Genomic DNA, 119,140 nt, shown 5'->3' on the forward strand with positions numbered 1-119,140 from the left:
CCTGGGCAACTTCACACATTTGTCATATCTGCCTGGCTGCTGAAGGGAGCTGAATCTGTGATTGCTTGTTCTTACACGTGAGTGGGAGAAACAGGAACGAAGATGACACAGTCCTTGCTCTCAAGAACTCAGTCTCATTGAGGAATGAGTTGTGAGCTTGCTAAAGTCAGGGCAAAGTGTTTTGATGCCACAGTGGTCAAGAGTCTTGTCAGACCCCATGGGGAAGACTTCCTAGAGAAGTTACCATTTGAGTCTGACATTCAAAAATTTAGTCACGAAGAGTAGGTACTTCAGGAAAATGACATGGCCTCAGTGAGGTTGAGGGTTACAGGAGAATTGACAGCTTATCTTCTTTATGAGAGAGCAGATTGCGATAGATGGGTCAACTGGGGCCAGGCTGTTAAAGGCCCAGCATACCAGGGTAGGTAGTAGGGGATTCGTTCAGAGGTTACAGGGAGCTACTGAAAGTCGTTGAGCAGGAATTGACATGGTCCATCCTCCACTTTTGAAAGGACAATCTAAGAATTAATTTTGTTCCTCTGTCCATGGGATTTCCCAGGCAAGAATAGTAGAGGGGGTTGTCATTTCCTTCTCCAGGGGATGTGCCTGACTGAGGGATCGAACCCGAGCCTCCTGCACTTCAGGTGGATTCTTTGCCGCTGAGCCACCAGAGAAGCCGACAGAATGAATGGGGTGGCTGTAAAGATATTAATAGCTGTAAGACCAGAGATAGAGGCAGGGGAAGTGACCCAGTTGTAATGGGGGCCACTAGCCAGCAGGTGGCAGTGGAGATGGAGGGAGAGACTGCAGAGAAAATTAGCAGAACTTGGCAAGACAGTTGATTGCTAGTGATAACGATCCTCTAAACAGCCATTCCTCTAGCCTTCTGTGAAGCTAGCCTTTCCCAGTCTCCTCCTACCTCCCTGGATGCTCCTTCTCAGCCTTTCTTACTGGCCACTTCTCCTGGACACCTCCATCAACTGTAGGGGGTCCTCAGCATTCTTTCCTCAGTTGCCTTCTCTCATCCAACACGTTCTCAAGGGCAGAAGTGGATATCCCAAAGGTAATGACCCTTGAATGAAGCAGGGCAAAGGCTAATAGAGTTTTGTCAAGAGAATGCACTGGTCATAGCAAACACCCTCTTCCAACAAGACAAGAGAAGACTCTACACGTGGACATCACCAGATGGTCAACACCGAAATCAGATTGATTATATTCTTTGCAGCCAAAGATGGAGAAGCTCTATACAGTTAGCAAAAACAAGACCAGGAGCTGACTGTGGCTCAGATCATGAACTCCTTATTGCCAAATTCAGACTGAAATTGAAGAAAGCAGGGAAAACCACTAGCCCATTCAGATATGACCTAAATCAAATCCCTTATGATTATACAGTGGAAGTGAGAAATAGATTTAAGGGACTAGATCTGATAGATAGAGTGCCTGATGAACTCTGGACGGAGGTCCGTGACATTGTACAGGAGACGGACCAAGACCATCCCCATGGAAAAGAAATGCAAAAAAGCAACATGGCTGTCTAAGGAGGCCTTACAAATAGCTGTGAAAAGAAGAGAAGCGAAAAGCAAAGGAGAAAAGGAAAGATATAAGCATCTGAATGCAGAGTTCCAAAGAATATCAAGGAGAGATAAGAAAGCCTTTCTCAGTGATCAATGCAAAGAAATAGAGGAAAACAACAGAACAGGAAAAACAAGAAATCTCTTCAAGAAAATTAGAGATCCCAAGGGAACATTTCATGCAAAAATGGGCTCAATAAAGGACAGAAATGGTATGGACATAACAGAAGCAGAAGATATTAAGAAGAGGTGGCAAGAATACACAGAAGAACTGTACAAAAAAGATCTTCATGACCAAGATAGTCACGATAACGTGATCACTGACCTAGAGCCAGACATCTTGGAATGTGAAGTCAAGTGGGCCTTAGAAATCATCACTAGGAACAAAGCTAGTGGAGGTGATGGAATTCCAGTGGAGCTATTTCAAATCTTGAAAGATGATGCTGTGAAAGTGCTGCACTCAATATGCCAGCAAATTTAGAAAACTCAGCAGTGGCCACAGGACTGGAAAAGGTCAGTCTTCATTCCAATCCCAAAGAAAGGGAATGCCAAAGAATGCTCAAACTACCTCACAGTTGCACTCATCTCACACGCTAGTAAAGTCATGCTCAAAATTCTCCAAGCCAGACTTCAGCAATACGTGAACTGTGAACTCCCAGATGTCCAAGCAGGTTTTAGAAAAGGCAGAGGCACCAGAGATCAAATTGCCAACATCCGCTGGATCATGGAGAAAGCAAGAGAGTTCCAGAAAAACATCTATTTCTGCTTCATTGACTATGCCAAAGCCTTTGACTGTGTGGATCACAATAAACTGTGGAAAATTCTGAAAGAGATGGGAATCCCAGACCACCTGACCTGCCTCTTGAGAAACCTGTATGCAGGTCAGGACGCAACAGTCAGAACTGTGCATGGAACAACAGAATGGTTCCAAATAGGAAAAGGAGTACGTCAAGGCTGTATACTGTCACCTTGCTTATTTAACTTATATGCAGACTACATCATGAGGAATGCTGAGCTGGAAGAAGCACAAGCTGGAATCAAGATTGCTGGGAGAAATATCAATAACCTCAGATATGCAGATGACACCACCCTTATGGCAGAAAGTGAAGAGGAACTCAAAAGCCTCTTGATGAAAGTGAAAGAGAAGAGTGAAAAGGTTGGCTTGAAGCTCAACATTCAGAAAACAAAGATCATGGCATCTGGTCCCATCACTTCATGGGAAATAGATGGAAAAACAGTGGAAACAGTATCAGACTTTATTTTCTTGGGCTCCAAAATCACTGCAGATGCTGATTGCAGCCATGAAATTAAAAGACGCTTACTCCTTGGAAGGAAAGTTATGACCAACCTAGATAGTATACTAAAAAGCAGAGACGTTACTTTGCCAACCAAGGTCTGTCTAGTCAAGGCTATGGTTTTTCCAGTGGTCATGTATGGATGTGAGAGTTGGACTGTGAAGAAAGCTTATCGCCGAAGAATTGATGCTTTTGAACTGTGGTGCTGGAGAAGACTCTTGAGAGTCCCTTGGACTGCAAGGAGATCCAGCCAGTCCATTCTAAAGGAGATCAATCCTGGGTGTTCATTGGAAGGACTGATGCTGAGGCTGAAGCTGCAATACTTTGGCCACCTCATGCGACGAGTTGACTCACTGGAAAAGACTCTGATGCTGGGAAAGGTTGGGGGCGGGAGGAGAAGGGGACGACAGAGAATGAGATGGCTGCATGGCATCACCGATTCTATGGACATGAGTTTGAGTGAACTCCGGGAGTTGGTGATGGACAGGGAGGCCTGGCGTGCTGTGATTCATGGGGCTGCGGAGAGTCGGACACGACTGAGCGACTGAACTGAACTGAATGACCCTTGAAGCTTCAGGACCCTTATAGGGAACCCTTCATTGCTCCAAGTATCTAGGGGTTATATAGAATGGCAACCCACTCCAGTGTTCTTGCCTGGAGAATCCCAGGGACGGGGGAGCCTGGTTGACTGCTGTCTATGGGGTCACATAGAGTTGGACACAACTGAAGTGACTTAGCAGCAGCAGCAGCAGCTGGGAAAGCCAGGTGGCAACCAGAAAGCACTGACATGTAAGCACCCCTGCTAATTTGCCTAAGAGAGATCTCAGAAGAAAAAGACAGTAATCCCCAAGGCTCCACTCATTTGTCGTGATTTCATTGTGCAGTCCAATGACCACCTCGACTTTTATACCAAGGACTTGCGAGGACTATCCTTGGGTCTGAACTCCTGGATTCTTCATGCAGGCATCCAGGCTGAACTCGTGATCTGATGGGAAGACCTGGTGGCTCAATGGGAAAGAATCCCCTGCCAGTGCAGGAGATGCAAATTTGATCCCCTTGGGCTGGGAAGATGCCCAGGAGGAGGGCATGGCAACCCACTGCAATGGGGAAATCCCATGGACAGAGAGCCTGGTAGGCTACAGCCCATGAGGTCACAAAGAGTTGGACACAACTCAGTGACTGCATGCATGATCTGAATCACAAAATCTGCTCTGAGGTACACCATTATCCACCCAGTTGCTCAAACCAGAGCAATCACTTTCTCTTTCCCTCACACCTCACATCCAGCCACCAATTCTTTTTCCATTACATCTGAGATATTTCTCTCTAATGGATAGTTATATCCATTTCCCTCCAGCCCCACATCCGACCTTTAGCCCTTGATGACATAATCAATGACAGTACCAAGAACTGGCTTGTTGAGACTTCTAAGACTTTATTTTTGGGGGTGTGGACCATTTTTAAAATCTTTATTGAATTTGTTACAACAATATTGTTTCCATTTTATGTTTTGGATTTTTGGCCAGGAGGCATGTGGGGTCTTAACTCCTGGCCCAGGGATGGAACACACACACCCTGCATTGGAGGGTGAACTTTATTTTTTACTTTACTTATACATCCATTTGGCTGTGCTGGGTCTTAGCTGCAGCATGTGGGATCTAGTTCCCTCACAGGGATGGAACCTGAGTCCCCTTCACTGGGAGCACAGAGTTTTAACCACTGGACTACCAGAGAAATCTGGAAGGTAGATTTTTTTTATTTTATCAAAGAGGAATGTGTTTATTTCACTTAAATTCTTTAAAAATATTTTTGGAAGGTAGATTCTTAACCACTGGACTGCCAGGGAAGTCCCACTGCTGGGACTTTAGTCCTCCCCCACCCACTACCATTATCTCTAACTGCCTCCCCACCCTATTCTTTGATATGGACAATGACTGTTTTCTCAGTCTTATGTAAAGTGATATGCAAATGAAGCTTCTAGATGAGAAGAGTCCCCTGGTCTCCTGCCCTCTACCAGCCAGAGAGCTGCTCCTAACTCTCCTGGCGAGGAAACATTCCAGGGCTTGGGCTGTCTGCACCAGCCTCCGGTCTCTCCTCTCGCTGGAGTCCCAGCTCCTGCAGGGTTTCTGTTCCAATGGGGGCAAACCAAGGAGAAGCGTGGGAGAGTGTTGGACGATGTCAGGGCCTCCTAACGTGGTGACGCAGGCGGAGGGGTCAGAGATGGGGTCCCGGAGAGGTGCCATTTTAGTCTCTGATGAGGTGGCAACTGGAACAGAGATCTGGAGAGGTTTCTCCCCAGCGCAGCAGCTAGGGAAGACTTCCCTTAACTGAAAAGCTGACAGAGTCACTATTGCAAGTCCTTTCATGGTTCCCATGATATCCCTTTCTGAGTTCCACAACGCCCTGCTTGGTGGCCTTTGGCAAATTCTCCAACCTCATCTCTCCCAGCCCTCCACACTCCAGCCACACCAGTCTTCCCACTCATGTCCCTTTATAGGCTCTTTCTCCACTCTGGGCTTTCTCACATATGGTTCTTTCCTTTCCACCTAGTCAAAACCCACAGGGTAGGGGACTTCCCTGGTAAAGAATCTGCCTGCCATTGCGGGCGGAAGTCACAGGTTCGATCCCTGATCTGGGAGGATCCCACATATCGCAGAACAACGAAGCCCGTGTGCTACAACTATTGAGCCTGTGCTCTAGAGCCCAGGAGCCACAACTGTTGAGCCCATGTGCCACAACTACTGAAGCTCACACTCTTCTAGAGTCTGTGCTCCACAGCAAGAGCAGCCCCTGTTCGCTGCAACTACAGAAAAGCCTACACAGCAAGGACCAGCACAATCAAAACAAAACCCACAGAGTACATCGCTACCTCCGGAATCCTTCCCTTGTTCTCTAACTACATTTTATCTCTTGAACATTCTGTGCTTTTTTTTTTTTTTGCCTCTGGGCACTTTAACATTGGAAACAATTACTTGATTTCCTGAAGGCTCATGGCAAGAGTGGAACCACATCTGCCTTGTTCACTTACCTGCATGTGTCTATGCCCATTGTCTGGAGAGTGACAGACATATACTAAATATCGAAAGATAGGGACTGGTTGATGTCTACAGGGCACATGATGGCCATGACCCATATGCGTAAAATTCACTCAAATTGCAACAGTGACAGGACTTCCCTGGTGATCCATTGGCTAGGACTCCATGCTCCTAATTTAGGGGCCTGCGTTCAATTCCTGGTCAGGGAACTAGATCTTACATGCCACAACAAAAATCGAAGATCCCATGTGCCAAAATTAAGACCTGGTGCAGCCAAATAATTAAAAACTTATAACAGTAACAAACACTATAAGCACCAACCTTTGTTTTTACACATTAATTCACCTATTTCTCACAATAACCTTATTGAGCAGATCATCGTTCCAGAACGCTTTTACAGATGGTAAAAGAAAAAGATGGTTACCAACAAGGACCTACCATAGAGCACAGGGAACTCTGCTCTGTGCTATGTGGCATTGTTGGATGGGAAGGGGAGTTTGGGAGAGAAAGGATACATGTATATGTATATGTCCTGTCGCTGTCCACCTGAAACTATCACAACACCGTTAATCAGCTATACTCCATTGTAAAATAAAAAATGGTTTTTAAAGATGGTTAAATAACTTATCCCACATGACACAGCTGGAACGCAGCAGAGCAGGCACTCGAACCCAGAGAGACTGATTCACATGTGTGCCCTTAACTGCTGTGCAACAGGTCTATGAGGCTCCAGGCATCATTCTAGGCACCAGGGAGATGGTGGTATTGGGAAAACAAACCAGTAGAAAACTCAACATTCAGGTTCTTATTGAGCTGATATTCCTGATGGAGAAAGACAAGGAACAAATATATAAGTAGATAAAAGTATAAAGTAAAGATGGGTAAAATGTGTTATGAAAAAATAAAGCAGGGTTGGGTAGAGAGAGTGAGGGGCAGGGAGGTGCTCTTTTGAATAAGGCAGTCTGGTAAGGCCTCTCTGCAGGGCAGACATTTGAACAGAGGATGCTTTGGGGGAAGAACTTTCTAAGCAGAGGTAAGTTAGTACAAAGAGGCTGCCCAGCTTATCCTGAAAGGAAGCAACCAAGAGGCTCTGGAGGCTGCATGGGACAGCAGTAGGATTTGAGACCAAAGAGGAGGGTCAAGCTTGGATCTTTTTGAAGGAGTTTAGATGCAGTTCTAAGTGTGGCGGGAGGGCTCTGAGCAGAAGCCAGTGTTGAGAAAGAACTGTGGTGTGAGATGAGAAGGTGATTGCTATAACCTCAGTGAGAGGTTAACGGAGACCAAAATTTTTAGGTAGAACAGGAACCTGGGGATAGGATTGCCAGATTTAGCAAATAACTCTTCTGGGAGGACCTCCCAGAGGAGCCTCCGGAAGTCAACTGTATAGTGGTTGAGGTCCCAGGAGGCTAGGAGAAGGTGGTGAGCTTCCTCTCTCCTCTCTGGGGACTGGGAATTTATGAGAACACAGCCAAGCACAGAGGCTTTACGGATTGATTCCAGAACATCTTAACACAGCGATCAAAAACATCCCCAACTTGGGTGGGATGAATTGGGAGATATATATACACTGTGCTAAGTTGCTTCAGTCATGTCCAGCTCTTTGTGATTCTATGGACTATAGCCCATCAGGCTCCTCTGTCAGTGGAATTCTCCAGGCAAGAATACTGGAGTGGGTTGCCATGTCCTCCTCTGGGGGATCTTCCCAACCCAGGGATCGAACCTGTGTCTCTCAGGTCTTCTGCACTGGCCGGCAGGTTCTTTACCACTAGAACCACCTGGTAAAGTCCAAATATACACTCAGTTCAGTTCAGTTCAATTCAGTCACTCAGTCGTGTCTGACTCTTTGTGACCCCATGAATCACAGCATGCCAGGCCTCCCTGTCCATCACCAATCCCGGAGTTTACCCAAACTCATGTCCATCGAGTCGGTGATGCCATCCAGCCATCTCATCTTCTGTTGTCCCCTTCTCCTCCTACCCCCAATCCCTCCCAGCATCAGAGTCTTTTCCAGTGAGTCAACTCTTTGCATCAAGTGGCCAAAGTATTGGAGTTTCAGCTTCAACATCAGCCCTTCCAATGAACACCCAGGACTGATCTCCTTTAGGATGGACTGGTTGGATCTCCTTGCAGTCCAAGGGACTCTCAAGAGTCTTTTCCAACACCACAGTTCAATTGCTCTGGTTTGAGCAACTGGGTGGATAATGGTGTACCTCAGAGCAGATTTTGTGATTCAGATCATGAGTGCAGTCACTGAGTTGTGTCCAACTCTTTGTGACCTCATGGGCTGTAGCCCACCAGGCTCTCTGTCCATAGGATTTCCCTATTGGAGTGGGTTGCCATGCCCTCCTACTGGGCATCTTCCCAGCGCAAGGGGATCAAATTTGCATCTCCTGCATTGGCAGGGGATTCTTTCCCATTGAGCCACCAGGTCTTCCCATCAGATCATGAGTTCAGTTTTAAATGTCTGCATCCAAGGTGCCTGGGATGCCTGTACGAAGAATCCAGGAGTTCAGACCCAAGGATAGTCCTCGCAAGTCCTTGGTATAAAAGTCGAGGTGGTCATTGGACTGCACAATGAAATCACGACAAATGACTGGAGCCTTGGGGATTACTGTCTTTTTCTTCTGAGATCTCTCTAGGCAAATTAGCAGGGGTGCTTACATGTCAATGCTTTCTGGTTGCCACCTGGCTTTCCCACCTACATTGCTCTATATAACCCCTAGCTACTTGGAGCAATGAAGGGTTCCCTATAAGGGTCCTGAAGCTTCAAGGGTCATTACCTTTGGGATGTCCATTTCTGCCCTTGAGAATGTGTTGGATGAGAGACAGCAACTGAGGAAAGAATGCTGAGGACCCCCTACAGTTGATGGAGGTGTCCAGGATCAATCCCTGATCAGGAAACTAAGATTCCCACTCCACCCCATCCCACCACCCCCTCACACATGCACACAAAAGACAAGTACATGAAGAAGTAGTTGGGAGAAGCAAAAAATGAACAGAGTGTGTGTTTGTTAATTCTAAGAGATAGTACACAGGTATTTATTATACTTTTCTGTTTTTAATTTAAAAACAATTTTTAAGTGTGTCTAGGATAGAGGTAACACAAATGTTTGTTTTATAATTACTTCTTAAGAAGTGCATATGCTTTTTATATTCTTCTGGTATATGTTGCATTTAAAAATTTTTAAAAATTCAACAGCAAGGGATTGGTTGATTAAATTACAGTGTAGCAGTTATGTGGCATAATGTGCAATCATTAAAATGAAGTACTGACATGGAACATATTGAAAACAGCAGGGTACAGAGTAGAGTATTTTGTATAATCGTAATTTATAAATTTAGAGGATGAATATATTCTTATGGAAATGACAAGGAAATGTGAGCTTGCTCACCAGTATGTTAACTGAGATTATCTCTGGGTAGTAGGATCTGAAATAATTTCAAATTTTTGTGAGCTTGTCTGAACTTTTAAAAAGGTTTGGTCCCAGGCATGTATCATTATTATAAAAGCAACATGCTGTAAAAATCCATACCATCTCAATCCAGTCTCTCCCCACACAAAACTACTCTAAACAGAGCTTAATGGCTATTCTTGTAGATTTTTCAGAGCTTACACACACTCTTTCCTTTTTTAAACAGAAATGAGAGGATCCTGTACATGTTGTTCTACAACCTACATTTCTTATTTAGCAACACAGTTACAGAGATATTTCCTTTGTGAATCACGCTTTTACAATCAAAAGAAAAAGTACCATTATCTATGGTTTTGGAAACAAATGATGCTGTTGGTGTATATTACTAACATGGTAAAATGTGGGGGGCGGAAATCAGCCTATAGAATATGATTCCATTTCATAAGAATAAATAAATCTAAATAGGCAAACAAAAAAGCAGACAAAATTTTAGAAGACTATAACAAACTGTTAAATGTGATTATCTTGTTGAAGATGAGAAGGCAAAAACTGTTGATCTTTTCTTCTTTATAGTCTTCTTTATTTTCTTTAAAAACTTTTTTTAGCAGTGAGCATACATTGCTTCCTTTTAATATATAAACTTCCTCCCTAGCTTTATTGAGATATAATTGACATTGTATTTTGAACTCTTAAAATATTTTTTTAAATAGCAGTAATACATGTTTGCTTTTCATCAAACAGAAAATCCAGTATTCCAAAGTATAAACCAAGAGTTATGTCTTTCCTTTACCTTCTTAATTCCACTCCCCAGAGGCAACCAGTGTTAAATTACTCATATTTCCTCAGAAATTTTCCACAAGTACGCACTCCAGTGTTCTTGCCTGGAGAATCCCAGGGACGGGGGATCCTGGTGGGCTTCCGTCTATGGGGTCGCACAGAGTCGGACACGACTGAAGTGACTTAGCAGCAGCAGCAGCATGTGTCTTTTATGCCTACAAATGATATCATACTGTATATATTTTTCTACATCTTGCCTCTTTACACTTCATCTATGTGTATCATCTTTCCAGGTCAATACATAGATTGACCTCATACTTTTATTAGCTACCTAATAGTCAGTGGTATGCATGTAACATGGTGTCTGTCTAACTTTGTATCACTCTGTGAGGCACAACCTTGTTCATTTATATCTTGAGTTGTACAAGTAAATTCTCAAAGTGTAAAAGAATTGCTGGGTCAAAGAATATGTGAGTATATGTGAATGTGAATTTAAGATTTCCATAGATAGCTAAATATTCCCCTCCTAAGGTGCTACACCAATTTCTAGTGCCACCAACAGTGTATGAAGGGTGCCTGTTTGCCTCCCCATCAATATCACTAGTTAGCAAGTTTCTAAAACATCTGCTGTGAAACATCAATTCTAACAAATAAAAAACTTTGATTTTATTCTAATTTTTTTATCTTGACACAAACCCTTATTTGAAAGATATTCTATGCACAAGATATAACAAACATTCCAACCAGTACACAAAGGTATATAATAAAAGAGAGTCTCCCTATATGACCTCCTAGCCCATTACCCAATCCAACCTAGTTACCTGTGAAAGCCAGTTGTATGAGAGTGAAATTCTGGGGAACTACCTGGTGGTCCAGTGGTTAAGACTTCAAGCTTCGTCTGCAGGACATGAGTTTGATCCCTGGTTGGGACACAAGTGGCCAAAACAATAAATACATTTTAAAAACATCAAAAAGAAAGTAAAAATTTCTAGGCATAGATAATATTTCCTTCACTAATGTTTCTTACACAAACAGTGGCATATGGTACATGGTTTTGTTTTGTTTTTTTAGAAAAGACTTCATGCCTGCATGCTAGGTTGCTTCAGTCATGTCCGGCTCTTTGCGACCCTTTGGACTGTAGCCCACCAAGTTCCTCTGTCCATGGGATTCTCCATGCAACCTCCATGGAGGTTGCCATGGCCTCCTCCAGGGGATCTTCCCAACCCAGGGGTCGAACCTGCCTCTTCGGCAGCTCCTGCATTGAAGGTGGTTTCTTTACCACTGAGCCATGGGGGAAGCCCAGAAAAAGACTTCAGATATAAGAATTGGATTATTTAAAATCCGTAGTCTGTGACATATGGTTATTACCTATTTGTAGCCCTCTTCTATTTATTTACTTGTTTTATGTTTTTCTTTGTTTATTCACCATATAAGTATATATTTACTTATTCCTATTACAATCATTCACGTCTTCTAATGGGCTCCCCCCTTTGTCCTGTTCACTCAGCAACACCCTCCCCAAAGCAGGAACCCACTATCTAGAACTCTGTGTTTATTGTTTTCTTGCTTTTAGTTTTATAGTTTTGTTCTCTCTATGATGATTAAACAATCCACTGTTTAATTTTAGCTATCTACTTCTTTTATTAATTTATTTGGCTATGATGGGTCTTAGTTGCGGCATATGGGATCTAGTTCCCAGACCAGGGACTGAACCTGGGCTTGAAATCAAGTGGGCTGTAGGAAGCATCACTACAAACAAAACTAGAGGAGGTGATGGAATTCCAGTTGAGCTATTTCAAATCCTGAAGGATGATGCTGTGAAAGTGCTGCACTCAATATGCCAGCAAATTTGGAAAACTCAGCAGCTGCCACAGGATTGGGAAAGGGCAGTTTTCATTCCAATCCCAAAGAAAGACAATGCCATAGAATGCTCAAACTACCGCACAATTGCACTCATTTCACATGCTAGTAAAGAAATGCTCAAAATTCTCCAAGCCAGGCTTCAACAGTACGTGAACCGTGAACTTCCCGATGTTCAAGCTGGACTTAGAAAGGCAGAGGAACCAGAGATCAAATTGCCAACATCCACTGGATCATCGAAAAAGCAAGAGAGTTTCAGAAAAACATCTGCTTCTGCTTTATTGACTATGCCAAACCCTTTTGACTGTGTGGATTGCAACAAACTGTGGAAAATTCTTAAAGAGATGGGAATACCAGACCACCTGATCTGCCTCCTGAGAAATCTGTATGCAAGTCAAGAAGCAACAGTTAGAACTGGACATGTAACAACAGACTGGTTCAAAATTGGGAAAGGAGTATGTCAAGGCTGTATATTGTCACCATGCTTATTTAACTTATATGCAGAGTATATCATGAGAAATGCTGGGCTGGATGAAGCACAAGCTGGAGTCAAGATTGCTGGGAGAAATATCGATATGCAGATGACACCACCCTTATGGTAGAAAGTGAAGAACTAAAGAGCCTTTTGATGAAAGTGAAAGAGGAGAGTGAAAAAGTTGGCTTAAAACTCAACATTCAGAAAACGAAGATCATGGCATCTGGTTCCATCACTTCATGGGAAATAGATGGGAAAACAATGGAAACGGTGACAGACTTTATTTTCTTAGGCTCCAAAATCACTGCAGATGGTGACTAGAGCCATGAAATTAAAAGATACTTGCTCCCTGGAAAAAAAGCTATGATCAACCTAGACAGCATATTAAAAAGCAGAGCCATTACTTTGCCAACAAAGGTCCGTCTAGTCAAGGCTATGGTTTTTCCAGTAGTCATGTATGGATGCGAGAGTTGGACTATAAAGAAATCTGAGTGCCGGAGAATTGATGCTTTTGAACTGTGGTGTTGGAGAAGACTCTTGAGAGTTCCTTGGACTGCAAGGAGATCCAACCAGTCCATCCTAAAGGAAATCGGTCCTGAATGTTCATTGGAAGGACTGATGCTGAAGCTGAAACTCCAATACTTTGGCCACCTGATGCAAAGAACTGACTCTTTGGAAAAGACCCCGATGCTGGGAAAGATTGAAGGCAGGAGGAGAAGGGGACGACAGAGGATGAGATGGTTGGATGGCATCACTGACTCGATGGACATGAGTTTGAGCAAGCTTGGGAGTTGGTGATGAACGGGGAAGCCTGGGGTGCTGCAGTTCACAGGGTCACGAAGGGTGGGACACGACTGAGTGACTGAACTGATCCTCCCATAGGTAGTCCTCAGAGTCTCACTTTCTGTTTTTACACTCTATGGTCCAGTCATGAAGTCCATACTGTGTAGCTGTGGTTAATTCCAATTTCACTCTTGTGTAATATTTAATTTTTATCAAACTGCTCCAATGTTTTTATCCATTCTCTTATTGAAGGGCTTTTTGGATTCTTTCTGGTTAGTGACTACTGATTCACTCCTGTTATTAATATTCATCTCCATGTCTCCTGGAATACTTGTGTAAGACGTGTTCCTGGATATTTGCCCAAGAGTGGAATTGCTAAGCTTTAAGGTGTGTAAATGTTCAATTTTATAAGAAAGAAATGATAAATTGTTTTCTAAAATGATTGTATGGGTATATATTTCCATCAGCAATGTATCGAAGACCTACTGTTCTTTTCCAATACTTGGCGTTTTAATTTATCCCATTGACTGGGTATCTCATTATGATCCTGATTTGTATTTACTTGAATGATGTTGAAAATCTCTTCAAGAGCTTTTTAGTCGTGCTTCCTCTTCTTTGAAATGCATGTTCAAGTCTTTCACCCATTTTTCTGTTGGCTTATTATCCTTTCTTGGCTTATAGATGACTTTAAATCATCTCAACATATATCCTTGAATGGTTATTTGGTTTACACATAACTTCTTCAAATTTGTAGCTTATAATTTTGTTTTAATTTTAATATAGTTCTATTTATTAATATTTTATTTTATAACTAACCTTTTTGTATGTTGTTTGAGATTCTTTATTACTCAAACAAGGTCAGAAAGAAATTTTCATATATTTTCTCCTAAAACTTTTCAAGTTTTGTCTTTGATAATTAAATCCTTATATCTGGAGTTGATTTTTGTGTATAGTGTGAGGCAATGATTTAACTTCATTTTTCCCATAAGGATAACATTTTTTCCAGCTCCATTTATTGAACAGTACTTCGTTAGATCTGCCATGCCATCCCTGTCATTTATCAAATTTTTTTATATTCATGAGTTCATTTTGCTGAATTTCTATCACTATCAACACCATCTTGCCTTCATCGTCACAGCTTTTTAACAATCCTGGTAAAACAAGTCTCTTCTCTATATATTCTTTATAAATTTCTATCTGTACTTAGCCCTTTGCTCCTCTGTATATATCTTTTAACTGGCTTGTTGAGTCTTATGGAGAAACCCTGTTGTAAGCTTTATTAACATTGCCTTGATGGTTACAGATTAGTTTGGAGAGAACTGTATCCTTATCATCTTCCTATCCGTGAACACAAGATAACTCCACTTGCCTATTAATAATAAAATCTTGAAGATTATCCCAGATTTGGGATCTACTTTATATTTTTAAAGACCATGTGTGAATGTTGAATGATATATTTCATCACTCCTAATTTGGACACTCCAATTATTTTCATCCTCTAGCTCTAGAAATAATATTTTGGTGAATAAACTTGTAGTGAATGTCTTCATGTACATAAAGAACAAGTGTTCAGTTTTGCTTTTAGTTTCTGTCTATTACTAACTATATTTAACCTGTTCTGCACCCAGCATGATGGCTCTAGATGGTCTCGGTCCCTGTTCATCTCCATCTTCCTCCCCCTATCTTCCCAGGAGACAAACAGAGGCTCTGTGATTCCCAAGTATTGGGGTCAGGGTCCCCTAAAGAGTCTGCAATTGCTTCCCCTGAAACTAGGGGTGAGTTGGGGAAATCTGGAGTTAAAGTGATTTTGTTAGATAAGAAAAGTTGCTTCCTTTCTAAAGGGTGTCAAGTGCTGCCTACTTATTTCATCACTGCCCCACTCTGGCCCAGCCCTAAGAGGCGAGCATCATTACCTCGCTGTTGTTCCTACTTTATTCTGAGACACTGAGGCCCTAGTTCACCCAGCGTTTTAGAGACCTCGACTCATTCCAAGCAGGGTGTTGTCCCAGCCAGCCTCAGGATATGTTTATTGACAGTAAAGCAGGATCTGAGTATATCAACAAACACTTATTAACCAGTATTTCTCCTTTTTCAAAGTTCTAAACTTTTCCATCAAGGGCTCTTTGTTTTGCTAATGAAAAAACAACAGTCATTTGCATCACTAACGACTTCTCTTCTTTCACAGTGGGGCGTGGGAGGACAGGAGCTGGTATTAGAAAGTTAGAGACCACAGGACCCCCGTCTCTAGTTCATCTGATCTCGGCACCTAACATAGAGTCTGACACCTGGTTCCATAAATGTTACTATCATTCAGGACATTTACAGAATAATTATCCTAATGGCTGCTATTTCCTGGGCATTGACTGCTTTCCCAGAGCTGCCCGAGGCCCTTTTCTTTCGCAGCAATTTTTAGTCCTCCGGTCTTTTGAGGTCCAAGGCCTTGTCCCTTTTTTGGTAGGTGTGGTTAAACGCTCAGTTTCAGAGGGGTAACTAACCTAAAATCACAAAGCAAACAGCTAGCAAAGCAGAAATTCAAGCTCATATTTTGTCTGATCCTAAAGTCTGTTCATCTTAAATTTTTCACTGAGTTTGGATAGGCCCTTTTCGTCTTTGGGTTGCAGTATGAAATTGGGGCACTCATACCAGTCTTCTCTGCCTTGCAAACAAGCCTTGTGGGCATTATATTCTTAGTATTAAATAACCAACTCCAGCAAGTTGGTGCTAGAGGCAGCCTAACATTAGTAACGATCCTAACCATTTTTAGAACACCAGTAATTCTCACAACCGCTCCACTGAGATACGCTTTATTATGGCTTTCATTTTGTAGATGCGGGAACTAAGGTTCAGAAAGGTAAAGTCAAGGTCACTCAACTCAAGGTTCCTGCCTCCTCTGGATTTGATGGGTCCTAGAGAAAAGGTGGGAGAAGCAGGGGGAGGGGGTGGAAGGAAAGCAAGGATGCTCTGCTAGAGCCAGGGCAGGGCCTCCCACCAACTGTGGGAGGGGTAGGGAGGAGTCAGGAGCTTGGGGAAGGCATTTGTCAGTCTTACCCACCACTGCCCACACACAACCCCACAACAAAATGCCTGGCATGTGGAAAGTGCTCCACAAACAACCCTCCCAAGCTCTTCATTTGGGAGTCGGCAGCCGCCACACAGGGCCCCTGGCTGAGGGCTCCAGCTTCCCCAGACTGTTCCCACCTCGAGGACTCGACATCCCTGCTCCTTCTGCCTAAAGCATTCCTCTCCCAATTTTTTATATTTTTAATTTTTGTTGTGATAATTACATTTTGTGTTTTTATTAAAGTTATACATATAAATATTTGTGGAGTTTTTTTAAGTAGAGAAAGTAGACTATGAAGTCACTCAGTCATGTCTGACTCTTCATGACCCCATGGACTATACAGCCCACCAGGCTCCTCTATCCATGGAATTCTCCAGGCAAGAATACTGGAGTGAGTTGCCATTCCCTTCTCCAGGGAAGAGAAAGTAGAACATGATCCTCAAAGGTGAAACTGTCTCCATTCTCTAGACGTTCCTATTGAGAAATTCTCAAATATCTTTCTAGAAATACTCTATGCATGGCCTCCCTGGTGGCTCAGCGGTTAAAAAAAAAAAAAAATCTGCCTGGCAGTGCAAGACCCGGGTTTGATCCCTGGTCTGGGAAGATCCCACATGCTGCGGAGCAACTAAGCCTGAGCTCCACAACTGTTGAGCCTGTGCTGCAACTACTAAAGCCCGAGTGCCCCGGAGCCTGAGCTCTGAAAGAGAGAAGCCACTGCAGTAAGACGCCCCAGCACTGCAACTAGAGAGTAGCCCTCGCTCGCCACAATTGGAGAAAAGCCCACACAGCAATAAAGACCCAGGGCAGCCAAAAAAAATAAATAAATAAAATTACTTTTTAGAAAAGAAGAACCCCTCAGAACTTTATAGGCCATATCCTACTCTTTATCCATAACAGTTAACACCAACTGACATAAATTTCATGAATTTATTTCTTTACTCTGTCTGCCCCCTCTGGAATTTTAATCTCCCAGAGAAAAATCCTTTGTCCTTTCTGTTCACTGCAATTTTGCTGTAACATGGTAGGTAATCAATAAATATTTACCGATGGATTAAACAGATAAGTAGCTTTCACTGAGGCACAAAACAAAGATCAGAAAAAGTCTAAAGGGCAGGGGAAGGCGAAATGAGCAGAGTATCTGAAGAGAGAATCCACAGAAAAGGAGAACACAAGTGATTTGTAAATGACTGGCAAGATGTTCAGCTTCACTCATAACAGAAGAAATGCAAATTAAAATTTCAATGAGTCACCATCTTCCACCTATCAAATTAACAAAGGTTAAAACACTTGTTACTTCTCCATGTTAGCAAGGGTGTGGAAGGTCCTCTCATACACTGTTGGTGAGATGAAAGTTCATGAAAAGTATGTGGGGGGAGATTTAGCAGCATCTAAATACTCTTTGGTGTAGCAATTCCTTGTCTAGAAATTGATCCTGCAGATTTATTTGGTCAAGGATACAAAGATGTGAACATTCACTGCAGCACTCCTTGTTCTAGTAAAAGATGAGCAAGAGCATAAATATCCATGATGGAGACTAGTTAAGAATTTGAATATATGGTTAAGTTCATTGGAAGGACTGATGTTAAAGCTGAAACTCCAATAGTTTGGCCACCTCATGGGACGAGTTGACTCACTGGAAAAGAGTCTGATGCTAGGAGGGATTGGGGGTGGGAGGAGAAGGGGACGACAGAGAGTAAGATGGCTGGATGGCATCACCGACTCGATGGACATGAGTTTGAGTGAACTCCGGGAATTGGTGATGGACAGGGAGGCCTGGCGTGCTGTGATTCATGGGGTCGCAAAGAGTCAGACACGACTGAGCGACTGAACTGAACTGAAGTAACGCTGTATATGGTGTAGCTTTACAGTGGAATACTATATAGAGGCTAAAATGCAGATGGATCTCTATGTGCTGAAATGGAATAACCCACATGAGATTACTACACGAAAACAGTAGTATGCTGAACAGTGTGTACTGTATGTAAATATTTGTTTTAAAGAAGGGGGAAAAAAGGAATTGTTATGCAGAAACAAACAAGAAATCAGCATGCTGTCTCTGAGAAGGGGAAATGGAGCCGGGGAGGAGTGATCAGGGGAAGGAAGAAGACTTTGTATTCTACCTTTTTAATTAAGCTACTAACTTTTAACATTAATTACCCTAGGCATTGTTTTCAACTTTTACAAGTGGATAGTATTTACACACACTTGAGACAAAAATCCAAAGACACTAAAAGATAAATAAGAAGTAAGTCTCCGCTAAACTGCCACCCCCTCTCCCCACTCCCCCCACAAAACAAAAAACACAGTGATGAAAGCACATGAAAGAGACTCAAGAGTCAAAGAACTGAAGAGTGATAATTACAGTAGTACTGGAGTTTAACCCAAAATATAAAATAAATATCCGTGAATCCATCATAATGTAATATACATAAATGATTGAACAAATAAGTTCTCCCTCTACAGAAGGATTCCAAATAATTTCTGTAGATATTTTGCCCTCAAAGAAGTGGGGCATAATTTTTCAACTCCTATAGTATGGGCTGTGCGAGTAACTTCCTTCTTAAGAGTAGAATATGGAAAGAAAGAGGAAAAGTATAATTTCACAGTGAAATCTGACAAGCACTACCTCATCTGGGTGATTAAGGTTACCCATCAACAATGATAAATAATCTTGGGACTTCCCTGGGGGTCCAGTAGTTAGGACTCTGCAGGAGGCACAAGTTGGATCACTGCTTGGGAAACTAAGATCCCACACGCTGAGAGGTGTGGCCAATAAATAAATAAATGCAACCTGAAAAAAGCTGTAAATCTAAATTTTAAAAGTGATATCATCCTGAAGGCAGGTACCCTTGATATGATGAGATGAAAATGGCACTTTGCTTCCTCCCCAAACCCATAACTTCTAATGTAATGTACAATCTCAGTTAAGGGACATTTTATAAAATCCCTGACCAGTACTTCTCAAAGTTGTCAAGATCATCAAAAACAAGGACACCTAGAAAACTCACACTCAAAAGGAGCCAAGGAGACCTAATGATTCTGGGATAGATGAAGGACATTAGGTAAAAACTAAAGAAATCTGAATAAAGTATGGACTTAATAATGTATCAATACTGATTCATGAACCATAACAAATGTGAGATGTTAATAGAGGAGAGTGAATAGGGAGGGCCCTATAGGACCCCTCTACACAATCTTTGCAATTTTTCTGTTAAAATAAAACTGTTCTAAATAATAAACTTTCTTTTTTAACCTCCCCAAATAAGCATGTCTCCTTCCTTTTCCCGACTCTGTAAGTCACATAACTTCTCTCAACTTCAATTTACTCATCTTGAAATAGGGAAATTATTTTGAATCTTTCCAACTATTATACAATCAAGAACAACAGTCTCGGGGACTTCCCTGGTGGTCCAATGGCTAAGACTCCTCATTCTCAATGCATGGGGCCCAGGTTCAATTCCTGGTCAGGGAACTAGATCTCACGTATTACAACTAAGGCCCAGTGCAGCAAGATAAATAAATACTTAACAGGAAAGAACAACAACAACACTCTCATTTAGTGGTGTTCATTGTGTAATAAATTCTATGCTGGGCACCCTTTACATGAATTCTCCCCGTGGAACCATCACAATGAAACTGTGGGCTGAGACTGTCATTTTTCTGATTTGTTCTTTATGGAAAGAAGCTGCAACTAGACCAAAGTCACAGAGCTTTGGATGGTGGAGGCCTGATTCAAACTCTAATGTGTCTGATGTAAAAGGCTCTGAACTTGTGCTCTTCACTGGCTCAGACCCCTCCTTCACTCTTTTATGCCTGTCAATAGAGGCTGCCCATCCCAAAGCCTATTTTGAAAGATGTACCTCTCCAGAAAAACTGCTTATAAGTAAGCATTCTCCTTCATCGATCTCTAACAGCCTCTTTCCTATAGTTTCTTCATTTTTATGGGAGTAGAGTTTATTTACACTGTTGTGTTAGTTTTTGCTGTACAGCAAAGCGAATCAATTATATACATATAACCACTCTTTTTTAGATTCTATTCCCAGTTCCCCGTGCTATACGGTAGGTCTTTATTAGTTATGTTTTATATAGAGCAGTATCTATGTATCCATCCCAATCTCCCAATTTATTCCTCCCCCTCCTTACCCTCAGTAACCATAAGTTTGTTTTCTACATTTGTAACTCTATTTCTGTTTTGTGAATTAGTTCATTTGTACCCTTATTTAGTCTCCTCATCTAAACGATATATGATATTTGTCTTTCTCTGTCTGATTTACTTCACTCAGTATAATAATCTCTAGGTCCCTCTGTGTTGCTGCAAATGGCATTATTTCACTCTTTTCATGGCAGAGTAATATTCCATTGTATATATGTACCACATCTTCCTTATCCATTCTTCTGCTGATGGACATTTATTTAGGTGGCTTCCATGTCCTGGCTATTGTAAATAGTTCTCCAATGAACACAGAGATGCATGGATCTTTTTGAATTGTAGTTTTCTCCAGATATATGCCCAGGAGTGGGATTGCTGGATCATAAGGGGACGACGGAGAATGAGATGGCTGGATGGCATCACCGACTCTGTGGACATGAGTTTGAGTGTACTCTGGGAGTTGGTGATGGACAGGGAGGCCTGGCGTGCTGTGATTCATGGGGTCGCGGAGAGTCGGACACGACTGAGCGACTGAACTGAACTGAACTGATGGTGGCTCTATTTTTAGTGTTTTAAGGAACTTCCATATTGCTCTCCATCGTGGCTGTACCAATTTACATTTCCACCAACAGTGTGTAGGAGGCTTCCCTTTTCTCCATATTGTCTCCAGAATTTATTGTTTGTGTGTTTGTGTGTGTGTGTATATATACATTTTTTTTTTAATGGAAAGGAAAAGTTTCTTTATTCAGGAGGCCAGCAACCCAGGGAGAATGTGAGCTCATGTCCAGAAGCCAACTCCAAAGATTTTGTTCAACCATGAAAGTTTTAAAAGGGAAGGTTATTTGGGGAGGAGGTCAGAGTTTTTGTTATTTTCCTCTGTGTGAAGATTTTCTTCTGACTGGTTGGTGGTGAGGTAACAGGGTGGTGTTTCAGGGCTCTTGTGCTCAGCCTGAAGTTACCATCCTCCACCTGGTTGGGAGCCTCAGTTCCTACTGAGAAAGAATTCAGTGAAAGACAAAGTGATAGACAATAAATGGATTTATTTAGAGAGAAACACACTCTACAGACAGAGTGTGAGCCGTTTCAAAAGAGAGCGGCTGTTTGTAGATTTTTTAATGATGGCCATTCTGATTGGTGTGAGGTGATACCTCATTGTAGTTTTGGTCTGCAATTCTCTAATAATTAGTGATGTTGAACATCTTTTCATGTGCTTTCTAGCCATCTGTATGTCTTCTTTGGAGAAATGTCTATTTATGTAATTTGCCCTGGTTTTTTTTTTTTTGATTGGGTTGTTTGTTTTTTTAATTGAGCTGCATGCTCGGTTTGTGTATTTTGGAAATTAATCCCTTGTTGGTTGCTTCGTTCGAAAATATTTTCTCCCATTCTGAGGGTTTTCTTTTGGTCGTTTTTTTAATGGTCTCTTTTGTTATGCAAACGTTTTTAAGTTCTTTCTTATGGTTTCAGACCAGAAAGGCATCACCAGCAATTGTTCTGCAAACAAGTACCCTGTTCCAGGCACGGAACTTGGTGCTTATTAACATGGAGAATTCATAGAGTAATGTTAAAGAAAACCATTAAAACTCCAGTTTCATATATTGTTGGTGGAAATGTAAAATAGTTCAGCCACTTTGGAAACTAGTTTGGCAGTTCCCCAAAATATTAAACATAAAACCACAGTATGATCCAGCAATTCCACTGAAAATTATGTACATAGGACTTCCCTGGTTGTCCAGGGGCTAGGAATCCGCCTGCCAGTGCAGAGGACACAGGTTTGACTTCTGGTCTAGGAAGATCCCCTCATGCCTTGAAGCAACCAAGCCCATGCACCATAACTACTGAGCTTCAGCACCTACAGCCCATGCTCTGCAACAAGAGAAGCTACTGCAATGAGAAGCCCGTGCAATACAACTAGAGGGTAGCCTCTGCTCACCACAACTAGAGAAAATCCACTCAAAGCAATGAAAACTCCAGTGTAGTCAAAAAAGTCCCCCTAAAACAAAGTATATACCTAAGAAAATTGAAAGGGCTTCCCCAGTGGCTCAGTGGTAAAGACTTCACCTGCAATGCAGGAGACCCAGGTTCAATCCCGGGTGGGGAAGATCCCCTGGAGGAGGACACAGCAACCCACTCCAGTATCCTTTCCTGGAGAATCCCATGGACCGAGGACCCTGGCGGGCTACAGTCCATAGGGTTGCAGAGTCGGAACGACTGAAGCAACTGAGCTCAGCTCAAGAAAATTGAAAACAGGCTTTCATACAAAAACTTGTACACAGATATTCACAGCAGCATTATTCATAATAAATAAACAAATATCCGTCAGCTGCAGAATGGATAAACACAATGTGGCATTTTCATAGAACAGAGAATATTACTTGGCAATAAAAAGGAATGAAGTACCAACACACACTACAACATGAATGAACCTTGAGACCACAATACTAAGTGGAAGAAGCCAGTCATAAGAGACAAGGTGACTTGTATGGTATGTGAATTATATATTAGTAAATTTGTTTTTCCCCTTCATGGATCACAGCCTTGTCATAGCAAAGGGGCTTACATAACTCAATGAAGCTATGAGCCGTGCTGCTTAGGACTACCCAAGAAGGACAAGTCATAGTGAAGAATTCAGACAAAAGATGGTCCGTTGGAAGAATAAATGACAACCCGCTCTAGTATTCTTGCCTGGAGAACCACATGGGCAGTATGAAAAGGCAAAAAGATAAGATACTGGAAGAGGAGCCCCCAGGTCAGAAGGTGTCCAATATGCTACTGGGAAGACTGCAGGGCAATTACAAATGGCTCCACAAAGAACAAAGTGGCTGGGCCTAAGTGGAAATGATGCTCAACTATGGATGTGTCTGGTGATGAAAGTAAAATCTGATGCTGTAAAGAACAATATTGCATAGGAACATGGAATGTTAGGTCCATGAATCATGGTAAATTGGACGTGTCAAACAGGAGATGGTAAGATCAAACATCAACATCTTAGGAACTGGTGAATCATTATGCAAAAAAGGTCTTAATGACCCAGATAACCATGAAGGTGTGCTCACTCACCTAGAGCCAGACATCCTAGAGTGTGAAGTCAAGTGTGCCTTAGGAAGCGTTACAATGAACAAAGCTAGTGGAGGTGATGGAATTCCATCTGAGCTATTTCAAATCCTAGAAGCTGATACTGTTAAAGTGCTGCACTCAACATGTCAACAAATTTGTAAAATTTGTCAGCAGTGGCCACAGGACTGGAAAAGGTCAGTTTTCATTCCAATTTCAAAAAAGAACAATGCCAAAGATTGTTCAAACTATCATATAACAGCACTCATTTCATATGTTAGCAAGATATGCTCAAATCCTTCAAGCTAGGCTTCAGTGGTACATGAACTGAGAACTTCCAGATGTATAAGGTGGGTTTAGAAAAGGCAGAGGAACCAGAGATCAAATTGCAAACATTCTTTGGATCATAGAGAAAGCAAGGGAATTCCAGAAAAACATTGACTTCTGCTTCATTGACTACGTGAAAGACTTTGACTGTGTGAATCACAACAAACTGTAGTAAATTCTTAAAAGAGATTGGAATACCAGACTACCGTCACTGTCTCCTGAGAAATCTGCATACAGGTCAAGAAGCAACAGTTAGAACCGGACATGGAACAACAGACAGTTCAAAATTGGGAAAGGAGCACATCAAGGCTGTATATTGTCACAGTGCTTATTTAACTTATATGCAGAGTACATCATTGGAAATGCCAGGCTGGATGAAGCACAAGCTGGAATCAATATTTCTGGGAGAAATATGAACAACTTTGATATGCAGATGATACCACTCCAATGACAGAAAGTGAAGGGGAATGAAAGAGCCTCTTGATGAAGGTTAAAGAGGAGAGCGGAAAAGCTGACTTGAAACTCAACATCAAAAAAACTAAGATGATATCTGGTCCCATTAGTTGACTCTTTGCAACCCCATGGACTGCAGCACCCCAGGCCTCCCTATCCATCACCAACTCCCGCAGTTTGCTCAAACTCATGTCCACTGAGTTGGTGATGCCATCCAACCATCTCATCCTCTGTCGTCCCCTTCTCCTCCCACCTTCAATCTTTCCCAGCATCAGGATCTTTTCCAGTGAGTCAGTTCTTCACATCAGGTGCCAAAGTATTGGAGTTTCAGCTTCAGCATCAGTCCTTCCAATGAATATTTAGGACTGATTTCCTTTAGGATGGACTAGTTGGATCTCCTTGAAGTCCAAGGAACTCTCAAGAGTCTTCTCCAACCACAGTTCAAAGGTATTAATTCTCCGGCACTTAGCTTTCTTTATAGTCCAACTCTTACATCCATACATGACTACTGGAGAAACCACAGCTTTGATTAGAGAGACCTTTGTTGGCAAAGTAATGTCTCTGCTTTTTAATATGCTATCTAGGTTGGTCATAACTTTTCTTCCAAGGACAATGATTTTGGAGCCCAAAAAGATAGTCTGTCACTGTTTCCACTGTTTCCCCATCTATGTGCCATGAAGTGATGCGACCGGATGCCATGATCTTAGTTTTCTGAATGTTGAGTTTTAAGCCAATTTTTTCACTCTCCTCTTTCACTTTCATCAAGAGGCTCTTAGTTCTTTCTTCTTCACTTTCTGCCATAAGGGTGGTGTCATCGGCATATCTGAGGTTATTGATATTTCTCCCGGCAATCTTGATTCCAGCTTGTGCTTCATCCAGCCCAGCGTTTCTCATGATGTACTCTGCATATAAGTTAAATAAGCAGGGTGACAATATACAGCCTCGATGTACTCCTTTCCCTATTTGGAACCAGTCTGTTGTTACATGTCCAGCTCTAACTGGTGCTTCCTGACCTGCATACAGATTTCTCAAGAGGCAGGTCAGGTGGTCTGGTATTTCTACCTCTTTAAGTATTTTCCAGTTTGTGGTGATCCACACAATCAAAAGCTTTGGCATAGTCAATAAAGCAGAAGTAGATGTTTTTCTGGAACTCTTTTGCTTTTTTGATGATCCAGTGGATGTTGGCAATTTGATCTCTGGTTCCTCTGCCTTTTGTAAATCCAGCTTGAACATCTGGCAGTTCACGGTTCACATACTGTTGAAGCCTGGCTTGGAGAATTTTGAGCATTACTTTACTAGCATGTTAGATGAGTGCAATTGTGTGGTAGTTTGAGCATTCTTTGGCATTGCCTTTCTTTGGGATTGGAATGAAAAATGATCTTTCCCAGTCTGGTCCCATCACTTCATGGCAAATAGGGAAAAAGTGGAAGCAGTGACAGACTTTATTTTCTTGGGTTCCAAAATCACTTGTAGATAGTGATTGCAGCCATGAAATAAAAAGATGCTTGCTCCTTGGAAGGAAAGCTGTGACAAACCTAGACAGCATATTAAAAAGCAGAGACACCATTTGGCCAATAAATGTTCATATGTATAAGCTGTGTTTTTCCTGGTAGTTATGTATAGATGTGAGAATTGGACCATAAAGAAGAGTCAAAGAATTGATGCCTTGAAATTGTGGTGCTGGAGAAGACTCTTGAACATCCCTTGGAAGGAGATCAAACCAGTCAATCCTAAAGGAAATCAACCCTATATATTCTTTGGAAGGATTGATGCTGAATCTGAAGCTCCAATACTTTGGCCACCTGATTTGAAGAGCCAACTCATCGGAAAAGGCCCTGGTGCTGGGAAAGATCGAAGGCAGCAGGAGAAGAGGGTGACAGAGGATGAGAAGGTTTGATGGCATCACCAACTCAATGGATATGAATTTGAGCAAACTCCAGGAGATAGTGGAGGGCAGAGGAGACTAGTGGGCTGCAGTCCACGGGGTTGCAAAGAGTTCGACATGACTCAGAGACTGAATGATGATAATAACAAAATTTGTTGTTTTTAAAACCCTCCATTTAATAAGGAAACAAGGCACAAAAAATGAGCACATTCCTTAAGATCACACAGCTACTCTCCTGAGTTCATTCAGGGCAGGATAGACACTTGCAAACAGCAGCATCTCGATGGTGAATGATCATGGTTTTGTTCTTCCCCAACGTTGACAGTCTTTTCTGGACTCCCCCTTTACCTCTGCCTGAAGGGCTGCCCGAGTTAGGTCAGAGTAGGAGATGGGTCAATGGAAGACAACAGTTATCAGGACTCTTCCATCTCGTATGAGTTTACTGTTCCTCTCTCACTGTAGCATGCAAGCTCTAGGAATGCTGGGCTTTTGTTGTTTTCTCCTGTATCTCCAGGTACTAGTTCAGCACCTAGCATGATGGATGCAGCGAATAGCCGTTGAAGGAATAAAAGGCAGAGGAGGTTTCTGACTTTGGAAACAAACTCTCAGAGGTAGAAATGGAGTAGGGTGAGGTGGTGCACAGCATCAGGCATCCAAGGTACTTGTGGGAGAGATCTAGGAGACGTTGGATATACGTGTCTAGAAAGTATTTCCCTGAGAATTCCACACCCAAATGCTTACAGGGACCAGGGAGGTGCCAGGAATCATGACCAATGGCCTGTTCCTCAACAATGGATTGGAAAGGACAGTGGCAATCTGGAGAGAATACACCCTATCTCAAAGGACAGTCATAGGGGAAGTAGGCACAGTGTCAACAGATGATTTTTCAAGAGAAGCTGAGAACAAGAACTGCCAGGTGAAACCTTGTGTGCAAGCCAAGTTTCTCTTGGCCAATCCATTTCTGACTTGTCATCATGAACTATGCTTGAGTCCTCCGGAGAAGTCAGGTATGTGTGGCGGTGGCAGAGAATACTGGATCTGTCTTTCCTAAGGTGATCGATGGGTACACTTGGAACAAGTCAATTCTGGGTAGTTTGGGTGACAGCCAGCTTTTGTAGCTTAGTTTAGTAGTCACTTGCTTTTTTAATGATTATACCAAAGAACGTTAACTGTAAAATGCGAGTTGTAAAACAGTACATTTCACAAGATAGCATTTTTTCATATTTTAAGCATACCAAATAAAGTAACTGGAGGAATATGCCCGACAGTTAACAGTGGCCATCTCTGCGGAATGGGACTATAAAGCATTTTTTTCTTTGTACTAATTATTTGTGTATTTATACTGTTTTATAATGACCATGTATTTAAAAAATCAATTAAGAAAATTACAGATCTTATCTAACACTAATTACTATGCATGTTCATATACATGTGCAGGTGAACACAGATACCAAATGGTTGACAGCGGTTACCTCTGGAAGGGTATGCAGCTTGGGTGTGTTAACAGATGCTCAAATGCTATAGTTGGCCCTTCCTGTCTGTGGTCCCGCATCCACGGATTCAACCATTGATCGTGTGGTACTATAAGTATTTGTTAACAAAAGTCCACATGTAAGTGGACCTGTGCAGCTCAAACCTGTGTTCAAGGGTCAACTGGAATATGTAGTCCTTTCGGTCAAAAAGTATGAAAAACTTCATTGCCCAACACTCACAATCCAACCCCTCCAGAGGGAGAACAAATTGCCCAGGTGGGAAGAAGGGTAACACCTTCATCAGGACATGGGCAGTATTCTCCTCATGCCTCCCTGACCCCAGGACCCAGCCCAATACCCCCCCAGGTGAACCAAACACACTCAAAGAGGAGCCAAGGGGCCTCATTGTAACACTCGTTTTTATATAAATATCCGCAAGTCATGTTACAGAATAAGCCCCACCGGGGAAAAAAAGTCAACATTATGTTTTTGTTAAACCAACCCCTGCCTTCTGGTTTGGGCCCCAGCCTAGGGGCACCTGCTGCTTTGGGAAGGCTGGGGCTGCTGCCAAGAGGCTGCTGAAGAAGCTGCCTATGTGGCCCACCCCCAGGCCGACCCCCTTCTTTGGTGTATAGTACATGGTGACCTTCTCTGGCCCCACCTCAGCCTGGGGCAGGGTTCTAGGGGACAGGGTTCTTGAGAGCAGGGCCCAGGAATCCTGGGGGCACTTGGAATAAGAGTGTGGGGGGGAACCAAGCCACTAAGAGGTGGAGTATGAAGCTTAGAGGTTGCGCCTTTGGGGAGGGGGAGCACAGAGGTAACAGGAGCAGGTGGGGGGAACCCGGGCTGTCAGTCAAGCAGGAAGCATCTGCCCTTCTTTCTGGCCTAGGTACCCAGGTCCCTTCCCCTGTTGGTCCCCCTCCTGCTGGTCCCCGTATTCCCAGGAATAATCCCTGGGTTCCTGCCTGTCCCCTCCCAACTCTTCCCCCTTCAATTCCCCCTCCCCCCACAGAGAGGCCAGAGGCTAGGAACACAGCACCAGTCTTAGGATTTAATTAACCAGGAAGGGGGATTATTGGGAGGGGCACCCCTGTAAAAATGTACAAAAGGTCTGGGGGGCTATGTGGAAGGGGAGATAAATATGTACACGGAACCCCCCTTCCTGTAGCCCCTCCTCCCCCAGCCCTGAGAGGGCATGAGGACTTGGGTGGTAGGTGACAGGAGGGGGGCACTTTGGCCTCTGGCTTAGTGAGCCCTTGGGGAGGCGGGCCAAGGGCCTAGGGGCCCTCAGAAGGGGCGATGGTGCACCTCAGGAGATCATGAGATGTGACCTCTGAAATGACCCCCACTCTCATGTACGTACACACACACACACACACACTCTCTCTCTCACAGACACACACACACACCTTTCTAGAGGCTTGTGACCTCTGCCCTCCCAGTGACCCCAAGGTCCAAATGATGCTTGATCTCATGGGGGTTGGGACTTCTGCTCCCAGATTCCATGACCTCAGAGGTGGCTGGTGAGGTCATGACCTCAGCTCTCCAGCCCTGGCTTGAAAACCTCAGCTCTAGGACCTTGTCAGAAGAAAGGGGTGATGGAGCTATGCCCCTGCCCCTCTCCTTCCCTCACCTGTCAGCCCGGGCTGGGCCAGGGGCCCGAGGAGGGGAACTAGGCCGGGGGGCGGGCACAAGCGGAGGTGGTGCCCCCAAAAGAGCTCCTGGTGGGGTCTTGCTGAGAAGGTGAGGGGTTCCTGGGGCCGCAGTCGGTGGCGGCGGCGGAGCCAAGCGGCTGTAGAGCAGGGGATGGGCAGGCTCCAGACCGTAGAGGCGGGCGGCGGCCACGGCCCCAGGTCCAGTCAGCTCCTCGCCCGCCTCATAGAAGCGGGGCGGCCTAGCAAGGCGAGGGGGCCCAGCCAACCAGGTTGGCTCCAGGAAGCCAGCACAGCGCTCTGGAGGACTAGGACCCAGAAATGGGGGTGGCCGGGGCCTCTCAAACAGCAGGTGAAGGCCTTGGGGCCCAGTGGTGGCAGCGGCGGCGGCAGCAGCGGCGGCAGCAGCGGCAGCGGCGGCGGCAGCAGCGGCCTCTTCCTTCCGCTCCTCCTTTACCCGCACCGACTCCTTGGTGGGCCGGGCCCCTTCCTCGCCAGCCCGGGCCTTGGGAGTAGCAGGAGAAACTCGGAGCTGGGGCCGAGAGAAAGGGAGGTCCCTGGGGGATGTGAGGAAGGAAAGGATGAAGGAGTTAGATGGCTGGCGGGCGGCAGGCAGACGGCTGGGCAGGTGGGGAGCACGCGAAACCACACCTGTCCTTCTCCTCCTTGGTGAGAGAGGGCTCCCTCCGCTCCACCGGCCGCTCCTTGTCTGAGCCCGGGGTCCGGGCGGCCTCAGGGGGCCGGACCCAGGCAGGAAAGGCCAGAGGACTGCGGTGCAGGCGGCCCCAGGGGTCTGGGGGGGAGGCGAAGGCTGGTGGGGCCCCTGGGCTTTCTTTCTGGGCAAAGACGGCGCCGGAGTCTAGACAGAGGACAGAGCAGAAGGTGATGGGAGCCAGGCGTGGTCGGGCCCACTCAGGCCCCCTCCCGGCCCCCTGCCTGAGCACAGCAACCAACTGCCCTAGCCTCCACCCCACCCCTCCCCATCCCCTCCAGCACTCACTGAATGTGGGGCTGCCCAGGCCTCCAAAGGCCCCGTTGGAGAGGGCAGCCAAGGAGGCGAAGCTTGTGGGACGCCCAAAGGGATCTGTGGGAGAAAGGGGGGGATGGTCAGAACACTGGGCGGCCGGCTCCAAGCAGGCATCATGGACTGGAAGAGAAAAGGCTGGTCAGCATGCAGGCCCTGGAAAGGTACTGAGGTTTAATGTGCAATGTGTTGTTTAACGGCATAAATTCCATGAGGGAGGCGGGATCATTCCCACTTAAGGATGATCAAATAGGCTCAGAGAGGTGAAGTGACTTGCCCATCAATGGTCATCTAACCAGCGAGTTGTACCCCTAATTCAGGCCTCTGACTCCAAGGTCAGGCTCTTACCCCACATTCCCCTGTACCCGTCACCCAGGCCAGCTCAGCAGGCAGCAACTCACCTGAAGAACCTCTGCTAGCTGCCTCCCACATGCATGCAACTGAACCCCGACTTTGTGTGTATGTCATACGGCCAGTGAGAACACCTCACTTGCCAACTGGGGAAATCTCACAATTGCCTCTTCTAGAACACCTTTCTCTGGGCCAGCTGGCTCGATTCCTCCTTGTTCATCCAAACGGATAAATCTCCCCAAGAAGCTGGCCGAGACCACTGGGAGCCAGGGACCATGCTGCACAGCCTTCCTCCACATGCCTCTCCCCCATACCCCTGGCTATTTCAGACAGTGACTGAGCTGGAGGGGACTAGTGATGACTCTGCCCTTCGTTATCCCATTTTACAGATTGTAAGATCAAGGCTCAGAGCAGGGAGAGTAACTGGCTCGAGGTCACAAAGTAAGCGGACCCAGGTCTACCCTCCATTCCAGCTGCCTCTCAGGTTTAATTTCAATCCCCCGCTTAACACCTCCAAAAGTCAGGGTCAAAGCCTGGGTTGCCCAACATGCCCTTGTCTCTTACCAATGTGGGTGCTGGGACTCAGAAAGGGTCCGTGGGCCCCGGGAGCTGCCGTGAAAGGGTTGGCTGCAGCATGGACGGCACCTGGGGCAAAGAGGCAGATGAGGCTGAGTGTGTGCAAGGTGGGCCTCGGGCTACAGGTGGGCACCCTCAGGCCCAGAGAGGGCTGGCGAGACTCACCAGTCGCAGTGAAGAGGGAGGCGGCCGGGTGGGAGAGCTCCTGCCCAGGGGGCAGGGCCCCATAGGGCCCCGGAAGGCAGGGCAGGAGGTCGTTCCGAAAGTCAAGCTTGTGGGAGTCGCCCTGCATTGGACAGGGAGAGGGGCAGTGAGTGAGGAGGCAGGTGTGGTCCCGCTCTTACTCTTCCACCCTGAGGCCCCCTCCAAGAGCTGGCTGGTGCCAAGGGAGGGCTAGAGTGGGCCTCTGCCTCTCTCCGAACCTTTTCCGACCACCCCCTGGTTAGCGAGAGAACGTAGTGCTGAATGTGGAATTGCTCAGGCAGTGACCAGGGATAGGAGAGGACGTTTCTGCCCAAGATCCTGCCAAGCTCCACGGAAGGCAGACGCCTGAGCTCAGGCAGGCCCGCTCTCCCCAGCCCTCCAGCCCCAGTACCTTCATCTTTTCCTGGTGTCTCAGGATCATGTAAGCCACGCGCACGTGCATGGCACACCACTTCCCTGGTTTCTGCCGCCCCAGGAGGATGACCAAAGGGAAAGGGAAGGAAAGAACGTTCACTCATCACCCACTCCAAACCTGGCCCTGGGCCCAGCCTCGCCACACAACATCCCCACTTGTCAACCCCTACAAGTGAGGGGTTAGGACTAGGTTCATTTCACAGCCTAGGAAACTGAGGCTCAGAGAGAGAAACAGTCTTGCCCAAGGTCCCACAGCCTGCTGTGTGTGAACCCAGGCCTGCGGCTTGCAAGCCTTTCGTTTCCTGCTGTTCCATTTGGCTGCCTACACATCTTGGGCTTCTGGCTTATTCCCAAGCAAGACCCACCCCTCAGACAAACACGCTGACGCCAGTCCCCAGACTCATGCCGCCTGAGGTCCTCACCAAACTCACCCTCAAAGGTGGCCGGAAATGGTCAGGGATCTGGGAAGGGCAAAGCAGAGATTGGCGGCAGTTCAAACCTGTTTATTGACCTGGGTACCTCATCTCCACAGTCCCCAATACCCCGCCCACCCAAGCACCTTCGTAAGACCTTGTGTGGCACCCTCAAACCTTTCCTTTTCCCCATTTCTGCATCTCCCTTCCAGCACCAAGTTACTGAACCTGGCCCCAAGGAGGTGCCCTGCCTGGAAGGCTGTAGAATGGGTTAGTGGGCAGGCAGGTTTCTCAGAGAAGAGTAGCTCTCTGATTGACAGCTTCATGTACAATGAGAATCTGCTTAAGATTTCATTAGAAAAATACGTTTACAACTGTTAAAGGAAGATGGAAAACCTCTGGTCCAGTTTCTCGTTTAGGAAATATATCCTATGCTTTTCACGATGTTCCCAGAGCCCTGGGCTTTAAGGCTGCTGCCCATGTCTCGTCACAAAGGGGCAGCTTATCTTTTCGTTAAGGACAGAACTTCCTGGTATGATGTCATTAAAAAAAAAAAAAGAATGCTGTGACTTAAAAAAAACCCTGAAAACCCTTATAACACCTACTGTCCTAGTAATATTATTTCTGAGGCAACTTCACAAAATTCCTATTTCTCATGCCTGAGAAAGCTTTCACTGACAGAAATTCCCTCTCCTCAGGTTCTCAGGGATACCCCTGATCACATATTAAAGGGAGGGATCAGGGAGTCACTCTCAAGTCAATACTGCTCTCCCTCAACAGATCTTCGAGCTCCCCGAGGACCTGCCTTGACCCCCCTCACCTGTGTCCCCTTTTGGGGAAGCCCGCTTGGCACTGGCCCCAGTCGTGGTGGCAGCTCGGGGTTCGTGCTCTGAGAAAGGGGAGTGCAGGGATCAGTCAGAGGAGCTGATGCCAGCATAAAAGAGGGCTAGAATCAAGCTGGGGGCTGGGACGGGGAGGGAGTACGGCTTTGAAAAAGCCTGGATCCACAGGGTGAGGGCAGGAGGAGGGGCGTGGTTGGGGCAACAAGAAAGTACATGGTTCTGGGGGTGTCTGGGTTTGTAACGGGTGGGAGGTGGTGGTGGTGTCTGGGTTGGGAGCTCACCTTGGGCTGGAAGGCCCCCTGCAGGGAGCCAAAGGAGACAGCCGGCGGGAGGCCCGGAGGGAGGCCGGGCACTGCGGGAGGGAAGGCCGTGTACGGCTGCGGAGAGAAGGGGACTAGTCCAACTGGGGGTGGAGGTGCAGCCCAGGGCTGGTCTGCTCATCGGTCCTCTGGCCTCCACCCTAGACCCCCCACCCTCCCCCAGGGAGCTCTCCCAGGCTCAAGACTCTTGCTTTGGAAGCTGAAGACTGGACCCCCACAGTCAGGGCCACACGCGCCAATATATCCATGCCCACGCACCACACACACACACTCACATTATGCCGGAAAAGGCCTTCCATCTTTCCTGGATATTTCTCAAACTAGGGAAGAGAAGGGAAGAGTAAGCTGCCAGCCAGGAACCCAGGGCTTTCCCCTGGAAGCCATGCCCTCCCCCCAGTTCTCTGAGCCTCATCACTGGCCCAGTGAGGAGCTCACCATGTGGGGGCCGTGGGGTGGCAGCAGGCCCGGGGGGTAAGGGGTGAAGTGCTGGTGGGTGTGCTGGTGGGTGTGCTGGTGCTGGTGGTTGTGCTGGTGGAACTGGAAGGCCAGGGGCCGGGCTGAGCCCCCTGCCCCCACCACCTCGGGGCCACCCTGGGCATTCAGGTAGCGAGAGTTCAGGTCCTGGCCGATCAGGTCCTGCTCTGTGGGAGGGGAGGGGGAGAAGGCTTTAACATCTGTAGCCACCATGGCAGCCTCCTTGGGCCCGGGTGACTGGCCTTCCCTTCTGGCCTTGGGCCACTCCCTCCTCAAGCCCTGCTGCCTGCTAAGGCCCAGATGCCCTGAAGTCAAATGGGCCCAAGCCCAGGGCCATGGTCCCCCGCCCCCCGGCCAGGATCCCAAACTCACCAGAAAGGGCGTTAGCGGCTGAGGCCCCAGGGTGCCCTGGCACCTGCAGCAGGGGTGGGGGCGGGGGCAGGGTGGGGCCAGGGGAGAACAGGGAGGGGTGGTGGGGTGGTGGGGGGGGCCGAAGCCCAGGAGGGGGGAAGCTGTGGGTGGATAAAGGCAGGGGCAGTGAGGGCGTCGGGGGCCGGTGGGTGAGCTGCGCGGACGAGGAGGAGGCAGATGAGGAGGAAGAGGACGAAGAGGATGATGAGGGGGGAGGCTGAGCCACGGGAGGGGCCGGGGCCTTGGGGGGCGGCCGTGAAGAGCTGGGGAGAGAAGTGGGGAGATGAGTGAGGGGCTGGGAGGCGCCAGCTCTGATGGGAGGGGGTCAGAAGCCTGGGAGATACCTTGACCCTGGTTCTCCAACATGGAAGGTGGTAGAACCCGGCCCCCAGGACCCCTACCCCCCACCCAGGGAACCCATCCTCAGACGGAGGTACCTCCCACACCCAACATCCCCCCTCCTCCTGTCTCTTCTTCCACACAGCCGCCTCCGACGCCTCTGGTCTTTCCCTTTTCTGACTCAATCACAGCATAAAACCTATCATTCACTTTGACGCTTAATCACAATAGGCCACCTGGGTTCCCACCCGAAGACAGTGGAAGCAGCACTGCGCTCGCTGGTCTGCTGTAGGAGTCAGGAGGCCTGAATTCTAGGCCCATCTTGCCATTAACACCCTGGGTGACCTTGAGCAAGTCACTGCCTCTCTCTGAGCCTTAGTTTTCTCAATAAGGGAAAAAATGATAATGACGATAACAATAACAAAAATTGCATCAATCATAGAAGTGTCATTAATTCTTACCCTTTAGGGAGCACTTACTGTATCCCAAGAGCTATCATCTGCTTTATATACTAATCCAAGTCTCCAACATTCCACATCACCTTCCCAACTGCTGCCGCATCCCTGGGACCCCTTGTACCTTTTACTTCTTTAAACTCAACTCAGTTTCTCTTCCACTTGGCCTCACCAAAGAGCAACGTGTAAAATCAAGGGGCTGAGGTACTATTTGTATTTTTTTAAAAACACATCAAAACTGAAAAAATTTTACTCACGTACCATCTAAAATTCTCTCATACACCACTAACAAAAGTGTGTACACACTTTGGGAAACACTGCATTAACTCATAATTAATCCTCACAACAGCTTTACAATGAAGGTACTATTATTTCACTTTACAAAAATAAAAAATTGAGGCTCAGAGAGGTTAAGTGACTTGTCAAAAATCACATAGCCATTAAGTGGCAGAGTAAAATTTGAATCCAGGTCTGAATGACACCAAAGTCAGCACTCTTAGTCATCATGTCAGCATTTCCCAAAGTATGTTCCAAACAACACTATTCCTAAGAGATGTGCCTTGCAAAAAAAAAAAAAAACTTGGGAAATAAAATTGGGAAACGGCACAAACTGGATTCCTCTGCAAGTCAATGTATAAAGGGTTCTGAGAAGTCCTGTAGTAATCTCTTTAAATTTGTCCCACAGTATCTCTCAGACTTTTTAGCCCCCAAATCCCTTTTTAAGTGATATCCCACAGGAACCAACCCATGTCCCCAGACACAGAATGCAGGGGTTGGCACCAAAATGACCAGGCCTTTCCAGACCTGGCCAGACCTCCCCATCACTCACCTGCCAGTGCTGAGGTCCAGGCTGCTGCCATAGGGGGAAGTGCGGAGGCCAAAAGGCGAAACCCGAAGCTGCAGCTGGGGCTGGGGTGGGGGTGGCAGACTGGGGGCGGCCGGCAGGGGTGCAGGGGGTGAGATAGGAGGCCGAGGGGCCGGTGGAGGCGGTGGTTCCTTCGGGGGGAAAGGCACTAGCAGCGGGTCGGGCCCTGGGGGCTGTTCCTGGCTCCGCTCCAGGCCCGACACTTTAGGGACTACAGAGAGTTTTGCTTCACAGTTCCCATTGAAGGCGCCGTGGGGGCCCGAGGCTGTGAGGGCAGGACGGCAGGACGGCAGTTAAGGACCATGCTCACCCAATTTCCCTCCCTTGCCTCCAACCCTAGCCCTTGGGACCAACCTTTGCTGGTTGAGACAGTAAAGGACGGGTCGAGGTCATCATCGGAGACCTGGGGAAGAAGGATAGGGACACCGTCAGGTTCTGGTCAGGTCAGGCCTTCACCCAGGAAGGCCAACAGCCTCTGGAGTTGGCTAGGCACTGGTAGTGGTGACAAGTCTATTCCATCAGCTTAGCTGAAATCCACTAAAGACTGTGGGCTCTAAGAGGCCCAGTGCTCGGGGGAAAGGGTAGAGCGACTAAGCCTGCACATCTGATAGGCCAGGAAGACTGAATTGAGGCAGTACCGAAGTAACAGAGAAATAGGCAAATCAAGGCAAAAATGGCAGATATCACTAACTGCTGGCCCAGACTGTCTACAGGGCTTATAGATCTATTCGGTCCATAAATGTCACCAGAAGTTTTAAACTAACTGTGAATACTTAGAAATCTGGAGATTCTTCATAAAAACTCAGATTCAGGTTCTCTTGACAATGGGCTCGCACTCTCCCAATAGTGCTCTGATCAGTTGGATAAGGACTATTTGTTTCACTACAGAAGTCCCTGTCCAGTCAACTTTTTAAACTACAGCAAGACACACATCAGGGAATACACGTTTAGTTAGTGATAGGAGAAGAGCATCAACTTCTAGAACACACTTTCAAAGCTAGCACATCAGCCCTAAAAACAAAATGAAACACACTTTATAGCACACGTTCTTACACTGTGTACAACAGTTTAGCGTCCTCACTGCCATGACTATAGTCTACAGACTCTATAAGAACATACTCTAATCTATAGGAGCAGACTAATAACCAGCAGGAAGAACCAACTGGGTTCCATAGCCACCCTGGGTTTCCGTGGAGAACCACTGGTTATCTCCAAGTGCTTTGGACAGGATAGCACAGCAAGGCATAGGCCTTTCTTTGGTCAATTGGCTCCAATTACCAAATAAAACTTGTCATTTACTTTCTCAATCCCCCCCACCCCCCAACCTGCCAACCTGCCCACGCATCCTCCCCAAAATCTATTTCTGGCTCAACTTAACTCACCTTCCTCACTTAAGGGAAGGCTCTGTCTGCTGCACAAGGAAACCTTTAAGGTACAGTTCATTTTATGAGCTGTAATACTGCCCACCCAACAAGCTCTAGCCCCACTCACCCTCTCGTCCAGATCACTTTCTGCATCACACTGGGGAGAAGGAAAGACAGAGGTGTCACAATAGGGAAGAGAAGGGGGGCCCAAGGTCAAGGGGAGCTTCAGATGGGGAGTGAACGGGGAGGGGCCCGCACAGGTGGAGAGCACTTACTATGTATCCAGCTTCCAGAGAATGACGGGAGGAGGCCTGAGAAAGACCAGAGTCCAGAGGTAAGGGAGGCTGGCTGGCCAGGCCTTTGGATCAAGTCTAAGCTCCCTGGCAAGGCACTGAAGGCCCCTCATGACCTATTCTCAGTCTCCTTCTACTCCCCACCCACTTCCCAATGCTCTGGCAACTTTTCAGATTTACCAGATTCTCACATCTCTGCACTTTTGCCCAAAACAACTTAGCCCTATTACTCTTCTCAGCAAACTTATGACTATCCTTCAAGGCCTGACTAAGACATCCCAGGGGGCTTTCCCTAACCACAACCCTCCTCCCATCCCCCAGGCAGAATGAGTGGCTTCCTCATGTGGGTTTCTGCAGCATCTCTCCCAGATCTCTACCTTCTGGGGCCTCTCAAGTTTTGGTCTAGGTGTTCGCTCAGAGATTCTTTCTTTCCTACTAGACTGACACTGACTTGAAAAGGGGTTCAGAGACCATATCTAATTTACGATTCAACCACGTCCTTTTGATACATCTCTGAATTATCAATACGTTCGAGGCAGACCCAGTATCAGCCTAAAGCAGGCAAGTCTGACTGTGGACATGTCTTTATCAGTCCGGGATGGGGCAGTGGGAGCTCAAATAAGCTCTGCCTTTCTCTTTGCCCTTAAAGACTGGGGTCACTTCACCATGGGTAGCAGCACTGCTGACGGAAAATGGGTCTATGTGAAGAACATTCGGCTCAGAGTTTTAAAGGACAGGGATCTGGGAGAAGCTCACCTCTTTCCTTCTCCTCTTATTGGGCCATTTTCGGGCCCGATCCCCAGAGGGCCGGCCAGGCTCTCGATCAGAGCTGTCCCCTGGTTCCCCAGTTGCCCCACTGGAGCCCCCCCTCTTCCGCTTCCCAGAATGCTTCAGCCGATGCTCCAGTCGCTCTGGGGGCTGAAGAGACGCATCCTTCTGTGGAGGAGGAGGTGGGACTACAGTACATGGTGGAGAAAGGAAAGCTCCCCACTTCTCTGGGGGTGACCAAGCTACCAAAGTGGCTCTCGGGCCCAGTAACCTGGTTGGTCCCTGGAGACTAGCTCTACCTCCTCCCACCCCAGGGTGGGGCAGAGGCCTGGCCAGAGGAGCCGGTTGCTCTGGTTTGGGGTGCCAGTATTCCCCCCTCAACTCCACCCACTCCAGGCACCGTACCCTTCTCTCTGGCCCTCTGAAGCCCCCCAAAGGTCCCCGGCCCCAACAGGCCCCACCTGCAAGGCCTCGAGGCTGGCGAAGCTGGCGATGGCGAAGCCATCGATCAAGTCCTCCTCCTCTTCTTCCTCCTCCTCAGGCTCTTCCTCGGCCTCCCCATCGTCTGCGCCCCCCTCCTCCTCCTCCTCGTCTTCCTCCCCACGGCTGCCCGAGCCAGCAGGCCGCTTCCGAGCTCGGGGTCGCGGGGGCCGAGGCCTGGGACGCGGCCGCCGCCGTCTCGGGCCTCCGGGCCGCTCTCCAGACGAAGCTGAGGACCACGGCCTGGCGGGCGGCGGCGGCGACGACGAGGACGAGGAGCCGCGCGGGGCGGCCAACAGGGCCCGGGGCGCCTCGCCGCCGGGACCTCGGCGGCGCCGCTGCTCCCGGTCTCGGTCTCGGCGCGAGCAGCGCCGCCGCCGTCGCTCCCCCTCAGCGGCCCAGCCCGGGCCCGGAGCCGCGGCCGCTGCCGTCTCCATGGCGACCGCCCTCAGCGCCGCATCCGGAGGCGGCGGGCCCCGGAGCGGCCTGTCCGCAGGCCCGGGGTCGCAGGCGCGGCGCTGGCGGCTGCACAGGGACGAGAGGGCCACGGCTTTCCCTTTAAAACAGGATCTGCTCGCCCCGAGCGTGCCCCAAGGCCAAGGCCCAGGGAGCCGGCGCCGCCCCCGGGGCGACAAGCCCGAGAGCCCCCCCTGTGGGGCCGGCGGGGCCGAGACAGCGAAAACGGGGCGGCCGTCCCTTTAAGGCAAGGCCTCAAGTTGTCCAGTCCCTGACTTCTTTAAGACGTCCCGACGGTGTCCGACCGGCCTAGTTCGGTGGCCGCCCCCTACCAGGGGTCGAGACAAGTCTCCCCGAGGAAGAGGAAGGGCCACCCCTTTAAAAGGGGCCGAAAGCTCGCCCCGAAACGTCGACCTCCCCTTTAAAAGTGCCTCAAGTCCTCCGGCTAAAAGAGGCCACCCCTTTAAGGAGTCCAGGGTTCTCCAAACAGCAGGCCGCCCCTTTAAGGGCTCGGGAGTTAGTTTCTAGTCCTCCACAAACGGCTACTTCCCCTTTAAGTTGAATTTAAAGGACTTCGTGCGTTGAGAAGTGGCGATGAGAATCCCCTACTCGCTCCAATTCTCCCAACAGCACAGTTCTCAATTTGTCAGCGTCTGTTCGGTGGCTTCCCCTTTAAAGGCTGGCGTTGTAGTCCGCCGAGATCGGTGGCCACCCCTTTAAGGAGATTTAAAGGGGCCTCTTCCAGGCCCAGCTCTTCCAGCCTCCGCCTCCGGTCGCCATGAAAGGCGCGAGGTGGGGGGCGGGGCCGAGGGGCCAGCCCTCCAAAGCCCCGGATGTGAGGCAACGGTGACGGGTAGAGCTTGTCTGTCTGCCGACATAAAAGTCTCTTCCTTCTTTCCTCCGTCTCTGTCTGACGTTCGCCTTAAAGAATCCGGAACGGCTGCTGGGCAGCTGGGAAGCTCCAGCTCACCCTCCTGTCGTCTCCTTTGGAGTCTTGGGCCTCTTCTCCGCCAGGACTTCCCTGCCCCTCCTCCCTCTTCCTCCTCAGCCTACGCCTCCTTCCTCTCTCTGTCTCCTCCCACTTTCCGCCCCCTTCCCCTCACCCCTCTACAGTCTTAGCGGTTGATAGGCTGAGAAGTGTACGTCAAGCCGAAGGGGCGGAGTCAAACGCGGGAGGGAGGGAGAGAGTGAGTAATATGTAACCGCCCTCAAATCTTGGATTTGGTATACGTCAGATTAGCCCCGCCCCTCATCAAGTCTTGTGACTCAACTGGTTAGAAGTAGGTGCTTGGGGCCGTCCTCCAGATGACCCCGCCTCTTCCTGCTCTTCGTTTATTGGCTACTCTCCTGAAGGCGTCTAGTCGAGCGTCTGGGTCTAGTGTGCGAGTCGTTGGGGACAGTTGGCCGCTGGGTGGCGCGCGGCCGCAGAAGGACACTGTCGACTGCCAGTTATGTCTTCTCTTCCTTTCTGCCGCTTGGCTTAGTCCACAGGCTGTCTGGCTTCTCGCGCACGTGCGTGATGCTACAACCATCAGGCTGGCAACTCAGCGGGATCCCCCGCCTGCCGGGTGGTTAGAGCACGCGGCTTGAGAGTGCCAGTCGAGCGTAAAGGAAGCTTTCGCGTCCCGTTATTGCTCGGTATAGTAGGAGTGCTGGCCTGGGGTCTGCGTGCTAACAAGAAAAAAAGTTTGCTTTGTGTGCTGGATACCTTCTCACATGTGAACTAATTTTGACAGAAGTCTCCTGGAAGGTACTACCATAAGCCCTATTTTACAGGAGGGGAATTGATACACTTTCAGTTTCCTAAGCAGATTTACTCAGGAAGCTTATTTAGTTCCAGTCTGTGTTCCTGGCCACTATTCTACCTTTAAGTTATGAAAGATGTAGTGTGTCGCTTGTGTTCTCTGGTTGCCTGGGTTTCCCTTTTAATGTGGACAACACTGACAGCTTGCTTTCTCATGTATAAAGTGGGTGTAATTCTCATAGGGCTATTTGTAGGTCAAGTACCTGTGACAGGTTGTTGTAGGTGCTTAATTTTAACTGATTATTATTAGTTCTTGAGTCCAACAACAGATTCTTGGCCTGTGTGTTAGAAGGAACTCAGGGCTATCTAGAACAGTACCTTAGTCCCCTCTAGGACTTTCGGCCTCCTCCTTTTTTTTTTTTTTTTGGCTGTGCCACGCAGTGTGCAGGCTCTTAGTCCTCCAACCAGGAATGGAACCTGCAGCCCCTGCAGTAGAAACATAGAGTTCTAATCCCTAGACCACCAGGGCATTCCCTCAGTCCCTGACCAGGGTCCAGAATCACAGTGTCTTCTGGAGCAGATTCAGAAGTATCCCTCTGCATAGGAAAATTCTCAACCCAAGAAGGTATCTCCAATGACCATTCCTCTACCCTGTTCCCTATATCCCACTTCATGGTCTTTCCTGGTACTACCCTCATTTCCCAGTTTTGCAGGCCAAAGTGGAAACATCAGCCAGTACTGGCAATGAATCTCAAACTCTGCTAGAGACATACAGAAGAATCAGAAACATATCGAAAACTTTACTAGAAATATAGAGAAAAAATTATAACTGCCTCAGAGACTTCCCCCCACCCCCTCAGGACGCATGGACAGACAAACAGATGGAGCTTCTAAGTCCGATGGGGCCGATCTTGATCCCCTTCTTCCTCCTCCTCCAGGAGTGAGGCGTCCAGCTCCTGGAGTCGCTGCTGCAGCAGGGGTTCTACATCTGGGCTGGGGGCCAGATTGGGAGGAAGGGTCCTGCCAGCGGTAGCCCGGGCCCCGCGAGATGGACGCCGGGATCGAGGAAGACTGCTGTCCCGAAATTCTACAGTCCGCCGGAGCTTCCTCGAGCTGGTGAAAATCAGAGTCCCATTGCGCTCCCGGGGTTCCTCAAAGATGGTCTCAAAGGTCCTGGACCAGGTAGGGAGGAGTCCAGTTTACCAGCACGCCCCCTGATTCCAGTTTTCCCTCTGTCACCCCTAAGCCTTCAAAGTTTCTCACCTCCTGGTTGTGGGTGACTGGTAATTCTTGTTGGTGTAAATTTCTTCCAAGCTGAACTCCTTCTTGTTCAACCTACAAGCCAAGAGCAGAGGTCACTGAGAAATCTGGGGCCAGAGGGCCTGGAGAAGGGATAAGTAAGGCCTGGTCTATATTTCAGTTTCTAGGATCTGCCAGGAGCCAGGAGTGCTGCCTGAGGCAGACAGATGGTTCTACATGCAAACCATGTCCAGATCAAATGGACTCCTCCAAGCTGGACCGAGAGGAAGCACAGCCACACTCAGGGGACCCGAGCCTACACCTGCTTCAGATCCATGCACGACAAGCTTCTCACCTGACTGGCCGAGGCAGCCCCATTGGTGTGAGGTTTATTTGAGAACGGGCCGGTGTCCTGCGTATTCTGAATCGAGAAACCTTCCCGATGGTCTGCAGAGATGGGGCAGAGGGTAAAAAGTGCAGCATGGGCTCAGGCTCCCGCTTGTCTCCTCCCCGTTCACCTGTACCCCTACCTTGGTCTCGGGGTCTGAAAGCACCTGGTCTTCTGGGGCCCTTGGCTCCTTTCTGTTGGTTGAGCTCAACCTGTAGAGAAGGTCAAGGCTCAGAGCCAAACAGCATTCCCAGCTACCTCCCCTTCTCCTGCCCACTGGATACTAGGGTAGGAGGCTGGGCCCCCTCCTGTGGCCAGAGCTTTAAGGAGGGTTTATCAAGAGCACTACCTGGGTTCTGCAGGTTCAGAGAAGGAGGAGGTGGATGCAGTAGACGAGCAAGATGTGATGAGGGGAGGAGAGCCTCCCACTCCTCCAAGAGGGAAGACCTCTTTCCGGAGACAGGGCCGAGGGGGTGGTGGGGCTTTGGCCATCTCTCCACCACCCACCGTGTGCCGCCGAGGCCGTGGCCGGCTTGTGGGGGCTGGAACAGGGGGCCAGCTGCAGGGATCTGGGCCAGGGGGCCCCAGGTCAGGGCAGGAGTGGCTTCGGCCCAGAGAGGGCTTAGTGAGAGGTGCTGGGGGGTTCTGGTCTTGGGCCCGCCATTGGCGGATAGGGGGCCGGGGACTGACTGCCACAGTGCCCTCAGCAGACCCGGACTGCCCGGCCTCTGAGATGGCAATCTTCAACTCCAGCTTCATGGGGGGTGATGGGGGCGGGGGCCGCGGGGCTTTGTTGGGTGTGAGGAAGATGTCAGCAAAGCTCTCCAGCTTGGAGCGGACGGAATGGAAGAGCGGGGCCAAGCCCCAGGGACTGAGGCGGGGGCGTAAAAGGCTGGACGGCGGTAGGGTCGATGGGGGCTCCAGAACAGGATCTGGGGCTGAGGAAAGGAGAGGGTCAGGTGCGTATTCCTCAGCTGCAGGTGTCTAAGCCCCACTTCAGTAGCCTTAGCCCCTCCCCCAAACACACTAACCTTTGCCCACTGAGGAATAAGCCCAGCCCTAAAAATACCAAGCCTTAAATTCAGAAGTTAAGCTTCAGGTCTCTGAAGTCTAAACTCCGCATCTTCACACACCAAGCTCCGCCCTGAGAGGGGGTTAAGCCCCATCTCCACCTCTGCACCTGACACTTCTAAGCTCAGCTAGAATTTTCCAGAACCCTCCTTCTCATCCGTCTGAGTCCTTACCTGGTGGTGGGCTCGCCAGAGGGTTTGCAGACAGGGCAGATGGATGGGATGGGGCTGGCAGGTCCCTGGATGGAGGCTTTGGCTGGTGAACCATCACCTTGGATTCAGCTCTGGTGTGAAATGGCAAGTTAAAGGCAGAGGAACCTTTCAGATTCAGATCCCACCTGAGCCAGGACCTCCCCTGTCCCTTAATGCTTCTGAAGGTGCTACAAGGAAGCACTGGACATGTAAAGTCTGATGCCCCTAGCTTTGGCTGCCTTGATAAAAGCTGCCACCTACACGTCTTCATAATCCCTTCCCAGCCCTCTCACCTTCTCGCTGGGATGATGAAGTTGGGAGCCTCATCAGCAAAGCCCTGGATATAAACAGGGGGTGTTCATGGGGAGGCAGGGAAGCCCCCTGTGGCCTCCGTAGCTCCCCTATCCCGACACTGTCAGTCTTCAGACACCTGCCTGAGTTCTCACTAAAGACTTTTTCATATAGGTCTTTGCTCAGGCAGTGTCTTCCAATCTAAAATGCCATCCTCCCTGCTCTGAGCAAAACCCACCCCAGACACAGTCCTCCCACAACTTTCTTCTATGCCCAGTGGCATGCCTGCCCCCAGCTGAACCCCTGACATCTTTCCCGGAAGTTCCCATACCTCAGCTGGGGGTCTGGAGCTGGCAATGTCCTGTAGCATCACCACCAGGGTGGGCTGGTGCACCTGGTCCACCTTTTGTGAAGGGCCCTCCTCTCGGCCAGGTGTTGTCCTTGATTGCCGCCTTGGGGTGGAAGGGGGCCGATGGACATGGCTCAAGGGCTCTCGACATAGGTGCAATGGGTCAGGAGGCCTAGAGAGGGAACGGGAAGATCAGTGGGGCTCAGCTGTGTTCCCAGCTCCTCCCCTCCATTCTGCCATGCTCACCTGGCTTGTGGGGACCAGGTGGCCTGCCGGGGTGGTGAGGCAGGCAGCTGGCTGCGAACAGAATCCCGATGGTTGCTGTGGTGCTGTGGGGTGGAACTCTCTTCTTGGGGCGCCAGTGGGACCTCAGAGAGGAGGAGATGTCAAGAGGAAGGTGATGGAATGAGGCTGGACCAAACAGGGCCTCCCTATGCCTAACAGTGCCCTATGCCATCAAGATGACAGAAAGAGTGGCTGAAATTCATTTGCAGTCCCCAAAGAAGAGGTCAGTTATGGCCGGAGCTGTTTGGTATGGGGCCTGGGTAATGTCAACCAGGCTATTTGCATAAATGAAAAGGACAGGGTGACCTGGAGTGAGTCATTGCCCTAGTTGGGGCCTCAGTTTTTCTAATCTGTGCAATGGAGCCAAAGACCTCAGCCTGCTTCCCAAGGATTGCCTAGAAATCGGGCTGGGAAGAAAGCAGGGGAGTTTCTCACAGTTAAGAATTGTGGGGATGTGGTTTTGGCACCAGAGACCCTGCCCAATTCCAGGTTGGAGTAAGTGAAAGCCAAGCAAAAAAAAACATTAGGGAGGCTGACTGATGAGTGTGAGAATGAGGTGTTTGGACCTCAGTGATCTTCACTAGTGATCTAGTTTGACTTTGCTGAGGGGACCTGATGAAGAAGGGGGGCCTCTCAGTTCAAGAGGCTCACCATGCGGGCAGCCATGACATCTTCCAGGACTACGGCCAGGACCCGCCGAGAGGCTTTTTCCAAGGGCGAAGGGGCCCCGAGAGGCTGCAGTTTCGGCCGTTTTGGGCTCTTGGCTCCCCATAATGCTCCAGCAAGGGGTTGGCGGCACAGACGCTGCCTGCCAGGCGTGCTGAAGGATGAGAGAAGCAGAGGACGGTCGCCTGAGCCTGTTGTTGGCCCTGTGGTTTCCCCGGTACGGCCACCAGGTTCCCCGTTTCCCGGGCTCAAGACAGGCGGGCGGGGTGCGCTCTCACCTGGAGTCCCCGGGCAAGTCCATGGGGGAAGCGGCGGCTCCGGGGAGTCCCTGGGGGATCCCAGGTTCCAGCCTGGGGTGGAGGGGGAGCGGGGGAGCGGGGAGTGAGGGCCAGCCCCTCCCGTGGGGCTCCACCCTTCATGGTTCGCCCGCGGCTCCCGGTAGCCCACGGTTCGGAGCCCTGGGGCGCGTAAGGGCGCCCTCGCCTGGCTACCGGGAACGGGTGTCTCCCCTCTGCCGCCGCGGCGATCAACGATCGCCCTGCCTGAGCCGCGAGAATCTGGGTTGTGATGGTCCCAGTTTTCCCACGGCCCGAGCTTCCTGGGGCCTTTGTCCCTGCAGATTGCGCCCTGAGATCCCCGGGATCAGCTGGGATCCCAGTCCTCTGAGGCTCAGTTTCCGCCGGATCTCTCCACGGGGAGTGGCCGAGGACTCCAAAGCAATACTCGCACACGCCGGCGGCCCTCCCTCCCACCTGATCCCCTAGACTGGATCCCCGCGGACACAATGCTCCAGCGCGGTTCCTCCAAACAGACGCCGCGCGAGGATCCTCCTCTCCCTGTGAGCTTCGGCTCCGCAAAGCTACACTCAAAGGCGGCCCGAGCTTGAACATCAAGAACTCAGTCTGGATCCCCGGGGATCCACTGTCAAGCAGATACCCCCTTCACTCCAATCCCGGGAGGTCCCGCCCACAGACCCCCCTCCCTCCGCCCTCCCCTGATCCCCGCCCAGCGCTCTCCCCAGCCCGGGTCCAGATGGTTCAAAAGTTTCTTTCCCTCCCTCCTCCTGCCCTCTCTCCAGCCGCCCGGTGCCCTCCCCCGCGCGCCGCTCACCGCCGCCTCCCGCGGATCCCGGGTCTTCGACGGCTCCCACCTCCGGCTCCTTTAAAACTAGCCTTACCCAGCACTGCCCAACCGCCGAGGGCCTTCTTCTCGGAGCCTTTGGGCACCGCCCAATCGCCGGTCCCGGTCTTCCGGGGTGGTGAGAAACTAAGTGAAGCCGCCTGGCGGCCATCATGCCTAGGGGGTAAGAAGCCACTTGGGCAGTGCCGCCATTATAGTTGAGGGCAGACTGTGCTGTCCTCGATGAACTTAAAGTGGACCGGACGGCGTCTTCTTTTATGGCCGGTGGGTGGCCGAAGTCTAGGGCAAGTTTCTTGAGCTACTGAGGCAACTCTGGTGAAGCTGGGCTACCGCCACGTTTTTTAAGGGCATCTTCCGGTTCTTTCGTTCTTAGACCAATAAACGTGAACTGAGTGCTAACGATACGTGAAATTCCCAGTTTCCTAGAGAGGCCCCATTGAGTCGGTTTCCAGTGCCATTCTAGGTTCCTGAATCGCGTTACCAGGTTGCCAGGGAAAAGTCTGGCTGGGGGTGGTCGGGGCCAGAGATTAGCGCCGGTGCCGCCGACTCAGGCTTCTTTGCTCGCACGGTGTTCTGGAGAGACTGGGCTGAGTCAAAGTGAGGAGGAGGCTGGGGCGCTCTCTTCACCCGACTGTTGTGTACCTCTTCGGGCAGGAGAGGAGGTTTCTATAGAGGACGGGCTCCCACGAGCACTCTGAAGAGGAGCCTGGCTGATGGGGTGTGTAAATAATCCTTAGCAGTAAGGGATCAGGGATCCTGCTTCTTAGTCTGCTTCGTGAAACTTTTAAACCAGGAGCCTGCTGTTGGGGGTAGGTAATGGGCTTGTACTGGCTTCTGGACTGTGAATGCGCCCTCACTTGCTTTACCAAAGCCCATGCCTCCACTAGTTTTCTTTCCCCAGGATTCGCTGGTGCAAACTAGTACTTATTTTTCCTGATAGAACAAAAAAGACTAAAGCCTAAAATCAGGTCTGAATGAAAATGAAGAGTGACCTGCTCGGCCCAACATAATTCTCTTCTATGGGATTGAGTGATAAAGAGTAATGACCCAGAAAGGATAATTTAAAAAGAGCGGCATTGGTAAGTGTTGGTGTGGAACGTGAAGACTCCCCAACTCTGTAATGAAAGACTCAACCAGATAGGTGTCCTCGGACTACAGCGACTCTCTGTAGTTCAAGGCCAGCTGGGTCCTCTGGAAATCCATCATGAGATTTCTGGTGAGAATAAGCAACAACTCGTTCAACTAGAAGTCTTCTGTCTTCCCCTGGAGCAGGCCTGGCTACACAGGTGCATGAGGAGGGTCCCTGCTGGTATGGCGATGCTTCCAGCTGTAAGTAGAGATCCCTCTCCATCTTTGTAAATTGAGAGGCCCCCTGTAGGCTTTCACTTGCCTGCTTAAAGACAGAGGTATTTCCCAGACTGCAGGTTAACAAAATGCTTCCAAGGGCAGAGCAAACCTGATCTGAGTTTTTATTCTCTAAGTCTGCTGAAGAAGCCAATGCCAAGGGTAAAGGAAGTAGCCTAAAGAAAGGGCCTGGTTTCTGAGAATCTGGTTGGGGAGGGCTTGGCCCTCAACCCAGGCCAGCAGTGATGAGCCTTCGCACCCTCAGACCTGCCTCACCCCGCTTTGTGACTACCCTTTCAACAACTCTTACCTTATCCACTACCTGTGTACATACCCCAGGCAAGGCCAGTGTGTGCTGATCAGTGCTTAGAGGCCCCTCCCAGCCTTCAGTTGAGCAGGTGCTGTGGCTGGAGATCAGCACATCCATGTATCTATTCTTCAGAATCCCTGGACCCCGTTAGACTCTGGGTCTCACATCTGCTTAACTGGTCCTGGCCTTAGTGGTCTCAACTGTAAAATGGGAACAATAAGCCCTGCCATACACGTCTCAAAACAGAATGAGAAGATCAAGTGAGAAGGCCCATCTGAATGTGCCTGATAAATAAGTCTCAGGCTGCAGGTAAAAGGAGGATGATAAACTGCCTCTTCCTTCTCACAGAGTACCCTATCTCTTCTGGTCCTCAAGCCAGCTGCTCTGCTCAGTATCTTTGTTTGCAGAAGCGTCTAGCGTGAGCTCTAGATCACCCAGGGTGGATTAGGTTGGGTTGTGGCCACAGGGTGTTGAGATGAGAGGAATGTGCTTACAACCCTTTGCCAAGAACCACCCTTGCAGACTTCCCCCGTGGTCCAGTGGTTAAGAATTCACCTGCCAATGCAGGGGACATGAGTTCAATCCCTGCTCTGCGAAGATTCCAAATACTGTGGGGCAACTAAACTCATGTGCCACAACTACTGAGCCCATTCTCTAGAGCCTGTGCTCCGCGACGAGAGAAGCCATTGCAATGAGGAGCCGTGCACAGCAATGAAGACCCAGCACAGCCAGAAATAATAAGATTTAATTCAGAAGCAAAAAGAACCACCTGTGAGAAATGATAGGATGCTCTGAGTTGGGGTTGTTACTCTGGTTCGCATCAACCATTCAGCAAAATTGCAATATCTATGTGCCGTGCTATGGCAACAGACAGGTGCCTGTCCCGAGGAGTTTGGAGTTTATATGCCTGTATATAAGATGGCCATTGGCTCCATTGCTTCCGTCAGCCTCAGTTCCCTCCACCGGGAAGTACGTAGTCCAACCAGGTACCAGCACCAATTTAATTCCCCTAGTGAGGAGCTTTTTAGACCACCTCTGGGGGCTCTTCCACTCTGGTCAGCTACTTCCTAGAATTTTTATTTACCTGGGGGAGTTGGTCCTGCCTGTGGTCTAACTCCTTTTCTTCTCCAGTTTAGAGAGCCACCTGCCACCACTTCTAACCTTGCCTCCTTTCGTGTGGGGGAGGGTATGATAGACAGGGGTCAAGTTTGGAGGAACTGAATGGTAAAGTGAGGGGGCTTATGAGGAAGCTGTCAGGGGAGGGGAGATGGTTGGGAGGATTGGAAAGGGGAAGGGAAAGAAGATGTTGTACATATTTACAGTGGAATATTCAGTTCAGTTCAGTCACTCAGTCGTGTCCGACTCTCCGCGACCCCATGAATCACAGCACGCCAGGCCTCCCTGTCCATCACCAACTCCCGGAGTTCACTCAAACTCATGTCCACAGAGTCGGTGATGCCATCCAGCCATCTCATTCTCCGTCGTCCCCTTCTCCTCCCGCCCCCAACCTTTCCCAGCATCAGAGTCTTTTCCAGTGAGTCAACTCGTCGCATGAGGTGGCCAAAGTATTGCAGTTTCAGCTTTAGCATCAGTCCCTCCAATGAACATCCAGGAATATTACTCAACCATAAAAAGGAACAAAATTGAGTTGTTTGTAGAGATGGAATGGATCTAGAGTGAAGTAAGTCAGAAAGAGAAAACATCATCCATTAATGCATATAAGTGGAATCTAGAAAAATGGTACAGATGAACCTATTTGCAGGACAGGAACAGAGATGCAGACATAGAGAACAGACATTTGAACACAGAGGGAAGGGGAGGGTGGGATGAATTGGGAGATTAGGTCCAACATACACACTACCACGTATAAATAGACAGCTAGTGGGACACTGCTGTATAGCACAGGGAGCTCAGCTTGATGCTCTGGGATGACCTAGAGGGGTGAAATGGGGGCTGGGTGAGAGGGAGGTCCAAGACGGAGGGGATATATGTATACTTTCAGCTGATTCACTTCGTTGTACAGCAGAAACTAATATAACATTGTAAAGCAATTACACCCCAATTTAAAAAATAAGAATGGTGAAGGAAGCTGCCTATTAGTATCTGAAAACAGACATATAACACTGTGACAGTTATTTATTTATTACCTCTCAGAAAAAAAATGTCACTCTTTTGGCCTGCTCTGTGAAAGTGGAGCTGGACCCTAGAACTACTTTTTCTTTGCCAGCTGGCATCTTACTAAGTTTTATCAATAGAGAACTGGGGAAACATTGCAGGAAGAAAGGGCTTTGCTTCTGCCTTCCCGCTTTGCTTCTGGGTTCCCGCTGTGCATAGCAGCCAGCAGCACCCGGTGACCAGCAGCTTCCCCTGGTACACCCCAGGGTAGTTTGTAGTGGAGTGCCTCTGTGAGACACATTCCCATGAACAGTTTTCCCTGGTACCCTAGAGGGAAGATTTCCAGTGAGTTCCACCAGAGTGGCACTCCAGTGACTTCTGTGTTCTCTCCAAAAAAATTCTGAATCTCCAGGCTTCCTTGGTGGCTCAGTGGTAAAGAATCTGCCTGCCAATGCAGGGGATGTGGGTTTGATCCCTGATCAGGGAATATTCCACATGCTGAGGGACAACAAAGAGGCTGCCTACCCTAGAGCCCCAGCTCTGCAACAAGAGAAACCACTACGATGAGAAACCGGCACAGTACAAGAGAGAGCAGTCCCCAGTCACCGCAGCTAGAGAAAGCTGGCATGCAGCAGGGAAGCCCCAATGCACCCACAGGTAGATAAACATTTTTCAAAATCTTGGATCTCAGCCCCTGGGAGGCCCAGATAGAGGTTCTTTCTTGGTGCACTATCTCCAGCTGAGGGACAATGGCTGCTCTTAAAGGATCATTTATGTTTTTACTTGGCTATGTTGGGTCTTAGTTGACATGTTGGCTTCTCTTTAGTTGTGGTATGCCAGCCCTAAGGTGCTTGGACTCAGTAGTTGTGGTGCATGAGCTTAGTTGCTCTGCAGCATGTGGGATCTTGGTTCCATGACCAGGATCAAACCCGAGTCCACTGCCTTGGAGGGCAGACTCTTAATCACTGAATCACCAGGGAAGCCCTAGTGGCTGCTCTCAGAGCCATTCTTCCTGTATTCTTTAGAATTCTCTTTACATCTTACTATCTCTAATGGGCAGAATTGTGTCCTTCAAAAAGATATGTTCAAGAGACTCCCCTGGTGGTCCAGTGGCTAAGACTCTGAACTCCAAAGGCAGGGGCTGTGGCTTCAGTCCCTGGTCAGGGAACTAGATCCCATGTGCCCTAACTAAAGATCCTGTGTGCTGCAACTAGAAGATCCCGCGAGCTGAGATTAAGATCTAGCGCTGCCAAATAACCCCTAGTTCCTTTGACTGTGACCTTGTTTGGAAATAGACTCTTTGCAGATACAATCAATGAGGTCCTACTGAATTTGGGGCAGGGGGAGGGGCTCACTCCAATGACTGGTGTCCTTGTAAGAAGAAGGAAATTTGAACAGAGATACACGGAAAGGAGTAGGCCATGTGAAGATACACACAGAGACACGTAGGAAGAATGCCATATAGTGACAGAGACAGACTGGAGTGATGCATCTACAAATCCAAGAAAGGCCAGAGATTGCCAGCAAACACTGAAGCTAGGAAGAGGCAAGGAAAGATTCTACTTAGGATCTTAAAGGGGTTTGGCCCTGCTGATGCCTTGATTTCAGAGTCCTAGTCTCCAGAACTAGAAGAGAATAGATTTGTGTTGATTTTCTTTTTAAAAATTTACTTATTTATTTTTAGTTTTGGCTGCACTGGGTCTTCATTGCTGCCCACAGGCGCTCTCTAGTTGTGGAGAGCAGGGGCTAGTCTTTAGTTGTGATGCGAGAGCTTCTCATTGCCGTGACTTTTCTTGTTGGGGAGCACAGTCTAGAGCACACAGGCTTCAATAGTTATGGCACACAGGCTTAGTTGCCCCATAGCATGCGTAATCTTTCTGGACCAGGGATCAAACCCATGTCCCCTGCATTGGCAGGCGGATTCTTAACCATGGACCACCAGGAAAGTCCTTGTGTTGTCTTAAGGCAGTCAGTTTGTGGTAATTTGTCATGACAGCCCTAGGAAACTAATATATAATCCGAGCCCTCATTTCTCTAACTCCCTTTTATAGTTGGGGCTTCCCTTGTGGCTCAGCTGGTAAAGAATCCGTCTGCAACACAGGAGACCTGGGTTCCCTCCATCTGTGGACTGGGAAGATCCCTGGAGAAGGGAAAGACTGCCCACTCCAGTATTCTGGCCTAGAGAATTCCATGGACTACAACAGTCCATAGGGTCGCAAAGAGTCAGACATGACTGAATGACTTTCACTTCACTTTTATAGTTGATTTTCTTTCTTTCTTTCTTTTTCTTGCCCCTTTGGCTGCGTAGAATCTCAGTTCCCTGACCAGGGATTGAACCTGGGCCATAGCAGTGAAAGCCCAGAATCCTAACCACTAGGCAACCAAGGAATAACTGATAATTAATTCATCCTTGTTGAAATTGCTGTGTGGATTCTGTCTCCCAGTTGCACCCAGACTTGCACCATCACCAACAAAAATACCAGTGTTTTAGTACTAAAGAAGATGGAATATCCGAATCTTGAAAGTTCCTACTGCAATTGATATGAAAATATTTCAGAGTAGGCCATTTTTGAGAGAGGTTTAAAATATTCATTGTGGACATATTGGTTAAAAGAATTTTGAATACTCCTATCACACCTGAAAAAGAATAAAAAATGAGAACAGATGGTGCCTGTGAGGAAGCTGGCTCAACCAAAGTGGAGGATGTTGTGCTGGACAGCTGCCCTGTTGTCTCAAAGCCATTCCTGGAACCCTGTGGTTTTAGGTGACAGCCAGTTCTAGACAACACTCAGAATACAAGCCTAGAAATGGGTGCAGCTAATATTAAAGGTGGGAAGGCAGAGAGAGAGTGGTATCAGTAGCAGTGCTGGGGCAGGGAGGCCCATGACACGCAGAAAAAACGTTCACAGGGACTTCCCTGGTGGTCCAGTGGCTAAGATTCCATGCTCCCAATGCAGGGGGCCTGGGTTCATTCCCTGGTCAGAGAACTAGATCCCATATGGTGCAACTAAGAGTTTGCATGCCCAAATGAAGATGAAAGGCCACAACTAACACCCAGTGCAGCCAAATAAGTAAATATTGAAAAAAAAGAAAACCACACTCATATGCCAAGACTTTTGCCCTAGAGAAAGAGGCCTAGGTGAAGGAGGCAAGGGCCCAGGCAGTCAAGAAGGCTCTAAATATGGGATGACATGTCCATCTATTTGTTCAACACATTTTAAAAACTCCAACCACATGCCAGACACAAAAAAATACTATGGCAAGCAAGACAACGAGAGTCCTTGTCCACAGAGAGACAAGCAAACAGAATGGTGCCTAGTGACATAAATGCTAAACTCAGCTTATATACAGATTCCCAAAAAGGACATAAGCAGAGCTAGAGAAAAATTCTCAGAAAAAGTGATGAATCATCTAAGAACTGAAGGAAAAGGGTTTGGGGAAAGAAGACTGTGCGTGGGTCAGTTAAGTTCAGTCGCTCAGTTGTGTCCGACTCTTTGTGACCCCATGAATCACAGCACGCCAGGCCTCCCTGTCCATCACCAACTCCTGGAGTTCACTCAAACTCATGCTCAGGGTTAGATGATTCCAATGAGAAGGCTGTTTTGCACCTGGAACAACGTAGAAATTCCATAAAGGTGCTCAGTTCCATAAAACTGGCATCTCTCAGGACAGGAACCCAGTTCATTTTGCTGTCAGGACGCACTCTGAGGCCTTGTGGGTCAGCAGAACAGAAAGACTCGACGTAGAATCCCCCAGAAGGCGCTAACCAGTGCGGGTTCCCTGCATAGTAACCTCCTGGGGACTGCTGTCTTAGATCTGCGAACCCGGTCCTCTGTCAGGCGTTACCTAGCAACAGCGTCCTGGAGTCTGCTCCAGGAGGCCAATCAGCGTGGACTTCGTTATTTCAGAGATGTAAACAGTCCAATCACTGGGCGTTGTCAGAAGACACATCCTCAAGTTAATCTCCGCAAGCACCAATGAGGGGTTAGGAGTTTTAAGGGCTGGAGCTAAATATTTGGAGCTGGCTCTTATTTGATAAGATCATCTGAAGGAAACGAATGACTAGCTTCCGACTGCTTTTGAATGATGGTTGTGAAGGCAGTCGCCACCATATTTTCTTAGGGCATTTTCCGATACCTTTGTTCACTCTTGAGTCCTAGAGTGACCCACGACGCTATGATTCCTCTGTTTTGGCCGCAGCTTGGCCCCACGCGTAGCCAGATCCGGGCTGACTCAGACGCCGGGTATAGCAGGGCAGTGCTCCTTGGCTCGGAAAAGAGAGTGACCAGGACTTGGGGACTGGAAGAATTCAAGCGCCGCACCAGCACCGTTCCGCACCTGAAACCCAGAGCCTGAATCCCGCCGAGGAGGCGGTGAACTGTGAAGCTTTACCGCCGCGGCCGAGTATTTTTTCTTGGAGACGTGAACTCTGAGGCGCAGAAGGCTCTTTACCGAGTGATGTAGAGACCTACGGCCACCTGGGGGCGCTCTGTGAGGGCCTTTCGTGGTCTCCTCCCTATGCCTATTTTTGCTTTTTATTCATCTATTCACAGCGTACCTAAGTAAGCGAGTTCTTAGGCGAGAGCCGAGAACCGCAGAAGCGGATTACTCAAACCGGGCAAAATGCCTGAAGGGGAGAGGAACGGAGGGCGTAGTGAGCTGAAGCTTGGGGAGGGGCTGTCCTAGAGTGTCTCGAAAGCCTTATATAATTACCACGATCATCTTGCTATGTCTATGACTAGGACATAATTTTTTGTGTGTGTGTTTTTAACAGCTTTATTGAGATATTATTCACACACCATATAATTCACCCGTTTAAACTGTACAATTCAATGGTTGTGGGTTGTTGTTGTTGTTTTGTATATTTAGAGTTATGAAACAATCACCACAATCAACTAAGCACATTTTCTTTTCTTTTTTTTTTTTAATTTTGTATGAAAAAATCAGATTCCTGTTAAATTTTTAGGGGCTAACAATGCAGTCCCATTCAGTTGAAAAACAGAAGTCATCAAGTGGTGGCTTATACCCTATGGCTTTTATATTAAACAATTTGAGTGTTTTGGACAGTATCTATCCCTTTCCTTGTACAATATTTCTCAGTTTAATCTGTATATCTTGCTTATTATTGAGGAAAACAGAGATTTCCCCCTAGATATTAGGGCCTTGGACAAAATTCTCTGTGAGGCAGAGAGTTTATAATGCTGTTCTTATTTTCAGTAGTTAGGACAGGCATTTGCGTGGTCTACTTTTTTATTTTTTTAAATTTTGATTGCTTTATTAAAATGTTTCTCATAGAATTCTTTACAAAATATTATGTCCTTAAAAAGTCATTCAACAAATACCAAGACCTTCTATGTATAGGACATTGATGGAAAAAGCAAAGGAATCTGTGTTCCTGATCCTTAAAGTGAAGTGAAGTCACTCAGTTGTGTCCGACTCTTTGTGACCCCATGGACTGTAGCCTACCAGGCTCTTCCATCCATGGGATTTTCCAGGCAAGAATACTGGGGTGGGTTGCCATTTCCTTCTCCTAAGCATATTTTCATAACCCCAGAAAGAAACTCCTCAGCCATCACTCCTCATTCTCCCCTCCCTTAGCTCCTGGCAACCACTCATCTTCTTTCAGCCTCTGTAGATGTGCCTTTTATGGACACTGCATGTAAATGAAATGTAAAAGACTTCGTCAAATTATTTTTGCACATCTGTTAAGATGATTCTGTGGTCTTTGTCTTTATTTTATTGACACATGATGTATTACATGAATTTTCAGATGTCATGCCAACCTTGCACCCCTGGACTAACTCCCATCCAATCATGGTATATAGTCCTTTCTATAACCCCACTAGAATAACAACAAAAAAGAAAACAAGAAAGAGGAAAAAAAAAGAAAAAAAACACCTTCATATTCCCCTCTCCTCAGCCCATGGTAATCACCCAACCACCATGCTAATTTGTTTCTATGAAACTGGCTACTTTAGATACTTCATATATAAGTGCAGCCATACAGTATTTATCATTTTGTGACTGGTTTATTTCACTTAGTATAATGTCCTCAAGTTTCACCCAAGTTGTAGCATGTTGCAGAATTTCTTAGTTTTTAAAGACTGGTTAATATTCCATTGTTTGTAAACAACACATTTTCATTATCCATTCATTGGTCCACAGATACTTGGGTTGCTACCACCTCTTGGCTATAATGCTGCTATAAACACGTGTGTGTATAAATATCTCCTCAAGACCCTGCTTCGACTTCTTTGGAGTATATACTCAAAGTGGAGTTGCTAGGTAATAAATTCTATTTTTCAATTTCTGAGGAACTGCTATACTGTTTCTGGTAGCACAGTGGTTAAGAATCTGCCTGCCAGAAGGCAATGGCAAGCCACTCCAGTACTCTTGCCTAGAAAATCCCATGGACGGAGGAGCCTGGTAGGCTGCAGTCCATGGGGTCGCTACGAGTCAGACATGACTGAGCGACTTCACTTTCACTTTTCACTTTCACACATTGGAGAAGGAAATGGCAACCCACTCCAGTGTTCTTGCCTGGAGAATCCCAGGGACGGGGGAGCCTGGTGGGCTGCTGTCTATGGGTTCACACAGAGTCAGACACGACTGAAGTGACTTAGCAGCAGCAGCAGGGAACATAGTAAGCTGATGTACTACTCTCTAGATCCATTCATAAATTTAGTCTTTTTGGTACTTCGCTTTATTTTAAAGTTGTTTCATTTAAAGTTGGTCTAGTTGGAAAAGCCACATGATATGCAGTGAGATTTATATTGTTCTGACTTTTAGTTATAAATGTCTTCTGTGATCCATTTACAAGGTAAAATTCATGTTATATATGATAGTTGTCCTCTATAGGTCACTATTTTCTGCCTTAATTCTGCTGTCATAAAAAAAAGAATCTGCCTGCCAATGCAAGAGATGCACAAGATGGGGGCTTGATCCCTGGGTCGGGAAGATCCCCTGGAATAGGAAATGGCAACCCACTCCAGTATTCTTGCTTGGAGAATTCCATGAACAGAGGAGCCTGTTGGGCTACAGTCCATGGGGGTCACAGGAGTTGGACACAACTGAGTGACTGAGCATAGCTAGTTCATATCTGGACTTAATGGCTTCTTATAACCAAATCACAACTAAATATACTAATCATTGAAATTTGTTCTCTTTTTGTTGTTTTCAAATTATGTATGCTTTGTGTCTCTCTGTTGTGCTGTGCATAGTCTCTCAGTCGTGTTCGACTCTTTGCAACCCCATGGACTGCAGCCCATCAAGCTCCTCTGTCCATGGGGATTCTCCAGGCAAGAATACTGGAGTGGGTTGTTGTGCCCTCTTCAAGTGGATCTTCCCAACCCAGGGATCAAACCCAGGTCTCCCTCTTTGCAGGCAGATTCTTTCCTGACAGAGCCACAAGGGAAGCCCTGTGTCTCTCTGCTGTACTATAATCTTACTAATATTACTAGCTGTATTACTTATACCCTATCTATTTTATAAGATTGTTGCCTCTTGCATCACCCAATGTATAACCAGGCCTCCAACAGAATTAATGGTGGCTAAAATGTCTTGAGGCAATTGATCATATATATAACTCTATATTAAATAATTGTAACAGTGTGACTCTAAGTATGAAGAAGCAACAGGGGAAAACATTTCTTGGTCCTAATCCAAAAATAGCATATTGGGTGGCTGATCAATAAAATCCTCCTCTGATCTAGGAATGAAAATCCCTGGTTCCATGGGACAAATTGATCATGAAATGCCTCTTAAACCTTACTTGAATTTATGACCAAGAGGGGGCCTGTATGGGAGTTCCCTGGTGGCCAAGGGGTTAGGATTCTAGGCTCTTGCTTCTGTGGCTAGGGTTCAGTCCCTGATGGGGGAACTAAGATCTCACAAGCCTGGTGGGGGGGGTACCCCCCACCAAGAGGGTGGGGTCCTATAGAGAGGGAAGATATCCTGCTATTCATGCCACAACGTTGGCATGAATAAATGAATGACTAAACAGCAAATGTTGCCCACCATCAAGCCATCAGCCACTAAAACCTCCAAGTCCCCCTGCCCCTGTCCTAAGAGGCACCCTGAGGGGAATTCAAGGCAGAAAAATACAGGAAACATTCTATTCTTTAGATACGGGGCTGCTGCTAAGTCACTTTAGTCGTGTCCGACTCTGTGCGACCCCATAGACGGAAGCCCACCAGGCTTCCCCGTCCCTGGGATTCTCCAGGCAAGAACACTGGAGTGGGTTGCCATTTCCTTCTCCAATGTGTGAAAGTGAAAAGTGAAAGTGAAGTCACTCAGTCGTGTCCGACCCCTAGCGACCCCACGGACTGCAGCCTAGCAGGTTCCCCCATCCATGGGATTTTCTAGGCAAGAGTACTGGAGTGGCTTGCCATTGCCTTCTCCTAGATACTGGGCTAGATAGTTACAATAAGTTTCATATCTAAAGAACAATTTCAACACGTTCCGACGCTCTTCCAACAGAGAAAAAGCACAGTATCATTAATTTGAAATGTTGGGTTTTTTTTTTTTTGTGATCAGCAATAATCTTTTGATTTTATAATTTTATATAATGTTTATATTTCCAACACATTTTTTGTGGAAATATTATTTCCAAAAATATTTCCAACAAAATCTGCTATATATACTGGCTCCTTCCTCGGAGTAGTTCCTCAGAGCTATCGGAGAGAATATAGTCCTCAGTTAAGGTCCTTGAATAAAACTCAACTCGCAAGTTTTAGGCTGGTGCGTTTTTCTTCAGTACCACAAAATCTTTGTTCCTTCTGCTTACTAGCAAGTACCCTCTTGAGTTTTTCCTCATCGGTAGAACCAGGGTGATAACCATCACTTCACACAGAAGTAGCAAAAAATAAATAAGTTGAAATGCCTAATATGTTTGGCGTGGTACCTGCGCACAGGAAACACTTAACGTTAATTCCCTTCCCCAAAGGGCAATAAGGAACTAACCCACTATCGGAAGAGAAAGCCAGGAAAGACAACCCAGGGAAATCTCGGCCCCCGGTTGGCCAGAGTGGCTCCGTCGCTGAAATCCTTCCCTCCCTCGGCTAGGCTGCACCTCTAGAGAACAGGGGACCGTTTCTGACCCCGACGAGTTCGCCCCTTTCGGCCTCAAGACTCCTGGCAGTCACTCGACCCGAGGGTCCAGCTTTTCTGCCCTTACGCTTCCGTTGGCTTCGTTCAAACAGGCCGCTTTCGGCATCACCCAATCAGAATGCTCGATCTTCGGCCGCCGCCCAATGAGCGGGTGGAACGGGGGGGAAAAAGGGCGTGAAGCCCAATCGCAGCGCCATCACACTTGAGGGCAAAGAGGTTAGGCAGCCGGCATGGCGCTCCGGTCAATAAAATCGATAGCTGGAAGCTGCCTGTGTTTCAGGCAAAGGCGGTGCAGTAGCGGCGCCGCCATTTTCCCCGAAGGCATCTTCCGGTGCCTTTCACCCAAGTTCGGGCAGGAGTTTCCTGAATAACAGCGAAAGGTTTCCGTTAGCCCCGCAGGCGGCTGATTCCGGTTCCCGCCGGGCCTGCCCGGCTCGCTCCGCAAGGGTCCGGCGGGGGCTCCCAAATTCCCGGCCCCTCCAGCTCTCAGGGGCCGAGGCTGGGACGGGCAAGGCCGTGGTGCCGGCTTCTCGGGTCCAATGGCGCGGCCTTCGGCTCCGCACCCTGCTCGGGGACCAGGAGAGGCTAGACCCGGCCGGAGAAGGGGAAGGAGACCGAGGGCGGTGAAGTTCGGGGACGTGGCCTTGTACTTCTCCCGGGAGGAATGGGGGTGTCTGCGGCCCGCGCAGAGGGCCCTATACCGGGACGTGATGCAGGAGACCTACGGCCACCTGGGCGCGCTCGGTGAGGCCCGGCCCAGTGTGCTTCCGCGGGCCGGAAGGGATGGAGGAGCTGGGGGTGGGAGGAGGCAGGGAGTCTAGAGGTCCAGGGTCCTGGCTTGCGACCAGGTTGTGTCAGGGGAGGAGGACGGGGGCTGGGCAGATGATGCCACCAGGTAGATCAATCTACCCAGCATTGTGTATGAGCTGGGCCTGACTGGTTCTCCTTCCCCCAGGGTGCGCAGGTCCCAAACCAGCCCTCATCTCCTGGTTGGAACGAAATACCGATGATTGGGAACCGGCTGCCCTGGATCCACAGGAGTGCCCAAAAGGGGTAGCAGTCCAAAGAAGTGAGTGAAAAATGCATCTGGAGGGCTTGCAACCTCTAATGACTCAGTCCAGAGTTTTTCGGTGCCGAGGGGTAGCCATGATCCAAGCCGGAATGCTCCATTTACTGTGTTTATTTTCACGACTTTAAGGGTTTTGTCTCTGATGGTGTCCAATCCCTGTTGTCAGTTTCTGAACTGACCACATGCAGTTGTCTGTTGTGTAAATGGATCAGTGAACTTTTTAAAACAGAGTTCCCACCCTCTTGGGGCTTCCCAGGTGGCTCAGTGATGAAGAATCCACCTGCCAATGCAGGAGACCCTGGTTGGATCCCTGGGTCAGGAAGATACCCTGGAGAAGGAAATGGCTCTCCATTCCAGTGTTCTTGCCTGGAGAATCCTATGGACAGAGGAGCCTGTTGGGTTACAGTCCATGGGGTCGCAAAGAGTCAGACATGATGGAGCAACTAAACCTCCACCTCCACCACCCTCTTGCCTCCTTCCCAGGACTCTGCTTCCAGCCTGTTTTAAATTGGGCTCTAAGAGAACCTATAGGGCTTCCCTGGAAGCTCTGAAGGTAAAGAATCTGCCTGCAATGCAGGAGACCCAGATTCAATCCCTGGGTCAGGAAGATTCCCTGGAGAAGGGCATGGCACCTCACTCCAGTATTTTTGCCTGGAGAATTTGGTGGACAGAAGAGCCTGGTGGACTGCGGTTCATGGAGTCGCAGGGTCAGACAGGACTGAGCAGCTAACACTGAGAAAGCCTATACCTCTTGAGTTTTCCAGGTTTGGATTGAAAGGATCCAATGGGGAAGAGTGGTCTGGTGTGCACTGGCCTCTTTTTGCCCTTCTGGCCAAGTGACCCTGATCGGTGCAGGAATCTTTAGCCCTCAGGATGAAGCAAGGCTCTGACTAAGGCCATTCAGGTAGAAGGACCCCAGATCCACCTACAGGGGCAGATGCAACTCTGGGCTGGAGTTTCTTTGCCAGGTTCTCTAAAGAGCAGGGATTTTTCTAAGTTTTGACATACTTCCTTGCTTAAAACTTCTGTTTTTGCCAAGGCAGTTGTCAAATGGTTGGCAGTTATATGTAAGTCAGTTGGGGAATTTGGTGAAAATACACATTTCTGGATCTTATCCCAGAACAGAACGGTTCATTTACTTATATAGATGGATGTGTGTGTGTGTGTGTGTGTGTGTGTGTATTTTCAATAGCCCCAGTTGATTTGGCTGTATATTTAGGTTTGGTTCTCAGAGTGTGGTCTTGGACAACCACCAGCAGCAGCAGCATCACTTGGGAGTGTGTTAGAAAATGCAGAATCCCAGGCCCCACCTTAGACGTGCTGAATCCCAAACTGGGAGTAGGGCCCAGCAGTCTGTTTCATGCGTGCATGCTCAGTCGCTGAGTCATGTCCAACTCTGCGACTCCATGGACTGTAGCCCACAAAGCTACTCTGTCCATGGGATCCTTCAGACAAGAATACTGGATTTAGTTGCCATTTCCTTCTCTAAGGGATTCTTCCCAACCCGAGAATTGAACCCACATCTCCTGAGTTTCCTGCATTGGCAGGCAGCTTTACCACTGTGTCACCTGCAAAGCCCCAATGTGTTTCATTAAACCCTCCAAATGATTAGGATCACAATAAATGTTGAGAAGCATGGACTTAGAGGGCCTTATGACCTAGTTACTGCCAGATCATACCTCATTTGTTTTCATTTCTTGCCTTAAATTTAACCTCTTCAAAAACTTTTTAGTTTTTATAGTCAGCTTAATCTTTCCAAGAAACCTTCCCTGACTTCTCCAAGCTGGATTAGGGGCTTCGGTAATACCCTCCATATTCTGGAGTGGTATGTCTCACTTCGTTGGTTTTCTGTGTCACTAACACTCCTTTAAGATGGCGTTGAGTCTGATTGTTTTATAACCTGTAACACTAATAGGAAAAAGTAGAAGCCCAGTATTTGTTAATTTCTCTTTTGTGTCCCTGTAGAAACCAGAAAGAAGAATGAAGAGAGGGAAGTATTCCCGCCTAAGGAGGCGCCCCGAAAGGGGAAGCGTGGCCGGCGGCCCAGCAAGCCCCGACTGATCCCTCGGCAGACCTCAGGAGGTCCCATCTGCCCTGACTGTGGTTGTACCTTTCCCGATCACCTGGCCCTGCAGAGCCACAAGTGTGCCCAGAATCTGAAAAAGCCTTACCCTTGCCCGGACTGTGGGCGCCGCTTTTCCTACCCGTCCCTGCTGGTCAGTCATCGGCGGGCACACTCTGGGGAGTGTCCCTACGTTTGTGACCAGTGTGGCAAGCGGTTCTCCCAGCGCAAGAACCTCTCCCAGCACCAGGTCATCCACACAGGTGAGAAGCCCTACCACTGTCCTGACTGTGGCCGCTGCTTCCGGAGGAGTCGGTCCTTGGCCAATCACCGGACCACGCACACGGGTGAAAAACCCCACCAATGCCCTAGCTGCGGGCGTCGCTTCGCCTACCCCTCCCTTCTCGCCATCCACCAGCGCACACACACCGGAGAGAAGCCCTACACCTGCCTAGAATGCAACCGGCGCTTCCGCCAGCGCACCGCCCTGGTCATCCACCAGCGCATCCACACGGGCGAGAAGCCCTACCCGTGCCCAGACTGCGAGCGGCGCTTCTCGTCCTCCTCTCGCCTGGTCAGTCACCGGCGGGTGCACTCCGGGGAACGTCCCTACGCCTGTGAGCACTGCGAAGCCCGCTTCTCCCAGCGCAGCACGCTGCTCCAGCACCAGCTCTTGCACACGGGAGAGAAGCCGTACCCCTGCCCCGACTGCGGCCGCGCCTTCCGACGGAGCGGCTCCCTCGCCATCCACCGCAGCACGCACACTGAGGAGAAGCTGCACGCCTGTGATGACTGTGGTCGCCGATTCGCCTACCCCTCACTGCTGGCCAGCCACCGGCGAGTCCACTCGGGCGAGCGGCCTTATGCCTGCGACCTGTGCTCCAAGCGCTTTGCCCAGTGGAGCCACTTGGCTCAGCATCAGCTCCTGCACACGGGGGAGAAGCCCTTCCCCTGCCTGGAGTGTGGCCGCTGCTTCCGCCAGAGGTGGTCTCTGGCGGTCCACAAGTGTAGCCCCGGGGTCCAGAACTGTGGCCCTCGATCTGCCATAGGGGCGCCTAGCCAGAAAGGCCAAGCTCTTTAAAAGGGGAGGGACCGTGTAAGCTCATTTCACTTCATGGAGGGGGCCCAGAAAAGGGAAGGAGCCCCCTGGTCCTACAGGTCAGAGTCAGAACTAAAACCCACGTCTCTTGCTACACAGAGCTGAACTTTAGTGTATTCTACCATGCTGGCTGCCTTAATACATGCGTCTGGAACAGACAGTCCCAGTTAGGAGAGGGGACATTAATGCGGTAAAAATTTTCCAACCTGCCTGTCCTAAAGGACTTGCTGTGTGTGGGGTATCAGGCTAAAGGTTCTCCCCATCTAATTCAGGGGCTGTGTTTTCTAGTTTGTGCATGCAGTCAGGAGGATCCCATACATGGGGTGCAAGATCTTCCCCCTCCCCTGCCTCTTCTTCCTTGCTAGGTTTGAAACAAACTTGGTTTAGCCCCCTTTGACAGTATTCCTGCCAAGTGGTCTTCTGCCCTTTAAAACCTCCCTTAATGCAGCTCACTACCTCACAAGGCGAGTCCTTTCACTGTGGCATAGCTCTGACCTTTAGAAAGTCCTTAAGTACTACATTCTCCTTCCCTGGAAGCCTTGCCCAGAATATGTTTAAAACTTGATCTAAGTGGCAGCCCTTCAGAAAACTTAATGACAGATATGTTGTTTCCATGTTTTCAGGTTAAATAGCATTAATTTGGTCAATCATTCCTAAAAGACGGGCTTTCAGTTCCCACATGTGATCTCTCCCCAGGCAGGTGCTGGTTTTTCAATGTCTTTTTTAAAGAATCATACAAAATAAGCCAGCATCGTAGTGTGCACTCTATCCCCTTGGTCTGTACTTGTTTGACGAGGTCTAGATTGCACTGGATTTGGAGGTGGTGACAGTGTACCAAGGCTTTATTTCTTTTTAAACCATATGCTGTGAAGCTAAGTCTTCTGCACCCTGTGTTTGGAAGTTTGGTTCAAGGTAGGTCTGGGACATAAGCACAGTGAGCTTTGGGAGACTGATTTTAAGGAAAAGCAGGGTGGGGGAGCTGAGGTCTAGCAGCAAGAAGTAAAACTAGGACCAGCTTGTACTTTATCTGGTGGATTTGAATTTCTTGGGAACTGGGTCTCACTCCTCCCTGATTCTCATGAGAATAAGGAGACACTAGTACCTTCTGTTGATTCCTCTGTCAGCATCTTTCATGAAATGAGGCGAGGCCATTCAGGGAAGTTAGAAAATTAGGTAATTGAATATGAAGCAGAAGTCTAGTCATCAAGTTGTGTTCATGCCTGCCTCCCTCACAGAAGCTCCATATGGCAGCAGCAACATGTTTTAACCTTTGATATGCCTTCATGGCACCCATCCCTAAGTAGGTACTCAGTAAAACTTTACTGAATTAAACAAGGCCTACCACTTGGCCTTGGGGAGCTGCACCAAATTGGAATTTCCAAACGTGATGTATGGTCCAACCCTTGAAGTCGGTCATCCTCCTACCCATTGCTTCTTCCCTCATTTCTTCTGCCATCAGCCCCAGGGGTGTGTGGCTGGGGCAGTGTTTGTAATTACCTCTGTTCTGGTTTTTAGCAAGTTGCATTGTAACTGTTTCTTCTTGGATTGATGGGCTACCCCCAAAGCAGAGGTCATATCAGATTGGGATTCATTAAAATGTCTGATGAGTGACTATGTTCCTTGTGGAATTATTGTTTATAAAATGTAAATCTAGTTCCTTGACTGAGGAGACATTTTTATAGTTCTGATGGAAACCTTGCTCTTCCCTAGCAGAGACCATTAGAATTCTGCCTCACCTTTTGTTGTAGAACTGGTTCTTTTCCCTACTTTTATCACCAGGCTAACCCAACCATTTCCTTTCCTAGGAATTTTAGAAATTTCTTTGGACCTCAGTTGTAACTCATAAAATTTCAGAGCTGTTGGTAGGCAGTCCCAGTATGTGGTCTGTGGAGGGCCGAGATGAGAAAAGTTCTTAGGTTTCCTCATCAGTCCCAGGATCCGAACTTCAGCTGGTTGATCTTTAACCAACTGTAGCCAGTGGGAGAGTTTTTGTTTTTGGCTGTGCCATATAGCTTGCGGGATCTTAGGTCCCTGACCAGGAACTGAACCCACGACCCTTGCAGTGGAAGCTTGGATTCTTAATCACTGGACCGTCAGGGAAGTCCCTGTAGTCAGTTGTTGATCCCAGTATTCTTCCAAGTAATTCTCTCTTCTGCTTTCTGGTAGTTAAGAGTTTGTTACTTGTGACCGAAAGAATGAACTAATCTACAGTGCCATTATGGGTCTATTTCCCATCTGTCTTTATGCCTGTGTGTGGGCTATGAAGGAAGACAATTACAATGCTGCTGAGAGGAGCCAGCCTTTCCACTCCATCCTCAGCTGAACTTTCAACATTACTGTCTTTCATAGGTCCCAAACCACTGACTGCCTTCTCTTTCACTAAGAAAACAGGGTGTCAAATAAGAACTCCCTTAACATTCCACTCTATATTGTCACTCCAAAAGTTCTGTGTGATCACTTGTTCTTACTTGCTGTCAGGGGAGGCCCCTCCTACAGTGCTTCCCAATACAGGTATGCCTGGATTTCCTCTACTTCTGCCCCCTCATGGACTTTGCTCCATCTATTATTCTCTAAGTTTTATAGTTGCCAGTCTTTTTTTTTTTCTTTTGAGGTACAAACATACCTTTAAAAAAACAATTCATTATTTATTTGGCTAAACCAGGTTTTAGTTGTGGCATGCAGGCTCTAGTTCCTGGACCAGGGGTTGAACCTGGGACCCCTACACTGGGAGTGGAGTCTTGACCCCTGGACCACCAGGGAAATCTTAGTTTCAGAGTCTCTTTTCTGGAACATACATACCAACCTATAAACATGCTAAAATCTGTCTTTAAAAACAATAAATTTCCCTTGGCCTCTGTTCTAATCTCCTATTTTCAGCTAAATTTCTTGAAACAGTATACATTTACTGTATCCACTATGTTTATTCTTTGGCCCATTGCAATAGTATTCTAGCCACTTTGTTGAGCATCTGTGATGTGCCGTGTACTGTGTTAAGCACTTTATATACATTCCTGTCTGTAGTTCGTACAAGAACTCCATAAAGCCAGTGTTAGGAAATGCTCCTCCTTGGGGCTCTCATGTTGCTACACATCTTGCTGAGTATGCAAAAATGCAAGGCCCTGCCTTCAACAAATTCTCAGATTTGTGCCAATTCCAAAGCTGGAGCCTTTTGATAGGAGGTTGGGTCCCCGTGATGAAGGACCTTGTTACATTGGCAGAGACATGCTGTAAGTCTTCCTACTCTTTACCAAATATACCTGCACCCGTTTACCAGGGTGGCTGGGCATGGGAGAAGGAAAGTAACTAGAATTTTCAGGGTTCTAATTCTTAAGAGATCCAAACGAGAGAAATTTTATTAAATAAGAGAAAATGTTCTTCCAGAAATTAATGGTTATGATTAGTTGATTTGCAACAAAGGTGCCAAGATAATTCAAGTCTCAATCTTTTCAACAAATGGTCCTGGGACATCGTGAGAAAGAAGTTGGACCTCTAATCATATACAAAAATTAACTCAAAATGAACCCCAGAACTAAATGTAAAAGCTATAAAACTTCGAAGGAAACAGAAGTATGTTTGTGATTCTGGATTAGGCAATGGTTACTAAGTTATGACATCAAAAGCACAAGTGATAAAAGAAAAAACTGATTGATCATCAAAATCAAAATTTTGGGGGAATTTCCTGGTGGTCCAGTGGTTAGGACTTTAGTGCTTTCACTGCCATGGCCTGGGTTCAATCACTGGTTGGGGAACTAAGATCCTGTGAGCCATGCAGCACAGCCAAAAAACCCAAAATTTTAAAAACCACTTTGTGCTTCAAAGGACACCTTGAAGAGAGTGAAAATCCGTAGACTGGGAGAAAGTATTTGCAAATCACAGATCTGAAAAAGAATTGCATCCAGCATATGTTTCGAAAACTTTACACTGATACCAAAGACAGGCAAAGACACTACAAAAAAATTACCAATATCCTTTGTGAATATTGACATAGAAATCTTGAACAAAATAAGAGCAAACCAAAGCAGTACATTGAAAAGTTTATATACCCTGAACAAGTGGGATTTATTCCTGGAATTTGAGAATGTGTTAATAGACAAAAATTAATCAATGTGATATGTCACCTTAATAGAATGAAGGAAACAAAATCATCTCAATGCAATAAAAGAATGACAAAATTCCACATCTTTGCACAATAAAAACACTTAATGAACAAGAAACAGAAGGAAACTATGATAAAAGCCATACATGAAAAAGCCACGGCTAATAACATACTCAGTGGTGAAAGACTAAAAGTTTTTCCCCTAGAATTAGGAACAATGTCTGCTTTTGCCACTTCTAGTAAATATTATATTAGAGGTTCCAGGCAAAGCAAGTAGGCAAGAAGAAGAAATAGGCATTCAAATTAGGAAGAAGTAAAATTATCTCCATTCACTGACAACATGATCTTATAACTAGAAAACCCTGAAGATTACATACACTAAGAGCTAATAAATGAATTCAGCAAAGTTTCAAGATACAAAAGCAACACACAAAAATGAGTTGCAATGAACAATCCAAAAAGATAAGAAAACAACTCCATTTACAATAGCATAAAAAGAATATTTAGGATAACCCCGAATCAAAGTCTCAACGGTGATGAAGCTTTGAAACTAGAGAGGTGGTGGTAATACAACATTGTGACTGCACTAAATCCTACCTGATTGTACTCTTTAAAATGGTTAATCATGTTTTGTCCAGGCAATACCCAGCTTGCTTCTCTTTCTCTTTTCCTCTCAACATTTTACTTTTAGAATTTTTCAGTGAACACCTGTATACTCATCACCTAATTTCTACCCATTAACATTTTACTATTCTATTCTTTACTATTCTTTATTACATAACTACCCATCTTTCTACCAGTCCATTTTATTTTCTGATGCATTTCAAAGACATTGTCATCATCAGTACACTTCGCCCCTAAACATTTCAGCATGCATGTCATCAACTAGAGCTCAGTATCTGTTTTACATATTTTTGAGTCAAACTTACATAAAATGCACACATTTTAAGTGTATTTTGCTGAGTGTTGACAAAGGCACCCATCTGTCTAACCCAACCCCCTATTAAGATACAGAACATTACCATCATCCTAGAAATTTCCCTCAGGCCCTTTCTTAGTCAATCCCAACCACACTCCACCAGAGACAACTACTGCTGTAATTTTGTCCCAACCATACATTCATTTTCCATTATATAAAACTTCATATAGTTGGTATCACAGAACATGTATTCTTTTGTCTAAGGCTTCTGTCATTCAGCATGATATCTTTGAGAACTTCTCTTTTAGACCTCCAATTTTTGAATTCAGAGCTAGGAGGATGCTCCCAGACCCATTAAAAAAAGCAGAACTATATGTGCTGAAATTGAGCAATTCACAAAATATATAAAGTGAAAGGGGGAAAGAAAGCAAAGAGGTGTGATTCATATGGTACTTGTGAAAAAAAAAAAAGATGTAAGCTTTTATATGCTTAAAATAACTCAGGAAGGACACAAGAAACTGGTTATAGAAGTTGCCTAAAGGGATGGGAAAAACACTAGAGATTTCTTTGGTAAAAAACTGAAGCCTAATAGACATACAAATAAGTTCACATATCACAAGTGTACAGCTCAATTTTCACAAACTGAATACAACTGAGTAACCAGCACTTAAAACAGGAATCAGAAACTGTCAGCACCCTAGCTAGAAACAAAAAAGGTAACCCTCTATCACAGTTCTTTTGGTGGGGCTATGCTGGGTCCTCCACGCTCTGTGGGATTTCTCTAGTTGTGGTGTATAGGGGCCACTCTCTAGTTGCCATGCTCAGATCTCTCATTGGAGTGGCCTCCCTTGTTGCGGAGCACAGGTTTCAGGGCACACAGGGTCCAGTAGTTGCAGCTCCCAGGCTCTGGAGCACAAGCTGAATAGTTGTGGGCTTAGTCGCTCCAAGGTATGTGGGATCTTCCTGGCCCAGGGATCGAACCTGTGATTCTTGCATTGGAAAGCGGATTCTTTACACTGAGCCACCAGGAAGCCCACTTCTGTTGTTTATACTCTCGTTTTTTTGGCCATGAGGCAAGTGGGATCTTCTGATATTTTAACTTGTGTCTTGGTGTGGGTCTCTTTGGGGACATCTTGTTTGGGACTCACTGCTTTCTGGACCTGGTTGTCTGGTTTCTTTACCAAATTAGGGACGTTTTAAGCCATCATCTCTTCAAATAGGTTTTCTGTCCCTTTCTCTCTCCTCCTTCTGGGACCTCTCTAATGTGAATGTTCATCTGCTTGATGTTCCCTCAATGGTCCCTTAAACTATCCTCATTTTTGTTTTGTTTCCTTTTCTTCTATAATTGAGATTTTACTGGCTGTTCTGAGCATCAGTGCACAGCTGTTTCATTTGTACACAATTCTTAAGGTACATACTAAAAATCTAAAACAATCATTTAGTTGTGATTCTTTTCTGTGACTTTCCAGCTTGAAATTTAGAGGCAAGTTTTCCTTAACAGGATGTGCTTAGTCGCTCAGTTGTGTCCGATTCTTTGCAACCCCATGGCTCCTCTGTCCGTGGCGGTTCTCCAGGCAGGAATACTGGAGTGAGTGGCCTATCGCTTCTCCAGGGGATCTTCCCGCCCCAGGAATTGAACCAGGGTCCCCTGCATTGCAGGCAGATTCTTTACCAACTGAGCTATCTTGGAAGCCCCCTCTACACTCTAAACACTCTTAAGTTTCTCTAACACAAATTTTCCTATCGGGAGTTTACTAATATCTAACTCTTGACATTTATAGAAGAAATGCCACATCTAAATTTGCCACTATGCAAAAAAAGTTCATTGAATGGCATTTAATGCATTGAACTCATAAAATGACTTGCTGTCATTTTGTCACAAGAAAAATGCTATCACCAGTAAGAGTGTTCCTGACTTAGGAGGCAGCAGCAAATGAGTCACCTTGGAACATGATTTTCCATAAATGATAAGTTACGATAACCGTAAAACCCTATTATCATAGTGTACTTACATGTATACATTTACTGACGATATATGATATAAACAATATACTACATGCACAATATACTATAACTGAAGTACTAAACTATCTCCACCCAGGGGAAAAACAGTACCTCATCAACAATGGTAAAAAAAGAATAAGTAGAAGCACAATTACACTAAAAAAAAACCATTAAGGCTCCTTCCATCCTTATGTTCCATGAAAAATACAACCCAATGATACTGCAAAAATGATAAATATAATCTAAAACTAATCAAATTCTGATGAACAACATTCTCGCACTAATCTTAAAGATAGGATTGCTTTTATCACTTAGATTTCTTAAGATTTCAAGAGGAATAATGACACTACATGTAATGATCAAGAGTTCAGTCCAAAAAGAAGATGAAGGACTGATGCTAAAGCTGAAACTGCAACACTTTGGCCACCTCATGCAACGAGTTGACTCACTGGAAAAGACTCTGATGCTGGGAAAGATTGGGGGTGGGAGGAGAAGGGGACGACCGAGAATGAGATGGCTGGATGGCATCACCAACTCTGTGGACATAAGTTTGAGTGAACTCCGGGAGTTGGTGATGACCAGGGAGGCCTGGCGTGCTGTGATTCATGGGGTTGCGGAGAGTCGGACACGACTGAGCGACTGAACTGAACTGAACAATTATAAATATATATGTACCAACACGGCTCTGGATGGAGGTTCATGACATTGTACAGGAGACAGGGATCAAGACCATCCCCAAGAAAAAGAAATGCAAAAAAGCAAAATGGCTGTCTGAGGAGGACTTATAAATAGCTGTGAAAAGAACAGAAGTGAAAAGCAAAGGAGAAAAGGAAAGATATACCCATCTGAATGCAGAGTTCCAAAGAATAGCAAGGAGAGATAAGAAAGCCTTCCTCAGCGATCAATGCAAAGAAATAGAGGAAAACAACAGAATAGGAAAGACTAGAGATCTCTTTGAGAAAATCAGAGACACCAAGGGAACATTTCATGCAAAGATGGGCTCAATAAAGGACAGAAATGGTGTGGACCTAACAGAAGCAGAAGATATTAAGAAGGGGTGGCAAGAATACACAGAACTGTACAAAGAAGATCTTCACGACCCAGATAATCACTATGGTGTGATCCCTCACCTAGAGCCAGACATCCTGGAATGTGAAGTGGGCCTTAGGAAGCATCACTACGAACAAAGCTAGTGGAGGTGATGGAATTCCAGTTGAGCTATTTTAAAGCCTAAAAGATGATGCTGTGAAAGTGCTGCACTCAATATGCCAGCAAATTTGGAAAACTCAGCAGTGGCCACAGGACTGGAAAATGTCAGTTTTCATTCCAATCCCAAGGAAAGGCAATGCCAAAGAATGCTCAAACTACCGCACAGTTACACTCATCTCACATGCTAGTAATGTTCAAAATTCTCCAAGCCAGGCTTCAGCAATACGTGAATCGTGAACTTCCAGATGTTCAAGCTGGTTTTAGAAAAGGCAGAGGAACCAGAGATCAAATTGCCAACATCTGCTGGATCATGGAAAAAGCAAGAGAGTTCCAGAAAAACATCTGCTTTATTGACTATGCCAAAGCCTTTGACTGTGTGGATCACAATAAACCGGAAAATTTCTTAAAGAGATGGGAATACCAGACCACCTGATCTGCCTCTTGAGAAATCTGTATGCAGGTCAAGAAGCAACAGTTAGCACTGGACGTGGAACAACAGACTGGTTCCAAATAAGAAAAGGAGTACGTCAAGGCTGTATATTGTCACCCTGCTTATTTAACTTATATGCAGAGTACATCATGAGAAACGCTGGGCTGGAAGAAGCACAAGCTGGAATCAAGATTGCCGGGAGAAATATCAATAACCTCAGATATGCAGATGACACCACTCTTATGGCAGAAAGTGAAGAACTAAAGAGCCTCTTGATGAGAGTGAAAGAGGAGAGTGAAAAAGTTGGCTTAGAGCTCAACTTTCAAAAAAAAAGATCATGGCATCTGGTCCCATCACTTCATGGCAAATAGATGAGGAAACAGTGGCTGACTTTATTTTTTGGGTTCCAAAATCACTGCAGATGGTGACTGCAGTCATGAAATTAAAAGACGCTTACTCCTTGGAAGGAAAGTTATGACCAAACTAGACAGTATATTAAAAAGCAGAGATATCACTTTGCCAACAAAGGTCCATCTAGTCAAGGCTATGGTTTTTCCAGTGGTCATGTATGGATGTGAGAATTGGACCATAAAGAAAGCTGAGCACTGAAGAATTGATGCTTTTGAACTGTGGTGTTGGAGAAGACTCTTGAGAGTCCCTGGGACTGCAAGGAGATCCTACCAGTCCATCCTAAAGGAGATCAGTCCTGGGTGTTCATTGGAAGGACTGATGTTGAAGCTGAAACTCCAATACTTTGGCCACCTGATGCGAAGAGCTGACTCATTGAAAAGACCGTGATACTGGGAAAGATTGAAGGCAGGAGGAGAAGGGGACGACAGAGGATGAGATGGTTGGATGGCATCACCAACTCAATGGACATGAGTTTGGGTAAACTCTGGGGCTTGGTGATGGACAGGGAGGCCTGGCGTGCTGCAGTTCATGGGGTCACAAAGAATCGGACACGACTGAGTGACTGAACTGAATGGATTTCCCACATGGTTTAATGGGTAAAGAACCTCCCTGCCAATCAATGCAGGAGACACAGGAGATTAGGGTTTGATCCCTGGGTCAGGAAGATTCCCTGGAGGAGGGCAGGACAATTCACTCCAGCATTCTCGCCTGGAGAATCCCATGGACAGAGGAGCCTGGCGGGTCACAGTCAATGGGATCACAAAGAGTCCAATACAACCAGAGCGACTGAGCACGCACAAACGCGTGCACCCAACAAAGGAGCACCTCAGTGTGTAAGGCAAATACTAACAACCAAAAAGGGAGAAATCGACACAATAATACACAATAATAGTGGGGGACTTGACTACCCCACTTTCACCAATGGACAGATCACCCAGACAAAAAATGAATAAGGAAACAGGCCTTCTGTGACACTTTAGAAGAGCAGGACTTAAAAGACAAGAGCATTTCATCCCAAAGCAGCAGACTACACATTCCTCCCAAGTGCACAAGAAACATTCTCCAGGACTGACCACATGGTGCACCACAAGGTGAGCTTTGGTAAATTTAAGAAAATTGAAATCATACCAAGCATCTTTTCTGATCACAATGCTATAAGATTAGATATAAACTACAAGGAAAAAACTCTAAAAAACACAAGCACATGGTGGCTAATCAGTATGCTACTAAACAATCAATGGATTTCACTGAAGAAATCAAAAAGGAAATAAAAAAAATACCTAGAGATAAATGAAAATTAAAGTACAGGGTCCAAAACCTATGGGATGCAGCCAAAGCTGTTCTAAGAGGCAGGTTTACAGAAGTACAACCTTACTTCAAGAAACAAAGAGAAAAATCAAATAAACAACCTAAACTTACACCTAAAACAACTAGAGAAAGATGAAAAAACAAAACCTAAAGTTAGTAGAAGGAAAGAAATAAAAAAGATCAGAGCAGAAATAAATGAAATAGAGACAAAATAAGTGCAAAGATCAACGACACTAAAAGCTGGTTCTCTGAAATGATGAACAAAATTGATAAACCTTTAGCCAGACTCATCAAGAAAAAAGGGAGAGAACTCAAATCAATAAAATTAGAGACGAAAATGGAGACGTTACAGCTGACTCCACAGAAATACCAAGGATCCTAAGAGACTACTACGAGCACCTATATGACCAATTAGTTTCCAAAATTTACAAACATCTTATGACATCTAAGAGTTAAAATGAACAACCCACTCAAAAAATGGGCAGAAGACCTAAGCAGAGATTTCTCCAAAGATGACACACAGATGGGCAACAGGCACATGAAAAGATGCTCAACATCGCTAATGATTAGAGAAATGCAAATCAAAACTACAATGAGGTTATCACCTCACATCAGCCAGAATGGCTATCATCAAAAAACCCACAAACAATAAATACTGGAGAGGGTGTGGAGAGAAGGGAACCCTCCTACACTGTTGGTGGGAATGTAAATTGGTGTAGCCACTATGGAGAACAGTATGGAGGTTCCTTAAAAAACTAAAAACAGAGCTACCATATGACTCTGCAATCCCACTCATGGGCATATCTCCAGAGAAAAACATGATCTGAAAAGATGCATGCACTGCAATGTTCACTGCAGCACTGTTTAAACAGCTAAGACATGGAAGCAGAGGAAGCAACCTAAATGTCCATTGACAGAAGGCTGGATAAAGTAGATGTGGTACATATATACAATAGAATATTACTTAACAGGATACACCTACCAATATCTTCAAATGTTGATATGTTGTTACATCATAAGTCCCACTAATTCACAATTTAGTATCATATACATTTTCAAGTTTTTCAAGTGTTCCTAGCACATTAACAAAGTTACTAGGAAAACTGGACTACCATGACCCAAGATGTTACAGAGTGCACAAAATTCTGACCAGAGAGCCAAGATCAAGGAGTGGTTTGCTTTGGGAAACAATTCTACCCAAAAACAACAGGGAAAGAGAAGAAACTTAAAGTGTTCAGTGAGACTGTCCTGGCAGTCCAGTGGCTAAGACTCCATGCTCCCAACACAGGGGGCATGGGTTTGATCCCTGGTCAGGGAACTAAGATCCTTCACGCTGTGTGTCACAGCCAAAAAAGAAAAAAGTGTTTAAGACATTAAATGCACTACTGACTCCAAGTTGCCATTTAATATGCTTTGAATCATAGGATATAAAAGCTAACCCATCTATGGAATATTAAGACGACACCAAACACAATCAAAACTTCCCAAATTCAATATCATAGTATTTTCTGGTTGTACCGAAAAAAAAAAACAAAAAACCAACCAGCAAATAATTTCAACTCTTAAAAGTATTTACAGCAGCAACATGGAGGGACCTAGAGATTGTCAAACTGAATAATGTCAAAGACAAATATCATGTGACGTCACTTTTATGTGGAATCTTAAAAAATGGTCCAAATCAACTTACAAAACAGAGTCACAGATGTAGAAAATAACTGTATGATCACCGGGGGGTGGGGGGGGAGGGATAAATTGGGATTGGCAAAGACACTGACTATGTATCAAACAAAGACCTACTGTATAGCACAGTATACTGCATAGCACAGGGAACGCCACTCAGTACTCTGGTTTAGGCCTATACAGGAAAAGAATCTAAAGAGTGGATATATGTATACCTAATTCACTTTGCTGTGCATCTGAAACTAACACAACAGTGTAAATCAACTATGCTCCAATTAAAAAAAAAGGGCTTGCACTTTAAAAATGAAGTAGAATTTCTACCTTCTTAAAAATACTACTGGAGCTACTAAAAAACTTTGCATTTACAAAATAATCGATAAAAATATTCCTCTGGATTGTATGAGAAGGTAGACAGGGACCACTGATAGACTAGGGTGTGTGATATTAATCACAAGTAACTTCTTTCTTTCCTTGTTTTCAGTCTCTCCATCTGATGCAGGTAAATCTTTAGTCTCTTGGGTGGCCATTTCCACCTGTTTTCCCTTTGCTCCCTTTTTCCCTTTTGTATCTGAAGATTCATCCCTTCCTGTTGCCTTCTTTGGCTTTGTTTCCACTTTGGCAGGAGTAGGTTTAGTTGACAGCCTCCCAGGTCTCCTCCTTCCCCACCCCTGATGAGGAGCTGACTTTCCTCTGGGGCACCCTGGCAGCAGAGTGGGCACGTGCTGGCAGTGGGGAGAGGAGTCTGGAAGCTGGTCTGCCTGCCCATGGCTGCTCCTTCCTCTGCCGGAGCAGCTGGGACAACTCATGGGCCCTATTCTTGGTTTTTTTGTTTTATTCTCTTTCCTTTTTGCTGTTCTGATTGAGTGACTTTTATGGGTCTGGGTCCCACCTCTGACTTCCTGCTGGTGTATTTTGATGTCAGTAAATGAATTCAAAAGTTCTAAATTGTTCTTTTTTATAGTTTCTAGCCCTTTGCTGAAGGAGGCTTGCAACTTGCCTAGGCTTTTGGTGATTCTCTCATCAAATTCATCCAGTTTTCTACTGAGTCTGATGAACATCTTTACAAGTGTCATTCTGAATTCTTTATCTGATAAGTTTCTTATCTCCTCTTCATTCAGTTGTTTTTCTGAGAGATCCTCATGTTTGAAAGATATTCTTTGAAAGACATTCTGTAGTTCCTTCATTTTGCCTAACTCTGTGTTTTTTCCTTGAAAGAGTGGCCTTATCGGGTCCAGTAGGAGGTGTCCTACAGGGTCCAGTGGTGCAATCTCCCCTGGTCAACAAAGCCAGGCGTCCCAGAGTTTCCCCTGCGTGGGTTGTGTGTGCCTCCTGTGATGGATGGACAGCAGTTGTTGCAGCTGTGTTGGTGGGTGAGGTTGGTCCCCAGACAGACTTGGCTGTGACTGCTGCAGATGGCTTTAGTAGGTCAAGCTGGTCCCTCTCCCAAATGTCTATGGGCCCTGGATGAAACTGCTGCGGGGAGGGGTTGCTGGTGCGCAGGCCTGGCCTCTTGAATTCTCAGGGGAAAGCAGGGGCAGGGCAGGTGGTGTTAGTTAGGCTGATGCAGACGGATAGAAATGGTGCTCAGCAGTACCAGGCCAGCTATGTGGAAAGAAAGTAAAAACAAATGCCGTCTGCCAGCACTTCCGTCCCTAAAGTTCCACTGGACCCCTGCCCCTCTGGTGCATACCCTGAAATTAGTCAATAAGTCAGTGACTCTCCTTCTTGTATGGGCCCAGGCACTTTTCAAGCTGCTGCCTCTGTGATGGACTTTGGAGCGAGCTTCTTTGTGAGTCCTTTAAAAGTGGAGTCTCTTCTCTTTCCTACAGCCCCTGGGCTCCCCGAGATGAAAGCCCTGCTGATTTTCAAAGTCAGCTGTTATGGGCGCTCAGCTTCCCAGCGCAGGTCCCCCAGGCTGGGGAGCCTGATGTGGGACCTGGACCCCTGCTCTTCAGGGGTACCTCGGCAGTTGTGATATCTCTCCTGTTTGTGCGTTGCCCCACAGGAGTGTGTGAGGGTGGTTCTCACTAGACCAGGACTCTGCGCTTCTTACCTTTCTCAATGTGGCCTTTCCTTTATACCCTTAGTTGTAGAAAATCTGTCTGCTACTCTTCAGGTCAGTTCTCAGAGGCAGCGGTTCTATATGTGGTTGTAGTTTTGGTGTGTTCTCCACCAGCTTGATATGAAACTGAAAAAAAAAATTTTAAGAGATGGTCTGCTTCATTCCCCAGTGTTATTAATCATTTATGAGCTGTAATTTGAACACAGGTTTTCAGATCGAGGCCTGTCCAGTTAGTGTTATAACTACAATAACTATAAGCTCCTACTTATTGAGTACTTACTTTGTGCAAGGTGCTATCCTAAGCACTTGGCTGAACTTAAGTTCAACCTAAACGAGGGCTAGAAAAGGACTCTGGATCCAGCTCTGCTGCCCCTTGAGCAATCACTTGCCCCGTCGCTTAGTTTCAGTGTCTGTAAAAGAGGAGACATCTGAGACCTTGGAGTATGGGCCAGATCAAATACCGGTTAGGAACCTATTTCCACAGCCCAAGGAGCCAGCCCTGCCCGAGTACCAGGGCACAGCGTTGGGATAGGCCTCCCTCCACTCCCTTACCTCCAGAACTCGCCTCAATCTTGCCCTTGGGCTTTTACCCACCTCCAGTTCTCTAATACCCTCAAGAGATCTCAAGAGAGTAGCAGAAAGGAGTTACCTTTACTCTGTCAGTACCTTTACTCTCTTAGATGCCAGATCCAGAAAAGCCAGATCGAGAGCGATCCCACGGTCTTTCAATGCCGACCACCTTCAGCTCTGCCGTTACTGTACTCTCGGCCTTTTAAACAAACCACCCCGGAGAGTCCAATCCGAGTCCTCACGGCGACCCGCGCTGTCCAATCAACGCACGTTATCTATAGCCAGGGTTAAGCCTTCCGGTTTGTCTCCTGGTATGTAGAGGACAGATTGAAAAAGGCCCGGATGTTGACGTCAGCGAGGCGCCATCCTAGTTAAGGGCAGGCCTGTGGGCCCTTCTGGTCTTTTTCTTGAGGCCGGGCGGAAACAGCTATCAGCATTTCCACATTTCCCAGAAGCCTCTCTGCGAAGCACAGAAGAGTTTCCCGTGGTGCTGCCCCCGGTCCCGTTGAAGGTGGCAGATGTTCCCTGTGAGGCCGGGACCCAGCAGACGAGGGAAATTAACCGAGGGGCCGGGAGGTTCGGCGGCTGTGGCGGTCTACTTCTCCCCGGAGGAGTGGGGGTGTCTTGCGGCCTGCGCAGAGGGTCATGAACTTGGACATGATGCTGGAGACGTACAGCCTCCTGACCGCGCTCCTTGCGGCCCCGGCGGCCCAGCGAGGACGCAGTACTTTGTGGGAGAGAAGGACTGATGTGCCCAGAGGCGAGTGGGTTGGAAGTGTAGGGTACTGGGCAAGGGTCCTCAGCTCTCGGGTTCTCAACGGAGCCCGGTGTTTCCCTTTGAAGTGAAAGTCGCTCAGTTGTGTCCGACTCTGCGACCCCATAGACAACTATACAGGCCATGGAATTTGAAGTGCGTTGGGTAGCTCTTTCCTTCTCCAGGGGATCGTCCCAACCCAACGGTCGAACCTAGATCTCCCGGATCGCAGGCAGATTCTTTACCAGCTGAGCCACAGGGACGCTTTTAGGAGGTAGTTGAGACTCCACATCTGCTTCTGCCCCTTGGTGGAAGGCGAGGTGCCGGCTCAGGATCCAGATCTCAGCTGCTGTTAGCAGAGACGAGAGAAAGATAAACGCCTCCCCTACTGCGATCCTTTGCACACATTTCCTTCTCCAGAGCCCCTCCGTGTCTCTCTGAACCTCATCTCCAGAAAGCTTCCTTTCTCACTGCACAGTGGCCCAAATGGGTGAAAGTCGCTCAGTATTGTCCGACTCTTTGCAACCCTATGGACTGTGTCCATGGAGTTCTCCAGGCCAGAATACTGGAATGGGTAGCCTTCCCTTCTCCAGGGGATCTTCCCAACCCAGGGATCGAACCCAGGTCTCCTACGTTGCAGGCGGATTGTTTACCAGCTGAGCCACAAGGGCAGTCCAACTGGAGAGGGTAGTTTAGCTCTTCTCTAGGGGATCTTCCCGACCCAGTAATTGAACCGGGGTCTTCTGCGTTGCAGGCGGATTCTTTACCAACTGAGCTATCAGGGAAGCCCTGATATCACGGAAGCTATTGGGGAAGCACAGTGGCCCAAGAGAACACCTAAATTGGGACTAGTAGCACTCTTGGGCGGAGAAGGCAATGGCACCCCACTCCAGTACTCTTGCCTGGAAAATCCCATGGACAGAGGAGCCTGGAAGGCTGCAGTCCATGGGGTCGCTGAGGGTCGGACACGACTGAGCGACTTCACTTTCACTTCACTTTCATGCATTGGAGAAGGAAATGGCAACCCATTCCAGTGTTCTTGCCTGGAGAATCCCAGGGACGGGAGCCTGGTGGGCTGCCGTCTATGGGGTCGCACAGAGTGGGACACGACTGAAGTGATTTAGCAGCAGCAGCAGCACTCTTGGGACTGAGTTGCTGCCATCTCTTAGGAGGGCACCTTAAGCCACCTGCTCTTAGTGTTCAGCCTGAAGGCTGAACCCATTTCCTTTTTTTGTTTAACTTTTTATTTTGTAGTGGCTCAGGTGGTAAAGAATCTGCCTGCAACGCAGGAGTCCCAGGTTTGATCCCTGGGTCAAGAAGATGCCTGGAGAAGGGAATGACTACTAACTCCAGTATTCTTGCCTGGAGAATTCCATGTATTGAGGAGCCTGGCAGGCTACAGTCCAAGGGGTCACAAACAGTGGGACACAATTGAGCGACTAACACTTTCAGTTTCATAGCAGATTAACAATGTTGTGATAGTTTCAGATGTACAGTAAAGGGACTCAGCCATACATATACATGTATCCGTGCGTGCCTGCTAAGTCACTTCAGTCGTGTCTGATTCTTTGCGACCCTATGGACCATAGCCCCACCCCCAGGTTCCTCTGTCCAAGGGATTCTCAATGGATAGGGTTTCCATGCCCTCTTCCAGGGGATCGAACCAGCCTCTCTTACATCTCCTGCACTGGCAGGTAGGTTCTTTACCACTAGCTCCACCTGGGAAGCCCCTAAGTGTATCCATTCTCCTTCAAACTTCCCTCCCGTCTAGGCTGCTACATAACCTGGAGGAGAGTTCCCTGTGCTACACAGTAGGTCTGTCTTGGTTATCCATTCTAAATACAGCAGTTGTACCCATTTTCTGAGGCTCCTGCTCACACGTGGAAACTAATTCACCTAACTGGCTTTTCTTTCTGGATTATTTCCTCCCTTAGAGTGTTCTGCTTTCTGAACTGCAGCTGGAAAAATGCTGGGGATTTATTTTTTAAGAAGGGGCTTTCTCTAGTTGCGGAGAGCTGGGGCTACTCTCAAGTTGCAGTGGGAGGACTTCTCATTGCGGTGGCTCCTTTTGTTGTGGAGCATGGATTCTAGGGCGCAAGGGCTTCAGTAGCTGCAGCACATGGACTCAGCAGCTGTGACTTGAGGGCTTCATTGCTCCACAGCTTGTGGAATCCTCTCAGACCAGGGATCAAACCACTGTCCCCTGCATTGGTAGGCGTGGATTCTTAACCACGTCCAGGGACATCCTGCCTTAAGTAGATTACTCAACATTTCTGAGCCTTAGTTGTCTCACTTGCAAAATAAGGCCAATGTCAACTTCACAGAGTTGTCTGAGATAAAATGTGAAGGCATCTAGGCATATCTTTATGATTTGAAGAGTGAATAGCAGCAGAGCTGCCTTTTCAACATTTTAGTGTGAACGTTTTTCAACATTTCTAGAGCTTAGAGAATTTTAAAGTAAGACTCCTCTGGTGGTCCAGTGGTTAAGGATCCACTTTCCCATCCAGGGAACTCCCAGTTGATCCCTGGTTGAGAAACTAAGATCCCACATGCCACAGAGCAACTAAGCCAGAGCGCTGCAACTACTGAGCCCAGGAGCCAGAACTAGAGAGTCTGCTGCTAAGTCGCTTCAGTCGTGTCCGACTCTGTGCGACCCCATAGACGGCAGCCCACCAGGCTCCCTCATCCCTGGGATTCTCCAGGCAAGAACACTGGAGTAGGTTGCCATTTTCTTTTCCGATGCATGAAAGTGAAAAGTGAAAGTGAAGTTGCTCAGTCGTGTCCGACCCTTAGCGACCCCATGGACCGCAGCCTACCAGGCTCTTCCGCCCATGGGATTTTCCAGGCAAGAGTACTGGTGTGGGTTGCCATTGCCTTCTTCGAGAGTCTATGCACTGCAAAGAAAGATCCTCAATGACGCAATGAAGATCTCGCATGCCACAACCAATACTCAACACAGACAAATAAGTGAAGAATTTTACGGTAAACACTCATATGTTCATCATGGTGTGGTTGCGCCAATGACACAGGCAGGAGCTTAGTTTCCCAACCAGGGATCCAACCCGGGCCCCCTTGCATTAGAAGCGGGGAGTCTTAACCACTGGACCACCAGGGAAGTCATTGCATTAATTTTTAAAAGTCATGCACATTATTTCGTAAAAACTTGAACCGAAATTTAGGATGGGAGGGTGCTCAAGAGGGAGATTATATATATATTTATGGCTGATAGCCTTTATTGCACAGCAAAACCCAACACATTATAACGCATTTTTCCTCCAATTAAATACACACACACAGATAACTTAAAACTTCTTAATTCCAGCTTCACCAAGCACCTTCCTACGTCAACTCCAGTCCAGAGACCAAGAGAGCCGAGCCGCTGGTGCAGGGAGTCTAGTGGGCCCCGCGGCGGGGGAAAGAGAGTAAACCTGTCCGTGGCCTCTACCTCGGCGACCCCCAGGGTTAGGACAGGTGTGTGCGTCTTTACGCAGCAGCCAGGACCCGCTTCCGGATCCGCGGTCGGGAAGTGTGGGGGCCGCTGGGGACACAGCCCAGGGCTCCACAAACGCCGAGGTCCTTAGTGGGTTCCACAGCCGGCTCGCCGAAACTTCCGGGCGAAAACGCCCCCGCAACCCCTGTCTCGCGGCACAGCCGCTTCCTGCTGTCGCGGCCAATCACCCGCCGCTGTGCGACGCGGGCCGGGGGAGTGCTGGACGGCCCGGGGCCCTCCATCTTTCTTGAAGGCAAGAAAACTACACTTTGCCTTCCAGTCCCTTGAAAGCCCACCTGCACAGCCATTGTACTTAAGGGCAAGTGAAAGATGAGAAGCCAGACAGACGCCATGTTTGATACGGTCAAATGACGGCGCCCTTAAGGGCAGACAGTGAGAATTGAAGCCACGAGGTCGCCATATTTTCTGGAGGCACCTTCCGGGTCCCTTAACTCTGGTGTCTGTGTCCAAGCTGCCATGAAGTGAATAAACACCGAGGAGGTCTATTTGTCCCCATCAGAATCCCGAATCCCAGCCCTGCCACTTCGGTTCCCTTGGCTGCGTACGGAAGCCGAGGCTGGGCGGGGCCTCGGGCGCGGGAGCCCTTCTTGTGGACGACGAGAGCTGAGGCCGGGCGCGGGGACCAGGCGGCCGCTGCTCGGGGCTGGGAGGCCCCATGGCGCCGCCCCCGGCCCCGCTCCTGGTGCTGAGACCGGGGGAGACCGGGCCTGGTTGCAAGAAGCCCTTGGCCGTGAGGTTCGCGGACGTGGCCGTGTACTTCTCCCCGGAGGAGTGGGGGTGTCTGCAGCCCGCGCAGAGAGCCCTGTACCGGGACGTGATGCGGGAGACCTACGGCCACCTGGGCGCGCTCGGTGAGGCCCCGGGTCAGAGCCCCGCTCCTGCTTCACTGGGGTTCACAGGGGAGATCAAATAAGGACCCAGAGGATTGTAAGCCTTAACCCCGCCCTATCCCACCAACAGCACCAGCCACCTCCCATCCCTAGCGCTTCAGGCACCCGCTCGGGAGTCCTTCCATCCCGCATCCACTTCCTTCTGGAAGGCGCACTGCAGACCCAGTCCAGATTGATTTGAGGAGATGCCCTCACCCTGACGCGGGGGGCGCCGTCTTCCCAGGGCAGCCTCTCAGGCCAGCACCATGATCCCTGTTCTCTCCCAGGATTCCCAGGCCCCAAACCAGCCCTCATCTCTTGGATGGAACAGGAGAGTGAGGCTTGGAGCCCCGCCGCCCAGGATCCTGAGGAGGGGGAAAGCCTGGGAGGAGCTCTGAGAGGTGAGGGATGGTCCCAGGTCTGCCCTGCCTGGCGTTCCAGAGCTTCCTGTCTAGCAGTGTTTCCTTTCAGATCCCCACCTCCGGCACCCCTAAAGGAATGAAAGAGCCAACCGATGTTGGATACTAGCTAAGGAAAAAAGGCAGACCTGATACAAAGTTTTCAGAACTTGGGACAACTTGAGACCAGAATAAGAATCAGGAGCCCAGACTCCCTCTTCTAGAAATGCTGCTCTTTCTCTCATTTTCAGGAACAACTAAAACTCCCTAAGAGGTTAAGAACCTGCCTGCCAATACAGGAGACACAAGAGACAGGGGTTGGATACCTGGGTGGGGAAGGTCCCCTAGAGGAGGAAATGGCCACCCACTCCAGTATTCTTGCCTGGAGAATACCATGGACAGAGGAGCCTGGTGGGCTACAGTCCATGGGGTCTCAGAGTTGGACACAACCGAAGCAACTTAGCATACAAAAATGAAAACAGCTTCAGGTCTGCCTTTTACATTCCTCAAGCAAGACAAAGTGGTACAAGAGAAAATATCCAGTAATTGACAGCTTGGCTCTTCACTCCCCACTGGCCCTCACCAGAATGCTCACCAGCAAATGTCTTTCCTCCTCTGTAAATGTCTTAACCCTAGCAAAAAAAATTGAGAAACCATAAAAATAATAGCTACTGCTTATTAAGCATTTACTAAGTGATGCTTCTACTCATTTAATCCTCCCAACAACCCTGTGAAGTAAAGAAAGCATTATAATTCCCGTTTGACACATGAGGAACCAAGGCCCACCTAAGAGATTTGGTCCCTGCTTATGGTTTTTCAAAGCCTGTGTGTTATTCACTGGGCAGTACCTTTCTGGCACTTCCCTGAGGAAAAGCATCCTATAACCTGAGACAATATAAGCAAATGTGTTTTAAAAAGGAACTTGATTCCTGTTTCCTAGGAGCTACCCCCAACAAAAAGGAAGAGGAACCCGAAGCAGAACTAGGAGCCAAAGCACCGAGAAAGAATCCTGGGAAGGAGAGCCCTGAGGAACTGGTTAAACACAACCCTGGCACGACCGTCAGCAAAACCTCGGCCAGAGCACAGCCACCCAGACAAGCTGCCTGGGACCAGGGTGCAGGTGCTCAGCCCCCGGCCCCCGTACCCAGCGCCGATGCTCAGGCCAGCCAGCGGCGCCACGTGTGTGCAGACTGTGGCCGGCGCTTCACCTACCCCTCGCTGCTGGTCAGCCACCGGCGCATGCACTCGGGTGAGCGGCCGTTCCCCTGCCCCGAGTGTGGCATGCGCTTCAAGAGGAAGTTCGCCGTGGAAGCCCACCAGTGGATCCACCGCTCCTGCTCTGGGGGGCGGCGGGGCCGGAGGCCCGGGATCCGGGCTGTGCCTCGGGCCCCGGTCCGAGGTGACCGGGACCCTCCAGTGCTATTCCGGCACTACCCTGATATCTTTGAGGAGTGCGGGTGAGCGGCTTTCGCTGGCAGGGTTTGAGCCTGACCTCGGTGCTGAGGACTCACTGGGTCCCCAGGGAGGCTCCTGAGTCAGGGCTTTGGGACCCACAGTTCATCCCTTGGGCTTTCCTCAAGGATCCCTCAAGTTTCTAAGCTTGTAAAAAGAGAAGTGCCTGTAAAGAGTGAAATAGATTAAACTCAACACCCCCTCTCCCCTCCATCTTAAAAATGAAAGTGAGATGCTGGACTTTTCTCAAAGTGTTATCTCAGTGGCAGGTGCGACTAAGATCAAAACTGTCTACAAAAATCCCCACTGCTTATCTGCAGCAGAGGTAAATGCCGAGGGGAACTAAGGCTAAGGAGGAGGCCTCAGACGGAGGGCCTGGTCAAGCCCTAGGTAACTGAACCAACAGGAGGCCCAGGCAGTGAAGTGGGTGGAAGTGTACAGAAGCACCAGATGCAGACCTCATCTCTATAGCTTGTTCTCAAGGCACAGCTGGTAAGTCACCCACCCTCCCTGAGCCTCAGCTCCCTCATCTGTAAAATGAGGATCATATCTACCTCAAAAGGTTACTGTGAAGACTGACATTGTAACAAGATAATATGTGTTGCAGAGTAAATGTGCAATAAACATTTGTTGAAAGAGTGAAAATGACTATTGATATTTTCCACTTCAGACCATGAAAAGAAGTCTGCTAAGGAGGCAGGGATGGGTATCAATGGCTGTGTTTCCAGATGAGTCAACCGAGGCTCCAAGTTTCACAGCTGCAAGGCAGCAAAGCTGGAAACTGGCACTGCCCACATATTTCTACTACTTCCTATGAGCAGTCAGATCTGGGCAGAACACAGATCAGGGGCTCAGATAGGAAGGAGTGAAGTGAGGGAGCCAGCCTTGCCTGTCGGGCAGTCTCAGCAGGAAAGTGAGAACCCCACCATGGCCAGAGACCTTTCACTGAGAAAGGGCAATCAAGGGACTTCCCTGGTGGTCCAGTGGGACTTTGCCTTCCATTGCAGGGGACTCGGATTCAATTCCTGGTGGAGGAACTAAAATCCCACATGCCTTGTGGCCAAAAATCCAAAACATAAAACAGAAGCAGTGTTGTAACAAATTCAATAAAGACTTTAAAAATGATCTAAATAAAGAAAAATTTCTTCAAAGTGGAAAAAAGTCAACATTCAGTGATCATACTGAATGACTTCTGTTGGAGACACTGCCAGGTGATAAGGGAATCCCAAGATGAGGAAGGCTGATTTCCCTCATTCAGCAACACCATCTGAAGCCTCTGTGGAGTTTTGTGTAGGGCTCCAGGGACACACTGATTCGGGTCCAACATTGAAAAGATTGATTGGGGCTGTAATGGAGGAGTCCAGAGGCACCACCATCCTGGTTGGTGATAAGCCAGGAAATGCAACTTGGAAGAAAAGGAGTGGTTGTGCTTCCCATAGCATTATGTAAGAAATGGTTGTAGTGAGATTTTTCAGGCAGAGGAAATAGCGATGGAGGCTTGTTTCCTAGAAAGGATAAAAGATGGACACAGTGTGGAGTAGAGGTTAAAAGCATGGGCTCTGGAGTCAGACTGTCTGCCTTCAGATCCTGACTCAGCTGCTTTATAACTTTGAACTTGGGCAAGTCACTTCTTGCTCCAAGTCACCTCTCTATGCCTTACTTTCTTCATCTATAAAACCGGATAATAATAGCATCGGCCTCATAAGACTGCTGTAATGATTAAATGAGATAATACAGGATGACACCTTGTACATTAGAGTTTAACAAACACTGGTTATTGTTGTTATTCAAATACAACACAAAACAGTATGTGAGCAGGACCAAGAGGAGACATGGGCAGGTCTTCTGAATCAAGGAAGTCTTCCAAGAGGAGGTACTTCCAACTGTCCTTGAAGGATGAGAAAGATTTCAACCAGGATGGGCATGTATAGGGAATGATCAGCAGCTCCACTTGATTGAAACATAAAGACTGAAAGTAAAGAATAATGGATACCAGATGCAGCCGAGAAGCGGAACCCATCGGGGAGGACCACAGATCCTAGTGAGAGATCTTGAGGTTCACCTGTAGGCACTGAGGAGCCATAGAAAGTCCCTGAGTAGGAGCAGAGCTCGTGGTGTCAGAAACTGTCAGAAAATGTCTTTGTCTGGACTTCCCTGGTGGTCCAGTGGTTAAGACTCCAACTTTCCAATTCAGGGGCCGAGGGATTGACCCCCGGTCAGGGAACTAAGATCCCACATGCCCTGTGGTACAGCCAAATTAATATATATATATATATATATATGTCTTTGTCAAACAGTGTGCAGTGTGAACCATGAGAGGAGCCGGGGCATGAGACATGAGATATCTGCTGGGCATCTGCTCCCAGGTAGAAGCAATTAATAGCAGGACCAAGCTAGAAAGCAAGACTTTTTTTTTGCAGTTACCCTTGTCTGCTGACCTTGGAACTGGAAAGAAAGGTATTCCTGAGACTTCTGTCATAGAACCTGCATGGTTCAGTGAACTGACCAACATGAGCTGTGAACAAGTAACTCCCAGAGGTTTCAAGCGTGGAGAGCTGCAGCAAGGGAGCCCAAGCACTGGGGGAGGGTGTGAAGGTCCAGGGATGACCAGTACTGGGTGGGGTGAGTTACAGGGGGGCGCAGGGGGAGCACTGAGAGGGGGAGCCACCAAAGAGGGGGGTAGCAGAACCAGACATAATAGGGTGAGCAGAACTGCCCAGGTCTGTACTTAGCATAGAGCAAGTGCCGTCTACTCTTTCTTGTTTATCCAGTTAAACATATCTACGAAGCATTGAACATGTACCGTAACTCCCAAGCACTCAAAGGACATGCTCATTTCCCGTGACTTGACCCCTAAGCACAACCCTATTATGTACTTTTGGTAAAGAATCCACCTGCAATGCAGGAAACCCTGATTCGATTCCTGGGTCGGGAAGATCTCCTGGAGAAGGGCTAGGCTACCCACTCCAGTATTCTTGGGCTTTTCTTGTGGCTTAGCTGGTACAGAATCTGCCTGCAATGAGGGAGACCTGGGTTCAATCCCTGGGTTGGGAAGATCCCCTGGAGGAGGAAATGGCAACCCACTCCAGTATTCTGGCCTGGAGAATTCCTTTGACTACACAGTCCATGGGGTTGAAAACAGTTGGATACAACTGAGCAACTTTCACTTTTACTTTTTCTATTATGTACTTTTAATATTTAGGGTCCATGTTGATGTTTGACAGAAAACAACAAAATTCTGTAAAGCAGTTATCCTTCAATTAAGAAATAAATTAATTAAAAAAATATTTCAGTTCAGTTCAGTCACTCAGTCGTGTCCAACTCTTTGTGACCCCATGGACTGTAGTATACCAGGCTTCCCTGTCCATCACCAACTTCCAGAGTTTACCCAAACTCATGTCCATGGAGTCAGTGATGGCATCCAACAATCTCATCCTCTGTCCGCCCCTTCTCCTCCTGCCCCCAGCCCCTCCCAGCATCAGAATCTTTTCCAATGAGTCAGTTCTTCACATCAGGTGGCCAAAGTACTGGAGCTTCAGCTCAGCATTAGTCCTTCCAATTAATATTCAGGACTGATTTCCTTCAGGATGGACTTGTTTGATTTTGCAGTCCAAGGAACTCTCAAGAGTCTTCTCCAACACCACAGTTCAAAAGCATCAATTCTTCAGCACTCAGCTTTCTTTATAGTCCAACTCTCACATCCATACATGATTACTGTAGCTTTGACTAGACAGATCTTTGTTGGCAAAATAATGTCTCTACTTTTTAATATGCTGCCTAGTTTGGTCATAGCTTTTCTTCCAAGGAGCAAGCATCTTTTAAAATAATGGCTGCAGTCACCATCTTCAGTGATTTTGGAGCCCCCAAAAATAAAGTCAGCCACTGTTTCCACTGTTTCCCCATCTATTTGCCATGAAGTGATGGGACCAGATGACATAATCTTAGTTTTCTGAATGTTGAGCTTTAAGCCATTTTTTTCACTCTCCTCTGTCACTTTCACCAAGAGGCTCTTTAGTTCTTCTTCACTTTCTGCCATAAGTGTGGTGTCATCGGCATATCTGAGGTTATTGATATTTCTCCCGGCAATCTTGATTCCAGTTTGTGCTTCATCCAGCCCAGAATTTCTCATGATGTACTCTACATATAAATTAAATAAGCAAGGTGACAATATACAGCCTTGATGTACTCCTTTTCCTACTTGGAACCAGTCTGTTTTTCCATGTCCAGTTCTAACTGTTGCTTCCTGACCTGCATACAGGATTCTCAAGAGGCAGGTCAGGTGGTCTGCTATTCCCATCTCTAAGAATTTTTCACAGTTTGTTGTGATCCACCCAGTCAAAGGCTTTGGCATAGTCAATAAAGCAGATGTAGATGTTTTTCTGGAACTCTTGCTTTTTCTATGATCCAAAAGATGTTGGCAATTTGATCTCTGGTGCCTCTGCCTTTTCTAAAACCTGCTTGAACATCTGGGAGTTCACGGTTCACATATTGCTGAAGCCTGGCTTGGAGAATTTTGAGCATGACTTTACTCGCGTGTGAGATTAGTGCAATTGTGCAGTAGTTTGAGCATTCATTGGCATTGCCTTTCTTTGGGATTGGAATGAAGACTGACCTTTTCCAGTCCTGTGGCCACTGCTGAGTTTTCCAAATTTGCTGGCATATTGAGTGCAGCACCGGCGCAGACGCGAGAGGCGGCGGCCCCGGCGGCGCTAGCCCCGGCGCAACCGACCACGCAAAGAGGCCTGGCCGTGAGGAGCTACCCCACGCCTGAGGCCAGGGCCGGCGGAGGAGATGAGCTACCCCACGTCCAACAGGCGGTGGCTGCGCGGGCGTAGGAGGGCCGAGAGGAGCTACTCCACGTTCAAGGTCAGGAGGGGCGGCCTTGAGGAGATACCCCTCCTCCAAGGTAAGGTACAGCGGCTGCACTTTGCTGGAGCGGCTGTGAAGAGATTTTCCACGACCAAGGTAAGAGAAACCCAAATAAGACGGTAGGTATTGCAAGGGGGCATCAGAGGGCAGACACACTGAAATCATAATCACAGGAAACTAGTTGATCTGATCACATGGACCACAGCCGAATGTGGTCCACTGGAGAAGGGAATGGCAAACCACTTCAGTATACTTGCCTTGAGAACCCCATGAACAGTAGCAAAGGGCAAAATGATAGGATACTGAATGAGGAATTCCCCAGGTCGGTAGGTGCCCAGTATGCTACTGGAGCTCAGTGGAGAAGTAACTCTAGAAGGAATAAATGGATGGAGCAAAAGCAAAACCAATACCCAGTTGTGGATGTGACCGATGATAGAAGCAAGGTCTGGTGCTGTAGAGAGCAATATTGCATAGGAACCTGGAATGTTAGGTCCATGAATCAAGGCAAATTGGAAGTGGTCAAACAGGAGATGGCAAGAGTGAACGTTGACATTCTAGGAATCAGTGAACTAAAATGGACTGGAATGGGAGAATTTAACTCAGATGACCATTATATCTACTACTGTGGGCAGGAATCCCTTAGAAGAAATGGAGTAGCCATCATGGTCAACAAAAGAGTCCGAAATGCAGTACTTGGATGCAGTCTTAAAAACGACAGAATGATTTCTGTTCGTTTCCAAGGCAAACCATTCAATATTACAGTAATCCAGGCCTATGCCCCAACCAGTAACGCTGAAGAAGCCGAAGTTGAACGGTTCTATGAAGACCTCCAAGACCTTTTAGAACTAACACCCAAAAAAGATGTCCTTTTCATTATAGGGGACTGGAATGCAAAAGTAGGAAGTCAAGAAACACCTGGAGTAACAGGCAAATTTGGCCTTGGAGCACGGAATGAAACAGGGCAAAGGCTAATAGAGTTTTGTCAAGAGAACACACTGGTCATAGCAAACACCCTCTTCCAACAACACAAGAGAAGACTCTACACATGGACATCACCAGATGGTCAATATCAAAATCAGATTGATTATATTCTTTGCAGCCAAAGATGGAGAAGCTCTATACAGTTAGCACAAACAAGACCAGGAGCTGACTGTGGCTCAGATCATGAACTCCTTATTGCCAAATTCAGACTTAAATTGAAGAAAGTAGGGAAAACCACTAGACCATTCAGATATGACCTCAATCAAATCCCTTATGATTATACAGTGGAAGTGAGAAATAGATTTAAGGGACTAGATCTGATAGATAGAGTGCCTGATGAACTCTGGACGGAGGTTCATGACATTGTAAAGGAGACAGGGACCAAGACCATCCCCATGGAAAAGAAATGCAAAAAAGCAAAATGGCTGTCTGAGGAGGCCTTACAAATAGCTGTGAAAAGAAGAGAAGCGAAAAGCAAAGGAGAAAAGGAAAGATATAAGCATCTGAATGCAGAGTTCCAAAGAATAGCAAGGAGAGATAAGAAAGCCTTCCTCAGCAATCAATGCAAAGAAATAGAGGAAAACAACAGAAAAGGAAAAACAAGCGATCTCTTCAAGAAAATTAGAGATTCCAAGGGAACATTTCATGCAAAGACAGGCTCGATAAAGGACAGAAATGGTATGGACCTAACAGAAGCAGAAGATATTAAGAAGAGGTGGCAAGAATACACAGAAGAACTATACAAAAAAGATCTTCACGACCAAGATAGTCACAATAACGTGATCACAGACCTAAAGCCAGACATCTTGGAATGTGAAGTCAAGTGGGCCTTAGAAAGCATCACTAGGAACAAAGCTAGTGGTGGTGATGGAATTCCAGTTGAGCTATTTCAAATCTTGAAAGATGATGCTGTGAAAGTGCTGCACTCAATATGCCAGCAAATTTGGAAAACTCAGCAGTGGCCACAGGACTGGAAAAGGTCAGTCTTCATTCCAATCCCAAAGAAAGGGAATGCCAAAGAATGCTCAAACTACCGCACAATTGCACTCATCTCACACGCTAGTAAAGTCATGCTCAAAATTCTCCAAGCCAGGCTTCAGCAATATGTGAACCGTGAACTCCCAGATGTTCAAGCAGGTTTTAGAAAAGGCAGAGGCACCAGAGATCAAATTGCCAACATCCGCTGGATCATGGAGAAAGCAAGAGAGTTCCAGAAAAACATCTATTTCTGCTTCATTCACTATGCCAAAGCCTTTGACTGTGTGGATCACAATAAACTGTGGAACATTCTGAAAGAGATGGGAATAGCAGACCACCTGACCTGCCTCTTGAGAATCCTGTATGCAGGTCAGGAAGCAACAGTCAGAACTGTACATGGAACAGACTGGTTCCAAATAGGAAAAGGAGTGTGTCAAGGCTGTATATTGTCACCTTGCTTGTTTAACTTATATGCAGAGTACATCATGAGGAACTCTGGGCTGGAAGAAGCACAAGCTGGAATCAAGATTGCTGGGAGAAATATCAATAATCTCAGATATGCTGATGACACTACCCTTATGGCAGAAAATGAAGAGGAACTCAAAAGCCTCTTGATGAAAGTGAAAGAGGAGAGTGAAAAGGTTGGCTTGAAGCTCAACATTCAGAAAACAAAGATCATGGCATCTGGTCCCATCACTTCATGGGAAATAGATGGAAAAACAGTGGAAACAGTGTCAGACTTTATGTTTTTGGGCTCCAAAATCACTGCAGATGCTGATTGCAGCCATGAAATTAAAAGACACTTACTCCTTGGAAGGAAAGTTATGACCAACCTTGATAATATATGAAAAAGCAGAGACATTACTTTGCCAACAAAGGTCCGTCTAGTCAAGGCTATGGTTTTTCCTGTGGTCATGTATGGATGTGAGAGCTGGACTGTGAAGAAAGCTAATCACCGAAGAATTGATGCTTTTGAACTGTGGTGTTGGAGAAGACTCTTGAAAGTCCCTTGTACCGCAAGGAGATCCAACCATTCTAAGGGAGATCGATCCTGGGTGTTCATTGGAAGGACTGATGCTAAAGCTGAAACTGCAATACTTTGGCCACCTCATGCGACGAGTTGACTCACTGGAAAAGTCTCTGATGCTGGGAAAGGTTGGGGGCGGGAGGAGAAGGGGACGACCGAGAATGAGATGGCTGGATGGCATCACCGACTGGATGGACATGAGTTTGAGTGAACTCCGGGAGTTGGTGATGGACAGGGAGGCCTGACGTGCTGTGATTCATGGGGTCGTGGAGAGTCGGACATGACTGAGCGACTGAACTGAACTGAACTGAACTGAGTGCAGCACTTTCACAGCATCATCTTTCAAGATTTGAAATAGCTCAACTGGAATTCCATCACCTCCACTAGCTTTGATCGTAGTGATGCTTCCTAAGGCCCACTTGACTTCCAATTCTGGGATGTCTAAATAAAAAAAAATATTTAGAACCCATCATTTTAATTTCTTCTCTCTACATTTAATACAACAGAATGGAATTGCATACCCACTCCATTATTCTTGCCTGGGAAATCCCATGGATAGAGGAGCCTGGTGTGCTAAGGTACATGGCTTCACAAAGAGTCAGACATGACTTGGTGACTATAGAACAACAACAGTGGAATGGCATAGGTGACCAGAAGCAGTAATTCTGACTTCCAGGTCCCTGCTTCTTGCCGTACCCCACATACAACTACATCTTCATAACCTGGCCTAAAATCCCACCTCTCTCAGGTTGCTGAGATTGTGTCTTCAGTAACCCATCATGTCATGGGTTCTGGAGTCAGAACCCTCACTAGCTGTGTGGCCTGCAGTAAGGTCACTCCCCTGGGCCGTGGTCTACTGATCCAGAAGGGTACTTATCTCTGAAGTGTTCTGAGGGATTAAATGAGTTAACAGGCAAATGCACTTAGAACAGAGTCTGGCATGTATTAATAGTAAGTGATAGATCAAGGTAAGCTAATATTACTGATGTCTTAGTCACATCACAGAATCAACTGCAGTTCTTGTATAACTGACCACTGTTCTGTTAGGAGAGCTTGGAATTGGAGGCACACTGACATGGAGCATTGAAAGCAAATGAGTCCTGTCATCCCTTAATTCATCTCACATTTTTGAACTTTTTTTTTCATCTAACTTTTTTTACTTCAATCATGACTTAATAATTTGAGAATCCAGTTCGTTTTCACAATGTCAGCAGGGGCCCGTAAATTCGAAGCGTTACTGTTGCATTTCTGGAACGTGTCTGAAGGAGGCAGCGCCAGGAGGAAAGGCTGGATTAGGAGTCTGAAGACCCAGAGTCACTATCAGGCTGCCTGACCTTGGTTCTTAACTGGGCTTCACTCTCCTCTTCTGTAAAATGCCTGATCTCTAAGGCACTGGGAAGCATGCGTCCCAGTGTCCTCAGTAAGATCCAGTTCAGTTCAGTTCAGTTCAGTCGCTCAGTCGTGTCCGACTCTCCGCGACCCCATGAATCACAGCATGTCAGGCCTCCCTGTCCATCACCAACTCCCGGAGTTCCAGTAAAGATGTGAAAATACGACAGATGTTTCTGTAGGGCGTAGACAATAACTGTAGGAATATTTAAGAAACCGTTAGTAGAGGTATGGTGGGGGCTGGGGCAGAGAAGTCTTGTGTAACCTTCTAAATGAAAAATGAAAAAAATCTGAGAAATAAATTAGTTTGCTTAAAAATTTTTTTAAACACCAGGCCACTGAATGGGCCTTCTTTCGCGGATTGAGAAGGGGACGTTTGTCCGGACCGCCTCTGATTCCTGGCCCTGTGGCCACTCTCCACTGTCCCTCGCCGCCGCGCGCCCGCGCACCCGCCTCACTTTGACCCGCCAGATCTGAGCGCGGATGCCGAAGCAGCTGCGGCCATCTTAACTATGGACAAGAGGCCCTAGCAAGGCCACCGGCCGAACAGCAAGAGAAGAAAACTCGAGGGGGGAATAAACCAGATCATCAATGCCTTTCTCTAAAATGGACGGTAGAGTGCCACCGCCTCTTCTGAGGGCGCCTTTATTTCTCGGCCCACGGACCAATGAGTTCGGTTAACGGGCCGTTTCCCGCAGTCCTAGAGGGGCCCCACCATAAGCTACTTCCGGTCGCCTGGGCCCTGAGGGACCCACCCCGACCCTGCCTCGGAGGCCGAGTCGCTAGAGTCTGACCCGGGAGAAGTGGGGGTGGCCGTAGGACTCCACCTCCGGCTCCCGATCTGGGCGCCCAGCGGTGTCGGTGAAGACCCGGCGGGAAGAAGGTGGGAGAAGGCCGCGGACATCGTGAAAGTGGCCCTGTATTTCTTCCCCGAGGAGTGGGGTATCTGCAGTGAAACACCTCCACCTGGGCGCGTACGGTGACGCCCAGCGTCCCGGATCTCCGAAAAGGGAAGGGAGTGGGTGGAATGAGCCGGGCCGGGTGCCTCATGATAATTGGTTCCCGGGATCCTCGCCAGATCAGCCTGACTGAAATTCATGAGTTACCCTCCACTGTCAGAAACCAATACTGGCTCCCCAAGACTTGTGCAAAAACTAAAGAACCTGTACCGGCCTTCAAGGCCCATCGCACTCTAACCTCTTCCTCTTTCTCTACCAGCATGCCATCTCATTGGCTCCTGCCAAGTAGAATCTTTGTTCTTTGGACATGCTTCTAGCTTAATGAATCTTGTTCTTGCTATTCTGCTGTGTTACACACTACCCTCCAACTCACACCCTTCACCGCCTTTCTCAAATGCCATCTTCAAGAAATTTCTTGGGAGAGGGATAAATTGGGAGATTGGGATTGACACATACACACTACTATATATATTAAATAGATAACTAGAGCTTCCCTGGTGGCTCAGTGGTAAAGAATCTGCCTGCCAACGCAGGAGACATGAGTTCAGTACTGGTCTGGGGAGAGCCCACGTGCCGAAGAGCAGCTAAGCGCAGGTGTCACAACTACTGAAGCCTGTGCACTCTAGAGCTTGTGCTCTGCAATAAGAGAGGCCACTGCACTGAGAAGCCCTGGCACTGTAATTAGAGAGTAACCACCACTCTCCGAAACTGGAGAAAAGTCCTCACAGCAACAAAGATGCAACACAACCAATAAATAAATAAAATTTTAAAAAATAAAATAGATAACTAATAGGGACCTGCTATAGAGCATAGGGAACTCTACTCAATACTCTAATGATCTATATGGGGAAAGAATCTAAAAAAGAATAAATGTATATGTAACTGATTCACTTTGTTGTACACCTGAAATTAACACAACACTGTAAATCAACTATACTCCCAATACAAATTTATAAAAGAAGAAGGAAAGAAAGAGAGTAAAGAAATTTCTTCTGGAGCTCTTCTGCCCTGTACTGGAGGTCTCCAAACTGTGGCTCTGTGTCCATCTCTAGCCCTGAGCACAATCTGCCCAGAAGTCCTCTCTGCACCTTTGCCAGCAAAGCTCCTACCTGGAATCTCTCTTAAAACATCTAGAACAATGCCTGGCATATATGAGGTGCCCAGTGTGCTGTGTGCTTAGTCGCTCAGTTGTGTCTGACTCTTTGTGACCTCATGGACTGTAGCCTGACAGGCTCCTCTGTCCATGGAGATTCTCAAGGTAAGAATACTGGACCAATGTGCTGTGCCCTCCTCCAGGGGATCTTCCCAAATCAGGGTTTGAACCCAGGTCTCCCACTTTGCAAGCTTATTCTTTCCTGTCTCAGAAGTCCAAGGTGCCCAACACATTTTCATTAAATGAACGCAAAGTTGCCCTCAGGCTGCATCTTCATCCCCATGCCACCGAGTGCAATCATGGTTTGCCTTTACCTACAACTTGGCCCAGTGCACTTCCTCTCTCTCTTTTAAATGTTTATTTTATTTGGGTGCTCGGGGTCTTAGTTTTGGCAAAGGGATCACATGGACTCTAGCTGTAGCTCACAGGCTCAGTGGTTGTGACTCGGGGCTTAGTTGCTTCAAGGCTTGTGGTACCTTAGTTCTCCAACCAACGATTAAACCTGAGTCCCCTGCATTGCAAGGCAGATTCTTAACCACTGGACCACCAGGGAAGTCCACATAGGTAGTCTTAAGAAATGTTTATTGAATGATTAGCATTCTGCCCCAGTTTAGTGAAAAGTGGAAGTGTTAGTCACTCAGTTATGTCCGACTCTGTTGTGACCCCATGGACTGTAGCCCACCAAGGCTCCTCTGTCCATGGAATTCTCCAGGCAAGAATACCGGAAGGGGTTGCCATTCCCTTCTCCAGGGGATCTTCCCGACCCAGGGATTGAACCCACATGTCCCACATTATTTCTGGCAGATTCTTTACCATCTGAGCCACCAGAGATCCCCAGTTTTGCCAGACCCCAAACCAGCTCTTATCAAATGGGTGGAGGAGGAGACCCAGCTGTGGGGGTACAGATGCTCAGGATTCCCAGGAGTAGGAAGTCTGAAAGAAAACCAGAAAGATGAAAAGTAGAAGCGATGTCCCAGTTCCAGCTGGAAGGGAAAAACGTTTGTTAAGTAAGAAACACCCTCTGCATGTTCTTTACCACTGACGTTACTAGTTTTTGCTGATCTGAATTTATGACACCCACTGGATATTGCAATCTTGACCTTCTCTTTCTCACTTAATTGGCTCTGAGGCATCCAAGTGGTCCCATGATTAGGTCATACTTTATGAATCATCCAAAGGTCAGTGACCATGTGTGAATTCAAGTTTAAGAGGGAGGCAGTTTGAGACTTCCCATAGTTAATATTTTGTGCTCCCAAGGCATGTCCCACAGCATGGCCAAAAAATAGAAGTTTAGGATGGAGGCAGTTTATTTGTCTCTCAGGTCCCTGCCTTATAACTGCTGCTCCTCTAGTTGAGAGTATCTCCTCTGTTGACCCTGGAGTGGGTGGGAATGTCCCTCACCTGCAAGCCCTCAACTGGCCAACACAGTCTAGAAGGGGGCTTCCAGGGACTGGGTATCCGCTGAATGCTTCTTAGTGAAGTTTGGTTCTATCAACCTGAACATGAGTAGGCCTTGGAGAGTTAACAGGGAAAAATGTAAGTTTTGAATCTGTTTCCCAGCACTCATTCAGAAAAGTGATACATTTGGAAGGGGTCAGCAGAAGGAGTCTATCTGGGAGTTGTCAATAGGCCCTAGAGTCAGAGACACCGATGTGGTCTTTGAGCCTGTGGCCAAGGTTTCCTGTAGTCGGGGTTTTCCCAGACCCTCAGCTTGTGCCCAGCTTCAGCACCTGGCACTGAGGACTTGCCTTCATCCCCATCCGGAGTGCGATTATGCTTTACCCTTACCTTCAACTTGGCCCAGCGCACTCTTTTTTTTTTTTTAATATTTATTTTATTTGGCGGTGCCAGGTCTTAGTTGTGGCATGTGAAGTCTTTGCTGCAGCATGTGGGATCTAGTTCCCTGACCAAAGGTTGAACCCAGACCCCCTGCAGTGGAAGCATAGAGTCCTAACCACTGGATCGCCTGGGGAGTCTGGGCCCAGTGCACTCTGGAGAGGGACCCTTCACCTGCAGTGAGTGCCATGCCTCTCACACTATTTGTTGACTCACACAGGCAAGGAGTCTTACTACTGTCCCCACAGTGGAAGGTGCTGCAGCCAGAGGCCACTAGCAGACCCACCAGCCTGGTGCCGTGGCCCTCAGAGTCCCATCTAGGGGAGCAGACTCTGCCCTAAGCTCCTCTCCAGGAGGGTCCAGACTCCCCTGCAAGTTTCCAGCACTACCCAGTGCTCTCTTCCAGGTCTGTGTGTGATGGGGATGGCACTGACAGGTGACAAAAAGCCTTCACTCTTAATGGAAATTTTCTATTGTCTTTTTTGTCTTTCAGGGGGTCTGAGAGGCCCCTAGTCAACTCTCTGCCCTTAGTCCTTGACCTCTACTGGCCACCCTCCAACAAGCCTCTCTCTTTGGCCAGGCTGACCCCTCCCAAGTTTATGTCTTCCCCTTCCCTTCTTCTGTTAAGATTTTTTTTTTTTTGGCTGTGCTGAATCTTAATTGCAGCACGAAGGATCTTCAATCTTCATGGCAGCACGCGGGATCTTTAGTTTCAGCATGCAAATTCAGTTGCAGCCTGTGGGATCTAGTTCCCTGATCAGGGATCGAACCAGGCCCCCCTGCACTGGCAGTGCAGAGTCTTAGCCACTGGGTCACCAGGGAAGTTCAGAGATCGGTTCTTTACTTGCCCAGCTGCCCTGGGGAGAAGCAGCCACCAGCAACAAGGAGTCTGCGAAAGTCTCAGGGAGGCCTTTGGAAGGAAGGAGGCAAACAGACCAAAGCTCCAGAGTAAGCCCCCAGATCAGCAAATGTGAAGCGCATGTCCATGAAGTGTGTGAAATGCAGTGATTGATTTATCTGGCCAAAGGAAAAATATCAAGGCTTCTTAGGGCAGGGTATATTTATGAAGGCTTGTGGGAAGCACTGAGTGGGCAGTCAATAAATGTGTCCAGTGAGAGCTTGGAGGTAAAAATGATGAAGAGAGTTGGTGCCATTTGCTAAGACAACACCCCAGGGGCGGCAGGCAGAGGGAAATAAAGGATGAGTTCAGCTTGAGCCTGCAAAATCCGAGGTGTTCGTGGGCCATACATGCCAGGGCACGGTGGCAAGTGGCTCTGGGACCAGGAATTCAAGGAACTCGCCTTGAGCTAGAGCTAAATGGATGTTCCGGAGGCGTTCTGAAGGATACGTGGGGAGGGGGTAAGCTTACAGAAAGAGGGTCCTTCCGACCTTTCTCAGACCTCATTCTACCCTCCCCCGGTTGCCCTCACGATCTCCTGAAACTGAAGTTCCCAGAATTTCAATAGCTCGATCAAGTTTCTTTTACCCGCTCCATTCTTTTACCCTCAACACTGGAGGAAGCGTGCGGTCACCCAGCGATGGGCCAGCCACGAAACCTAACATTTGAAATCACCGCGCGGAGCGGGCCGGGGTCGGGGCTGGAGGTCGCTGCTCCAAGTCTGGGCGGAGCCGCGGCGAGGCCTCCGGCGCGGCGGGCGCGGGGACCCGGCGGGGAGGCCCGGCGCCGCCACCCCCCACCCCGCGCCCGGGCCGGTGGCGGCGCCTTCCCGGGCGTCTGTAGCCGCCGCGGCCATGTTGGCTGAGGGCTCGAAGACAAAGCCACCTGGAGACAGCCGGGTGGCGTCATCCGGGAACGATGGCACGGGAGCGAAATGCGTGGGGCCGCGTGGCCGCCATCTCTTAGGAGAGCACCTTCAGCCGCCTGCCTTCAATGTTCAGCCACCCCCGTGGACCCTCGAGGGGCCGTTCCTGCTCTCCCGGCCTCCCGATTGCGCCCCGACCCTTGAGCCCGGCCGGGGAGCGTTCTGGATCTCGGAGGCTTCGCGGACCCCGGCAGATAGGGGTGGCTCCGGCCCGCCGCCCGGATGGCATTTACGATGGCGCCGCTCCCGGCCCCGCTCCGCGCGCGGGAACCTAACGGGGTCAGGCCCCAGGGGGGGACATCCGAGCCCGTGAGCTTCGCGGACGTGGCCGTGTACTTCTCCCCGGAGGAGTGGGGGTATCTGCGGCCCGCGCAGAGGGCCTTGTACCGGGACGTGATGCGGGAGACCTATGACCACCTGGGCGCGCTCGGTGAGGCCCCACCTGCTCGCCTGTGCTCACACCCCGGTCCACCCCGCCCAGCCTCCGGATCCTGCACGTGGAGTGGGAGGCCCCAGGAAGTCGGGACCCTGGGCGGCGGCCTCCCCCGCAGCGTGGGCGTTGCGTTCTCTCCCCCTTCCCTCCAGGCTTCCGAGGCAGCAAGCCAGCCCTCATCTCCTGGGTGGAGGAAGAGGCAGAACTGTGGGGTCCAGATGCCGGGCCTCCTGAGATGGAAGAGTGTCTTACAGAAGCAGACACAGGTGAAGTAGTGGGGAGTTCCACTGGGTCCTACTCATCATGTTACCCTCTGCCAACTCCTTACCTGCTCATCAGTTTCCTGCCTGAATTGCTTTCCCAGCTAAGGTTATTATTATGCCTGATCCCTGCCTAGCTTCTGGAGTCAGTCTAGAAAGGGCCCGAGAGTGTGACCCAGGCATCCCTGCCTCTCCACTCCCCAGCTCCTCCGAACCTAAGCCCCTGACCTATGGCTGGTCTCTAAGTTCCTCTGAGCGCCACATCCCCCCACCTGCTGTTTGCCTGTTCTCTAGCTCCTCCACCACCTCCTGTGTTCACTTTTTTTTTGTTACATTTTTGTCGCAGCCTCCTTTCTCTTGGCTGGTACTGTTTTGTTCCTCTGCTTCATCCTGTCCTCCAGTTGCACTTGTGCCCAGCCCCTTTGAGCTGGGCAGTGCCCGCCCCCTTCGTTCCTCTCTTTGTGCTGTTCCCGCTGCTGGCTGCATCCTTAACATCCACTCGTGCTCTGTGGTCTAGCTCAACTGTCGTCCCCCCGACGCCCATTTCCCCAGCTCCCAGAATGTTCCGGGCCCCTGTCCTTCCTTCTCTACGGTTTTTCTTTCTGTCCCGTGCGACCGAGGGTTAAGTGGAACTTCTAACTTCCCTGCCTGTACCGAGCTGAGTCCCAGAGGCAGCTGTGTCTAAGAGGCTTCTCTGTCCCTACATAGTGGGTGTGGGCATCAAGGACCAGGATAAGCCGAGGTCTGAGCTCTCCCCGTGTCTCCCAGCAGGTTCCGGAAAGCAAGCAGAAAAAGGACAAAGAGGAGGGAGGGAGGCACTGGGGAAGATCCTTTCTGTGGACGCTCAGCTTCCCGGGCTGACGGCTCTCAAACCCCTCTCTGCTGGCTTTCCTCATGGTTGGCAGCAGCCATCGAAGGTGCCTCGCCGGGGTCGCCCGCCACTTTCTGCCCACTCCCCGGTCCCCAGAGCCGACCAGCGGCATGGCTGCTGCGTGTGCGGGAAGAGTTTCGCCTGGCGCTCCACCCTGATGGAGCATCTCTACACCCACACGGGCGAGAAGCCCTTCCGCTGCCCGGACTGTGGCAAGGGCTTCAGCCAGGCGTCCTCTCTGAGCAAGCACCGGGCCATCCACCGTGGGGAACGGCCCCACCGCTGCCCGGACTGCGGCCGGGCCTTCACCCAGCGCTCGGCGCTCACCACCCACCTCCGGGTCCACACGGGCGAGAAGCCCTACCGCTGCGCCGACTGCGGCCGCTGCTTCAGCCAGAGCTCCGCCCTCTACCAGCACCAGCGGGTCCACAGCGGGGAGACCCCCTTCCCCTGCCCGCACTGTGGCCGCGCCTTCGCCCACGCCTCCGACCTCCGGCGCCACGTGCGCACCCACACCGGCGAGAAGCCCTACCCGTGCCCGGACTGCGGGCGCCGCTTCCGCCAGAGCTCGGAGATGGCCGCCCACCGGCGCACCCACAGCGGCGAGCGCCCCTACGCCTGTCCTCAGTGCGGCAGGTGCTTTGGCCAGAAGTCAGCCATGGCCAAGCACCAGTGGGTCCATCGTCCAGGGGCGGGGGTGCGCAGGGGCGGGGGTGCCGGTGGGCTGCCTGTGTCCCTGGCCTCCGCCCGAGGGGACCTGGACCCCCCCGTGGGCTTCCAGCATTACCCAGGGATATTCCAGGAGTGTGGGTGACAAGGCCAAGGGTGAAGATGGTGACGTTGTCTGAGGCCCAGGATGGCCTCAGGGGCCTCAGACTCAGGCAACTCCGGGGAGGTCACAAAATTCCCAGAGGGCGGTGGACCTGGGGGTGGGGGGTGAGGACCATTTTATCTTAGGCCTTCACCAGTTTCATCTGCTGAGACCTTGTCCCCTATGGTCCCAGACTCTAGAGCCCCCTTTGTCGAGTCAGGGCTGAGGTAAGAACCCCCACTAGACTTCCACTATGGGAAAGGCTGTTTCTCAGCTTAGGTGTAAGAGAACTGAGGTGGAGAATTTTGTTTTATCCACTGACTTGACTGCAGAAGTTAAAAACTGATGGCCAGGTACTGAATCTGGTCTCCAACAGCCTTTTATAATACATGTATTTTTAGACCAGCCAGCATTTTTAAGTGTTATGAATTATTTGTTAAGATGTAAAAATCAGGCTATTTCACACAAAAACCAAGTTTCTGGCCTCTTGAAAAAATCCAAAGATTTGGCGACTTGACCTGAGCTCCCACAAAACCACAATTGACAGGAGCTGAGAGGCCCCTTTCGGAGAAGGCAATGGCAAGCCACTCCAGTACTCTTGCCTAGAAAATCCCATGGATGGAGGAGCCTGGTAGGCTGCAGTCCATGGGATCGCTATGAGTCGGACATGACTGAGCAACTTCACTTTCACTTTTCACTTTCACACATTGGAGAAGGAAATGGCAACCCACTCCAGTGTTCTTGCCTGGAGAATCCAGGGACAGGGGAGCCTGGTAGGCTGCCATCTATGGGGTCGCACAGAGTCAGACACGACTGAAGTGACTTAGCAGCTTAGCAGCAGCAGAGAAGCCCCTTTGAATGTAGCCGAGGCTCTTCAGTTCAGCCCACCTGCCAACTCCTTAGCACTTCCTGACCAGTGTCATGGCTGTTTCTAGCAAAGCAGGCCCTCTCCATCTGGCATTTTCTACTCATTTACATGACCTGTTGGACTCCTGTAGTCATTTTTTTTAATATGTATTTTTAATACATAAAAATATGTATTTATTTATTTGGCTGGTCTTAGTTGCAGCATGCAGGATCTAGTTCCCCAACCAGGGATCAAACCTGAGCCCGCTGCATTGGGAGCACTGAGTCTTAGCCACTGGACCGCCAGGGATGTCCCCTCCTGTAGTCATTTGAGTTTAAAAACTGTAGTCTATGGCATTCAGTTGGTTTTGAATCAGGGATTCAGGTGGAGAGCACATTTGTGAAAGGGCAGCAGGAGAGAAGTAAAAGCAGGCTTTTATGTTAGATCTTGGCTCACATTGCATTTTATGGCTTACAAAGGACTGTCCTGTCCATCAACTCAATTCACCCTCATAATTGCCTATGGAAGGAAGCATCTGCTTGGAGAGGACAGATCATCAGGAAGAGTAAATTAGAACTGAATCTTTTCAATATTTATTTATTGGCTGCATTGGGTCTAGTTGTGGCACACAAGCTCAGTAGTTGTGGGGTGCAGGTTTAGTTGCCCTGTGGTATGTAGGATCCTTGTTCCCAGGCCAGGGATTGAACCTGCATCCTCTCCATTGGAAGGTGGATTCTTAACCAGTGGACCACCAGGGAAGTTCCAGGACTGAATCTGTTGCCCCAAACAAGTGGTGTCTCCACCTCGGCACCCCTCAGCTGACCTGCACTTCCTGTTTCTGAAGAAGGACCTGAAAACCCCTGTGATATGTCGGATCTTTGTTCCTTCTTGGGTCTCCCTGAGAGAGCCCTATGGCTTAGGCTTTGCCACTTTAGGCTCAGATGGGAAGGTCTCATTACATTTTTTTTTTAAATGGCTTTATTTCATTTAATCTTTTGCTCTGTGGCATGTAGGATCTTTGTTCCCTGAGCAGGGATCAAACCTGTGCCCCTTGCATAGGAAGCGCAGAGTCTTAACCATTGGACCACCAGGGAAGTCCCTCATCACATTTTTGAACTGAAAGAGATCTTAGGCTTTCCATTCTTTTACAGTTGGGGACACAGACTGGGAAAGACTGAGTAACCTGCCCAAGATCTCACACAGGGCGAGATATGCTAGGATTCTGGGTTTCCTTTTGTCTTTACCATACCACTCCTGAGTTCCTAGTCAGTGTCTCAGCCAGGGTTCTGGAGGCATCTCCCAGGAAGGGACAGAGCAGCCCAGTGTCAGTGAAGCCCAGGTACGGGATGAGTGACACAGCCAACAAGGCAAAAAAAAAACCAGCCTGAGAGGAGAGTTCCAGGGCCAACAAAATCAAAGCTTGCATTCTTCACTCTCTAGGATCTCCATCAGCAGCAAAGGGGGACCAGAATAGGAACATTTGGGGTCAGTAGCCAGAGGGAACTGTGCTTGTCTATATTCCCAAGCTCTGCACAGAACCCCTCCCCCATCACCCCGCGACTCCATTATTCATCTACCACTCATTTCTTTGTGGTCAGAGTTCAGCATTGCCCAGGGGATGGAAGCAGCCAGCCATGGACAGACAGACTCTTTCCTGCTGCTGGTCAGGACAACCTTTCACCTTAAGTAGGATTAGCAAGGGCTTATGTCCTCGGTTGCCTTCTGACAACTCAGCCCTGTGTCTGGCCTAACTTAGGAAGAAACCAGATTTGTCAACCGAAAGGAACTTCTAAAGGAAGAGCTTGAAAATTTGGGGAAAAGACACTGTTTAGGTAAAATGATGAACTGACTTGATTCCAACCTAATTGGCCCCAACAAGACCTCTCTTAGCCTTAAGTTCACTGGGAGAATCTGCCAACTGTCACAAGGGAGATGTGGGAGTGAGGAGAGGCACCTTGGCAGTAGGAGCTACCTTTTAATCCCCTAAAGAAGCCATCCTTCTGCCCTTCAGCACTGCCTGAGGAACGCACGGCCTGCAATACCAGTTCTCAGCTCAGCCTCAAAGCCAGATCTAGACCCTGCCCTGAGCTTGCAAATTAAAAGTATTGTAATTACTACTTTCTCTTGAGTACTTTGAAGTTTTCAAGACTTGCTTAGGGCCCCCAAACCAAATCCAACTCCTCTGCTTCCTGCCCTCCTGACCCAACTTTCCTCCACTTAATGAATTTTTGAGTGTCATGGAACACCTAAGCCTCAGTCTTGCCCCCTTAGCTCCTCACTTCTTGGCACGGATTCTTCCCCCCTCCCCCTGCCAAAGATAGGGCTCCTCTTTAATTATTGGCTACACTGGATGGGACTTCCCTGCTGTGCATAGGCTTTCTCTAGTCTCAGCAAGTGGGGGCTACTCTCTAGCTGTGGTATACGGGCTTCTCATTTCAGTAGCTTCTCTTGTTGCAGACCATGGACTCTCGAGCGTGCAGGCTCAGTAGTTGTGGCTCACAGGCTTAGCTGCATCCGAGGCACATGGATCCTTTCCAGACCAGGGACTGAACCTGTGTCCTCTGAATTGGCAGGCAGATTTTTAACCTCTGGACCACCAGGGACCTACCATAGGTCTTTGAGGCTCAGTCCGCGAAGCAAGTTAAGCCAGGAAGAGGGTTTTTCTAGGGCTTCTTTGGTGCATCAGGAGAAATGCTTGTCTGTACTAGTGAAAACCTGAGCCCTATCCACATGGCCTATCCCTAATGTGTCCAGGCCATGTAAAGGGTATTGATTTGAGCTCCAAAGACCCCCTAAGTCTGGCCGTGGGGGGGGCAATATTTGTTTATGTGTATCTTTCTAGGAACATGTGCAAAGACATTTATGATTCAGAGGCTAAAATCTGCCCCAGACCAGTATTTTTCAAAGGAAGGCCTTTCTACCGCAGAATTATAAGCAGTATCTTTTCAGCAAGCAGCTGTCTCCCTGGGCCCTGTCCCTAGTCTGTTGAGACAGTATTTCCAGGGATGGAATCTTATGCCTGCTAAAGTTTAAGAGGACGACTGCTCTGAACAGAAAACTTATTTTTCTGGCTGCTCTTAGCTTTACAAGTGTAGGGGTTGGTCTCTGGGCATGTTCCAAATGTGTCAGGCCAGCCGATGACCTTGCCATACACACAGACTCCCATTTCCTTTGTTCTTCCCAAAAGGGCCTGTGCCATGACTGGTCTTTTCCTGGGTACCTTAAATCTTGAATATACCAGGACATCGCTTGTAGCATCTGACAGAAGGACTTTTACTTATTTTTTTAGGTTTTTTTTTTCTTTCTTTTTTTGACTATTATTTATATTTGGCTGCACTGGGGCTTTGTTGCTATGCAGAGACTTTCTCTAGTTGCAGCAAGTGGGGGCTACTCTTCATTGTAGTGTGCAGGCTTCTCATTGCTTCTCGTTGCAGAACATGGGCTCTAGGGTACCTGGGCTTCAGTAGTTGTGGCACACAGATTTAGCTGCTCCTCAGTATTCTTGCCTGGAAAATCCCATAGACGGAGGAGCCTGGTAGGTAGGCTGCAGTCCATGGGGTCGCTAAGAGTCAGACATGACTGAGCGACTTCACTTTCACTTTTCACTTTCACACACTGGAGAAGGCAATGGCAACACACTCCAGTGTTCTTGCCTGGAGAATCCCAGGAACGGGGGGAGCCTGGTAGGCTGCTGTCTATGGGGTCACACAGAGTCGGACACGACTGAAGTGACTTAGCAGCAGCAGCACATGATCTTCCTGGACCAGGGCTCGAACACATGTCCCCTGCATTGGCAGGCAGATTCCTAACCACTGCATCACCAGGGAAGCCCCAGAAGGCCTTTCAGAGGGTTTGTCCATTGCATGCAGGGAGGAAGCAGATCACAGAGGTGCCCCTCTCACACTGAGAACCTACCTTGAGTGTGGGCCAAGCCACCATAAACCAAGGCTGCCCACTGAATAGCTCTGCCCCAGTGCTGCTGCACACCACGGGATGATTCTGTGGATAAAGTGGTTGCCCAACTCAGGATACACACACTCAGGGTCAAGTTGGAACCCTCATCAGAGGCTTCCCTGTGCTTCCAGCTTGTCACTGCTATGGGCAGGTGGCAGGCAGAGGCTGCCTGTCTCGAAGGCCCACTGATGAGAGAGGACAGGTGCTGGAGGAGGCTGTCTGGCAGTCAGTCATGTACTAACAGACTGAATTTCCACGTGGAAATACTGGTGCCAGAGCCGACTGAAGCCCTGGCCCCACTCCTGCTACTCACGGGGCTTGAGGCCTGTGCTGTGAAGAGTGCAGGCAGTGGACCACGTCAGAGCTGGGGCTGGAGGGCTCACTATACACTTTTCAGGGGACGGCTGCTCTCTGGTATGAATTTCCTGGTAGGTAAGAAGGTTGGAGGTCTGAGAGAAGTGTCTCATGAAGGTCCTTTGTGTGCTTTGGCAATGATCAGAAGGTGCCCCAGGTCCCACTCTTCCCATAATCACTGCACTTGTAGGCTCTTCTGCCCATGGATTCTCTAGTGCTGGACCCTGTGAGCCATTCTCCACAAAGCTTTTTGGACAGACACTGGGATGGGAGAGAGGTATGGAGCTGGAAGCTGATCGTTTGGAGGGCAGAAAAGGACTTCTGCTTTATTAGTAGGAAGATATCTGTCTGTGATTGTTTGTAAGTCTCTACTGAGAACTGAGATTGTTTCTCTCCAGCCTTTGCCCATTTACAATTCTCCAAATTCTTGTTCTCATCTCTTTTCAGGAGAATGGAAGATATCATCTTTCCTCCCAACCAATTTCCTTCCTTCCTTTGTCTGAGTAGGCAGCAGGAGAACAATGTATGGCTCCTGCATCATTCACAAAGGGAGAATTTGGTTCATTAGTTGTCAAGAACACTATTTTAGCAGCAAGGGTAGAAAAAGGCAAAGAATTGGATTCTATTCAGTTGTCTTTCCAGGATCACTTTTCCTTTGATTCAAAGCTGCAACTATGTTTCTCAGGTTCCCTTTCTCTAGAAGCCTCTATCCAAGTCAGACAGGAATGGAAAATTTTTAACGGCCTTAAAGGCCAGATGGTTCTCTATCCAATTCCCCTCCTGAACTCTTACCCTCACCTGAAGGAATTCTCATAGGATCCTTGCCTCCCTGTGAGAAAATCCAGGAACCAGCGATTAAGGCTCCAAGGGACTGAGTTAAACTCAGGCTTCGGAGCAGGTGGAGGGGAGAAGCAGGGTAACAGAAAAGGAAGCAACGTTCTTTCTGCAGCAGGATCCCCCCCAACCCAACCTCCTCTGCCCGGGACTGGCCCCTTTAGGAACCTGGAACCTGTGAGAAAAAGAAAACTGCTGGGAAGGGGAGAGAGGGGAGCCAAGGGTGTCTGTCCTCAGATCCATGTCTCATTCTTCAGAAAGATAACATCTAATGAAGGGTAAATGAGGGCGGGAAAAGCCCTGAAAGTACAGGTCAGAGTTGACGAGAGACGCCAGGACCTCCCTCGCACTCCTCCCGGGGGCACTTCTGGAGCACGGAGGAGGTGGAACAGGTCTGCGCACCCTGCAACCAATCAGAAAGGTGCCTCGCGTTCCCTGGCGACCCTTAACGCTTAGCAGTTGGTGTAGTGGGAAGAGGCAGATGGTGAGAGCAGGAGCTCCACCAACCAATCGCGGAGCTCCCTGGGAGGGAGGGGCGGTGCCTCTGGAACTGGAGGCGGGGCTGTTTCCTTGGCAACGATCCTAGCCCTCCCAGAGCGGGGGAAGGGTGGAGATTAAGAGAAGCAGTGAGGTGCGGGGCAAGGGGGCGGGGGGGTACCAGGAGGAGTGAGGGTGGGAGCGCCCGTATGGGGGAGTGGAGTTCGAAGAGGGGCGTCCCGGACTCTGGAGCCTCGATGAGCCTAAGTCGGGGGTGAGGGTAGGGGGGAGGTCTGTCCAGGTTCCCGAGACGCGACCAGAACTGACCCCAAGGCCCAGGAGCGGGGGGAGCTAGACACCGCCCCCGCTGGCGCCGGGAAGCGTCGCTCCTTCTCGCTGACCTTGGTCTCGTTTGTCGCCTCGCCCTTGGCCACAGGCACTTACGGACGCAGGGCCCAGGAGACGGACAGATAGGCCCTCGGGCGGACGGAGACCTACGACATAGGCACATAAAATGCCCCAGCCTCTCCCGCGGGCTCCAGGGCGCCCAGTCTTCCCCCTACCTCGACGCCGGGGCCATCCTGCCCAGGGTTAATGCCAACGAGTTTCCACCTCCAGTCGCTCCTAGAGAGGCCGCGAAGCTAGCCGGCGGGGGGAACTGGCCGCGGACGGACACTTCCTGTGCGGAGGGGAGGGGGTCGGCCAGCCGCAGCCCAGCCGGGGGCTGGGAGGCCAGACGACGGGGTCTCGGGTGGGGAGCGGTATCGGGGGGCAGCAAGGCGAGTCGTGAAGCCCCTCACTTCCGAGGCCACGACGCTTGGAGGCCTGCGAGGACCCCAGGACAAGCCGAGACCTTGTGGGTGGGGGCGGGACCGCGGGTAGGGGAGGGGCCGGCGGGCCGGAGAGGCCCAGGGTCAAGACGTCCGGCCTCGGGCCGGGGCTGGACAGCCGGGTCCCCTGGCCGGCACTGAGCGGGCGGGCGGCGAGGGCTCGGGTCTTGGGACACTCAGACCGAGTCGCAGGATCGTCCACCATCGCCCTCGCCGCCGCACTGGGAGCCGGCGGGGATGGAACGGGAGGCGTCGCCGTGGGGCCTCGCGCCCCGAGATATGCAAAGTCCTGATGAAATGGGGAGCCCTGAAGGGTCCCTCAAAGGTGAGGGAGGGAGCGCCCCTCCGAGGAGTGTGCCTGGGAGCGGGAGAGGGGGCTGTAGTGGGTGGGAGGGGAAGAAAGCAGGGGGCTTGGACACCTGGGACTTGGAGGAGGCGGGGTCGGGGACCCGGTGGCCTGGGTTTGCTGAGGGGGAGGTGAGAATTTCAGCACTTGCCCAAGGGCCAGCGACCCTGATTGAGGAGGAGGGAAAGGTTTGTGGCAATTAATGGTGGGACCCAGTAACCTTCCAGGTCCCACACAATCTGGGTTTTTTGTAATTCTCTGATCCTGCAGGCAACATGAGTGAGAATGAGGAAGAGGAAATTTCTCAGCAAGAAGGCACTGGGGACTATGAGGTCGAAGAGATATCTTTTGGGCTTGAACCCCAGAGCCCTGGTTTTGGGCCACAAAGCCCAGAGTTTGAACCCCAAAGCCCCAGGTTTGAGCCTGAAAGCCCAGGTTTTGAGTCCCGAAGCCCTGGGTTTGTGCCCCCAAGCCCTGAATTTGCACCCAGAAGCCCTGAATCAGATTCTCAGAGCCCCGATTTTGAACCTCAAAGCCCTAGGTATGAGCCCCAAAGCCCTGGGTATGAACCCAAGAGCCCTGGATATGAACCCCGGAGCCCTGGGTATGAACCCAAGAGCCCTGGGTATGAACCCCAGAGTCCTGGATATGAATCTCAGAGTCCCAGGTATGAATCCCAGAGCCCAGGGTATGAACCCCAGAATCCGGAGTTCAAAACCCAAAGCCCTGAGTTTGAAGCTGAAAGTTCCAAATTCCAGGAAGGTGCAGAAATGCTTCTGAATCCTGAGGAAAAGAATCCCTTGAGCATCCCCTTGGGAGTCCACCCCTTGGACGCCTTCACCCAGGGGTTTGGGGAACAGCCTGCAGGGGGCATGTCCCTAGGACCCCCATTTGAGATGCCCACGGGGGCCCTGCTGGCTCCACCCCAGTTTGAGATGCTCCAGAATCCCCTGGGCCTGACGGGGACCCTTCGTGGTCCAGGCCGCCGTGGTGGCCGGGCCAGGGGTGGGCAGGGCCCAAGGCCCAACATCTGCGGCATCTGTGGAAAGAGCTTTGGGCGGGGCTCCACCCTGATCCAGCACCAGCGCATCCACACGGGTGAAAAACCCTATAAATGTGAGGTCTGTAGCAAGGCCTTCTCCCAGAGCTCTGACCTCATCAAACACCAGCGCACCCACACGGGCGAGCGGCCCTACAAGTGTCCCCGTTGCGGCAAGGCCTTCGCTGACAGCTCTTACCTGCTTCGCCACCAGCGCACCCACTCTGGTCAGAAGCCTTACAAGTGCCCGCACTGCGGCAAGGCCTTCGGCGACAGCTCCTACCTCCTGCGGCACCAGCGCACTCACAGCCACGAGCGGCCCTACAGCTGTCCTGAGTGTGGCAAGTGCTACAGCCAGAACTCCTCCCTGCGTAGTCACCAGAGGGTGCACACTGGGCAGAGGCCCTTCAGCTGTGGCATCTGCGGCAAGAGCTTCTCCCAGCGCTCGGCACTTATCCCCCATGCCCGCAGCCATGCCCGCGAGAAGCCCTTTAAGTGCCCCGAGTGCGGCAAGCGCTTTGGCCAGAGCTCAGTGCTCGCCATCCACGCCCGCACGCACCTGCCAGGCCGCACCTACAGCTGTCCCGACTGCGGCAAGACCTTCAATCGCTCCTCCACGCTGATTCAGCACCAGCGCTCGCACACGGGCGAGCGGCCCTACAGGTGCGCCGTGTGTGGCAAGGGCTTCTGCCGCTCCTCCACGCTGCTGCAGCATCACCGGGTCCACAGTGGGGAGCGGCCCTACAAGTGCGATGACTGTGGGAAAGCCTTCTCTCAGAGCTCCGACCTCATCCGCCACCAGCGGACCCACGCAGCCGGCCGGCGCTGACCCGGGGCCCCCTCGGGGTTGGGGAGCTGGTAGGCAGAAAAGAAGGGGACAGGGAGCTAGAGCAACCTTGCGAGAGAATAGTGGAGACTCTGGAGGAGAAAAGAGATTCTAGGAGGTGAGGGGGCCGGGGTGGAGGAAGTGACATGCCCCGGAGAATTGTGGGAAATGGGCTATGAAGAGGGGTTGGAGGGAGGCCAAGCTGGCAGCCGGAGGCCCTGGGAGAGATCGAGAAAGAGGCCAGCGGAGAGCTGGCCGCAGCAGCAGCATGCCCCTTGGTGGAAGCCTGGCTTGGCAAAGTGCTAGATGGGGGTGGGGGGAGGGGGGAGGGTTACTTAATTAGATTGGGTAGCTTAGACTGGTAGCTACTGAGACCCTCATTGAATCAGGAAGGGGTGAGGGGAGGGGTGGGACCCAAAGTGGAGCCTGGCTTCTGAGGGCAAACCCCAGCCTCTCTTGTCTTCCTCAGGCTTTGGAGCCCCTGAATTTGAGTTCAATAAAAACCTTTATGTGGTAAAAGAGACTTGTCCTTAAATTTTGTGTGTGGATAGTGCCCTGGGCATTGAGAGACGCTGGGTCATAACGGCAGCCAACGAAGCCATAAGGCCTTGTCTGGGAAGTGCTTTTATATTCAGCGTCTCACTGGAATCCTATAATCCGAGGCACAGGAGATATGACTTGCCCATATCTGCTCAAGTTCATGTCCTGTGCTTTGAATCCTGCACAAATGCGAAGGGGGTTCACTGTCAGTGTGAGAAAACTCTCAACTTTGTTCACAAACACAGAGGGTCTGTCCTTGGGCCAGAAAACAGACCCTGATTCTCACATTCAGGCCTAGAGCCTGCATTCCAGCATTCCTGGGCTCCCAGCACCCAGCTGGGCCATCCCCTCCCCCTCCCAGCTGGAACCTGTAGCCACCCTTCTGTACACACTGACTGATCATGTGTCAATTACAGGGAGTGTCTCCAGTTCCACCCCCACCCACAAGGGAACATACCGGATCCAGTATGAAGGTTAGACAACTTCAGGCTTCTAGACCCTCCCACCAGGCTGGTCCTTTTTAGGACCACCTTGTAACCACCCCACCTTTCTCCTATTCTCCTTTCCTATCTGAGTCTCAGCCCTACTGACACTCGACTTCTCAGGAAATGATGGGGAGTTGGTGCCATCGGTCTGGGGGATTCTGGAGTGTGGCCAGTCATGACCTTAGTTGAAGAGGCCAGGCTGCACCTCAGGGAATTACCCAGCTGCCAGACATCTTGAGATGAACACCTGCTGAGGGCTGGGCAGTGCCCTGTGAAGGAGACATTCAGAACAAGTCTGCCTGGCACCACCTGCCCCCAGCAGCTCAGCCTCACAGGCAGGTGGGGAGTCATTGCTCCATGAGACCTCTAGGGCCCCAGGACCCTGACATCACCCTCGGCCCCACACCCATCCTCACAGCCGCCTTAAAACTTGTCAAAAGCAAATAACCTCTCTAAGCACATTTCAGTCCAACCTCACATGATCTACAAACTCTGGAAAGGGGCCCTAGACACGTAATTCAGTACATTTGGTGTGCTTAGTGGTTTTCAAAGTTTAGATGATTTTGGATACAGAACATTACTTTTCAAGTGAAATCTCAGTTTTTTAAAGACCTTTGTCAAATGTATGCATGTTTCTGTACAGACACTCTACTACACACAATTTCAGATAGTAAAATACTCAAGTTCTCACATCTAATATAGTTCATATATGCTGAACAGAACTGCATTTGAATATCTGACATGATATCATCACATTTGTAGGCATTTACTGCCACATTTATTTCAATTATACAATTCAATCTCCTTATTTTGGAGGTGGATTTTTCTTTGGCTCCAAATTGTAGGCACTTGAAAGCTAGATGGCCTTGGGCACAGAGCCTGTGGTGTTCAACTGGAGCACCACAAGGTAGCCTTGGTTTTTTGTTTTTGTATTTTTCTTTTTGGTCACATGGTTTGTGCCAGATCTTAATTCCCCAGCCAGGAACTGGATCTGTGCCCTTGGCAGTGAAAGTACTGAGTCCTAACCATTGGACTGCCAGGGAATTGCCAGTAGCCTAGGTATTTAAAATCGGTTCAGATAAGGATGGAGATGTAGATGCTCGGCTCCTTTCTTCATAACAGCTCCTGGGGTACCTTCAGTTGCCAGGTGGAGCAGACAGGAAAGGGCAGGTATGTTCTCCCGCGTCAAGGTAGAAGGGATAATGGAAGATCTAGGTCTCCAGCACCAAGTCTCTTGACTCTTGGTCAACCTGTTGCTTTTTTTTTTTTTAATGATCATTTGGTTTATTTATTTACTTATGGCTGTACTGGGTCTTTGATGTTTCCATGGGCTTTTCTCTAGTTGTGGTGAGTGGGGGCTTCTCTTTGCTGTGATGCTCAGGTTTCTTACCATGGTGGGGAGAGTGGGCTCTAGAACTCTGCTCAGTAGCTGTGGTGCACGGGCTTAGTTGCATCTGAGACATGTGGAATCTTCCTGGACTAGGGATCAAACTGGTGTCCCTTGCATTGGCAGGCAGATTCTTATCCACTGTGCCACCAGGGAAGTCTCAGCCTGCTGCTTTTACTACGCCCTCCTGCTTCCCTTGTGGCTCAGCTGTTAAAGAATCCTCCTGCAACATGGGAGACCTGGGTTTGATCTCTGGGTTGGAAAGATCCCATGGAGAAGGGAAAGGCTACCCACTCCAGTTTTCTGGCCTGGAGAATCCCATGGACACAGTCCATAGGGTCGCAAAGAGTCGGACATGACTGAGCGACTTTCACTTCACTTCACCTGCACAACAGACCAACCACCTTCTGTCCACCACCATTAGTGCTTACATGCTAGGAACAGTGCTAAGCAGTTCACACATATTACTTAATGCTCAGGGAAGCTCTGAGCTATTATTCCCATTTAGCAGATGAAGAAATGAATCCCAGAGAGGATAAGAAATGTGCTCTACATGACACAGCTAGGAAGCTGAAGAGCCTGGATTTCATCCCTTCCTAAGGCTACTAAGGGCTTCCCTGATGGTTCAATTGGTAAATAATATGTCCGCAAGGCAGGAGACTCAGATTCGATCCCTTGGTTGGGAAGATCCACTGGAGGAGGAAATAGCAACCCACTCCAGTATTCTTGCCTGGAGAATTCCATGCACAGAGGACCCCAGTCCATGGGGTCGCAAAGAGTTAGACACGACTGAGCAACTAACATTAATAATACTAAGAAGTTATTTGCTTTTTTCACTCTCTTTCTCCCACAAGGAACAGTTTTCTAGAAGCTGCTTGACATATGATAATGTATGTCATCACTTTGCTGGCTTGCGTGGAAAGTGGACTTGGGTGTTTTTATGTTTTAAATTTTTCTCCATTTTAATTTCTAATTGAATAAAACCAATAGATTTAATCCATACACACTTAGGGTCAATGAATCCAACCATTATAAAATGATAGTTTATGGTGAACGATGTCAGATTTGTGATCTCCAAAGATTTAGCTTTGGGATCAGGGACCGGGCTTGATCACTCAAGAGCTTTTGTCTAACAGAGTTTTATTAAAGTGAAAAACTACAGAGAAAGCTTCTGACATAGACATCAGAAGGGGGAGGGAGAGAGAGTGTCTCCAAATTAGTCTTATCAAGACCTTATATACTTTAACAGACCCACTCCCACAACATAAATCTTAAATTAACAAGATTAGAATTAACAATAGAAAAGTCTTACCAGACCCATTCCCATAATATGCTTTTTAAGATAACAGGTTTAGTCAGAAGGTTCTTGAGAAGGAGAAAGGTTCTCAAGCAGGATACATTGTTGTTATATAGTTCAAGATGAGTTACCTTGTGTAATCATTGACTCTGGGCTTAAAAAAAGTAACATTTTATGTGACTAAGACAAAGCAATGTAGAAAAAAACAAAAAGTTTGTCCTTTGCTCCTCCTCCATCTAGTCAGTTCAGTTCAGTTGAGTTGAGTTGCTCAGTCGTGTCCGACTCTCCGCGACCCCATGAATCACAGCACGCCAGGCCTCCCTGTCCATCACCAACTCCCGGAGTAGGCTATGGTTTTTCCAGTAGTCATGTATGGATGTGAGAGTTGGACTATAAAGAAAGCTGAGCACAGAAGAATTTATTCTTTTGAACTGTGGTGTTGGAGAAGACTCATGAGAGTCCCTTGGACTGCAAGGAGATCAAACAAGTCCATCCTAAAGGAAATCAGTCCTGAATATTCATTGGAAGGACTGACGCTGAAGCTGAAACTTCAATACTTAGGCCACCTAATGTGAAAAGCCGACTCATTGGAAAAGACCCTGATGCTGGGAAAGATTGAAGGTGAGAGGGGAAGGGAACGACAGAGGGCAAGATGATTGGATGGCATCACCGACTCAATGGACCTGAGTTTGAGTAAACTCTGGGAGTTGGTGATGGACAGGGAAGCCTGGTGTATTGCAGTCTATGGGGTCGCAAAGAGACACAACTGAGTGACTAATACTTTCACTTTGGATGAAAACATACACTCTTTCCTTCATGTCACATCATATTGCCTCCTCAGAGAGACTTTCCCAATTACCTATGAAAAAGGGCCCTTTCCTTCACCCCCTAACCCCTTACCTTGCTTTATTTTTTTTCACGGCCCTATCCCTACCTAGAATCACATTTCTACTTTTCACTCTGTTTTCCCACTGGAGTGAAGCTTCTTGAGGGCAGGGACTTGTCTGTTATGTTCACCACCATGTCCTCAAACTCAGCCCAGGGCCTGACACAGAGTGCTCAGGAAAACCTGAATAGAACCTGACTCTTGCTTCACAAGGCTTATAGATCATTCCATGTACTTTTAGTAGTTCTGTGATACTCCTTTTTTTTTTTGTTTGTTTAACTTTATATGATGAGATTTCTCTGGAGGAGGGCATGGCCATCCGCGTAGAGAATCCCCATGGACAAGGAGCCTGGTGGGCTTCAGTGCATACAGTCGCACAGAGTTGGACACAACTGAAGTGATTGAGCATGCACAAGCATGATGAGATTTAATTGTAATATTATTATTTTGGCCATGCCACATGGCATACCTGACCAGGAATGGAACCTGTGCCCCTTGCAGTGGTAACTTGGAGTCCTAACTACAAAACCACCAGGGAATTCTCCTGTGATATGCTACAATGAGGTACCATTTCACACCAGTCAGAATGGCTGCTATCCAAAAGTCTACAAACAATAAATGCTGGAGAGGGTGTGGAGAAAAGGGAACCCTCTTACACTGTTGGTGGGAATGCAAACTAGTACAACCACATGGAGAACAGTGTGGAGATTCCTTAAAAAACTGGAAATAGAACTGCCATACGACCCAGCAATCGCACTCCTGGGCATACACACTGAGGAAATCAGAATTGAAAGAGACACATATACTCCAATGTTCATCACAGCACTGTTTATAATAGCCAGGACATGGAAGCAACCTAGATGTCCATCTGCAGATGAGTGAATAAGAAAGCTGTGGTACATATACACAATGGAGTATTACTCAGCAATTAAAAAGTATACATTTGAATCTGTTCTAATGAGGTGGATGAAACTGGAGCCTATTATACAGAGTGAAGTAAGCCAGAAAGAAAAATACCAATACAGTATACTAACGCATATATATGGAATTTAGAAAGATGATAATGATAACCCTGTATACGAGACAGCGAAAGAAACACAGATGTATAGAACAGTCTTTTGGACTCTGTGGGAGAGGGCGAGGATGGGATGATTTGGGAGAATGGCATTGAAACATGTATATTATCATATGTGAAACAAATCACCAGTCCAGTTTCAATGCATGATACAGGATGCTCGGGGCTGGTGCACTGGGATGAACCAGAGGGATGGTATGGGGAGGGAGGTGGGAGGGGGGGTTCAAGATGGGGAACACATGTACATCCGGGGCGGATTCATGTCAATGTATGGCAAAACCAATACAATATTGTAAAGTAAAAAAAAAAAACAAAAAACATTTTTTCCCCTCTTTGGGAAAATGAGCCTCATTTCTTCCTTCTTTTTTTTTTTTGTACTAAGTATTTTATTGTATGCTGCCATCAGTGTATATAAAATAATTACCCTTGTGAAACAGAAAATTATGAATATTCAGAGAGGTAGACATTAAGGACTGACAAAAGTAGAAGTTTGTATAGTATGGCACGTTACAGAAAGGCTTTTATACAGTCTTCAAATTTAGCGTTCCTTTGAATATTCACTGGTTTATGAAAAGTGGTTTGGAAAACCTTGTCAAGATTAGTCTTACTACAAAAAGGAACAGACTTTCTGGGGCCTGAAGGGATTTGTACTTGAAGATACTCCAGTCAGCAGAGGGTCATGCTGAGCATTCTGCAGACAGAATTGTTTCAAAACTGCAGCTGCCTGGGAAACCTTCACCCGATTGAGCCTGGCCTCCAGCCGGAGCTGCTGAACCACTTTTTTCATAGCCATGACGCTGGAGGAACCAGATGTGGCGCACTCGAAAGGATGGCAGGTCCGCGGGCCGTCGGCAGCTCTGCGGCGGGTCCGCTGGGCCAGTCGGCGGGGCTGGGGGTCACGTCCTCCTTCTTGATGTCTTGCTTTGGAGCCAGACCCATGGTTCCTTGGGGGCTGGACCAGAAGGGCCTTGATGAAGTGGAAAGGCTGGCAGGCTTTGAAAGACTTTTCTGGGCTTTGTGTGTCTGGCTCGGAATGTCCACTTACCCTGCTGTAGACAGAAAGGAACCATTGAAGGTCACTGCTTGGGGAACAAAATGTTGCTTCTCACCTCCCAGGTCT

General features: G+C 48.3%; 6 protein-coding genes and 1 long non-coding RNA gene across 11 annotated transcripts; 4 read left to right on the top strand and 3 right to left on the bottom strand.

The window, feature by feature from the left end:
- Positions 1-28,009: 28,009 nt before the first annotated feature.
- On the bottom strand, positions 28,010-40,379 carry FBRS (fibrosin). Of its 2 annotated transcripts, none has more exons than XM_055409869.2 (18): positions 38,835-40,379; positions 38,362-38,538; positions 37,588-37,623; positions 37,440-37,469; positions 36,303-36,351; positions 35,913-36,213; positions 34,251-34,552; positions 33,840-34,045; positions 33,680-33,724; positions 33,366-33,461; positions 33,063-33,131; positions 32,261-32,290; positions 31,807-31,878; positions 31,377-31,497; positions 31,200-31,280; positions 30,261-30,344; positions 29,912-30,119; positions 28,010-29,817 (listed from the first exon to the last, which is right to left on the bottom strand). In XM_055409869.2, exons 1-18 carry the CDS (start codon positions 39,288-39,290, stop codon positions 29,238-29,240), a joined length of 2,943 nt encoding a protein of 980 aa, XP_055265844.1. In that variant the 5' UTR covers positions 39,291-40,379; the 3' UTR covers positions 28,010-29,237. The 2 variants fall into 2 exon arrangements, with proteins under 2 accessions (XP_055265844.1, XP_055265843.1); XM_055409868.2 differs by having other exon boundaries at positions 38,362-38,541.
- Positions 40,380-41,823: 1,444 nt separating this feature from the next.
- PRR14 (proline rich 14) lies at positions 41,824-46,969 on the bottom strand. 2 transcript variants are annotated; one of them, XM_055409865.2, is made up of 12 exons: positions 46,644-46,969; positions 45,812-45,883; positions 45,519-45,687; positions 44,829-44,950; positions 44,565-44,754; positions 44,236-44,279; positions 43,925-44,034; positions 43,030-43,618; positions 42,823-42,892; positions 42,648-42,739; positions 42,317-42,388; positions 41,824-42,226 (listed from the first exon to the last, which is right to left on the bottom strand). In XM_055409865.2, exons 2-12 carry the CDS (start codon positions 45,832-45,834, stop codon positions 41,944-41,946), a joined length of 1,764 nt encoding a protein of 587 aa, XP_055265840.2. In that variant the 5' UTR covers positions 45,835-45,883; positions 46,644-46,969; the 3' UTR covers positions 41,824-41,943. The 2 variants fall into 2 exon arrangements, with proteins under 2 accessions (XP_055265840.2, XP_088689375.1); XM_088833249.1 differs by lacking the exon at positions 45,812-45,883 and having other exon boundaries at positions 46,644-46,968.
- An 11,736-nt stretch (positions 46,970-58,705) lies between these two features.
- On the top strand, positions 58,706-65,391 carry LOC129545536 (uncharacterized). The gene is made up of 3 exons (XM_055409866.2): positions 58,706-60,294; positions 60,506-60,619; positions 62,585-65,391. Exons 1-3 carry the CDS (start codon positions 60,090-60,092, stop codon positions 63,760-63,762), a joined length of 1,497 nt encoding a protein of 498 aa, XP_055265841.1. The 5' UTR covers positions 58,706-60,089; the 3' UTR covers positions 63,763-65,391.
- A 1,713-nt stretch (positions 65,392-67,104) lies between these two features.
- Positions 67,105-78,794, bottom strand: LOC129545537 (uncharacterized). 2 transcript variants are annotated; one of them, XR_008683725.2, is made up of 3 exons: positions 78,566-78,794; positions 78,180-78,309; positions 67,105-78,025 (listed from the first exon to the last, which is right to left on the bottom strand). It is a non-coding gene; the product is annotated as an uncharacterized LOC129545537 (long non-coding RNA). The 2 variants fall into 2 exon arrangements; XR_008683724.2 differs by having other exon boundaries at positions 78,549-78,792.
- Positions 78,795-83,094: 4,300 nt separating this feature from the next.
- Positions 83,095-86,459, top strand: ZNF688 (zinc finger protein 688). Of its 2 annotated transcripts, XM_055409863.2 has the most exons (3): positions 83,096-83,585; positions 83,891-84,004; positions 84,942-86,240. In XM_055409863.2, the coding sequence occupies exons 1-3, from the start codon at positions 83,390-83,392 to the stop codon at positions 85,460-85,462; spliced, it is 831 nt and encodes a 276-aa protein (XP_055265838.1). In that variant the 5' UTR covers positions 83,096-83,389; the 3' UTR covers positions 85,463-86,240. The 2 variants fall into 2 exon arrangements, with proteins under 2 accessions (XP_055265839.1, XP_055265838.1); XM_055409864.2 differs by lacking the exon at positions 83,891-84,004 and having other exon boundaries at positions 83,095-83,585; positions 84,942-86,459.
- A 13,797-nt stretch (positions 86,460-100,256) lies between these two features.
- Positions 100,257-104,131, top strand: ZNF764 (zinc finger protein 764). Its single transcript, XM_088833167.1, has 3 exons — positions 100,257-100,898; positions 101,054-101,167; positions 101,933-104,131. Exons 1-3 carry the CDS (start codon positions 100,691-100,693, stop codon positions 102,844-102,846), a joined length of 1,236 nt encoding a protein of 411 aa, XP_088689293.1. The 5' UTR covers positions 100,257-100,690; the 3' UTR covers positions 102,847-104,131.
- Positions 104,132-110,205: 6,074 nt separating this feature from the next.
- Positions 110,206-112,679, top strand: ZNF768 (zinc finger protein 768). The gene is made up of 2 exons (XM_088833166.1): positions 110,206-110,464; positions 110,756-112,679. The coding sequence occupies exons 1-2, from the start codon at positions 110,377-110,379 to the stop codon at positions 112,351-112,353; spliced, it is 1,686 nt and encodes a 561-aa protein (XP_088689292.1). The 5' UTR covers positions 110,206-110,376; the 3' UTR covers positions 112,354-112,679.
- Positions 112,680-119,140: the final 6,461 nt, after the last annotated feature.

This window comes from Moschus berezovskii, chromosome 27 (genome assembly GCF_049115385.1).
Source record: "Moschus berezovskii isolate FMDL1 chromosome 27, NW_MosBer_1.0, whole genome shotgun sequence".
Classification (NCBI taxonomy): Eukaryota; Metazoa; Chordata; class Mammalia; order Artiodactyla; family Moschidae; genus Moschus; species Moschus berezovskii.

Bases quoted from the DNA above. Each gene is read 5' to 3' on its own strand.
- LOC129545536 (XM_055409866.2), top strand. From the start codon at position 60,090: ATGGCGCGGCCTTCGGCTCCGCACCCTGCTCGGGGACCAGGAGAGGCT. The intron at 60,295-60,505 runs GTGAGGCCCGGC...TCCTTCCCCCAG, and splicing joins CGGCCACCTGGGCGCGCTCG to GGTGCGCAGGTCCCAAACCA. The intron at 60,620-62,584 runs GTGAGTGAAAAA...GTGTCCCTGTAG, and splicing joins AGGGGTAGCAGTCCAAAGAA to AAACCAGAAAGAAGAATGAA.
- FBRS (XM_055409868.2), bottom strand. From the start codon at position 39,290: ATGGAGACGGCAGCGGCCGCGGCTCCGGGCCCGGGCTGGGCCGCTGAG. The intron at 38,542-38,834 runs GTGGGGCCTGTT...CCTCCTCCACAG, and splicing joins CCAGCCTCGAGGCCTTGCAG to AAGGATGCGTCTCTTCAGCC. The intron at 31,281-31,376 runs GTGAGTCTCGCC...TCTTTGCCCCAG, and splicing joins CTCCCTCTTCACTGCGACTG to GTGCCGTCCATGCTGCAGCC.
- ZNF688 (XM_055409863.2), top strand. From the start codon at position 83,390: ATGGCGCCGCCCCCGGCCCCGCTCCTGGTGCTGAGACCGGGGGAGACC. The intron at 83,586-83,890 runs GTGAGGCCCCGG...GTTCTCTCCCAG, and splicing joins CGGCCACCTGGGCGCGCTCG to GATTCCCAGGCCCCAAACCA. The intron at 84,005-84,941 runs GTGAGGGATGGT...CCTGTTTCCTAG, and splicing joins CCTGGGAGGAGCTCTGAGAG to GAGCTACCCCCAACAAAAAG.
- ZNF764 (XM_088833167.1), top strand. From the start codon at position 100,691: ATGGCATTTACGATGGCGCCGCTCCCGGCCCCGCTCCGCGCGCGGGAA. The intron at 100,899-101,053 runs GTGAGGCCCCAC...CCTTCCCTCCAG, and splicing joins TGACCACCTGGGCGCGCTCG to GCTTCCGAGGCAGCAAGCCA. The intron at 101,168-101,932 runs GTGAAGTAGTGG...GTCTCCCAGCAG, and splicing joins TCTTACAGAAGCAGACACAG to GTTCCGGAAAGCAAGCAGAA.
- ZNF768 (XM_088833166.1), top strand. From the start codon at position 110,377: ATGGAACGGGAGGCGTCGCCGTGGGGCCTCGCGCCCCGAGATATGCAA. The intron at 110,465-110,755 runs GTGAGGGAGGGA...CTGATCCTGCAG, and splicing joins CCCTGAAGGGTCCCTCAAAG to GCAACATGAGTGAGAATGAG.
- PRR14 (XM_055409865.2), bottom strand. From the start codon at position 45,834: ATGGACTTGCCCGGGGACTCCAG. The intron at 44,951-45,518 runs GTGAGCCTCTTG...CTCCTCTCTGAG, and splicing joins ATGTCATGGCTGCCCGCATG to GTCCCACTGGCGCCCCAAGA. The intron at 42,227-42,316 runs GTGAGAAACTTT...TACCTGGTCCAG, and splicing joins CAGTCACCCACAACCAGGAG to GACCTTTGAGACCATCTTTG.